At 41.0% G+C, this 102,772-nt stretch overlaps 12 protein-coding genes and 2 non-coding genes across 16 annotated transcripts; 6 read left to right on the top strand and 8 right to left on the bottom strand.

Annotated features, from left to right (window-relative positions):
* Positions 1-5,159: 5,159 nt before the first annotated feature.
* Positions 5,160-13,434, top strand: LOC127784560 (ADP-ribosylation factor GTPase-activating protein AGD3-like). The gene is made up of 19 exons (XM_052311889.1): positions 5,160-5,582; positions 6,466-6,542; positions 6,739-6,839; positions 7,140-7,210; positions 7,518-7,580; positions 7,662-7,706; positions 8,002-8,067; positions 8,155-8,202; positions 8,287-8,382; positions 8,467-8,508; positions 8,881-9,096; positions 9,208-9,339; positions 9,451-9,672; positions 9,794-9,880; positions 9,954-10,295; positions 10,707-10,849; positions 10,940-11,036; positions 11,342-11,841; positions 12,277-13,434. The coding sequence occupies exons 1-19, from the start codon at positions 5,538-5,540 to the stop codon at positions 12,392-12,394; spliced, it is 2,511 nt and encodes an 836-aa protein (XP_052167849.1). The 5' UTR covers positions 5,160-5,537; the 3' UTR covers positions 12,395-13,434.
* A 1,834-nt stretch (positions 13,435-15,268) lies between these two features.
* On the bottom strand, positions 15,269-17,777 carry LOC127783821 (uncharacterized). The gene is made up of 3 exons (XM_052310975.1): positions 16,748-17,777; positions 15,519-16,434; positions 15,269-15,428 (listed from the first exon to the last, which is right to left on the bottom strand). The coding sequence occupies exons 1-3, from the start codon at positions 17,775-17,777 to the stop codon at positions 15,269-15,271; spliced, it is 2,106 nt and encodes a 701-aa protein (XP_052166935.1).
* A 3,679-nt stretch (positions 17,778-21,456) lies between these two features.
* LOC127783952 (transcription factor bHLH137-like) lies at positions 21,457-23,903 on the top strand. Of its 2 annotated transcripts, none has more exons than XM_052311108.1 (8): positions 21,457-21,855; positions 22,008-22,145; positions 22,251-22,316; positions 22,440-22,508; positions 22,600-22,683; positions 22,789-22,953; positions 23,068-23,218; positions 23,649-23,903. In XM_052311108.1, exons 1-7 carry the CDS (start codon positions 21,625-21,627, stop codon positions 23,161-23,163), a joined length of 849 nt encoding a protein of 282 aa, XP_052167068.1. In that variant the 5' UTR covers positions 21,457-21,624; the 3' UTR covers positions 23,164-23,218; positions 23,649-23,903. The 2 variants fall into 2 exon arrangements, with proteins under 2 accessions (XP_052167068.1, XP_052167067.1); XM_052311107.1 differs by having other exon boundaries at positions 23,646-23,903.
* Positions 23,904-34,030: 10,127 nt separating this feature from the next.
* Positions 34,031-37,355, bottom strand: LOC127784066 (uncharacterized). Of its 2 annotated transcripts, XM_052311246.1 has the most exons (6): positions 37,194-37,355; positions 36,563-36,656; positions 36,440-36,471; positions 35,586-35,827; positions 34,668-34,904; positions 34,034-34,574 (listed from the first exon to the last, which is right to left on the bottom strand). In XM_052311246.1, the coding sequence occupies exons 2-6, from the start codon at positions 36,613-36,615 to the stop codon at positions 34,566-34,568; spliced, it is 573 nt and encodes a 190-aa protein (XP_052167206.1). In that variant the 5' UTR covers positions 36,616-36,656; positions 37,194-37,355; the 3' UTR covers positions 34,034-34,565. The 2 variants fall into 2 exon arrangements, with proteins under 2 accessions (XP_052167207.1, XP_052167206.1); XM_052311247.1 differs by lacking the exons at positions 36,440-36,471; positions 36,563-36,656; positions 37,194-37,355 and adding an exon at positions 36,265-36,417 and having other exon boundaries at positions 34,031-34,574.
* A 197-nt stretch (positions 37,356-37,552) lies between these two features.
* TRNAV-AAC (transfer RNA valine (anticodon AAC)) lies at positions 37,553-37,626 on the bottom strand. Its single transcript has one exon. It is a non-coding gene; the product is annotated as a tRNA-Val (tRNA).
* Positions 37,627-37,965: 339 nt separating this feature from the next.
* LOC127784068 (cysteine-rich and transmembrane domain-containing protein WIH2-like) lies at positions 37,966-40,534 on the bottom strand. Its single transcript, XM_052311249.1, has 3 exons — positions 40,345-40,534; positions 39,812-40,067; positions 37,966-38,217 (listed from the first exon to the last, which is right to left on the bottom strand). The coding sequence occupies exons 1-3, from the start codon at positions 40,517-40,519 to the stop codon at positions 38,160-38,162; spliced, it is 489 nt and encodes a 162-aa protein (XP_052167209.1). The 5' UTR covers positions 40,520-40,534; the 3' UTR covers positions 37,966-38,159.
* A 1,129-nt stretch (positions 40,535-41,663) lies between these two features.
* Positions 41,664-41,737, top strand: TRNAN-GUU (transfer RNA asparagine (anticodon GUU)). Its single transcript has one exon. It is a non-coding gene; the product is annotated as a tRNA-Asn (tRNA).
* Positions 41,738-51,544: 9,807 nt separating this feature from the next.
* LOC127783820 (zinc finger protein CONSTANS-LIKE 14-like) lies at positions 51,545-55,684 on the top strand. The gene is made up of 5 exons (XM_052310974.1): positions 51,545-51,727; positions 52,417-53,307; positions 53,953-54,180; positions 54,759-55,033; positions 55,150-55,684. Exons 1-5 carry the CDS (start codon positions 51,545-51,547, stop codon positions 55,268-55,270), a joined length of 1,698 nt encoding a protein of 565 aa, XP_052166934.1. The 3' UTR covers positions 55,271-55,684.
* A 2,938-nt stretch (positions 55,685-58,622) lies between these two features.
* Positions 58,623-64,000, top strand: LOC127784311 (phytyl ester synthase 1, chloroplastic-like). Its single transcript, XM_052311529.1, has 14 exons — positions 58,623-59,052; positions 59,972-60,023; positions 60,097-60,152; positions 60,414-60,572; positions 60,675-60,779; positions 61,007-61,113; positions 61,204-61,325; positions 61,490-61,598; positions 61,881-62,011; positions 62,161-62,530; positions 62,704-62,817; positions 63,109-63,194; positions 63,337-63,446; positions 63,627-64,000. The coding sequence occupies exons 1-14, from the start codon at positions 58,767-58,769 to the stop codon at positions 63,815-63,817; spliced, it is 1,998 nt and encodes a 665-aa protein (XP_052167489.1). The 5' UTR covers positions 58,623-58,766; the 3' UTR covers positions 63,818-64,000.
* Positions 64,001-64,010: 10 nt separating this feature from the next.
* On the bottom strand, positions 64,011-69,614 carry LOC127784310 (uncharacterized). Its single transcript, XM_052311528.1, has 7 exons — positions 69,402-69,614; positions 67,188-68,713; positions 66,838-67,089; positions 66,364-66,444; positions 65,296-65,437; positions 64,779-65,215; positions 64,011-64,444 (listed from the first exon to the last, which is right to left on the bottom strand). Exons 2-7 carry the CDS (start codon positions 68,373-68,375, stop codon positions 64,388-64,390), a joined length of 2,157 nt encoding a protein of 718 aa, XP_052167488.1. The 5' UTR covers positions 68,376-68,713; positions 69,402-69,614; the 3' UTR covers positions 64,011-64,387.
* A 3,020-nt stretch (positions 69,615-72,634) lies between these two features.
* LOC127784627 (uncharacterized protein At2g33490-like) lies at positions 72,635-78,546 on the bottom strand. The gene is made up of 10 exons (XM_052311971.1): positions 78,195-78,546; positions 77,108-77,180; positions 76,600-76,674; positions 76,267-76,328; positions 76,116-76,184; positions 75,434-75,462; positions 75,149-75,356; positions 74,808-75,041; positions 73,307-74,315; positions 72,635-72,832 (listed from the first exon to the last, which is right to left on the bottom strand). Exons 1-9 carry the CDS (start codon positions 78,318-78,320, stop codon positions 73,308-73,310), a joined length of 1,884 nt encoding a protein of 627 aa, XP_052167931.1. The 5' UTR covers positions 78,321-78,546; the 3' UTR covers positions 72,635-72,832; position 73,307.
* Positions 78,547-80,028: 1,482 nt separating this feature from the next.
* On the bottom strand, positions 80,029-86,219 carry LOC127784776 (pyruvate dehydrogenase E1 component subunit beta-2, mitochondrial). Its single transcript, XM_052312145.1, has 14 exons — positions 86,047-86,219; positions 85,808-85,894; positions 84,525-84,605; positions 84,427-84,453; positions 84,265-84,327; positions 84,062-84,148; positions 83,501-83,626; positions 82,956-83,089; positions 82,807-82,879; positions 82,544-82,609; positions 82,098-82,136; positions 81,863-81,987; positions 81,669-81,783; positions 80,029-80,389 (listed from the first exon to the last, which is right to left on the bottom strand). Exons 1-14 carry the CDS (start codon positions 86,083-86,085, stop codon positions 80,321-80,323), a joined length of 1,131 nt encoding a protein of 376 aa, XP_052168105.1. The 5' UTR covers positions 86,086-86,219; the 3' UTR covers positions 80,029-80,320.
* Positions 86,220-87,931: 1,712 nt separating this feature from the next.
* Positions 87,932-89,992, bottom strand: LOC127784008 (NAC domain-containing protein 83-like). The gene is made up of 3 exons (XM_052311177.1): positions 89,502-89,992; positions 89,085-89,401; positions 87,932-88,567 (listed from the first exon to the last, which is right to left on the bottom strand). The coding sequence occupies exons 1-3, from the start codon at positions 89,665-89,667 to the stop codon at positions 88,310-88,312; spliced, it is 741 nt and encodes a 246-aa protein (XP_052167137.1). The 5' UTR covers positions 89,668-89,992; the 3' UTR covers positions 87,932-88,309.
* Positions 89,993-98,709: 8,717 nt separating this feature from the next.
* Positions 98,710-101,809, top strand: LOC127785275 (multiple organellar RNA editing factor 8, chloroplastic/mitochondrial-like). The gene is made up of 4 exons (XM_052312710.1): positions 98,710-99,121; positions 99,876-99,973; positions 100,069-100,134; positions 100,919-101,809. The coding sequence occupies exons 1-4, from the start codon at positions 98,751-98,753 to the stop codon at positions 101,572-101,574; spliced, it is 1,191 nt and encodes a 396-aa protein (XP_052168670.1). The 5' UTR covers positions 98,710-98,750; the 3' UTR covers positions 101,575-101,809.
* Positions 101,810-102,772: the final 963 nt, after the last annotated feature.

The following is a 102,772-nucleotide window of genomic DNA, read 5'->3' as shown; positions in this document are numbered from 1 at the left end:
TTTATTAAATTGAAGATCTTTGGGAGTATTAAATTGGGTTATATGCCAATTGATAATATGCATGGGTGTTTCCTAGTTGCTTTGACTCTTTTTTCTGTATGAAGAATAAAATTGTTGTGAAAAGTTGTCCATATGATGTAATTGGCAAATTCAAAGGTTAGCTTTTAGTTATAAGCTAAAACTGGATAGAAATGGCTTAATCATGCGCAAATAACAAGCATATTGACTAATTGTTAACACCCCGTATTGGGAACACTTTTGAGTTTTGAGCTTTAAACAGATGTATAAACGGCGATTTAGCACTGGAGCTTTTGACAAGAAACTAGTAAAAGCTAGGCCAAGACAGAGTGACAGACAATAAACAAGAGTTTAGCAAAGGAACACAATGATCGTGCCAGCAGTCATTGTGGAAAGGGCTACATATACAATTACTCCTTTAATGTAGAGGTATTTTAAAAAGCAATTCTTTAGCCCGAATATATTTTGTAAAAACAAATTATCCGTATGACAGGAGTAAGATCCATTCGCACAGACGACCATATCAAGTTATTAACTTTCGAGGGGATTACTTAATCTGTTTCCTACATATCTTGTGTTAATGAAATTCTTAATCTCCAAACTATTATTACCTCCTTGTTATTTACTCTTAGACATGGTATTTGATCTCCCGCCTTATTTAAAAGTACCTGCATAAAAAATATATAAGCCATGTTTAGATTTTCTTTAATGGTAAAACAAGCCACAATAAAATAAATAATACTTATATAGGTTTTTTAATAAAATGAGTGGTCAAATGACATATCTAAGAGTGAACGGTATTATATATTTAAAATGGACGAAGTACATTCTTCGAAAGGAACTATTAGCGTTAACTGTTTTGTTAAGCATTATTATCTCACTTGCTTTTTTGGAAAATATGTCTTTTGATTGTTTTATATGGTAAACATTGGTCAGTACAAACACTATATATTTTTTTTTGTAGAAACAAGTGCAAACAATCAGGGGGCTACAGAGTAGTTGCACACTTTGTCCCTTGTAGGCTACAAATTGTGCATATCTGATCCAAGCTTTTGGCCGATGTCCATATTGTTGCTAACATTAAGACACTAATAGCTATTTAAAACCAGCCATTTCTAAGATAGGCACAAATGCAAACAACCAAAAAAACCAAAGTGCAAAACATCAGGTATGTAGCAATTTTGAGGTGATTGTGGGCCCGGCAGGAGCGGCATCCAATAAAGCCAAAAACCAGCGTTTGCGGCCCACCCATGACCATATGAGAGAGCGTCTAATTAATTCCATCTCTGTTAAATTAATATTCTTCTTCTTTTCGGCGATTTTATATTCAATTAGTTCAAATATAGGAGTAATGCTTACTAAGAAACATGTATAGAATTAAATAAACTAAAATCTGACTGCTAGCCTGCTAGTACGTACTCGCTGTTATGTTTCTTTAGTACATTGGAACCAAAAGAATTTAAATTAAAAGCTCTTGCAGTGTTCGTGCCATGATTACTGTCGCGCTTGCTCACGATCGATAGATGCTGCTGGTCGTGACACCCCAGGTGAGCTTACCCATCTCGTTTTAAGCTTGTGTGTTTCCCCCTCTCGATGTTAGGACTTCAGAATTTTGTGCTTTAGCTATCAGGCTATTCACAATGCACCTAGGTGACGTACAACTCTAAACTATCATGCAGGATATTCCGCTTCATGTTCAATGAAGTCATGCCCCTGTAAACACATATACATCTCTCGTTGCTTGCATAACCACTTGACACGGGACAGTGTCGCTCTACTGTGCCGTGGAAGTTGTGGGCATGGCTTATGGGCCCGAAGCATGCACAGTCACACACACACACACACACATACAATGTAAAAGGTATGGCTTTAAGACAATAGTTTTTTTAAGTTAACTTAGTTAATTATGTCGAGGTAATACATCTTAAGGGATTATGACATGCGACTCTCGGCGTCTACATATATAGCTAAGATGTATACAACCAAAATTTCTTTGGGTTAGTTAGCCCAACATCAAATAGTACTCTTTTTAGTGATTATGTGGAAGACAACCGCACACCACATTCATACACCACAAGTGTGTTCCTAAACATGCGCTCAAAGACATGAAAACCAACACCACATCCCTAGCTAGCTTCACTCCCATTAAAAGCACATTGGCGTGGAGTAAAAGAAAAGCACATATGGTGCTCTGCGTTCGGTTGAGTTTCAACATTTTGAAAATTTTTATAATTATTAATCCTTTCATTTTATAAAGGCAACAGTTTAAGTAACACAATATATTGAAATATATATAATTCCAACACCTAGAATATGAATACTATGTGCGATAGTAGCATATATATACTACCCTGTCCTAAAAATGTACGTCCCGATACATAATCAGAAATGATATCATTTAGGACGGAGAGAGTAATAATTCCTAGTTACACACTCGTGTGTATTGTAAATTCACAAAGGTAAGAAAATAGAAACGGTATAACTTTGTAATTTGTTCTTTTTACTTAAGAAGGCAAGGATGTACGTTGCCACTTCAGAAGCTACACACATTCCAAGTTTCCAACTAACCACAGTTTCTTGATCCAGCCGCGACAAAATCCCAGAACTGGGTATCGATGCAAACAAATTATAGTTAAGTTAATTGGAGTTTTCCTTCCATTCGATGCATGGTATCAGGCATCGGCAACGCAAAGACGTGTGTAAGATGCTTATATATTGCTGGATCGATTGCTTGAGATCTTCATGTAGCTTTCCCATGTATTTGGAGATCGTATAATATATAGAACTCATATCAACATGTCCAAGTTAAAATATATCATTTTCAACCTTTCACCTACTATACTCCCTCCGATAAAGCATCATTCCTCCTTAAAGAAAAACTTCGAGCTTTATATATATATATATATATATATATATATATATATATATATATATATATATATATATATATATATATATATATATATATATATATATATATATATATAGTAAATTTGTTTGGTGCTCCATGGTGACCGGGCACCATTGTTGAAATTGAGTATATACCCAATTCAAATGAGTATGAAACTTTTTCAATTACTTAGATATTAACATTAACTAATTTACTAACTAGTTCAAAGCAAGTTTGAACTGAATTTGAACTTGTTTTTGTTAGATTTTGATTCTAGGTATATAGCATCCATACATATAATTAGTTAGGTATGTAATCATGGATTGTGAAATAAAGTTAAATTTGAGTTGTTTTGTTGATAGGTATAGGTATGAATCGAATTATTATAATTAAGTATATACTCACAATTTGAAAATTTTGAAAAATTTGAGTGATTTTGTGCATTTGATACCATGGTGCCCGGGCACCATGGTGCCCCATATGAGTGCCCTATATATATATATACTATGTATAAATCCTAGCGAGAAGTTGATTTTTTAAAGGACGGATGTCGCACGAGACTTTTTAAGGCTGTGCAAACATATATTGATATGTTTAAACTTTCATCATTAATTTATTTTTAAATATTTCAATTCAACTTTTGAAAATGTTATAGTAATCTTAAAAAATATTTCAAAATATTATAACTTTGCTATATTTTTTTTATAAGTTTTATACTATTAACTGCTAGTAATAGAACAAATACTTACTTATATTGTGACCAGGGCTAATTTTGAGAGCTAATGTTTAGTCATGAATTGGTAGGCTAAACATTAGCCTAGGGTGGCATGTTTGGATCTATGGGCTAATTCAAGGCTAAAAGGTGGAGAGAGAGTAGAAAGAGAGAGGAGAGAAGGAGAGAGAGAGTGCTGCTTTTTGATGGTCCCCACACAAAATTAGCCCCATTAGCATCCCTTGGAGGGGCTAATGTTTTGAGGGCTAATTTGAGGCTCAAAGGTGAGGGCTAATTTGAGGCTAAAAGGTGAGGGCTAAACATTAGCCCATGGAACCAAACAGGGCCAGAGATAACAGTTCAGATCAAATGTACAGTAATTAACATCAATTGGAGCACATTAATTAGCCAGTAATAGTAGCAACTTTTAACCAATGGGATTTAATTATCTTCCAATACTTGTGGTCGTTAGCGAATGCCTATGTTTGACCATTGTAATTTAGTTCAGGATCAATTACCTATGCATCGTACTACAGCCATTGACCAACATCCTGGTCAGGAGCAAACAGTTAAAGTAACCCAGCAATAATAATGCAATTAATATGACGAAAGATTTGTGTTTAACACAGATGGGAGAGGACGCAGCTGTACAACAAACAGCACGAAGTAGTACATGTTTTATGTACGGATTTATGTCGTGCACAATTGGACATACCAAGCCTGGAATTTTGTTTTATGTACTTATATTTTGAATTCTGTTACTAATAATATCAAACCAACTCCTGTTTTGAATTTTAAGAAGTCGCCGGTTTTTTTACTTAGTTTTCTTCTTTTTGACCATCGAGGCTAGAATTACTCTCTTTTTTTCCTCGATTTAGATAGTATCTTCTAAGCAGCTCCAACTTTCGGTGGCGGAACCACCTCTCGGACTGGTCAGATGGCCACCAAGTTCCCCCACTAGCATTTTCATTCCACTTTACTTTCGTTGAGAACACACGCACAACATTTTTACGATGCTAGCAAACATTCTTTGTCGTCGCCTAGGCTCGACGATTTCGCACGCCACCGTAAACTTCCTTTAGTTTTTTTTGCGGGTATTTAAAAGACGTACCATCAAACATCAAACTTTAGCAGTCACCACACACTGCAAATTTGTCATCAAACACAAAGCTAAACCAAAAGAACAAACGGAAAGCTATAGAAAAAAAAATAAATCCAAAAGGCAAAAAGAGAGAAAATTGTGGTTAGGGCAAGCCACCAATACACTCACCGGCAGGTGAGCAGCCTCCTCCGAGTCCAAACCCCCACCCCACACTTCCATACACCGAGTCCACCAACGCCCCTCTCCGGCTCTCACTGACACCGGGCCCCACCACCCCACAACCCCACCGTGCACCACGCCCACCACGTGTGGCCCCACACGATTAGCGCTTAATCCCCCACTCCCCCACGCTTAATTAGCCCAATAATAGTAAATAAATTAAAACTCGAAGAGGAAAAAAATAATTAATAGAAAAGCGCACCGTTATTTCATTTCCCCCCGTTCTCCTTTCCGCTTTACCTCTCTCCTCTCTCCTCTCGCCTCGCCGAGCCATTCGATTCCTCCGCCGAATCGCCGCCATTACGCCCAATTCCGGCCGCCTCCTAGGGTTTCGCCCGTGCTCCGCCACCGTCGCCCTCCCCCCGGCACTGCGCCGCCTTCCCCACGCCGCCCCGGAGGAGCTGCTCTGACTGCGGGGAGGTGTAGGAGGAGGAGGGCGGAGGAGGTGGTGGTGGTGGTGGTGGTGGTGGTGGAGAGAGAGAGGAGTGCGTCGCCGACGAGGTGGGTGGTGGTGGTGCGAGGAGAGGGCGTTGATGAGGTTGTGGTGGTAGGGAGGCAAAGCAGTGTGGTGGTCGCGGCGGCGGGCGGCGGCGGAGATGTTTTTCACCAGGCTGGATGACTCGCCCATGTTCAGGAAGCAGGTGAGTGAGTGGAGATCTCGGTTCGTGGCGGTTTGGGGGCGCTCGTGCGCCGTGGTTGGGAGGTTGATGTCAGGCGAGTGGAAGCGTAGGGGAAGAAGAAAAAAAGGGATGCAGCTTTTGGTGTAATGCTTGCCGCTGGTGGCTTCTGGGTTGCGCTGAGGGTGGCGGGTTGGATCTATCGAATGTTTTTTGGGCTGTGACGATGGGAATGGCTGGAGAAAGTGTGATCTCCCTCTATCTCGGGGGGGTCTAATTTGTGGATTTGAAATTGAAATGGAGCTGCTCGTATCGTAGGTTTCTTAAAATTTTTTTGTTGCTGTTCTGACGGTTTCATTCCTAGATGGAAGAATTTAGCGTCATTAGTTCTGTATTTTTCGTATGAGCGTGTGAGTAAAGTATCTCCTGTAAGCGTTATTTTTGGCTTGGGTTCCTCACAACTGCAGTAGATTTTGCATTCTGTTAGAATATCTTCTTTTCTCATGTGTGTGTTCGGCACTCTATTATTATCCTGAATTCCTGATGCAAAGGGGACCTTAGGTTATTTCTGTGTGAATTTTGGCGAATAATGTTATATTGGTATGGGTCCTGTTTGAAATTCCAGAATGACAGGGGCATTGTTCAATTCCATCAGGAGATAATCCTGCACCCTAAAACTGAATCATACATTATTTGGGTTCTTTGATTCTTTCGCTGATTGTGAACAAGTGGTTTATAATTATCGTGATTCATAGAGAAAATGGAGGGACTCTTTTATTCAAGGGTTATGGGGAATATATTATAAACGTTTGCAGTTTGGCCAAATGTGGTGTATTGATTTGAATCATGTCTTCTAAAGTTTTTGGTTCATGAACACTGTTTAAATGGTTATCCTTGCAATATGTAGATACAATCCCTTGAAGAAGGTTCTGAATTGCTGAGAGAGAGATGTTTGAGGTTTCATAAAGGTTGCCGCAAATACACGTAAGTGGTAACTTAGTCTGCAGTTTTAGACTTACAAAAACCAAAAGTTTGTTCGCTCATTTATTTGCAAATTCTGTTGGAAAATATGGTCTGGACTCTTAACTCAAGAACCATTGGGCTCTCTATATTCTTCTCTCCTCGTTTTGCTTTTGCTTAGCTATCTAGCATTAAAAACATATATGTTTGCTTATTACAGTGAAGGACTAGGGGAAGCATATGATGGAGATATTGCATTTGCAAGTTCACTGGAAGCATTTGGAGGGGGGCATAATGATCCAATCAGTGTTGCTTTTGGAGGTTAGTAATGCAGTTCTTATTCAGATATATTTATTCAAGTTTTTATAACATGGGATCGAGGAATCCTTTTGTTATTTCCAAACTGGACAATTGGCACGAATCGTTGAGAACTACAAAATAGGTTTCAGTAGATTCCATCTTATTGCCTTTAAAATTAGTGATCCTAGGTTTCAGTAGATTTCATTCTCCAGCTTATTGCCTTCAAAATAGTGATCCTAGGATTCAGTAAATTTCATTCCCCAGCTTGTTGCCTTCAAAATTAGTGATCCTTTAGTAAGTGTGGCATTCACTTTTTTCCAGGACCCGTCATGACCAAATTTACAATTGCCCTGAGAGAAATTGGAACTTACAAGGAAGTATTGCGCTCACAGGTAAACATTCATATATACATTACTATACATGCATTCTCTCTTCTGGAAAATCTGAAATTCTGAATGTTCTTTTCTAAGTTGTCACTCTTTCAGATATTGTCAGCCAGTTGTATGCTTATCTACTTTAATGTGAGATTCTGGATTTACTAGTCATTTGGGAATAGTATGGTTGAAATAATTCATGTTATTGTATCATAGTTCAAGTTCCAGGCTTTCATTACCAAGAATGGAAACAACCCCAGTTTTATTAGAAGCTGTAACCATACTTCCACTTAGTGGTATTACTAATAATATACTCTTTTTTTAGGTTGAGAATATGCTAAATGACAAGTTGCTGCAATTTGTGGACATCGATTTGCATGATGTGAAGGTACTGGCATAATCTTCTATTAACATTGGATAAATATTTGGATCTGCATACAATGTTTTAACTTTGATATTGTTTGTTTAGGATGCCAGGAAGCGTTTTGACAAGGCTAGCCTTCTCTATGACCAGGTGACATAATAATGTTTCTATCATCTCGCTCTCCAATATGATAATCAACTTGCGCTGGAACCTTGAAGGTTCCATTAGCCAATTATACGTAGGTGTAGCTAATTGATAATGAAGGAATTGCACAAAAATACCCAAACTATTTTAGGATAAGGAGAATCACTGCAGTTAAGCACTGGTATTGCCATGTTCACTTGTACTTGGTGCTGCATGTTTAACAAAAAGTTAAAAGTTGATGGCTATCTTTTAGGAAGAGTTTATCTATCACTGACTTCTAGTTGTTTGTCTACTCACTCAGGCTCGTGAGAGGTATTTATCCTTGAAGAAAGGCACACGGACAGATGTAGCAACTGCGGTGGAGGATGTATGTTCCTTCTATCATTTGTCTTCATATTTGTATTTAGAAAGTAGGATCACTGCATCCTTACTAATCTATATGTCACACAACCAGGAGCTCCATAGTGCCAGATCCTCATTTGAGCAAGCTCGTTTCAACCTGGTACATGCACTGTTTCCCTGTATAACTGTTCTGATTTCTGTAGTTGTATGTACCGTGGCTTTGTCTTATCTATTTAATTTTCAGGTGACTGCACTTTCAAATATCGAGGCCAAGAAAAGATTTGAATTTTTAGAGGCTGTCAGTGGGACAATGGATGCACATCTTCACTATTTCAAACAAGTAATCTATTGTCATAATTTGCATTTGACATCCTTAGTAATATATGAATGTGGTTCAAGGTTCTACTGTTGCTGTTTCTTTCAGGGATATGAGCTACTCCATCAGATGGAGCCATATATCAATCAAGTATAAGTCTTTAACCATGACCATTCTTCTCATAATGTTTCTTGTGCTGTATTCCTATACCTGAATGTTTCATGCTAGTTCTTGACTTAATTGAAGCCAATGCACATTTGCTTATTATTGGATACACCAATATTTTATGTCACCGATGGGCCATTAGTCATTCTTGCACTTTATATAAAACATAAATTTCTGCTCATTTCCTTCAAAATGACATGCTCTGCTAAGGCCTAGTAATACCTGTAATTTAAGTGTTGGATGTGTATGCAACATTCGCTTCATTTCTAAAGACCAATTGTTTTCTGTATGTGCATGCATGTTTCTATACCCTCATTTGCGGTTTTTTGTAACACATTATGGATTCTCCTTTTTCAGGTTCTTGCTTATGCACAGCAATCAAGGGAACGGTCTAACTATGAGCAAGCTGCTCTTGTAGAGAGGATGCAAGAGTTTAAAAGGCAAATTGATCGGGAAAGTCGTTGGTCACCAAATGGCATAAACGATTCCCCTAATGGTGATGGAATACAAGCAATTGGTAGAAGTTCACACAAAATGATTGAGGCGGTGATGCAATCAGCTTCAAAGGGCAAGGTAGCACATTCTGGTTGTCCTGGAAGTTAATACTCTTGCTTATGTCTACACTCAGGCTCACATTTCAGCATGGAAATTCATGTCATATTTTAAAGTGAGTACTTATTTCAGGTACAGACCATTCGACAAGGCTATCTCTCAAAGCGATCTTCAAACTTGAGAGGTGACTGGAAAAGAAGGTTCTTTGTTCTTGATAGCCGAGGAATGTTATATTATTATCGCAAGCAGAATAGTAGACCATCTGTAGGTCCTCACTCCCCTGAATAAAATTATTCAAATACTTAATTTGACTTGATATTTTTTACATGCTTGTTTCATTTCAGCTCATAATGTTTTCGTTTTTTTACTTCGTAGAGTGGTTATACTAACCAAAGAAGTAGCGCTCCGTCAGAGCATGGTTCTGGGTTGCTTAGCAGATGGTTCTCTTCTCATTATCATGGTGGAGTACACGATGAGAAATCTGTAGCAAGGCATACCGTGAACTTGCTAACATCAACCATTAAAGCTGATGCTGACCAATCGGATCTGCGGTTCTGCTTCAGAATAATTTCTCCCACAAAAAACTACACTTTGCAGGTACAAATATTTTCCAGAAATCTGTTGCATCTATTTTATTTAGATAGATTTATATTACAGGAATTTTTGAATAGCTGCCAGATTTCTTCCTTCCTAATGACATGCACCTCTATTTGGGCAGGCAGAGAGTGCGATGGATCAGATGGATTGGATTGAAAAAATAACTGGTGTCATCGCTTCTTTGCTGAGCTCCCAATCGCCCGAACGGGTTAGTGAATACTTAGGTGGGGTTAGTTACATAGCCAGATTTTGATTTATCTGACACTAATATTTTGTTTCAGCGTCTTCTGTCGAGCCCAAAGGGTAGCGGCCATAATCGAACTGCCAGCGAAAGTAGTTCCTTTAGTAGCTCGACAGAACTTGACCATTCCATTAGTGAAGACTGCATGCTGGAAAGGAACTCTGGAAGTGGGTATTTTGACCACTCTGGCAGAGCCATCCAGCATCACCGAACCAGCATGAAACCTGACAAGCCAATTGACTTGCTTAGGAAAGTGGTCGGCAATAATATTTGTGCTGATTGTGGTGCAGCAGAGCCTGACTGGGCATCCCTAAACCTTGGAATTCTTCTATGCATCGAATGCTCTGGGGTACACAGAAATCTCGGTGTGCATATATCTAAGGTAAGCAAGCACTATTCTCATCAATTTTCACATGCAAAAAAGTTCATTGCACAATCGAGGCATTGTTGGTTCTATATTCAGATTTTATGTTAGGGTTTAAACTCTGGTCATGTGGTGTGGTTGTGTAGCTGACTATCTGTGAACAACACAATGTTCTTTGTGCAAACAAGTAACTGTAGGTGGTAGTACCTGCATCTTTAATTATAGTAGCATGGTCATTTTTGTGATGCTTTGATGTCTCCCTTTTGCATAGTCATTAACATAGTTTGGTTTCTTGTAGATACATTTATCCTACATCCACGGATAATTTTAACAACTTATAGTAATGCAGATTTGCTGTTTCGTGGATGATATCATGGTTAGGGTGATTAGCACACTTTTTTGCCTAAAAAGGTGAACTTGTATTGACAGGTAAGATCACTGACACTTGATGTCAGGGTCTGGGAGCCATCTGTAATCAATCTCTTCCAGTCATTAGGAAACACATTTGCCAACACTATCTGGGAAGATATGTTACCTTCATCAAGCAGTGTTGATCATGGTGATAATTCAAGGTAACAACCATGTGTATTTTTCCACTAAGTTGTAGAACCACCATCTTTTTACTGTTATGCAGATAACTTATAAGTTGCACCTTTTTGCAGGGCTGATGGACTAGAAAACACATCACATAACTTAATTTTCAGTAAGCCTAAACACTCGGATCATATTGCTGTGAAGGAGAAATTTATTCATGCAAAGGTAATAGGTACTTCATAGTTTCTCTACTGATTCAGTCAATTTTACTTGGGATACAAATTATCAGCCATCAGTAATCAGCAAAAAATATGTCAATTTCAATTTCAAGAATGTATGATTTGATGCTGTAGTCAACGATATTGACTTCAGTCGTCTCAGGAAACTGTGTTGCACACTTGCATTAGCCATAATGTGTAATACCTCATTAACTACCCCTAAAAATAAGTCGGCCTACCAAGTGTGTACTGTCATTTGGAATATTTGAAATGATTTATAGCATTTGACAGTTGTTTTATTTAATATTTCAGTATGCCGAGCGAGATTATGTGCGAAAGCTTAATATGGATGATAGCCTGGTAGCTCAACAGATGTGGGAAAATGTTAGTTCAAACAACAAGAAGGGGGTTTACAGTCTGATTGTGGGGTCAAATGCCGATGTAAATTTAACTTATGGGCAGACATCATTTAATTCGGCCCTAACCCTTGGAAAAGCTCTACTTTTACAAGAGCAGCCAACTTCACCATCAGATGGAAGTTCCAGATGTTTTGATCGTAGTTCACTTGAAAGGATTTCTCCCAGGGACTCTCTTTCTCTTGCCAGCACAAGTGCACGTATAGATGAATTGGATGATTGTGTCGAGGGATTGTCATTGCTTCATCTAGCATGCCGTGTTGCAGATGTGGGTATGGTCGAACTTCTCTTGCAATATGGTGCCAACGTAAATTCTGCAGACCCTAGAGGTCGAACGCCTCTTCATCACAGCATCTTGAAAGGACGACATATGTTTGCAAAGTTGTTGCTATCCAGGTATGCAAAAATCAACAATACTATGTAATTTGGATTTTGTTGTATGCTTAGGTTTTGAAAGTTATCATTCTGGGTTTAATATTGATGTAAAGGGAATGTGTCAATATTATCAAATTAGGAATTGTACCTGGAGAGATGATCAGTGGTAGTTGGTTCCTACAATGTGGTTCTTGGTAAGCATAGGACCTTAGGCCTTTGGGTACAGTACCCATGCTTGCTTCCTGAAGCAGATTTGAACCCATATTTCCATAAACAAGCATTAATGAAACAAGTAACGTGATATCGATGAGGGCACTGCTTAGTGGTCAAAATGAAATGCTTTATTTACATAGATGTTACTGTTATGGATTATAGCTTGCAGCAAAACATGGTGATGTTAAAAAAAACCTAAAAACACTTGGACATCCTAATTTACTTGCTCAACTTTTCATGCAGGGGCGCTGATTCACAAGCCACGGACCGAGATGGTAGAACAGCATTACAGTATGCTATTGACAGTGGAACTATTGACGACGAAGAGATTCTTGTTTTGTTAGAAGACCCAAGTAGATAATCCATTAGCTACCAATACCCCTTCAGTTCAGCAGAGCAAAGCTTTGTGTGCTCAGTTGCCTCCATGACAGAGTCAACCGGCACAGCAAGCTCCAAGTTTGTGTCGCCGATGATCACAATCTGTGACGAGAACAGTATTGGTGTTCTGGAGCTGCATTGTGCCCTCCTCGTTTTCCGGGTCTCGTCTTAGCGTGACGAATGACCAGACCCCAATTTCCTTCTGGTTGCAGTTTGCAAAGCTCTTTTGGTCTTTCTTTTTCCCCTGTTTGCTGATGATGCACTGTGAGTTTTGTACATTGCAATTGGCCCCAACTCCCCAACATGAAGTTGCTGCCCTTCTGATGACAGATGATGATGTACATATAGTGATCCCATGTACCACTATGATTTTTCCTGCAAGCATTACTAGTTTGGTGAAAATGAAAACTATGCACTTCCCTCCTGCCGACACGTGGCGCCCCCAGTTGTCCATGTGACTGCCCAAGCTCTGAACTGCTACAAGGATCTGAATGCCTGCAGCTTCAGAACACAGTGTCATCTGATGGACTTTACTCTCACGTTTCTGTTGCTGAGCAGTGTGAGTTTTGCTCGAGTAAAGTGTGACATCTACTTGGACAGTGACACTCTCCCTTACACTGTGTTACACCCAATATACCCACATGCAGTCACATCCAATCATGCTTTGTATATTTTCAAAGTTTTCCCAAGTTTCAGCTGGGCTTGGAGATGAATATGCTTCAGTTTCAGAGGACAATATATATATCAAGCTACATTCCACTGCCTGCCCGCTGCTCATGACGAGAGAAAATTCAAAATCATTCGGCAACGTCGTTTTCAGCTTCACCAGGCAGGGTGTCACGTTGTCAATGCCAAGATTGAATAATTAGCTATGCTGATTAATTAAGCTCTGCCAAGAACTGCACCGTCACACTGCAAAGGTCAATTAATTGTGCTTAGGTGTTTTCTCAAGTCAAGAGTCTACTTATCTGTTATCTGTTATCATTTTCGTGTACAAGTCGGAAAACGAAAGAATTTCCTCCCCATTAATTCCTACAGAAAATGAACCTCATCCACCAAATCCCTAGAAATTTAATCCCCTGACAAATAAATCCGAATTAGCAAAGTGCCATTTTTTTCTTCGTTCTTGGCTGTAACGAGTTGATGGCGCAGAGTACAATACTGCACGTACATATATACGTGTGCGTGCGTGCGTGCGTGCATGCATGTATAATGATGTGGCATGCAAGAGGCAAACGCACGTAATACATCCGTCCCAAAATATAAGCATTTTTAGCACAATAACAAGTCAAGCATTTTTAACTTTAACTATTAATAGCAAAAAAAATAAAAAAAAAGATCAATGTTACTAGATTTATCATTAAACAAACAATTATAATATGTAACTCTTTTTATTAATAACATCTTACTTTTATAGATATTTGTTGGTCAAATAGCATCTCGGAGACCGTGTCAGAGTCTAAAAATACTTATATTTTAGGACGGATGGGGTACGTATATACGTATCCGTCGGAGAAGAATACGATGCAACTACGGCAGTATCGTACGTATACGAGCAGAGCAGGCATGAATTGCCAAGCCTAGTATAATATAGTATCCTTGACCTTTTAGCTTGTTTGTGCATGCATGAACAGTTGATCCAGTACGAAATTAATTAGCTGCAAGTATACATACATGTCATCTCGAGGTACGTACGTGAGTAGAATTTATGTGGCAGGTCAATGGAAGTGCAAATGTTGAAAAATGTACGCTTTGGATACAGTGAATATATATATAATCATACAGAAAAAAATAAAAAAAAATCAAGAACTTGTACAGAGAATAAACAATTATGAGCAAATTAAAGCTAGGCAGTGATCTGTACAGTGACACATGAAGGCTAGGTCTAAAAGGCTCAAGTACTATTCCATCTACTACAATGGATGCACGGTCAGTGATGAGCTCTCTTCTTACACGCCTCCAAAGTACATGAAGAATTTGTCAGTACGGCACAAGGTGATAATTAATGAATAGTGATCGAACATCAAAAGATATATACGTGTATATAATTATACATGTTTAGAGAAAATCGACCTATTTTACGTCACTGATTTTCACCGGTTCCATGATTTGTCACTGATAATATTCCTTTCTGTAATATAACATTAATGAATCAATGATATTGTTACTTTCTCTGATATATATTACATTGAGTTTATAGTTTCTATAATATGCGATTAATAAGTTGGGCCGGATACTTCTTTTAAAAAATACCAAAGACCCTTATAGATGTTAAAGATTGATAGCTAATTTATCCGAGTGAAGTTTGAAATTATGATATTTTTATAGCATCCTTATACGACATAGAAGTATATGTATAAGTTTCAAGATTTTTGCATTATTATTATTATTATTATTATTATTATTATTATTATTATTATTATATAAAATATGATTTTTTTGTTATATGTTTTTTTTGCGGGGGAAGGGAGATCTATTACTCAGATAAAGCATCCACATCAACAAGATGTGTAATGAAATTACAGCTCTCATCCATCCAAAACTTGGACAAAGTTTCAGCACGGGCCTTATTAGCTAGAAAATGACTAATAGAATTCTAAGAACGCTGAATTTTCTTGAGGACAATCTCTCGGTCTCCAGACATCAGAATCCCGATGTCTTTAACAACGTGAGCAAGCGTCGACATTTCCTTTTGCGCATCTTGAATCATATTAACAGTCGTCAGGCAATCAGTCTCTACAATTATCGGCAGTAAGGTCCATTGAAGCGCCATATTGAGCCCCTCTTTGCAGGCCAGAAGTTCAGACTCCAGGGGGCTGGTACAACGCTCAATAAAACCACAGGCAGAGAAAATAACCTAGCCGCTGGTATTCCTGAGCACCACACCCACACCTCCTGTGCCTGTTACATAGTCGAAGGAACCATCAACATTTAGCTTCATCCATCGCTCCTGCGGTTTCTCCCACCTGGGTAGAGCCTCTGAACAATCCTGATGAATTTTCAGGCCCTGTCTTGGTCTGCATTGAACCACATGTTTCCCTGTAACAACGTTTGCTTGCGGATATTGTTTGATCTCTAAGAGCGAGGTGATATAGCTCTGTAGAAACCTTTGCGATACATCCACTGGAGGTGGCACTTTGTCGTGAACAATCTCATTACGCACAAACCAAATGTGCCATAACAACATAAACAACATAGGTCTTTCCTCTTTTGGTGTTAGCTCAACTTGTTCAAATAGCCAGGAGGATCCTGTAGAATTTCCGACAATGCCGACTGACAAGTTGCCTGAATATAGCAAGGCAGACCATAGTCGCTTTGCATGTGGGCACCTTCCCAGTGCATGGCCAACATCTTCTCTTACAGTACCACAAATGCAACATATTTCTGATTGTTCTAGTTTCCTTCTCTTTTTATTCTCCATAGTGGCTAGGCTGTTTGTAGCAGCTTTCCACATGAAAATTTTAACCTTTTGTGGCACTTCACACTTCCAGATTAAATCCCACATCTTCCTGGACTTGTCATCTGACGAGCTGGAGCTTTCATCCATATTGGCCAGAGACATTGCCAATTTATAAGCACTTCTGACAGAGAAACGTCCCATCTTGTCCGGATGCCAAGCTAAAAAATCCTCATCCTGCCTCATTGAAGTCCGAATCCTCAGTATTTCTTCAGCATCACAGGGAAGGAAAACCCGGTTATCTTTCTGAACGTCCCACACACCGTCAAGTCCCAAGAGCTCGGACACCCATTTCATCCTGCAATTACCTTTCCTTGTTATTGGCCGTCGAGAATGGTCCCTTGGAATCCAGGGATCACGCCATATGCAAACTGACAGACCATTTCCAACTCTCCATATACAACCCTTCTTAATCAATTCCAAACCGTATTCAATTGCTCTCCAGCCAGGTGAAGCATTCCCACTAAAGCAAGTATCAACAAGAGTTCCATTTGGAAAGTACTTTGCTTTCAGCACTCTCGCACACAAACTATCCGGGTTCACAATAAGGTGCCAGGCTTGTCTAGCTAGCAGTGCTTGATTGAACAATTTAAAAATCCTTGAATCCCAAGCCTCCATACTGTTTGGCCTTCGTCAAATACTTCCATGCCCTCCAATGTGTTTTCCTTTTTCCCTGTTCCGCACCCCACCAGAAATTCCGAGCCAACTTGTTTAAATCTTCACAAGTCGAGTCCGGTAACTTGAAGATACTCATAACATACACCGGGATAGCTTGTATGACTACTTTTAGCATGATTTCTTTGCCTCCACTAGAGAGATAGTTTTCTCCCCACATAATTATTCTCTTCCAAATCTTCTCCTGAAGACTTTGGAACTTGCCTTTGTTCATTCTCCCCTCCGGGGTTGGAAAACCCAAATATTTATCTTCAAAACCATTGCTGACGATTTGGAGTGTACTTCTGATTTCAGCTTGGACACTAGCGGGAGTAATATCATCAATCAGCATGGAGCACTTTGCTGGATTAATAAACTGGCTAGTTCCTACAGCATAGTCGTCAAGGACTTCTCGGATCACATTAGCCTGGCCATTATCAGCCTTGAAAAAGAGTAGAGTATCATTCACAAACAGAAGGTGGGAGATTCCAGGCGCCCGCCGACAAACTTGCACCGGGGTGATTGCCCCTTGAAGTACCTTTTCATCCAGCAGGAGTGATAGCCCATCAGCAACAAAAAGAAACAAGAACGGAGAAAGCGGATCACCCTGGCGAAGGCCGCGAGAAGGAGCAAATGTACTCAGTAAGGTTCCATTGAGTTTGACTGAATATCTCACCGAGGTCAAGCACGTCATTATCCAACTGACCCACCGATGAGTGAAACCTAACTTATACATTGCTTGCTCCAAAAACGACCAGTCAACCCGATCATACGCTTTAGAGAGATCAAGCTTGTAGGCACAAGCAGCTTTTCCAGGGCTCTTGTTCCTTTGGATGGAATGAAAGCATTCAAAAGCTAACAGGGCATTGTCTGTAATCATCCTTCCTGGCACGAAAGCACTTTGATTCTGAGAAATCAAATCATCCAGGATAGGCCTAAGCCTATTTACTAAGCATTTGGAGACAATCTTGTAAATCACGTTACATAGGCTTATAGGCCTGAACTCTTTCAACTCCATTGGTTGATTAACCTTCGGAATAAGCACAATTGCAGTCGCATTGATACCATCTGGCATGATCCCAGTGTGGAAGAATTCCTTGACAGCCCTAACCACATCACTCTTGATCAGGCCCCAATTTCGTTGGTAGAAGCGAGCCGGAAAACCATCTGGCCCAGGCGCCTTAAGTGGACCAATCTGAAACAAAGCATTTGCGATTTCTTCATCAGAGAAATTCCTGCAGAGGGAATCATTCATTTCGGCAGTTACTTTCTGCTGGAACAGCCTTGTGACTCTAGAATGATCAACAGTAGGGTCTGCTGTGAACATATCCTTGAAATAATCCGTGGAAAGATTCTCAAGGTCTTTTGTCGCAATGTAAACAGTGCCATCCGGGCCTCTTAACTTGGAGATTTTATTTTTCTTCGCTCTCCATCTTGCTCTGTTATGAAAAAAGCGAGTATTCCGATCACCCTCTTTCAGCCAGCTAATTCACGAGCGTTGTAACCAAAGCATCTCCTCTCTATACAACAATTCATTCATATGGTCTTACGCAATGCGAATTTCTCTACGGTCTGCATCCCTTTCTACTAATTCAGCAAGCTTCTTTCTGGCCTTCTCTAGACATCTACCAACATTTCTGAATTTTGTTCTACTCCAAGTTTGCAAGGCCGACATTACCTTCCTCAAAGCACAATTGATATCACCCAAATGTTGTTTCTCCCCAGCTTCTAGCCATGAATCACCAATCACTTCCGTTGATGCAGGTTCACGTTCCCAACATATTTCATAATGCAGACACTTCTTGCGATTTGCATGAGAAGTATCCCTAGTAAACCTGACAAGAATGGGACAATGATCCGAGCATGGAGAGGTCATATGGACAACCTGTGAATATGTTACATATAACACTTTTATTCAATTAATGTGTTGTTCTTTTTCTAATGTAAATCATTTTTCATATGCTACACAAAATAATTTATACTATTGTCTTAAAGCGTTTCCCCTCTCACGCCATATAAAAAATATCTTGAAACAAAAACATGAAAAAAAAACTTAAAACATATGCAAACTTAATTTAGTGTCATGTAAGGAGGCTAAAAATTGATAATGTTTTTAAAACTTCTACTGAGATAAATCAATTGTGAACCCTTATATGTATATAAAGGTGTTTTTGAAAAGAAAAATCCAGCACAACGACATATTGTACAAACATAGAAGCTAGGGGCGATAAAGCCAGATGTAAATTATTGAACCAACGCAAGCTTAATGGCATATACTATCTTATGCAATTGCTTGCTACTAGGTGACACCAGCTTGCAACAAAAACTACCAAAGCTAGATATATCAAAATGATACAGTCTTATATATATGCAGCATGTATGCATATATACCCGGGCCCCTACGGCCAGCTTATATCCATTCCATTGCTACTTTATTAGTGCATGCATTCATGTATGCATGCTACAGCACTATATATGCATTCATGTATGCATGCTACAGCACTATATATGCATCCATGCCTTTGTCAGCTTCTTCACTGTGTACTTCAGTTAACTCGATCGTGCCCCATGTATACTTATATACACATCGAATTGCATCTGCTTTTGCCCTTATGGGTCCATGTATGCATTGACATCTAGCTCATTGCTTTTTCCCTTTCTTCTTTTTTTAAGAGCACATCTAACACATCTCCTTGCTGGAAATGTATGCAATATGCATCTAGAATTGATGTACTTTGCATCGAGTGGCATATGACTCTTAAAAAAAATATTAAGTTATATGCAGCAAACAGTTCAACCTAAAACTTAGGATGATGAAAAAATATAGGCAATTCACTTGTATTTGCATAAAATAGAAATGTGATGCATTTTTTTAATAATTATGTGTTAATCAAGATTTAAATTCCAGATCTCTGTCTTTAATAGCATATTGAGTTATATATATCAATCAACATAAAACTTAAGCTGGCGAGAGAAGAAGACAGGAAATTCTCTTGCATCCCAACCCTTTGCTGGCCAGGCATGATGTATTACAGTGGTGGAGCCAAATATTTTTAAAGCCCAGGACTCAATTAATGTAATTACTATAGGGTTTATATTTGTTCTTCTCATTTTTTAAAATTTGGAGTGATTTTAATAGGTATTTAGAGTGAGGAGTAAGGTTTTAGCCCTAACTATCCTATTCCTGGTTTCGCCCTATATTGTTTCAGTTCGTATATATATATGTAGGTGAACTACTTATTGGGTGTGTTATTTTCTCTTCTTTCCTAACTTTTACACTCATTCTTTGCAAAAAAAAACTTTACACTTGTTTTTCGTGTGCATATTTTTTTTAATAAAAATAATTTTATATGGAAGTTGCTTTAAAAATTATATCAATCCATTTTTTAATTTTTTATAATACTTAATTAATTATATGCTAATTCGTTATTCCGTTTTATGTGCAAATGGAAAAGATTCCCAACCCTTTCATAGGAACATAGTAGCTAGGTGTGACAATCATAGAGAGTGACGCACAGGAATATCAATCTCCTTACAAAACTACCCGTGTTTTTTTAATCTTAAAAACTACCAGTGTTAATTGCACTGTACTAGTGCACTTGCTGTGTGAGAGCTAGTTAAGTATGGTAGAGTACTAAACTGCTAGTCCAGTTCCAGGCTATCTCTGAACGTACCGCAGCCGTATACAGTTAGCTTAGCGAGCTAGCTCAGCTTAACCTTAGCCCTTAGGTACTCGTAACTAAATTCCTGAAAAATCATATCCACTATGGATTCAAAACTAAATATTTTCAAAACACTGAACTCCTAAAAGCCATCGTCGCATGTTAATTTTAAATATCCCGCAATAACACGCGAGGTAGTGCTTAATTAGATCTCTCCGATCCAAACCCTCTCTTACAATCACCAAATTAAATCAAAGATTAGTCAACATTAGGGAGATGTTCAACTAATTAATCGATTGATGGCATATATGCAGTGTTAAATTAAATTGTGTTGCCGACCAAAAACGGATGAAAACGATAAACGGGGCCACGAACTGGCACTGTATCGTAGGACTGCGTTTTTGCAGTTCACCACCCAGAAGAAAGCAGCCTCCTTTGACTGCTGTCAGGAAATCGGTTACTCCAACACTCCAGCATAGTTAATGTTTACTGCTAGGAGGATTCAATTTGCAGTTAATGATTCACAGGCTTTATGTTTTTGTTAGGTCTGCACATCTGAAAGCTTTCTCCTTCACAGACTGAAGATTTGCAACATGTACAGGAAATGAAGGATCTCTGCATATTATATCCTAGCAGAAAATGTATACAAAATTCTGTTGAAAGCTATGAACTTAAGTAAAGAAGTCTTGTTGGATATCTTGAGCTATTTTTTTCCTGCAAACACCAGGAAATATGATATTTTCAATTAACTCAAGCAATTGCAACTGCTTAAATAGATTATTTACCAGATTATATATCTACTTGATTATAGAGATAAATTAAATATATTTAAAAATAAACTTAACAAATAACTTAGAATAAGTTATCTAAGCAACACAGTAAAATAAAGTTTCTTGAGAAAATGTATTTTTAGAGACGTGGAGCAAATAATAATTCAATGTACCATTTTATAATTTATATATGGTCAACACACGAAATTGAATGTGTGTTCTTATTACATATTAGCTGCTGCCATTTTTTTTTAAAAAGGTCCTTACACACACAATGAGACAACTAATTGACTAGCAAATACTCCTAGTAAAGAGAAGAAAAGAAAGAGGAGCCAACCTACCTATCAGTATATACAAAATAAAATGATGGGCATTTTCTTCAGTTACAATTTCATCCTACAGCAAAGGGACACAGGGGCCCTTTCCTAACACTGCCCATTGCCAACCTATCCATCAATTAATTGATTTATAATGATTTGGTCTTATCAATCCCCCCTCTCCCCAACTTTTATATAAACCAATAGCAGGGTCACCAAGGAGCCAACTTGTTGCAATCTAGAGAGCTTCATCTTTCAGTTCAGACACCAAGAACAAGAAGCAACTCCACCACCATATAGGTATCTCTAGCTCTAGCTAGGTAGTAGCATCTAGGACACCAAGGGCATTGGCAATGGCAGGCTTCTCACACCTCCCACAGCAGATGGAGCATGGCCTCATCACCAACAATGGCTTCCTCTTCTGCCATGGCAGCCATGGAGGAGCAGCAACCACCACAGCTCCAGCCATCCCTGAAGATGCCTCAATGGAGACCTCATCTGTGGTTCTTGACACCTCTCCACAGGACAAGAAGAGGAAGCCCAGGGAAGAAGACACTGCCAGCCTCAACTCTGCTCACTCCAAGGTAGAAAAGCACATGAGCATGACAGTGAAAAAACAGTTTCTGAATCTCTTTTTTTTTTCCTTTCAAGAATACAGCTTCAGATAACTTTCGAAGATGAATTTCTTGGCTCATGTTTCTTTGTTTTATCATATGATGTTGTGTTGAACAATCAGGAGGCAAAGGAGAATGGCAGGAAGAGGGGAGGGAAGAAACACAGCAGGGATCAGATGGAGGAGGAGGCACCTCAGGGGTTCATCCATGTCAGGGCAAGGAGAGGGCAAGCAACAGATAGCCACAGCCTTGCAGAGAGGGTAAATTTCTTCCTCAACTTTGATCTTTTGCTTGTGGTTTGTGCAGCTATTAGCTTTGGTTGTTTGGGACTCATTTTTTGCTATCTGCTCTGGCATTTTCTTCAGGTGAGGAGAGAAAGGATCAGTGAGAGGATGAGGATGCTGCAGGCTCTGGTCCCTGGTTGTGACAAGGTTAGATCACTAGTTAACTACTAACTAAACTAGTGGTATTTTCAGTGACAATTTTTTTTTTGTATATGTTAATATGTTTGATACTATCTTTGAAAGTGAAAAAAAAATCATTTATCTGTGTAGGTCACTGGAAAGGCTCTCATTTTGGATGAGATCATCAACTATGTGCAGTCCTTACAGAACCAAGTTGAGGTAATTAACATGACTAGAATACAAAAAAAAAATTAAAGGTACAAGAGTTTTTGCTTAGCTATAACATATTTTACCTCTGATTGTGACACAGTTCCTTTCCATGAGGATTGCATCTCTGAGCCCTGTGCTGTATGGGTTTGGCATAGACAGTGATGCTTTCAGTGACCACTCTCAGGTCAGAAACAACTCAAACAAATGTTCTGGAGTACTATTAACTACATAATTTTTCATGTTAATGTGCTCACAATTTAATCAGTGTGACTCTTTTCTCTTTCATCAGAAGATGGAAGGAATGTTCCATGAGGCAGTTGCAATACCAGCTTCTGTCCTGAACAGAGGTAGTAGCCCAGCTCAATCTCATGCCATCATGGACACATCAAACACCTCTCCTACACCCTACACACTTCAAGTCCAGGGAGGCAGCAACAACAACTCTCTCTCCCAGGTTGGTTTGTTTCTTTGGTCCTCTGTTCATTTCTTCCCTATGAGATATGATCCATTCAGGTTCTCAATTCCAAATCACTGTTCATAGCTGAGGCTGCATACTTAACCTTTTCAGGACAATGGCAGCTACATCATGCAAACAGTAGGGGAGCCAAGGCAAGAACTGTTCAATCAAGTGGTGCTCAATAATTACATGTGCTCTTTCCAGTAGGGAGGAGAGGGTGAGAGACAAAAGGCTAGGAGAAGGGACCCTACATTGACAATAGGTAATGTAGCAAAACGTTAAGTGGAAGTCCTTTTGCTATCTTCAGTTCAGGATTGTGTAATCTAACATCATTATGAAAAAAAATAGTAGTACCATGTAAGATACACACTTAGATACTCAAATTTCATAAGACTGCAGCTTGAGTTCCAAAATTTCTCAGGTTTGTGTAATCTAACATCATTATGAAAAAATCAATGCCATGTGAAATACAATGTTGGGATACTCAAATTTCACGAGACTGCATATTATTTAGAAAACGGATAACAATCCGGCCTTTGCTTCAAAGAAGATACAACCACCTAGTTACGATGTTTCAGTCCAGACAACTCCAACTGCATATGACAATCTTGAGTTTCAAGTTCAAGATTAGTAGTAGTTCTTTTTTTGTTTTTATCAATTCTAATATGTTCTTGTTTGTGTGTGTCCAGCAGGAGGGAATAATAATATGATTCGATGGTTTGTGGAAGCACCAGATGAGTTTGAGATGTTGGATCGAGTCCATCCCCTTGTCTGGTGGCATGCATGCAGTAATTAAAGAGTTGTACTAGAGCTAGGATCAATTTAATTAGAAGTAGTAGTCTCTTCTTTGTCATTGCCATTGTACTCTACTTAGACAAAAACAAGCGACCATTTGTTCATATGAAAGGGTCAATGAATTTGCTGCTGTCTCAAGGGCGATGCAACAATCTCTGAATCTTTGCAACTTTTTCGTCAGAAAAGTCTCTGGATCTTTACGCAGTAAATTAACCACACATACCACCTACCTTACATGTTACTAAAGATGAAAATTAATCTTAAGGAGGAGGAGTAAATGTTGCTGTGTAGTTAGGTACTGGTCCCTGCATGAACATTTATCAGCTAGCCTTGGATCAGATTCTTCTTCAGATTGGGCGCTGTACCTAGCCCAACTGATTGTCTGACGCTAAATGCAACATCACACACACCGTTTATTCTGACCACCCATTGTTGCCGGCCTCTAATTCAGGATATAAGTCAGGTTCAATATTTCGGAACGAAATTTTGGATCCCAAGCACAGGAAGCTACTTCTCACGATATTTTTTGAATTTAGCAAATTTTATTTAAATTTTAATACTTTTTTCCGGACCAAAGTTTCCAAATTCTTTTTCAGGAATTCGGGACCCAAAAGAAATGTATAAATATAGAACCCTGGATATAATTACTCTCTTCGTAGAGAAGAAGTTAGCCACAACTATATAGGAAAGAAGCCACCTCTCAGACAGGTCGGGCGATTGCCTAGGCTCCACCGTCAACGGTTTCACTGTACTTTCCTCGGCATCAAATGTAAAAAGTTCTCGATCACTAACAAACACTCTTTGTAATTCAAGCTTGACGGTGCCACTGGCTTCGCCTTTGCAACTATCATGACGGACGGTTATTATACTATCTACTCCTAAATTACTGATGACGACGAAAACGAAACGAGTAGTACTTACCACTATTCCATCTGTTCTAAAATATAACAACCTAGTACTCTTAGTATTAGGTTGTGTCGAATAGAATTGTCTAAATTTATAGTAATAGGTTGTCTCTACTTGAGTACTAGATTAGTATGATTTGAGATGGAGAGACTAGTGCATTAGTAGAGTACTGGTTGTTTTGACAGCTTGAGATGATGAAAGAGATTATACGTAGTACAAGCAAAGAATCGAATCTGAAGCTCATCGATAGACAATGCAGGGTTCAGAGTTTCAGAGGCTGGCGCTGGACATGACGTTCATGCAAGCATCCAAGCACGGGTGGCACGGATGGTAGCCTCCTTGGTTTGCTGCCTGCAGAGCCATACATAGACAGCTAAGGAAAGGTCAGAATCAGATCAGCGACGCACCATGCCGGTTTCAGGTTGGATGCTGGAGCCTTGTAGTACGTTGAATACTTGATACATGTCAAGTCTGCTTGGTTGGATTGCTAGCTAGATGCTGCTCGGTTAGCCATTGGCCAAGGGACAATTTTGGGATGCAATATAATGCAAATTAGCAAAGTGATCGTGCTTGATAACAAGAAAAATTGAAGTTAGCGTATATAATACTCCCTCCGTCCCATATAAAACCAATTTAGCATTGGATGGACCGTTTCTATGATAACGAATACTAGAATGATTTTTTTGGGACGGAAGGAGTATATTAGAGGATTGCTTTGGTTCAACGTTGGTCTCCAACGGTGATGCAGACAAAATTCGATATGCATAATAATTGGAAGCTGTTTTCGAAGATATTATTTTTTGGTTGGGAAAGATAAGGATTACATACAATTTTCAAATCTCTAGAGAGACAATGGCTATGTAGTTTCTCGCCAACTATAGGTAGAAGTTTTACCAAAGCTTTTGCCTTCCTTCAAAAAAAATACATTATTATTGAGTTGTATGCACCAACCAATTTAACACAAAAGCTAAGACTGATAAGGAAAATCGGGTAATTCACTTATACTCTAAACATAATTATCTATATGAAGATTTGTAATTCACAGTCGTTAGATTTGTAACCTCTGTACCCCGCAAAAAAAAGATTTGTAACCTCTATAATAATTAGTTATTAACTAAAGATGAGAATAAATTCCACTATCTTTTTATTAAAAAAAATAGAGCCTTTATCACGATCTGGCACACTAACAACGACAACAAAATAACGCTACAACAAAATCGATCATACGAACACTTCTCTATTTATCGATACAAAAAGTGACAATACTTTTGCCCTTCTTAAAAAAAATCATACGAACAAATGTAAAAGAAACAACAAAAAACAGAGATACATTATGCGAGCTACTAATTAATCTCGTACTATATGACTATTTACATCCTAGCTAGGTTTAGAAACCGGGTGCATAATCAATCGGCTGCGATTTAGCGGTTTTCATGGATCCATTGATCAACCCATCTCGAGGTACAGCCTGATTAAAACGCGTAAGCCCCACGGCTATCTAATCAACCTTCTCAATCACAATCAGCTGCAAACCAAACACAAACCCCGCGTCACATCGATCGATCAAAATCATCTCCAAGAATCAAAATTATTTCCCGGCCTGACCTGTCGATCTCCAGCAAGGCACAGAGCCAAATCAACTAATCATCCCATCCAACCAACGTGTATCGATCGATCAAACAAAACCCCATCATAATAACCAAATGATTAATTGTCTTTCATCGTAGATACTTCCCCCGTTTCGTTTTGACGTTTTTCCAAACCAACCTTTATTTATATTTGATCAAGTTTATAAAAATATTTAACAACAACTACAACATCAAATTAGTTTTATTAAATATAGCACTAAATGTATATTGACAATATATTTATTTTGTGTTGAAAACTCTGTTATATTTTTCTATAAACTTAAACAAACTTTGGAAAAAAATAAAATGACTCGTAATATGAAATGGAGGAAATAATTATTCATAACCAAATAAATGAAAAAAATTAAGTGATTTATAATATGAAACGGAAGGAACAATTAAGTATTCATGACCAAATGAATGAATGAATTATCTGTGGCAGCGACGGCGACGCGATGACGACAGCCGTGGCGGCGACATGGGCGCCGGGGCCGGGGGGCGGCGGCCGGCCGGCCGGCCGGCAAGGCTGCATGGGCCGACGGGGGGCGATGTCTGAAAAGAGTTTAATTAGCGGGTGATCAGCGGTGGGCTCGGACTGATCAATGGCCAGGAACATGCACTGCCGCGCGATAATGACGCTGTCTACTGTCATCTCGGTTCATCGCTAGCTGTGTCTTTTGATTACAACATGTCCGCTAGAAATGAGTTTCTAGCGTCCACCAAACTATAGGGTGATAGGCCGCAATTATTTCTTTCACTAACGCGCAAACGATTGCATAATAATACTCCCTCCATCCCTAAATGTTTGACGCCGTTGACTTTTTTAAACATATTTGACCGTTCGTTTTATTTAAAAAATTTAAGCAATTATTAATTTTTTTCCTATCATTTGATTCATTGTTAAATATACTTTTATGTATACATATAATTTTACATATTTCACAAAAATTTTTGAATAAGACGAACGGTCAAACATGTTTAAAAAAGTCAACGGCGTCAAACATTTAAGGAAGGATGGAGTATATTAGAAGAAAGCATATCTAAAATTTTAAGTTACACAATGCAATCCATCAGACGGCCATTTCCTTGAGGCAAGAAAACAAAGGAAAAACAAAGAACTGCTAAAGTAAAAGGAAAAACTACTGTTGAAACGCTGCTCTCCTGTAAAGAGAGAAGGTGGAGGCTGAGCCCCTAATATGCCGCAATTAATCGATCGCGTAGCATTCACATGCTAATAAGCCTATGGAAGTGTTAATCGTGTAGCATTGTCACGGTTCTACTCTCTCCGTTGTAAATTACATGTCATTTTTATCCTTTTTCTAGAGTATTATACTTTTTATCTTTGATCTGTTGGAAATTTAGTAATAATAATTCGACATGTTTTAATCCAAAAATATAGCATAATAAACATGACATGTGAAAAGATGAGTGATTCTAACATAGTGATAAACATAAATATGCTATCAAGAATAATAGCATCAAACATGTTTAACACTGAGATGACAAATACATACTCGGAGAACGCTCTGGATCCAGTGGCGATGTTGTTGGTATTGTCGCCGCCGTTACCGTTCTCTCCTCCATTACCGTTGTTTCCTTCCATTGCCAGTACTGATCGACATGATCCGAGGGATTGTCAATATAGAGGAAGCAGAGCGTGATGTAGAGGGCAGTGCCTAGAGCAGTCGCGTGAAGAATGCGCTCCCCAAAAATTTGATCACCCACCTACCCGTGCAGGTACTCAGGTGGACGGAGTTTCGGAGATCTGCTCGCTCTGAGTATCTGTGCGCCAAGGTACTCAAAACCAGGGAGATCAAACTGAAACTGCGTAGGAACAGAAAGTAGAGAATTGTGCCGAGAGGAAGAACCAGAGGGATTGAACCGAGAAAGAGACAACTCTCTGTCTACCCGAAGGTGGAAAATAGTGTCGCACGCAAGAGGAACGTTACAGAGTTGATGACGCATTATGGTCTCATCCTTTACCGGTGTAACATCACCATTGATGCCGTCGGTTACGCTTTTGCTCATAGAAACACAAACGTTCGGAAAAATGAGCAGCTAGCCCTACCCTGTCTCCGTGGCGCCACGCACACCATGCCACACCTCGCCTTGGCGCGCGCATATTTGACATTCCCACCACGGTGACATATGGCCACCACCTCAATCGCTCAACAGGTGCTCTCAGTTAGCAGCCTATTTGAGTTGAAGTCCTTTCTTGTTGGTTTCCAATGTGATAATAAAATCTTAACATTAATTGTGGGCCTCTATAATTACTAGGATTAATTTGGACCTAGCCTGTGAATTACTATTTCATCCGGTATATTCACGTAGCCAGAAATGTAATTTCTCACGATGAATCTAAAAATCATAAATCCTTTTAAAACTAATAATCAAACATAGAAATAATTAACTTAATTAGTACTCCTACTACAAGACCAGAACGACAAAAACAGGATGTGTCATGGTATGGATTTTCCTTTTTAATTCCTTTTGACAGCTTCTGGGCTTTCACACACATTTCTTGGGTCAAAATACATTTCTGACTCCACTGTCCTGAGATCAGCTCCACCGTCACTGTACCCACTAACTTTTTTGCGTATATCTCGTGTACAGTCAGAGTATCTCATGTCCATATAGACACATGCAATGCATTGCATTTATCTGCACATATATGCAGTGACAAAATAACGTACGCCACCGAGCTGATCAGAATTCAGAAGCAGCGATACGCACTATGCACATATTCAGACGACGACGACGACGAACACCCCATGCCTCGCTGCCTGCCTCTCATCGATCGATCGATCTCGCCGGATCAACGCAGCATTCCACGGCGGCCGGCCGGCCGGCGAAAGCCGCATTACCCGCTGCGGCGAGGCCGGCCGGCCGCCGGCGGCAAAGCAGGTGGCGGTAGGTGGAAGCTAAGCAGCAGACGAAGCTAGCTGCAGCTAGCTTAATTTGCTCGAACGCAGCATGCAGTACAGTGGCGCTAGCTGGCATTTATGCAAAAGGCTGTCGTTAAAGCCCACACACTCGCTCGATCGATCGACTCATCGACATGCATGTGTCTGATAGCTAGCTTCAACCCCCCTCCCCCCCCCCCCCCCCCCCTCTGCCAATTCAATGCGAAATTAGCGCGCCTACACCAATGTAATTAATTAGAAAAGAAAAGAGAGAAATCTAGAGGAAACAAGTAAGAGAGATTTGCTCAGATCCAACAAAAAGTAGCTTAAGGTACCGGTACTTCACGGCACCAAATTATTTTCGATCGTTGAATCTAACCGGACAGGATGGACATTGTTAAATCCAACGATAAAAAATGATTTGGTACCGTGAGATGTCGGTATCTAAAAAAGTACTTTTTGTTGGACCGAAGCTTAGATAACATGATTATTATACTACTAATTAACTAGGGCATGGACAACGGTTTCACATGGTTGATGTTCATATAATCTTTTTCATGTCGACCATATATAAACAAGTCATATATATAGCAGGCCCTCTATAATATAGCTAATGATTTAGTTTAGTATATATATGCAAAATATAAATTATATTAAACTGCCGATTACACACCTTTCTCTCTTTTATCTCACTTGCTATACATCATGAATAATGCTATGTCACACCATTGTACATGCATGTCTTAATAACCATGTCTAAAGTGATCAATAATGGACTATTTGGTGCATCCTAAACATCCATAAAGTTGTTAATTATATCCCTCTGATATATATCTCTATTTCTCTGAAGATCAAGAGATGATGCATGAGTAGCTTTTAGCTAGAGATGTCAGATGCTCCATTCCATTCTGCCGCCGGTCAAACCTGCAACGATCGGTCTCTCGATATATCATCGATCAACGCCAAAGCTGAGCTGCTGATCTAGCTAGAGCTAGCTACCTTCCAACTACACGCACTGCGTCTCCATCTCTATCTGCTTTCAGATCAGTGCAGCGTGAACTGCAGCTAGCTAATGCCCCCACCCAGCAGCAGCATATATATAGGCCTTGTTTAGTTCGCGAAAAAAAAATTAGGTGTCACATAGAACGTTTGACTGGATGTCAGAAAGGGTTTTCAGATACGAATAAAAAAAACTAATTTTATAACTCGCCTGGAAACCACGAGACGAATCTTTTGAGCCTAATTAATCCGTCATTAGCACATGTGAGTTACTATAGCACTTATGGCTAATCATGGACTAATTAGACTCAAAAGATTCGTCTCGTGATTTCCCCTCTAATTATGCAATTAGTTTTTTAATTTATCTATATTAATACTCCATGCATATATTAAAGATTTGATGTGATGTTTTTGGAAAAAGTTTTTGGGAATTAAACATGGTCATACAGCCACAGCCAGCCAGCCAGCTACTCTCACTAGTCGCAAATGCGTTGATCGATCAGATCTCCGATCCGATTCGATCGATGGCGGCAACAGTTGCGTCGTCAAAAGCGATCGAGAGATCGATCGATTGATCAATCAGTCGCACACAGGGATGATTATGAGGATATGATGCGTCATGCTACTAAAAATTCTTGTATACTCTGAACCTGGCGAAAGATACACATTCCGCGTTCCATCGTGGGGTGTGGGTATGCGTACTGTGCATGGGCATACGGTACTAGCAGCCGGCGATGGGTGCGTCACTCGTGTATGTAGAGATTGGACGTGCGCAAGCGCACGTAGTTTATTGGTCGAAGTGATTTGAGGAGCACTCCAAAATCATTTTAAATTTAAATCTTCATACGATCGAATTTTAGATTGAGTTAATCGATAGGTTAAGTTTTCAATTTAAAATAATGCGTATATCCGTTTAGATGTATAGGCTGGATAAAAAGTACGCATTCTCTAGAAAATAAAAAAATAAAATAGAGATTGAACGTGGCAGATCTCTATTCTATTCTAAAGTTGGCAGTAACCGTTGGTCCAGTTTATGGAACCATACATAAATTATCAAAGCCTTAAAGGTTTAAGTAGGACATAAAGAATATTTTTTTAGGAAATGCATGGTGATTTAAGATGTATTAAGCTTGATTATGGAGGAAACCCTAAGGCTTAAGCCCAAGCTATCATAGGTTTGCCTCCGCTCCTACATTGACCTACGTACAATAGTTAAATATAATATAAGTCAGATATAAAATGTCCCGACTTTCTTAAAAAAATAAAACTGGATCAAACACAGAGATGTGACTAACTCACTCCAGTATTTGTTGATTTACTCTAGTCTAATGAATATGAATCCTTTACAGTATTACTCATGCGTGCACGGTGGCAGCCACTGGATCCGCATGCCGGCCACTTCCTCTGATTTTTAATGGACGTGCGTACATTTGATCTTTGTCTTATTAAATAACTGTAGAAAAATATAAGTCATGTTCATGTTTAAAGTACCTTTACTATTATAAGCCAAGTTACAATAAAATAAACAATAATTATGTAATTTGTTAATTAAATAACGTAGTCTATTAAAATACTACTTCATCCATTTCACATTATAAGACTTTCTAGCGTTACTCATATTTATATAAATAGTTAATAAATCTAGATATCTATATATGTCTAACATCTATATAAATATGGGCAATACTAAAATGTTTTATAATATAAAACGGAGAAAGTACTGTAAAATAGAAAAAAATCTCTATGGAACGACGTTTAGCAACCCGATCGGTCAATATTATTACTCCCATTCCTTACACGTATGGCACGTAGGGACGCCGCGGCCGGTGAGTAGTAGTGCCACGCATGGATGCACGCATGGCCGGATATAACCGCCGGTGCATGCGCGTGGTGCCAGATGCACACACCAATTAACCAGCAATGGCCCCATAGATGCCCGGACCCCGGCGGCGGCGAGCTGTTTGCTAAATGGCGATCGATCGCGGTTGGTTGGCAGCGTGAGCTAGCGTACGTACGTGAGATGTGACATTCCGATCGAATTCGATCTCGATCGATCGATTGCATTGCACTGTACGTGGCAATGATCAGGAATGACGCGATAAATGGGCAATTGCTTTTGGAAAAGTTCTGGGGGATTTAATTTGGAGCAGGGATGCACATGTGGGGTTGGGAGCCAAGATTAATTGGTGCCGCGACACGTTGACACGGCTGGGGGTTTTGGTGGAGAGTTCTGTAGATGCCTAGATGGGGTTAGGTCCGGTTTACTTCCTAATTTTTTTTTCTCAAAAACATCACACCGAATCTTTGAGCACATACATGGAAGCATAAAACATAGATTAATTCTAAAACTAATTGCACAGTTAGGGGGGAAATCGCGAGACGAATCTTTTGAGCCTAATTAGTCCATGATTAACCATAAGTGCTACAGTAACCCATATGTGCTGATGATAGATTAATTAGGCTTAAAAGATTTGTCTCGCAGTTTTCAGACGAGTTATGAAATTAGTTTTTTTATTCGTAACCAAAAACCCCCTCCGATATCTGGTCAAATGTTCGATGTGACATTCAAAAATTTTCTTTTCGCGAACTAAACAGGAATATAGATGTTTGTTTTGGTTTTGTATGTCAAGGGGTGCTTATTCTAGCTAGTGAGTACGTGTCGTCACCATAGTAGGCGGAGCAAGTCGGTGATGAAACTTGTGTCCCCAAAGGAATTGCTTTTTTATTGAAAATATTTCAAGTGTAACTATATAAGCATTTATTTAATTTGTTCTGCACGTACAAAATTATTAAATGGTATAATTTTTTTATAAAAAATAATAAGAAATTTTCTTTAAAAAGTTTATTAATCTATATTTTAAAATTTATAAAAATTAATACTCAAGTAATTATATGCTCTCATTTCGTTCCCCATATCTTCTTACTCTCCTTCTTTCCCGTCTCAAACATGTATAGAGCTATACAAATAAATTAGGAGACGTTTTGCATCAGGCGCATTCATGCAGTACCACGTTGTAAATGAACGCGTACCAGTACATGCCACCAGTGAAGTCGCGGAAATTTCTCCTACGATCGCCTGAAAGCTTGTCGGAAGACGGTGCCTGAGAGGAGACCGGCAAGCAAACACGAACACGGGATAGCCACGAACGAAGAAGGATCTCGCACCGCATGGTCCATCTGCATGCGTGTGGGCCGGCCTAGCCGAGATGGCCCACCACACCAATTTATTCTATTCATCCGGACCCACGGCCCACACAACTCGCCCTCTCCCGCCCCACCCGCCTCGCGCGTAACTACCGCCCACAACGCCAAATCATCCAAACCGCCCCACGCCCACACCCGCGCTGCCGCCCCCGTACGCCGCGGCCGCGTGGTCCGCGCAGCGCGGCGCCCTGGCATCCACCACCGCCGCCCGCGCGCCTTGGTCCCCGCCGCCGCCGCGCGCCTCACCTAACGATTACTACCACGACGCCGACGACGCAGAGTGAAAAAAAGAAAAAACTCCACTGTTCCGGCCTTCCATTTCTCCGTCAACCCGGCATCCATAGACGAAACAACGGGAGCAACGCCCATCAGTGTTAGGTCTAGAGCTTCTGACAGCTATAGCTTCTCTTATAATCTCCAATTACGAAGCTTCCTCTCGCAATTCAGAATTTTACTTAGATTGTAGGAAGCTGTAGTAATAGAATCCAAAAAATAAACTAGAATCCAAAAGTTTGGAAACTTCTCTAGATTCTCACCGGTCACTTCTTAGAATTTTAAGTTCCCCAAACATGGCCTTAGTACTAGAACAAAACAAAACTTATTGCCCATGTGAGATGCTGTTGATAGCAGTGAAGAAAAAAAAAGGAAGGGGGGGGGGGGGGGGCAGAATTCGAGGCCATGTCCAAACAATCCTCAGACACCATTGCCAACACCATATGCTGAAGAAGAGAGAGCAGGGATGTGCATGCATGGAGTAAGATTTTATGGCGCCCGCGCCGGCCTGACAATGACATATGCCCATCCAAAACGAGCCCGCACAAGTGGTCACATACTATGGCAAAAGCGCTGCAAATTGAATGGCCAAACACAACGGTAGGTGCTACTGGGTTTGCAAACATGGGAGTTGGACCATCCGGTACAGTTGTAGGGGAGGATGCAACACCGAGTAACAGTGCATTAGATGAGGGTCAGTGGGTACCCCGGCAACTCATTCAGGCTACGACTAACTACTCTCCTACAATTATCAAACAACCAGGAAGATCCCTGAGGTTTCGTGCAGGCTTGCGCGTGAATAGCTTCGCGTTAAACGAGTCATCACGAGGGCGCGCAGTGGTATCTCCTGGGGCTGGCTACTTTCGTGATCAAGAACCCGTCTCCATGATTGCTCCAAGGTCTATGCTTTCTGAAGTTCAAATAAAAGGTTACAACTTAGAACAGATGGATCAGAAACAAGCAAATGTTTCATAACAGAGTAGAGAAGGTATGGTGTTCTCACCTGAATAGGAAGGTAGAGCTTGAACTCAGGTGGCAGCTCCTCCTCTGAGTAGAGGCGGTCGGCAAAGTAAATTCTACGAAGTCTGCAATTCGCGTGAACTTGCACTCGGAGTGTCTCAACATAATTTGTGCCATAGGCTCTTTTTGTCAGATCAGAGAGATTCAACTGAATGTTGTTCCAGCCGTCTTCTAGCTTCAATGGCATTGTGCATATATATGGCTTCACTCTAGTGACAGACTGGAAAATAGTAACGGTTACAAGTCAATATGCATTACATGTAGAAACAAAAAAGTAGAAACCCAACTTTAGACCTTTCAAATTCCAAGAAGCGCAGAAACAAAAGATGCCATAAAACTACCTTTAATAAGAAGGCCATGTCAAACATTACATATGCTATTGCACCTGATGCGGTACAAAAATATAAAAATGGGAACTGAAACATGGCAAATTGCGTACAAGACTACAACCACATCATAAGACTAGTGAAAAACAATGCAAGCATGACACATGTTCATGAGACTCATGTGCTGATTGCTGACTGGGCGAAGCAAGAAACTGATATCTATCTCAGTATGAGCCTGACAAATTCAAATCTAGAAAATGTATTATTTTTCTTATTTCCGAGTGGTTAAATAAACAACTCTTCTAATATGAATTCCACTGTTCAAATGAATAAACAGAGTATAAAACATTAACTTCAAGTCTGAACTAGAATGTTGCAGGTAAAGTATCACTTCTAGTCAACCTACGTCTCACTAAGCTCTTTTAAATACCATGAGAGGACAATTAACAAATTTGAACAAAAGCATTTCATACTTTCAAGTTATGAAGCAGAACAACATGATGAAAGTTTTAGACTTTCAGTGCTTGTAGATACGCAATGCCTACAGAGAAAAATGAATTCCAGATTATACATACTTGAAAATTTGATGCTCTAAATCGGCGGCGGACATTCTTATCGTCCAAAACTTGGATCTCAAATGTGAAGTACTTCTTAAGATTCTTCACGATTAAAGCAAGAAATGGAAGTTTAATTCCGAGAGTAGCAGCAGGATCAGCCGGGCAGGTAATGTAAGTCGATTGCACATTTGTTCCAATAATTTCAAGTACATTAGACTGGATATCCTCATCCTGAGGCCTTTTGATGTGCCCATCTACAACTGCATAATAGACAAGGCGTTAAACAAGTAAACATAGAATAGAATTCTTCACTGAAAGGTAAATAACCAGATCAGCATGTTTGACAAACAAGATTATAGTAAAGCTTTTAATAATCAATTTTGGTGGCATAGACTACAGCTGAAGCACACTTAGTTTATGTTTTCCACCCTTACTTGGATAAATAAACAGTGTATCAATAACTACCCCTACTAAAATTCCCACAGAGACCATGTGAAGTTAAGCTATGCACGTGAATGGTTTTGAGAAAGGGTCAACAGTAGTCCCAAATGTGATAATGGAAACACATTTTCGTTTCTGAACAAGGTTCAATAAAAGAGGAGGGGGGGGGGGGGGGGGCAAGCAACTCAGATTTAGTTAAACAGTTAAGCTGGCTCTGTAGATTATACAACACATATTCAATGCATATGTCACAAACCAAATATAGAGTCAAGGGAATTGCCCATGTGCAGATCTGGCTCTGGCAACAATCAGAAGCAGATATCTTTAGATCGTGACAGATAAGTCCTGAATATCAGACAATGCTCTGTCTACAGTATAGCATGAGTAAAAGACTGAAGTTAAGGAGAATCCAAGTATAAACAATAATGCACCTTCCTTATCCCATATCTGCAAAGGTTTGGTCCTGACCAAATGACAACAGTAAAGCATGAGATATCCAACAGTTCAGAAAATGTATGATATAAAAAATGCGAGTAGATCACCGCACTGCATACCCAAGGCTGTAAAGAATTGATAGAAACCCAGACTGAAATGTATTCTTGAACATTTTCCCAGAGTTTCCAAGTCCAAACAAATGAGAACACCTCTCTGCAATTCAAAGTTTGTCTGTGTCAGCTAGGAACATCCAAATGCATGAACACTATAAATCGCAGCAGTACAGTGGAGCACTTTCGTTCTGCTCATCCCCTAGCATTTTCTATCTTTCATAAATTAACAGGCAGGCAATTCATTGCATCAAACAATCCAAATTTTGAATAAAATAATATAATCGCAGCCCCTCTTCTATTTAGCATCTCTCCTCTAATTCCCCATCAAACAATCAGAAAAGCTCTCAAACATACAACTATCATCGGCTCACATTAAAAACGTCACGAAAATCTAAATTCAGAAAACATGACCTAACCATTGCACCTAACTTAAAATTCTAGGGGCTGTGCATCTCCCTGAACTGTCCCCCCAACCCCAAGCCCTAGTTGCGCTCAAAACCCCACGGAGAATCGCTAACCCAATCAAATCGGGTGAAATTTTCTCCAAAAACGTAAAAGAGTGCCGTATACGCGGATTCATCTCGAGTTTCATCAGCTCGCGAAAGTAGAACAAAAAAAAGAGAGTAGAGGATCGCACCCTCGATCCGGAGGTAGCTCGTCAACTGCGAGGAGGAACTGGCCGACCCGAGGTGGGGGAGGCAAGGGAAGTGGCGGAGGGGAGCCGGAGATCGAAGCGGCGGCGCGGGGGGGCGGGGTTTTCCGGCAGCGGCAGGTCGGCCTTCCAGTCTTCCAATTCTCCAGATGCTTCGGGAGGCAACAGAAGTAAGAGTTTTTTGGGTTGGGCCGGCTTATATCAACCCGTGGGCCGAGTAGGTCACCGGTGAACCACGCAACATACGATACTGGGCTTTCAGTAGGACGGCCGGCCGGCCCATGATTTTTTTAAAAGCTACTGGGCTTAAAATGGACGGTCCATGAGAGTAAAAAATAAAAATATGGCTTCGCCCGGACTCGAACCGGAGACCTTCAGTGTGTTAGACTGACGTGATAACCAACTACACCACGAAACCATTGCTGATTGTGAATTAAAAAACATAAATTTTGTCATATGCTGAGTTTTGTCTAAAAACTTCCTACAAAAATATATTTTTTTCTAAATTTTTTCGTTTTAAAATCAGTGTTTGTCAATTTGTAATGAACATCCTTAATCTGATCATGGGTTTATTTTGATTCTCGAATAGCACAAAAGTTTAGAACTAAAACCATCCCCAAATTCTTTAGACAAACTGTACACTATCTCAGCAATCCACTACTACTGAGAAAACTTCCGATAGCCTTTTTTTTTTCCTTTTGGGATGGGGGATTACGTTCTAGTTCGGGACATGGACAGACAGAATAGCACAATCAGCTTATTGACTCTGAAACAAACTGAACACCTTTCATATTTGAGCGGGGCATATACAGATAACAGAGTCCACTTATTGACAAATAATAACAAGATGCACACTACGTACTGTCCATCAATCACAGAAAATCAAATTCACACTTAAAATTTTCCATTCAAGAATAGTTGATAACAAGGAGCTTCAAAGCATTCAGGCCATCAGCAGCAGCAGCAGCAACATTCCTCCAGCACGCAGCAGCAGCAAAGAATGGCCAACCTAATAAAAAGAAAACAGAGATTAAGCAATTTTAAGCTAGGAACCCTACTCACAGCAGTCTTCTCAATATAAAATGCCTCATCTATTAATTATCATTCTGTTAAAACCCTTTATCAAACATAAAAAAGTATCAACTTAAACAGGTACATTTGGTTAAAAGAAAACTACACATGTATATCAAAAACGAATTCTGGAACCTTACAAATGGCATCTTTTGGTGCGCGGAAGTGATTGATACAAAATGAATACTCCCACCGTCGCAGAATATATGACGGAACATGTATGACCTGTTTGTCTTCTTGGGATGGGTGAGGTGTAGGCCCAGACTATAATAGGGCTAAGGGATAATAGTGGTAGTCCATATAGTTTAGTGGCAAAAGCTACCTTTTACATGTCATATGGCAAAAGCTACCTTTTGGGACGGAGGGAGTATTAGCTAATTGTATGTTTCATGTATACATTATTATTCCTATAATCATACAAAAATATTCACCATACCGGGAGAGCAGGGCAGAGCCTTTTTAGGGCCAAGCTTGGCCATGGCAAGTTGCTAAATAAGTGATTAGTTTTACCATGTAGATTAATCAATGGAATCAATGTAAATACTAATTGGCCTTCTCTTCTCAAGTTATCTAAGCATGTTTATTAGATAGCCCTTTGCAACAACCTGCAAGCTCCACCAATGCAAGAGAGGACATGGAGAAGAGTTATCCTGTTCAGTGGGAAGTCACGGTGATTCTTCTGAGGTGGGTTTTGGAAGGCGGTTTTTATCTAGTTGGAGGGTTAGATGGATGAATATCCCTCTTAAAAAAATAGAGATAGAGACGGAAGATAAAAATAAACCAGCTTCATGAAATTGTCACAGTCCAAGGTCAACTATTGTCTGCATCATGAAGGAGTATGTACAACTTCGAAGGACATACAAGAAGTATTTCAGATCATATGTGATCCAATCAGCTCAGCATTCAGCAATACATTTTTTATGGTGCAGAACCTCAGTACTCAAGAAAGCAATTTATTAATCTTGTGATCCTGCCCATGACACCATATACTGAATATTCTTTTGGCCTATAATTAACACTTCATCAAAGTACAGTACAGCTGAGCTAGCATGATTTTATTTATATTGCACAGTTTTCATCGAAAAGTTATCTTTGAGGAGAAATTTTAATTGATTCCGATGTTTAAAGTATTAACTATCCAAAGATGCACAAGCAATATATAATTCTATAATGGATATACCATGGTAGAGATGTTGTTGTTTGGAGATTTTACATGGTCATCAAGGAGGTACCAGCCGATATCGTAAAATCAGTCATTCATTTAAGTTTTTTTTTAATATAAGTCTATTCATAATCAGATTGCTGAGCTAAGTCTATGTTTTACATTTGTTCCAGATCTTCATTCTTTGAAACATTTTTTTTTTAGAAATTTGATTCTGTGAAACAAATTTACCAAAGACAGCAACACACAATGAACTTGTAGTTCACAGAGCAATAGAGCATCCATGATTAACAACGCATACGAGCACCGAAAGTATAAAGTATTCACACGAAATTGGCAAGAAATGAAAAGGAGTAAAGCTTTGAATTACCATCCTCTGAGGAAGCCAAGGCAGCAGTCATCGTGGTGGCCATGGTGGTGGTGGCCGTGGTGGTGATGGTCCTCGTGGTGGTGGTGGTGACCATGGTGGTGGTGGGGATCATGCGGGGGCGGGTAGTAGTATGGCGGCTGCTGCCCCTCGCTGAAGTAGCCCTGGTACCCCGGAGGAGGCTGGTTCGGCGGCGGGTAGTACTGCGTAGGTGGGTACTGCCCGCCGGACGGTGGCGGCGGGTATGGCTGCGAGTACCCTGCATCCACAGAAACAAACAGCCCAAGAATCGATCAGAGAAATCACGGAAGAACGACCCTAAAAATCGATCAGATAATCGGGCACGAATTCGGCGACACCCGATGCTGCGCCGTCACAGATTCAGATTTCGGACACGCATCCAAATCAACCCAGAACAGAATGGGGATCCTGAACAGGGGGAGGCTGAGATCAAGAAAGCCCCTGCCGCCGCCGCAGTGTGATTATCCCGGTCCGGCGAGGGATGGATCCGGGGGAGGAGGGAAGGGGGGAATTGCCTGGAGGAGGGTAGCCGTCCTGAGGAGGCGGCACTTTCTGGTAGCTCATCGTCTCCTCGTCGCCGTCAACGTCGTCGTCGTCGGCGGCTGCGGTTGCTTGCCTTGCAGGCTCCGATCTCCCCGTGGACTCCGGCGAGCGGATTCGTATCTGTAGTATTATACGACGACGACGCATCGCGATGTCAACGAGTATTCCGGGATGGTTGGGCCGGACCGGCGGTGGTGGAGGCCCAACAAGTGGGCTGCTCCGCTCGGGGCAGCGAGAAAGGAATAAGTTCACCAAAGATCCCTCAATCACTTGAGTGCGAGTTTAAAAACCATCCTTGAACCACAATAGTACAACACTTCTTCCGTTTCACAATATAAGACTTTCTAGCATTATCTATATTCATATAGATATTAATGAATCTAAATATATATATATATATGTCTAATATATATGAATGTGGACAATACTTCCTCCGTTTCACAATGCAAGACTTTCTAGCATTATCCACATTCATATATATTAGACATATATATATTTTAGATTCATTAATATCTATATGTCTATATATATTAGACATATATATATTTAGATTTATTAATATCTATATGAATATGGATAATGCTAGAAAGTCTTGCATTGTGAAACGGAGGGACCGTATATAACCCATCAAAAATCTTGTGTCGGCTACGAGAAGAAACACAATAAGGTGTCGGGTGGCTGCATCGAGGGCAACAGCGACGTGCGACGCGAGGCCAAGTCCTACGTTCACATCCGTAGCCGTTGCTTCACCGAGAACGCCTTCTACTTGAGGAAGCGACACCCCGCCAAGGAAAACCAGGTTAACACCTCCACCTACGTCGGGCTGGAGTGATTGCTTGCGCGGGAGTGGGAGGACGCGTTGCTGCTCGGCAAGTGTGTCGCTGGCCACATCGCACTGCAGGATTATGCCGATGCTCACCACGCACCGCCCTTCTCTCCGTTGGTCGTCGCTCTAGAGATGGGGAGAGAGAGAGAGGAAGAGAGGAGGAAGAAAGAACCGGTCGCTGGCATGTTAGACCCGTGTGGTCCCACACTAATTCAGCTCACCATGTCAGCCAAACTAGATATAATATTACCCTAAGAACTTGGTTAATACGGTTTTGTAAGTTAACGGATACATTATATCTGGCATTATGGTTAAGGAAGTAATTCAAACTCGACGTCAAGATGAGGGATATAAAGCGAACTTATTTCAGCGAGAAAGGAGCCCATGCGTACGCGTGCGCCCATGTCTGGCCCAATATGAAGAAACCAGAGGAGAAATAGGGCCGATGTGGTTTAGAGGACAAAAGCTGGAATAGCTCAGTTGGTTAGAGCGTGTGGCTGTTAACCACAAGGTCGGAGGTTCAAGCCCTCCTTCTAGCGCATATGTTTTTTAATAATTTGTTTTTTGATTTATGGGAGGGCTTAGGTTCAAGCCCTTTTTGATTTATGGGGTTTTTTAATAATTTGTTTTTTGATTTATGGGAGGGCTTAGGTTTAATAATTTGTTTTTTGATTTATGTTTTTTAATAATTTGTTTTTTGATTTATGGGAGGGCTTAGGTTCAAGCCCTTTTTGATTTATGGGGATTTATGGGAGGGCTTAGGTTTAATAATTTGTTTTTTTATTTATGTTTTTTAATAATTTGTTTTTTGATTTATGGGAGGGCTTAGGTTCAAGCCCTTTTTGATTTATGGGAGGGCTAAGCCCTCCTTCTAGCGCATTTGTTTTTTAATAATTTGTTTTTTGATTTATGGGAGGGCTTAGGTTCAAGCCCTCCTTCTAGCGTTTTTTGATTTATGGGAGGGCTAAGCCCTCCTTCTAGCGCATTTGTTTTTTAATGATTTGTTTTTTGATTTATGGGAGGGCTTAGGTTCAAGCCCTCCTTCTAGCGCATTTGTTTTTTAATGATTTATGGGAGGGCTAAGCCCTCCTTCTAGCGCATTTGTTTTTTAAGCATTTGTTTTTTAATGTTCAAGCCCTCCTTCTAGCGCATTTGTTTTTTGATTTATGGGAGGGCTAAGCCCTCCTTCTAGCGCATTTGTTTTTTAATGTTCAAGCCCTCCTTCTAGCGCATTTGTTTTTTAATTTATGCTTGACTTTAAAATATTTTTTTTAAAAAAAATCTGTAGTGCAATGCTTGAATAAAATCAAATTTATGCTTGAATTTAAATCAGAGTTTTTTAATGTTCAAGCCCTCCTTCTAGCGCATTTGTTTTTTAATTTATGCTTGACTTTAAAATATTTTTTTTTAAAAAAATCTGTAGTGCAATGCTTGAATAAAATCAAATTTATGCTTGAATTTAAATTAGAGTTTTTTAATGTTCAAGCCCTCCTTCTAGCGCATTTGTTTTTTAATTTATGCTTGACTTTAAAATATTTTTTTTAAAAAAAATCTGTAGTGCAATGCTTGAATAAAATCAAATTTATGCTTGAATTTAAATCAGATTTTATTTTTTTTAATTTATGCTTGAATTTAAATTATTTTTTTTAAAAAAAATCTGTAGTGCAATGTTTGAATAAAATCAAATTCATGCTTGAATGTAAATTATATTTTTTTTTAAAAAAATTATGCTTTATGCTTGAATTAAAATTAGTTTTTTAAGAAATTTATGCTTTATGCTTGAATTTAAATTAGCTTTTTAAAAAAATCTTAGTGCAATGCTTGAATAAAATCAAAGATTCTTGTATCTGAAGTTTATATCCGCTGCTTGAATTTAAACTCAAAGTTTTTTTAAACTGCAGTGCTTTTAATTTATGCTTTATGCTTGAATTTAAATTAGCTTTTTTTAAAAATCTGTAGTGCAATGCTTGAATAAAATCAAAGATCCTTGTATCTGAAGTTTATATCCGCTGCTTGAATTTAAACTCAAAGTTTTTTTTAACTGCAGTGCTTGTAGTGCAATGCTTGAATAAAATTCAAAGATTCTTGTATCTGTAGTTTATATCCACTGCTTGAATTTAAACTCAAAATTTTTTTTAACTGCAGTGCTTGTAGTGCAATGCTTGAATAAAATTCAAAGATTCTTGTATCTGAAGTTTATATCCACTGCTTGAATTTAAACTCAAAGTTTTTTTTAACTGCAGTGCTTGAATTTAAATTCAAAGATTTATTTCTTTATTTATCTGCAGTGCTTGAATTTAAATTCAAAGGTTTTTTTTATCTGTAGTGATTGCATTTAAATTCAAAGCTTTTTTTTTATCTGCAGTGCAATGCTTGAATAAAATTCAAAGTTTTTTTTAACTGCAGTGCTTGAATTTAAATGCAAAGATTTATTTTTTTATTTATCTGCAGTGCTTGAATTTAAATTCAAAGTTTTTTTTATCTGTAGTGATTGCATTTAAATTCAAAGCTTTTTTTTATCTACAGCGCAATGCTTGAATAAAATTCAAAGATTCTTGTATATGTAGCATGTGTTTTTTATCTGCAGTGCCAGAATTTAAATTCAAAGCTTTTTTTATCTGTAGTGCAATGCTTGAAAAAAATTCAAAGATTCTTGTATCTGCAAGTTTTTACCCGTGTTAATTTAAACTAGTGTAGTTTCTCTACTTTATTTATAGATGGTTCCTCTGTCTTCTCTACTCTATCATGTTTGTGCGATAGTAAAAATGTGTGCCTATATGCACATAAAGCATCAAAATGTAAAGGAAAATACTACATGCTACACTTAAGAGCATTCCTAGAAGATACTTCATCCCATCCTCCATCATGAAAATAGCTTACTTGAGAAGAAAACCAGGCTCCAGCAAATACTCCACCCGATGGTCCAAAAATAGCATGTGCACCATCTTGCAAGCTCCCGCTCCCACCTTCCTTTCCAACGTTTTTTTTTTATGAAGACTACGTTGGAGGTGGGGATAGATTATGTGTTGGCCCTGATTCCGTGCTCGTGCCAACTCCTGCCGTCAGCCACCGCCTGCTCCCACCCTTGCCCAATGCGCCATGTGGCTCCCGTCGTCGGCCGTCTGCACCTGCCAACGCCCAGCCACTCGCCTCTCCTCCTCGGCTATATGCAATATGCCGTTACAACTTAGTCTTTGAAAAAATACCAATCCGTTGGAAATATAGCAATTAAAAAATTACCTATCAAAAATATATCCATTCAAATGGAGTCATTTATTTAAAACAATCCACTACAAATAACACTGTTAAATTTTAGTCATTCAAAATTTAGCTATTACGAAAAAAATAGTACAAATGTATGGGTAGTTGAAAGATGTTAATATAAGAGAGTGTGATATGGAGGATGTAGTATGGATGATCGGTTGGAGTGAAAAGGGATACAGAGTGAGAATCTTTTTTAGATGACCATCCAAATAAGTATATGGAGGATTAGATTTGGATGAACCGCTAAGGATGCTCTAAATTAGATCTTCACCTAGAGTTGATAACACATATTGACGTCGTAATACCCATACCCCCATAATTATTGCCCTACAACCCTAGGGTTTGTGATATCACGGGTGTTTGTGTAACCCTCTCGATTTTATAGGTAACCTTAACCTCTTGGTTTTCACAGCAAGTGCCATACCGCCGGGGTAACCTCTTTCCTAAATGTTGAACAAACCCTCGTTTTGAGTCAATTCTATAACACATAAATCTCTAGAATTGCTTGGTATAGGTTTGCATATCATCAACAGAAGTTCAAAAAACATAAATGCAAGGAAATTTTACGGTCCTTGAGAGGAACATTTTCTTTTTTGCGAAAATATGGTAATATAACCTCGGACCATAAGAAAATCACTACTACTAATAAATATAACTTATGATATGTGACAGTTTCGTCTCCCAAATAATTTAACGACTATAATTAACCATATAAACCATGAGAAAATTTCTAAATTTATATGTGGCATTGCTTCAACACTGCAAAGGTGACTGCTGTTCGCACTTTGCAAGGCTGCAATGCTCCCTAATGCCTATGTTGTACTAGAACGGATAAGAGCCGCCCAGACTAGCCAAGGAGACTGCCTGTAAGATCTCATGCAGAGCAAGCGAAGCGATCAACCGATCAAGCAATGCTCAAACCATGCTGCTAATTAAGCTACACCTCTCTCTCCAAGAGGCCACAGGCAAGTCATCCTTGGCTATCTAGACAGACTCTTATCATATTTCATCTCTCTCCTCTTGTGTGTGTTTGGGCTCTGTTTGTGTGAAAAAAACACTGCAAGTTCATGGCCAATTTATAGCAATCTGAAGCAGGAGAGACAGCCATGAATGGAAGAAGCTAACGGAGCTATCTATCTATCTATCTCGACAGGGAGAGAAGGGTCCATGCAGCATCGAATAATTTGATCCACTCTCCTGATCTCCTTTACAAATTACAAGGATTGGATTCGGTTCAAGCCCTGAAGGCGCCTTTTCAATCTTGCCCAATTTGGAAAGCGGGGAATATATGCACGGTCCGTGCCTATCCTGGCAAGGATCATTCGTTGACATTTTGCAACGAATATAATGTTCAGGATTGGCACTCGAAATGCCCTTCAAGATCTGAATAAGATCAGGTTTTGTTGACATGCTTGTAGAAGTAGTGTGGATGGTTGTTATTGAGAACAGATTCTCTATGTTCTGACTTTTGGTGGTCTAAGTGCAGAGGATGAGCATTCAAGAGGTTCTTTCGAACCGTTTGATTGAAATCCAATGGTTGTGTTCAAGTGATGCCGTACTTTAGCTGCTGTTTCTTGCAGTAAACTGCTGCTTCAGAGCTCAGACAAAAAAAAACAGTAGTCATTTCTGCTGTGATGCAGAATTTTTTTTTAACTAACAATTTTGGTACCTCGACACCTCGTGATATCTCTCAATGACTGTAAAATCTCTCCAACCATGAGAGTGACCCGTATCCGACCTCCTTGAATTGCCCGCTGTCAATGTTCAATCCAATGTTCAGGGACCATTTCTTGGTATGTGAAGGAAACGCAAAGACATCGAGATGAAAGTTTTGAGTTTTGAGTTAAAAGTTGTTTAAATTTGAGATGAAAGTTTTGACAATTGGGCTGAAAGTTTTAAGTTTGAGTTAAAAGTTTTTGACTAAAAAAATAACTAGTTGCACATATTGCGACTAATTTGCGAGACCAATCTTTAGCCTAATTGCTCCATGTTTTGACAATGTGGTGCTACAGTAAATATTTGCTAACGATGGATTAATTAGGTTTAATATATTCATATTGCGGTTTACTGACAGATTCTGTAATTAGTTTTTTCATTAGTGCCCAAACACCCCATACGACACCCTATATAATACCTGATGTGACACGTCAAAACTTTGCACCATGGATCTAAACGCCCCCATAGTTGATTCTCACTACTTCATGGTTAGAGATCTTCTTTTGTGCTTCGAATTAATTGTCGAGGGAGCCCCCATAGTTGATTCTCACTACTTCATGGTTAGAGATCTTCTCTTGTGCGTGGAATTAATTGTCGAGGGAACATACCTTTTACAACGTAAGTGTGTATGTGCCCTATATTTGGATGCATTTGATGAATTATTGAAATTCGTGATGTACTAAAAGGAGGAATATAATATTGTGATTTGTTGAAATCTATGCTACATACACAAATCTCAAAGCAAACATGACAATAGGGGTATAGGTGTACATGCATTTACATTGTAAGGGCCTATTTAGTTTCCAAATTTTTTTTTCCAAAAACATCATATCGAATCTTTGGAGATATGTATGGAGCATTAAATGTAGATGAAAAAAAAACTAATTGTACATTTATGATGGAAATCGCGAGACGAATCTTTTGAGTCTAATTAGTCCATGATTAGCCATAAGTGTTACAGTAACCCATATGTGCTAATAGTGGATTAATTAGGCTCAAAAGATTTGTCTCGCAGTTTCCAGGCGAGTTATGAAATTAGTTTTTTCATTCGTATCCGAAAACCCCTTCCAACATCTGGTCAAATATTCGATGTGACATCATAAAATTTTCATTTCACCAACTGCCCTAAATTGACTTCTCCATGATCGAGGCGTACTAAGGTGTTCTTTATAAATCTTTTGATAGTTTTGCTTTGGCGTAACACAAGTTTCAGTGTCTATGAGATGACACAGTAGGACTAACTGACTAAGGCCCGATTTAGTTTCCAAATTTTTTTCTCAGAAACATCACATTGAATCTTTGGACACATGCATGTATGGAACATTAAATATAGATAAAAACAAAAACTAATTGACAGTTTACATGGAAATCGCGAAATGAATCTTTTGAGCCTAATTAGTCCATGATTAGCCATAAGTGCTACAATAACCTACATGTGCTAATGACGGATTAATTAGGCTCAAAAGATTCGTCTCGCGGTTTCCAGGCGAGTTATGAAATTAGTTTTTTCATTCGTGTTCAAAAACCCCTTCCGACATCTGGTCAAACATCCGATGTGACACTCTCGGGAACTAAACAGGCCCTAAAAGTTTCAAAATTTGATGCAGTACTAGGAACAAACTAAGGCCTAGTTTAGTTCCCAACTTTTTCTTTAAACTTCTAACTTTTCCATCACATCGTTCTAATTTCAATCAAACTTTTAATTTTAGCGTTAACTAAACACACCCTAAACGAAGTTTCCCATTGAACAGAGGAATTAAACAGTGTGGTAACTAACAAATTAAGCAGAGAACAACACATTCTGTCTCTCTGTAAGTGCATCCTCCTACTCTCCTAGGCTCTATCTAGCAGATGCACCAGTGCATAAGCTGCAGCCTGCAGGAGTGGCTGTCGTCAGAGCATCGATCGATCACTAGCTTTGTCTGTTCGTCTTCGTCCACAGGCACTTCAGGAAGCACGCACCGCTGTAGTCTTGATCTTGCCTGCCTGCACACATCAAGTAAGAACCAAAGCAATTCAGCAAAGTATATTAGTATTATACGTAGTTACGTACAGAGAGAGCATCTGAATTTTAATTATGAAATTAACGAGAATGTCCCGATCATGCAAAGTGCAATGCAATTCAGATATTCTCCCTGGATACGTTTGTTGGTTAATCTCGCGCGGTTTGTCAGAAGTTGTCATGCTCTCTGAATTCTGTCAGGCTGGACTGATCAGTGATCACGGCCGCTATGTTTATGTGTGGCACTGAAGTGACAAGCATCAAACATCAACTAATCTCTACAGGATCTGTGACTAATAAGAGATCATTAAGAAGAGATGAGCCAGGCATGAAGGATGAGAGCCACTCAGGCTAGCCAAGGAGACTGCCTATGAGATCACATGTGCAGAAAGCAGCTAGAAATGCATCTTCTTCTACTGCACATGAGCAGAGACACAGGCAAGTCATCCTTGGCTACCAGATGCGAGCTCTCATCGCCATGCGAGGCCTCTCTTCTTCTTCTTCTACCTCTCGATCGATCTCCAGCTAAGCTATAGCTGCTAGCTCGCTGAGAAACTTTCCTGATTTGGGCTGGCAAGATCTCCGTCCGTTGCCCGATTTATACCCTGCAAAAGTTGACACTGAAAGCGATCGCAGTTGCAGAATTAAAGAGAAATTGGATTGGATGAGCTGACCACCGACCGATCTGCTATCCGATCCGATCCTGCAAGCCCATTTCGGTCTCTTTTTTTCCATTATCGGAAAGGGCGCAGGATATGTTCCTCGTTATCTTTCCCGCCATTTCCTGCGGCCCATCATGCTACCATTGCTAAGCTACCCCCACCTTTGATTCGAAATGTTGGAGTTGTTGTAAATCAACGCGTTCATTAGCGGATCACCGGATCCGTTTCCTGTCCCTCGGCTCCTATAGCAGTAGATGTGTGAGATGATATAGAACATCCGTGCCCTTCCCTTTGCCCTCAAAAAACATTGTAGAAGTAGACAATGAACACATATGTAGGGTGGAGCTCTCTTTTCATTATAAATCTTATCTGGAGTACAAATCAACCTTAGATGTATATATAGAGGTCTTAGGAGGAAATAGATCTTATCTATATTCCGGTTTAGATTGTAATACAAGAAAGGATATTATCTCCAGGGAGATAATATTCCATAACAGGAGCAACGTATGTGGATAGTTGTGTTTTCAAATTTCAAATGGCAAGGAAGGGTGATTACATGTCGACATTTTTGAAAAAAGTAGGGTGAATAGCCAAAGTGATCCTCTAAGTTTTATGCGAGGCTCGGTTTAGTCCTTGATGTTCCAATCTGTCCATATTAATCTTTCATGTTTTTATTTTAATTCAAACATATCCTTGAACTCACATAACCAACAACTCTCTTGATAAATGACAATTATACTCCCTCATTCACATATATATAAGAGAAAAAATTATGTGCAATGAATTCTTTTTATAGATAATGGATAGCAATTTATGTAAAACAAAAATAAATTATGTACTTGCAAGTGTATACGATAGCCATTAGGCTAAGTTTCATATGCACATGTTAAAATAAAGGGAAGAAAATGTTGTTTATTCATCTTGGTTTTCACTTTTCAGTGTATAGTTGCATACAAATTACGGGCAAAAGAGACATTTTCTAACAGAATTGTTGACTAGAAATAGCCATATGGCATATTAACTATTAAGTGAGCCCAAGGATGATTTTAAGCTAAAACAAATACTTAGAGGATATATGTGGACAAAATAAAACCTGAAGAACCAAATTGAGACTTCGGTGAAACTTGAGAGGTTAAATTAGCTATTCACCCAAAAAAGTATACTTAATTTTCCTTATATTTTGTAAAAGTAATCAAAATAGAAGCCGAGATCTTGGCTTTCTAAAAGTGAGTGAAATTTGTAGGTATTTTGAGGAGACTGGAAGCTACAGAGTCCCAAACTTTTATAAACGAAATTTCTTCCCATTATTTTGCTTTGGCAAAAACAGGGGAATTTTTTTTCAAAAATGAGATTTGGATGTCACCAGTGACCTCAATTGATCATTCCCTCATCCTTTTAGTCAAGCCCATAATCCCTTGTCGCTGCCACTGCTAGATCTTGTTCAGTCATTGGAATCTAATCTTTTCTTTCTTTTCCCAAAGCATTTCCGTGCGGACCTTTCGCTGGGCCGTTTGTGTTTGTATTTTTCTTTATTTTCTTTATACTTTTTATAATTTCTCTTCTTATTATGAAGACCTGGGCTGTTCGTAATCTTCTTAACTGGGCTCCAGGGCCGTTAATCCGGGGAATAAGTTCATCCGAGGTCCGTCAACGAATCCGATTTTCGTCCTTCAACCGGAAAACCAGATATAACGGGTCCCTCAACTATCAAAACCAGTGCAGATGAGGTCCCTCGACGGTTTTGACGGCGGTTTTGGCTAACGTGGCACCTATGTGGCTAGTTTGACTTGGTCTTCATCTGATGTGGCATTGACGTGACGTTTACATCGGAATTTGACTCCGAAAAAAATAAACCTCATAGGACCCACATGTCAGTTTCACACATAAATTAATAAAAAATGGTGGGTCATTCTCAGCCCCCTCTTCCCTCTCTCCCCATCTCCCTCTCTTCACTCTCTCTCCCCTCTCATCTCCCAATGCCTGGTGCCTCGCTGTCGCCGCCGGCATCGTCGCTGCTTCCGCCGACGCAGCCGGAGCCGCCCATCCGCGCCGACTGCCTCGCGTTCTCTTCTCCCTCGAGGTGCCCGACCCCTTCCGCCGGGAGCCCGACCCGTCGGCCGCGTCACGTTCTCCTTCTCCTCAGTCCAGCCCTCGTCGTCCATTATTCTCCGGCCCTTCTCCCAACGAGTCTCGACGTCGCCGGCCGCACGCGAGACTACCACCGCCGCCGCCATGCTTGCCGTTATCGCCGGCCACACGTGATGACCGTCGCCAGTTGCATCGCCTCCATGCGTGCAGCGTGCCGGCCCACGCGCTCCCGCCGGCCGCGCACGCGACAATCGCCGCCGCCCAGTGCAGCAAAGAACCGGACAGCAAATCAATCAAACAAGGAATTCTTTGTAAGAAGATATAGTCATCACCATGCATATGATTAATTAAGGGGGTAACAATAGAAGAAGAAAAAAAAGAAAGAACTGATCAAAACATCTGACGAACATAATCATCATGATGATAATGCGTGAGCGCCGCCTTGCTCTCCTTCTTTCTCACCGCCGTCTCCAGCAGCAGCAGGAACGGGTAGGTGTCGAGCACGAGCTGCTCGACGGAGAGCACCGGCTCCTTCCCGACGATGACCATCACCGCCGGCGACGATGAGCTGACCGCCTCGCCGTCGTCGTCGAGGGAGCGGTAGCGGAGGCGGGATGGGGAGGTCGACGGCCATCGGAGGACACGCAGCAGCAAGCCATCTCGCCGCCGGCCGTCGAGCTTCCTCCCTCGGCTCTTCTGGCCGCCGCCATGTCCACCGATGCTTTGATTCCGACGTTGCCGACGACACCGCCAATACCGCGGCGACCTTGCTCACCTCCGCCGGCCACGTCGTCAGCGTCTTCTTCCGCCTCGAAGCGCCCCCGGCGACGTCGCGCCTATGCTTCGGTTGCTTCGCAACTGCCTACACGATATGTCGCCGGCCTCCCCGCCTCGTCCCTCCCTGCGTGCCTGCGTGCGCTCGCCGGCGGAGAGACAAGAGACAAGGTAGAGAGAGAGGGGGGGATAGAGAGAAGAGGGAGGCTGACATGCGGGATCACATGGGCCCCACCTTTTTTATTATTTTTATATGTAGCTGACATGTGGGTCCCATGATTTTTATTATTTTTTTATCCAATTACAACATAAGCGCTACGTCAATGCCACATGGGATGAGGACCTAGTCAAAGGGAGCCACGTAGGTGCCACATCATTCAAAACCGGGCACAATACTGTCGAGGGACCTCTTCTGCACGGTTTTGTAAGTTGAAGGATGTGTTGTATCTGTTTTCTAGACCGAGGATGAAAATCAGACTGGACGACAAATTGAGGGACCTAAAGTGAACTTATTCCTTAATCCGGCAGGGCCAAAAACTGATATGGGCCGACATATATCGGCCCAAGAGAACCTACTGGGCCCCGCCTCAGCCAGCTCGGCGGAAGAAAAAAAAAAGCGCGAGATATTTTGCGCCACCGGGGGCGACGTGGCGCCATCCGGAGCGCGCCACGACGCCCTCGAGCTCCACGCGTTCGCTTAAACAAATCGAAGCCGCCATGGCGCCACCTCCACGCACCCACCCACCCACCCACCGCGCCGGCGGCGAGGCCATCACCTCCTCCTCCTGCACGTGCGCTGTGGGCGTGGTCGCCGGAGGGGATGACGACGTGGCGGTGCTGCGACTACTGCGGGGAGGCGGCGGCGGCGCTGCACTGCAGGGCGGACGCGGCGAGGCTGTGCGTGGCGTGCGACCGCCACGTGCACGGCGCGAACGCGCTGTCGCGGCGCCACGTGCGGGCGCCGCTCTGCGCCGGGTGCGAGGCGCGCCCCGCGGCGGCGCGTGTCGCCGCCGTCGCTGGAGCTGGAGGATGCGGCGGCGCGTGCGGGGAGGCCAGGTTCCTCTGCGCCGGGTGCGCCGACGACGACGGTGCGGAGGCGGCGAGGGTGCCCGTGGTGGGTTTCTCCGGATGCCCCGCGGCCGCCGAGCTCGCCGCGTCGTGGGGGCTCGACCTCGGCGGCGGAAGAGACGATGAATTCGAGGAGGATCCGTTCTTCCCCGAGGCCGGTTACCCAATGCTGGCGGCGGATCGCGTGCTGCGGGACATGTACGTGCCCTGCGACCCGCCGCCGGAGGCCGCCGCCGGCGGACGCGGACGGCGGCTCAAAGGGGAGTCGCTCCGCCACCAGCTCGCGGAGCTGGCGCGGCGTGAGGTGGAATCCGCGCCGAAGCAGGCGAACTCGGGATCGATCTCCCCATCAGCTCGCCGGAGCTCTGCCGCTGCAATCCGCCATGAGGCGGCGGCGCAAAGGGCCACATTGCCGTACAAGTCCGCGCCGGCGGCGAACGCGGCGGGCTGCGGCGATGTCGGCAACGGCGAGCAGTTCACCGATGGCAACGAACTCGTGTGGCAGCGCACCGCGCCCTCCGATCCGCCATGCCAGGTAGTGACACACTGCGACTTCTACTCGATGAAATATGTTTGTTTCCATTATTTCCACAGTTTATTTCAAGTGATAGCATGGCCTCATTCTCGTACTCTGATTGTCCAATTCTCAACATGGTTACAACTTCTTCTAATCATTTGATAACCAAGTTCCTCCTTGATTACCCTCAAATTTCTTTTCTCCGATTGTTCTGTGGTGTGGTGTCAAAAAGCTGTGTTTTCTGATTTTTCTCTGCAATAAGTTAGCATTAGTTTTAGTAGTAAACTTGTAACCCACAAAATAAAAATGGGATATGTGATCAGAGGATGAACTGAAAACTTGGCATGGAGGCAAAATAATGTGTTCATGCTGATCCATAGTTTGTGCTCCGACCATTTTCTCAAGCCCAAATGTGCCTGTTGCCTGTTGATATTACTGCATTAGTATTACCTAAGAGCGATTCATTTTTCTTTTTTTTTTTGGTAAGATCACTTCTAGCCTGGAAATTTTATTTCATATGACTATTATGTTATAGTCATGGGTCTAATGACCAGACAGCCAGAGAAAGCAGATTCTTCTTGTGTCAATTACTATGTGCTTATTTTCATGGGAAAAAAGAGGAGTTAGACAACTTGAAATCAGAGTTTGTTATTGGCATGACAGATATGGGATTTTAATCTAGGAAAATCAAGGGACCATGATGAGCACTCTGCACTTGAACTTCATTTCGGCTCAAAAGATGGAGGCTTTATGATCAAAAGTTATAATGACATGATTGAGGAAGTTTCCTCTAGCTCAAGGAAAGATCTTCAATATATTTATGACTCGACATACTCTTTTGCCCCTGAAGATATTGTGTCTGCTAATATCTACCAGTTGACTCCCAAACAGGTAATCCACATTTCGATCTTTCTGCTATTCACAGATGAAATTTCTGTATATTTTCATGCTTGTGTGATATTTACATACTCTAAAATTATACTGAAATATAAGTGAAATGCTGTTCGTTCAGGGATGTATCACTGTCCCATTCATGTGCAGTGCTCTTGTTCATATGTTTAGAGGTTCAGTGCTCTTGGTCTTAGATATATAATAATATATATACACCTTTGCTGTCTGATTATATATAGCTGCTCATTGATGTTGAAGCACAGTCCATAAATGTTTCAGACTTTTTTGTCAATCAACCTTATCGTCTAAAGGATTGATATTGACAGAGTAGACCATGTGCTCCGATCTAATCTAAGATATTATCTGGATGCTGTCACCACTATGGGCCATCATGCACATACTCATCATATCCTTTGCTCTTGGTCCGTTTAGCAATGTAAACCTCATGCTCTTCAATGTGACACTGACAGCCAACTTAATCTTGAAAAGTTTACACCGTTGAGTAACCCATCGATTGATCCTGATGTTGACAGTGGCAATTGAGTTACTCAAGTCACCATTCTTACACCTATTTTCAGCTGAGCACTGCCACATCCGGCAACAAGCGACACAAGAACGAGCCACACGGATTGACAAATGACGGGCCATCATCTTCGAGGATCGTTGACGTCGATAGAACTCTGAACTCTTCTCCTGAAGAAGTTGCAGCAGTTCTTGCCGGGGAGAACTTTATCACTGATCAAACTGTAACTGGAGCTGATCAGAGGAATTCCCTGAAGATCGACAGCAAAACGATCGCCATGAACAGGGACAACGCGATGCAACGGTATAGAGAAAAGAGAAAGACTCGCAGGCATGGTTTTCACTAGCCTTTTTTTCTGACCATGTTTGGACAGAAGCTGCTTAACCTGCCATTGATCATCTCCTTTCTCACTGTTTCGTGGTGAATTTGGTGATTTGTTGATGCAGGTATGACAAGCACATCCGGTACGAGTCGAGGAAGATGAGAGCCGACACGAGGACGCGGGTGAAAGGGCGCTTCGTCAGGGCCACTAACATCTTCAACGTCGGTGGCGGCGACGGCGGCTGAAAATGTGCTTGCGATGTCTGAAATCCAGCGACATCCTCAACAACGTCAGTTCAGTGGGGATTATTGCTGGGGGAATGGAGATGCTGCATCACCAACACTTTTTGTGAATAGCCTGAACTGAAACTTGTTTCCTGGAGTAGTAGAATACATACGATATCACATCCATGATCTTGTATTGTTGTATTTTTTTTTTGAGGGATTGTTTTTTTTAATGAAAAATTTTTTTTGAATGACTTTTTGAGGGATTGTTGTATGGTTATTATTCCACTCAGAAGTTTTTGCAGCCCCTGAAAATGTGGCAAGTTATGTAGGACCTGTTTGTAATTTTGTTGCCACTTTCAACCCCACTAAACTTTAGTAGGGTAGAAAACTAAACATTATCTTATAAATACAATTGTATTAATATTTGGTAGTTACGGAACTTTTCTCTCACAAATTGTTTATGTCAGTTAGAATTGGCGACAAAGCGAAGAAGCCCGTAGTATGGGCCTCCCTAAGTGTGCAAGCGGCTACCCGCGAAAATCCACTTATAGGCAAAACTAACCTACGAACTTGCTTATTTTTATCAAAATCCATTTATAGGCAAAACTAACCTACGAACTTGCTTATTTTTACCTATAAGTAGGTTCGCAGGTAACGCACTTGCACCCCCCTCGTCGTTTTGAGTTCTGACAGGTGGGTCCTAGGCTCCTAACGCCCTTCAGCGATGCTGCTGACCGTTGGATCCAACTGATCGGCCCAGGATTGAGATGCGAGCGTAGCTGGACTATGCTTGTAGGCAAGTACCAGCCCAAATAAGAAATTGCGACGTTCCGACCCAACTAGAACGTACGTGGCAATCTCGTTCCGGCCCAATCGTAATGGGCCTCACGCACGTAATGTTACTGTTCAGGCCCAACAAGATATCCGGCTCAGGTCGTTCGGCCAACTCATCGAACGGATAGAAATTGCAGAGAGGGTGACATCTTCTTCAGAGTTTGGTTCAGACTCCCATCGCAATCACAAAGTGTTTCTGACGTCTCCAGCTTTGTTGATTGTGATCAGTTCATGGGTTATACGCTTTTGCTGTAAAACGACTATGTGTGTTGATCAATAGTAATATTGTTCTGTTTGAAAATAAAAATAAAAAACAATTTTGGGAGAAGAAGATGCCAATTCATCTGTCAGGTTAACTCAACTTCATTACTTCACTCAATCGGCAACTGCTTGATTACCCATCTCTCTACGTTGACTCTGCCACCAAAATCCAAAAAAAGAAAGAGAGAGATCGGTTTATGTGGCTTGCGTGCATCCTGCAAACAGTGATGCACGTACTTGCTCACTTTCACAATTTTTTTGGGAGCAATTATTTGATATTTTTTCCCTTTGATTTTCAATGAATTTCTGTACAGAAAACCTACACCATGGCATCCCGTGGAGACGGGATCCCCTCCTCCTACCTCACTCCTCTCCTCCTACCTCACTCTCCTCTCCCAATTCACACGGCGTTGCAGGCCTCCCCGTCGCCTCCTCTTACCTCACTCTTCTCCCCTAAATTAGACGGCACTGCAACCCTCCCTGTCGCCGTCGCCCACTGCTCACTGGAGCCGGCGGCCGCCGCCGCGAGGGAGGCCGCAACGGCGAGGAGCTCGGCAGCGAGCGCGATGAGCGAGAGGGAGAGCGGGAGCGGGGTGTGGTGGAGCCAGAACGGGGTGTGGTTGCGGCGACATCCTCCATGGCCGGCAGCAAGCGGATCTGCTACAGCGTCGGTGATGAAGACCTCCATGGCCGGCGGCAGGGGTGCGCCGAGCACGTCGTCGTCCACAGCCGGCTGAGGAGGCTGGGGAGGCATAGTACAAGGTAGGCACCAGATCTGTCGCCTCCTCTTCCTCCGCCGCCGCCCCGCCCCGCTGCTCGACCTCCTCGACCCCGCGACTCCTCCTCCTCCTCCTCCTCCTCCTCCTCCTCCTCCTCTCTCTTAGGGTATCACGCTGATACCCAGGTACCAAGGTCTGATACCTAGGTACCAGCTCGATACCCAGGGTACCAGGTATCAGTCAATACCAAGGTATAGGACCTCCCGACCCCGCGACTCCTCCTTCCTCTTGGGGTATCACGCTGATACCTAGGTACCAAGGTCTGATATCTAGGTACCAGCTCGATACCCAGAGTACCAGGTACCAGTCGATACCAAGGTACCAGGGGTACTAGGTACCAGCTGATACCAGTGTACCAGGTACCACCTCGGTACCTTACTCAAGGTACCAGGAGGATTTGGCGGTGAGGTAGCTGCTACTCTGGGTGCTCAGGGGCGACGACGCCGGCGAGGTATCACCCGAGCGTGCGATACCGAGGAGAATTTTTGGCGGTGAGGTAGCTGCTACTTCGGCGATGACGCCGGTGAGGTAAGGTAGCCACTGCTCCGGCGACGATACCGAGCAGGCAGTGGCTAGGTATCGAGACAAATCACGTGTTCTGTGGGGTGCTCCTTTATGCTGACGTTGCTTTTTTAATTATCCCGTGAGTACACTATTTCCACGGTATTCCGTGAGGTAGCAGCCCCATGCAGACATTTCGCACCTAATACAGTCTAGTTCTAGTTGAGATGTTCAAGTCAGTATTTCTATATACTCTTAACTGTTTGATTGATTCATCGTTCTCTCATTTGACTTCATTGCTAGCGTGCGTCCATATTCTATATACTTAGTATATAGTTATTATCCCACTAAATATAGTTTCATATATAATACTATTTATCTCTTCTCTCATTAATTCACATCATCTCAATTATTTATAGTTTTTGATAATAGATTTATGCTTCAAATTGTCTCTTATTTCTTCTTTCTTAATTATTTTTAGATCAAAATTGATAAGTGTTAATTAGACATAAAATATATTCATCTCACACTATATTTGCAACCATATACAAATTATGTAAAACATACGAAGCATCCTTTTGGTTTCAATAAACATATTATGTCAATCTGTATATACCGTGTAACTTAATTTTTTCGTAGCAACGTGACGAGGTATTTACCTAGTTATATATATACGGCATATACTCCCTCCATACTCATAAAGGAAGTCATTTAGAACAATGTTTAAATTAAATCTTGGGAATATAAATTATGAATAACTCTTAAGTTGTTAAGTTTGAAAATATAAAAATTATATGTATAGATTAATCTTGAAAAATACTTTTATAAAAGTATACATATATCACTTTTTAATAAATATTTTTATAGAAATAAAAAATCAAAGTTGTGTTTTGAATACCGTGTCGCTGTCCTGAATGGTTTCGTTTACGAGTATTTACTAGTATGGCGGGAGTACTAGTACAGCACAGTGCTGTCAGTGCACTAGGCCGGTTTACTTTTCTCTAATCTTCTTCCTCTTCTCCAGCCACACGGCGACACGACACGTACGTTGCAAGCGAGTGCGCGCGCGCGCGAGTGATCAAGGAGAAGACCAGAGGCGCCCGCCGTCACCGTACGTCGAGCCAGCCGCGCAACCACCCATGCCGATGCCGGCGACGGTGGCGGCAGCGCCGCGGCCCCTCCTGCCCGGCCTGCCACGCCGCGGGACGGCGCCGCCGCGGGGGCGGTGGAGCGCGTCCGCGGCGTCGGCGGCGTCGCGGGGCGTGGCCGCGAAGGCGGCGAGGAGAGGGGTGAGGGAGTACGTGGAGGCGGCGCGGGAGATGGTGCGGCGGCCGGACGGCGGCCCGGCGAGGTGGTTCTCGCCGCTGGAGTGCGGCGGCGGCGGAGGGCGGCTGCCCGGCGCGCCCACGATGCTCTACTTGCCCGGTATGAGCCTCTCTCTGAAAAAAAAAAGAAAAATAATTTCCTTTTTTTAATCATGTGTGTCTGCATATTCCTCTTTTTTGTCAAATAAATAAGTAAAACATGTGTTTGAATACTGTTTATCTTGTGAAACTCTGACAAAGCATGATATTGAATAGTACCAAGTGGGTGTGTTGAAAATGAAAATTTGTTTGAACAGTACCCCCTTTTTTTTTCCCTGAATTTTTATTTCAATTTTGACACCATTTAATCATGCAAGATTTTCTAGTCTGAAACCAGAGGGTTGTAGGGTAGGCCTGAAAGCAGGACCAACCACCTTTGGCAATTGGCAATATTTAAGCTCATCAAGATCAGTGCAGCAGCACTAATTTAGACAACATGTCGGCGATTCGGTGACTCACCCAGATCATGCCAAACAAAATTTTCTAATTGCTCGCATGAAGATCTGCAATGCTGAAACCATAAACAATAAAAGCAGTTTGACAAGCCACTACGAAAACTCCCAGTAGGCCAATATTAGTAGAATGGGGAAAGGGACTGGCTTTCTTGACCAGCTCAGTTGTTTACTGGTGGTTGATGGCCATTGGAAGTGGCTGGATTAGATGGATGGACAGATAATTAGAGACTCACTGTTAATCTGACTGTTTGATGCAGCAGACATGCTTGCAAAGTCTGAATTCAGGCTTAGGATCATTGGGTTAGAGATTTGGTTTTTAAAGTATTCAAGTATAGTACTGAAAATTTGTGTTTTAAAAAAGGTATAGTACTGAAAGTCTTATCCCAGTGGAAATGCAACCTACTGCATTATGGGTTGGATTGTCAGAATATATGTTCATACCTTTCATTACTTTGGTTCCAACCATTTGAGAAACACAAGAAAAATTAAAAATGGGTAACCGTTTTTCGGTCTTTGGTCTTGCAGGAATTGATGGAGTTGGCTTAGGACTGATCCGGCATCATGAGAGATTAGCAAAGTAATGACAATTTTATGTATAATGTATGGCTGTTTTATCTTCACTACCGCTGGTAATTAATTCTGCTTTGCAGGATGTTTGATATGTGGTGCTTACATATACCTGTTGAAGATCGTACGTCCTTTGAAGGTACACTTTCTTGATGTCTACTTCTCATAAATGAAGTAGTGTTATCCTCATGCCATATGCTCCTAATTATAATTCAAAGAATGGACAGAAATGCTCATGTGCTTGTAGTTTAAGAAGTATAAGTATATAAACCTTAATGATCTTGAACTTATCGTAATTTCCTGTAAGAATATGATGCATAAGAAACCATGTTTTTAGCTCATTTTTTGGACTAAACTTATATAGTTTGTAAAAACTCTGAAACTGTAGTAATGAATACAGGACTAGTTGAGTATGTGGAGAGTGCAGTGAAATCAGAGGGCCAGAGAGCAAGAGACAGACCAGTCTATCTAGTCGGAGAATCCGTTGGAGCATGCATTGCTCTTGCCGTGGCGGCGCGAAATCCAGATATCGATTTGGTATTGATCCTAGTCAACTCAGGTCTTGCTGCCATTAGCCATAGTTTTCTGTTCTTTCTCTGTTTATCTTCTTTCAGTGACAAGTGATTACTGACTTATCTTCTGTTGTATGGTTTTCTTGCAGGAACATCTTTCCATAAGTCTCAGCTGCAGTCTCTCTCAGTCTTCTTGGATTTGGTCCCTGAACCGTTCCATTTAACCACACCGCAGTTGCTGAATTTCCTGACAGGTTCGGTTAACTTCTCTATGAGAATATTTATGACTTGTTTGATGGATAAATGATTTTACTTTACTCAACTGAGGAAGAAGTATAATTGCATGTTTAGCTCACTTTTCTGCACTTTGAGCCTTTATGAAATTAATGAGTAGACTCATTTGAAGCCAAGCTCACCCATCGCTTCGCCTATAGCTGATTATAAGATGTAATGCTTATTAGTGACCAAAAAATGTTTTTAGGCAACTTCATGAAGATACCGTCGACTATTGTTGGGCGTGGTTTTTCATTTCAAGAAGCTGGTCAAGCACTATCAGAGATCACCACTAGTCTATTGCCTTCTCTTATGGTGAGACTCGAATCTAACCATTGCTCCAATTTCTTTGTCAGTTCATGTCTGAATCATCATAATACTAATTTTATGCCCTTGTTTATGCAGTCTTTGCTTGATGTTCTGCCAAAGGAATCTATTGTTTGGAAGTTGAAAATGATGAGAACAGCGTCATCATTTGTCAATTCCCGTTTGCATGCAGTTAAAGCGCAGACTTTGGTGCTTGCTAGGTATGTTTAGCTCCTGATAACTTTTATCATGTCCTTGCAATTAGCAATGTGCACATTGCTCTTGATGCTGTCTTTCCATGGATTATATGATATTAAGTAATACTGAAACTTATGGTCCTCCTTCGGACTGGATCTGAAGATTCTATTCTCCTTTTCTTTTCCAGTTGGAATGATGAACTGCTACCAAGCCGAGAAGAAGCTGAAAGGCTACGTGACGCTCTAGAGAAATGCAGAATCCGTAATTTCAAAGACAACGGTCACAAAATATTGCTGGTATGAAAGCTCATGTTTCTCTGCATTACATATTCCAGGCGTCTTAGAAAATGTATTTATGTTAAGATCTCACTGGTCCAAGGAAGAGAAAAAAGTGTTTTTTATTTGTCAATTCAATTTTCAAGTCTGTTCTTGTCCTACACATCGAGCAAATTCCATCCGTAGTCCAAATTGCTTAGATAACTATGTCCATCCTTGCCATGTCCATGTTAAGCTTAAGCCTACTTTGACACTATTTTCATCTTTGGCATGTCCATGTTAACTCCTTAAAATATTGGATAGGAAGCTGAATTTGATCTGGCAACGGCCATCAAAGGAGCTGGGTACTATCGCCGCTCGTTGGAGACGGACTTTGTTTCGGACTATCTGCCACTGACTCCTGATGAGTTTCAGAAGGCAACTGATCACATCAGGTACCATCTCTCAAAACAACTTAAGCTTGGTCAATTCAGAATCCATGCAATTCCCCTTTACAGGGAGCAAATTTCCTACTGTTGGAGTAATAACTAACAAATTGTCACATGAAACTGAACATTTTCTACTGGATTTCTGAAACTTTCAGGATGTTGCAGTACATAGCAAACCCAGTGATGCTATCAACACTGCCTGATGGAAAGATTGTGAGGGGTTTGTCAGGCCTACCCAAGCAAGGTCCTGCAGTGATTGTTGGGTACCACATGCTGTTGGGGTTTGAGCTCGGACCTCTGGTGACCGGAGTGCTGAGAAGCTCTGGGATCCACATCAGAGGCTTGGCTCATCCCTTCATGTTTGACAAGAAGAAGGAGAAGATCATGCCGGATCCGTCCTACTACGATATGCATCGGATCATGGGCGCCGTGCCTGTCGCCGCAGGCAATTTTTACAAGCTTCTCGCGGAGAAGCACTTCGTGTTGCTGTACCCGGGAGGCGCGCGAGAAGCGCTTCATAGAAAGGTAGCAACAGTTTTGGCAGATGGATCATAGAGCCAGTGTTATCATGAAATCAGTTTGAATTTGGCAGATAGATCATAGAGTCAGTGATACCATGAAATCAATCTGAATTTGGCATATAGAACCTGTGAGATCATGAAATCAATCTACTGACTAGAGGATTGGCTGTTCTTCAGGGAGAGGAGTATAAGTTGTTTTGGCCAGAGCAGTCTGAATTTGTGAGGATGGCATCAAGGTTTGGAGCAACAATAATACCATTTGGAGTAGTTGGAGAAGATGATATATGTGATGTGAGTGCATTCTTACTATTAACTACCAATTATTAATAGATGCAAATCTCCTTTGCTGTCTACATTTTTTTTGCGAGGAACCTTTGCTGTCTACATGTTTGGTCTAAGGATAGATAATTATGCTTTACACTATATATTCTAACTGTAATCACTAGGATTGACAAGATTTGGCAGGAAATTTTCCCTTCCATGGGAATTTAGTTCCTATAGGTGCTCAGAGTAAAAAAGTTGGCACCTTTTTGCCTTGTTTTCTGGTTATTCTATTGTCTAATGACAGATGTACCACCTCAGATGTTGTTAGACTACGACGATCTTATGAAGATTCCATTCTATGACATCCTTGACAGGATGCTAAATGAAGATGGTGTGAAACTAAGGTATATATGCTGCCCATACGCCCATACACAAAAGTCAAAAGAGTTTGGATTTAATTTAATTGTAGTGTTTGTTTTTATGATGTCTCCAGAATTCTTTGGAAGAAAAAATGATCTGATCTCAGTTTACCTCTTGGTTTCATAGGACTGATTCTACCGGAGAATTAAAATATCAAAGAATCCATCCAGTAGTGGCTGCCCCAAAGATACCAGGGAGGTTTTATTTCATCTTTGGGAAGCCAATTGAAACAAGAGGTACATCTCTAAAGAACTACGCAAGTAAATCTCCAATTAATATACCTGTCGCACGCACTGTCTCATGACAAGTTAAACACGCTTACTTTCTTTTGGCAATCTGAAGATAAGCTACTAGGCTAGAACACATGAAGTGATGAAGATGTTTTTCCGAGACCTGATTTTTGCTTGTTTTCATAGGGAGAGAAAAGGAACTAAGAGACAAAGAGAACGCCCAACACCTCTACCTGAATGTTAAGTCCGAAGTTGAGAGCTGCATGAAGTATCTAAAGGAGAAAAGAGAGAAGGACCCTTACAGGAATATACTCGCCAGGCTTCTCTATCAGATGGTTCATGGTCTTGATGCAGAAGTTCCCACATTTGAACCGTGAGAACTAAGATGGTCACTTGCAGAATTAGATAGGAGTACATTCAAGTCAATTGTTTATATTGTTTCATGCATTTTTGTTTCACATAGTTATCAGTTTTTTTTTCTCAGCAATTCTGCTTGTCAATTTGACGGCAATATTCAGACCATAGAGGTTAATAAAATTCAGTTTACAATCTTTGTTCCATTTTGTGAGTTTTTGCTGGGGAAAAAACTATGAGGAATTTTACAATTCTTGAGAAAGTACCTTGAGATACCTAAATTTTATATTAAAATTTTTGGTACCTCGAGGTACTTAATACCTAGAGGTATCAAATTTACCTCTTGGTACCTTCTCAAGGATGGTAAAATTACCAAAAAAAACTATACATTCATGACAGAGATGACAACATCACCATGTATGGTGAAAACATTATTTAGAGACTATGCACAAGATTCTGAACGAAATGAGGTATTTCATTGGAAGATTTTAGTCCTATACAAATGGGTGAATGTTTATGAACACAAGGGATTGATGGACGGGTTAATGAGGGTATGATATATACAGATTTCATGTGAAGTGCGCGAGTAAATATCAGTTGCTTATGTCGAAGTACTTGGGATCAGCAGGGAAGTCGTGCTCGACCCGCAGCTGCAGGGAAAAAAAATGTCCTTTAGAGAAAACAGAGTTGAGGGAAAAAAATATATAAATAAATAAACAAATAAACTAACTCTCCTCTAGAAAGGGCACAAGAAAGTCTTTTTTTTCTTGGGAACATGCGAAAGAGTTATGCATCATAGTATTAGGATAAGGAAAACAGTTCTGAGAAACTTTATCTATATGAAATACTGAAACCTACATGCTATCTATGTTATTGGTCAGAATTACTGAAACCTACATGCTAGCAATGCTATTGGTCAGAATTACTTAAGCCTACTGATGTAGAAAGAAACAAGAACAGGGTAGCTGCTGTAGGGCTGCATACCTCGCCTTCATCTGCATCTGAGTGTCTTTGAGGAAAGACAACTCTAACATCATTGTAGAGATAGAATCGTCTGTGTTCCTCAGGCCCTGAACTATGGTTGTATGGTTCTGATGATACATCAGATTTGCTACGCTGCATAGATCTTGACGGTTTCTTGGCAAATGGGCTCAGAAACCGTAGGTGCAAAGCATAACGAAGAGCACCTCCAGCTGGATCATTGATCTTGGACGATCTACAGCAGTATTTCTTTTCACCTAAGGGAAATGTGTCTGATTGACAACAGCAAACATTGGTACTACTGCCATTTTCTGAAGTTTCTAGAGAGCTAGAGTCATTTGATTCTCTAATGTCACACTCCATAGAGCAACATGTCATGTTCTTGCGGCCGCCCTTTTCCGAGTCATCGTTCAAGTTGCAGTTCTGCCCTGGTCTACAGCCTGCATAGTCAACAACAATTTGTCAGTATCTATAAACTCTAAAATTTGGATTTAGCTATCACAGGTAATGGCTACATTACATTCAGAAAATAGAGTGCCGCATTCTCTAAGTTCACTCCCAAACTGGACTGACTCGACCTTTGTTTCATTGGCCTTGCTTCCTTCTTTCTTTTGATTAGAGGGAGAAACAGGGAACAGAGTGACCTTTTGCCGCATGAAAGTCTGTCCCATTTTACAATAACAGAAATAAGATGACCTCAGGAGAAAAAAAATAAAGAAATAAAACGATAAAATCTGAACCGTAAACGTAGACATCTTATGTTTGTTCCTTCTAAACAGACAATACCGTACGTGCATCTGGCATTACTTTTGAATGGCATCTTTCATGCACGATGAGATAGTTCTCATCCTGCCAAGTGAAGCAGTACTGTTCCAAGCAGGGTTCAAGAAACCATTTAGGACAAATAAGTGTTAGAGTATATGGTAGTTACTAGTTAGAGTCATATTATGATAGGATTGATTTGTGTAGACTCCTTCCATATCTGTAATCCTTCCTTATCTCCTCCCCATGTACTCCTATATATACCGGCCCCTTGAGGCTCAATACTATCGTCCCATGTTACGCAGTATTCCCCTCTCCTATACTATCCAACAATAAGAACCATTCCACTGTCCGTTCTCCTTTTTTTTTTTTGCTGGTAACTGCTTAAGAACACCAGAAATCCCTCCAAACTTTGCAAACCAGTCAAAAAATATATTGCGAATAGCAAAATTGTGCGGCTAGAAAAATCACATGTACCCGGTGGTGTGGCTACAAACAGGATCATTAATTACTAAATGCTTAGTGTTGTTTCAGTACAAACTAATAGATGACTTCTATTTTTCCACTTCTATTATCATCTCCAGGTAAGACCAATGGCATGAAATGGTCAGACCTTTACAACCAGAAATAAGAAGTTCATGGATGGTGTAAAGCACATCTATGTGTCCAGCATGAATTAGATGGCTGGCAGCATTGTCCATATAGGCAATTATAAATATGCCATCATAGGAACTCAAGACAATGCAGAAACATTTGCAGTTACCTCCAGCGTATAAGTCTATGAGGCAAAAAGAAAAGTAATATAACAATTCTCAATTTCTCATACCTTGGTTCCAGCAGGCATGTCACTCAAATCATAGTTGCAGAAGAAGGTATGTAGCGGTGTCTTCTCTGGGTTACTGACAACCTGTCAAAGTCAAGAGTTATGCTTCTGGTGAAATAGACACATCATCGAAGCATATGACAATTCAACAAATCTTTTAAAAGACTAAATAATGGAAGAACCATTTGAGAATAAGCAATTAAGTCCAAAGAAAGCTATCCATGACAGGAGGGCATAAAATGAGACATGATGCAGAGTAGTAAAAGTATCATTACAAATATAGCTTCCCCAGTACCCATAATGGTATGAGAGTAAATATCCCATGATAAATAACTAGACTTGTGGTGCATAATTGGTACATGCATATGCATGTCGCCCACATGCATATGCACTAACATATATACACACCAATGCATCATGAACAATCGAGCAAAATACAGTGAATTAATGCAAATCTCAAAGTCAAGAATATGGTACCAGCTGCACACGCCCTTTAACTGGGATACGTAACCGACTCTTCGCTGATCGTGAATCATGATTACTCAGGCTTCTTTTGAGCTTTGGGCTTTTGCTACTGCTCATAGGCAGCCTCCCCACAAGATCGATCGATGAATAGTAGAGTAAGGAGCTGTTCTCATCAATGCTGGTAGCTGAAAATGGAAGCTTCTGAGTTGAGGGAGAGAAGTTACCACCAGTCACATTCAGGACAGCAAGGAAACCGTCAATATTCTGCACTTTAGGAGAAATATCAACTGGCATCACTCGAAAAATATCAACTTATGGTACACCACTAAAAGCTAAATTAGGAGCGTATAAATTCTACGGACCTGATTCTCTTTTCCACAGGAATAGCGACCAGATAAAAGAGATTCCTCAAAAGAGCCAATTAACGACCTTCGTACAGGAAGGAGACCAATACTCCGAATACATCCAATGCGTGGGGATACAGAGGCAGATTCCAGGCCCCAGTTTTGAGATTTTCTATCTGAACTCTTCTTAGGGATCCTCATATCAAAGTCATCATGTAAGATATTAGTTTTTTCAAACGCATCTCTTATCCTTGACCTACCATGACCTTCTGAATACCCTTCACAGGTTGAACCTTCAGTTTCTCTCAATGATTCTCCATGAGATCCTACAGTATTTGTTCCATGCATCCATGTTGGGCCAAGAGGAGACAGATTAAGCAGAGGAGGATGTGCCAATTTTGCAAGTGGAACAGCAACACTTTCAAGAGCTTCCAGGTGATCTGAACAAGGAAATGACTCCCTGCTCTCAAGCAAAGGACCATCAGTGAATGTACTACCACTAAATTTATCGACACCCTGCTCTGTACTCCAGTTGGAGTATCTCGAAGCTGGCCATGTAGGTGCCTCAAAAGAATCAAGAATTGCAGTATTTGCCTTTTTACGATCTTGAAAGCCAGAAGTATAAAGTCTCCTAGCACAATCAGAATGCTGAATTTTGGCATCACCAGAACCAATATTCAGGGCATCACCTCGGAAATGTCCAGGAAGCGCATTGTTCAAAGGCGACAACACCCTTTTCCTCGCATGAGGCCCATGCTGTTCAATCAATGAATGGCAATTATCAATAACTAAAGGTGAATCCGTATTGTCAGCTACCATCGTATCAGGACCTCCAGTGGAATTAGCAAAACCTGATTCAAAGCCAACAATCCTCATTGCAGGCATCTGAACATTTGATCCCAATTTAGGGCCTGATCTGGAACCTACATCCCCTGTATCAGGTTTTAGACCTTGGAAGCCTGCAGGCCCATAAGCAGCATGGCTGGCTCTAAAATTGCCATCAAATCCATTCAAAGAATCTAAAACATCATTTCTCTTGAAATCACTGATGGATGAGCATGGAGATGCCCTGTTACTTGAGCTTTCTGCAGGAAGCTTACCCAAATGACAGGTGCTATTCCCCGCAAAATGAGGACGAACAATAAGAGATGCACTCATTGTAGGAAGCACTTCCTCCTTGATTGCAGGAACCTGAGGCAAACCCATCTCACTAGAGTTACTCCAGCAAAAGGAAACCAATTTTCCTCTTGCCCACACTTTGTTCCTATTCAGATTTTACCATGATCCATTTCAGCCTCTTATTTTCAGCAACAAAGTCTCTAGTAATTGTTCCAGTAATAATCAGCTAAACTATGATGACACAAGAAGGCTAAAACTAAAATGTGGCTTCTGAATCGAACCCCATCAGCACTAATGATTTCACCATCCCACCACCAATCATGTTCCAATAGTTACTGCAACAATTGGAGATGAAGCACAATTTGGAGCCTGAACAAGCAACAAGGAACCTGGGATGAACCATTCCAATAGATCAGATCAGAGTCCTGCAAGCACAAATCGGAGGATGTCACCGCACACTGTTAAATAAGCTTTTCAATAATTTCTCTAGCACAATGAACATGACAGCATTAACTATCAACCACAAAAGAGCAAACAGGCTATCAGCATATCAACATGATGCAATGCAGAGCAAAAAATAAGACATCCATTTCACATCAACATTGAGTTGGGGCGCAATGAAGATTTGATAAATGAGGCATCAATGCGCTAACCATAAAGTTATCCCAAGCTCCTAAGAAGTGCTACAGAACTACATTGTCTGAAATCTACCGCTGTTCATACAAAATCCCTTGGCAGCTATCACCCGACGCGCCCCAAATCGGACAAATCAACCGCAATCCCAGAGCGATCGCGGCGTCGATGATCAGAACACACGAAGAAACAGAATCGCATCTACACACCCCCCCCCCCCCCCCCCCCCCCCCCGAGATCCCCTACCCCCCAACCATCTCAAAACAAAAACAGAAAAGCGCAAACGAATGGCCATCGCGAACCAAAATCACGAAATCGGGCGCAAAAAAACAACAATCGTGGCTCCCAATAACCGCCAAATCGCGCGGTTTGCCATCTCTACAATCTGAGGGGGGCGAGCTCGATCCGATCATCTCCACACAAAAAAAAAATCACGCGGGGGTCTCATCTCATCTCATCTGCCTAGAGAGGCAAAATTACCAGCAGCAAGCGGAATGGGCCATTTCCTGCCGCGAGAATCTCTCTCTCTCGCTCGCCCTCCTCCCCTGGATTTCGCTTGCGCGTCTTCTCTTCTCCTCCTCGTGATGGTGGATTGGTGGTGGTGTTCTTCTCTCTCCTATCTTCGCTTCTCCCTTCTAATGGTTAAATAGGCGGATTCCATGGATTTTCTCTCCCCTCCGGCAATTTTTCTTTTTTTTTTTTAACTGAAGGTCTCCTTTTGAAGCAGTATTTTTGTTTTTGTTTTTTTTTTTGCGATCCTGACCGTAGATAAAGAGAGATGGAGGGCCCTGATTTTTGATATTTGTGAAGGTTAGGTCTGATTGAAGTTATCATGAATTTATAGATATAGGGGGCACCTAATGGTAATTTTTTGATGTAGAAGTTGAACCAATGAGCGATAGATATCTCACTGTTGGATTGAGTTATTAAGAGGATTTAGATCGGATCGTGTGAAATTGAGATATTAGACCGACGATTTGCGACGTAGCAATGTAGCAACAATACCGGTAATATATACTACCTCCTGAAATATAGCTATCAGTAATCCAAGATTCGTAGTTCTAGATGGTGTCAAATCCACTCCTAGATAGCTAGTATATTTTTTTATAAAGGTATATTAGTATCTACTAAACTTATTTGTTTGTGTAATTACAACTAGACAACCAAGCATCATCATCCTTTAATCACAAAAAATTGAAGCAGAGTTCAAATTGGAGCTAGTTTGCGACGCATGAATTTTATAGTTTTTTCAATAAACATCCCGAGGAAGTGTTCATATTCTCTTTGTTTTTGGACGAACAGAGAACAACCGTGTATTTCAAGTGGATTTGGTATACTATACATAGATGCCGGGTTTTTTAATTCATTATTATATAAAAAAAAAGTACTCCCTCCGTACTCGTAAAGAAAGTCGTTTTGGACAGCGACATGGTCTTCAAAACATAACTTTGACTTCTTATTTCTATAAAAATATTTATTGAAAAGTGATACATGTATACTTTTATAAAAGTATTTTTCAAGACAAATCTATTCATATATTTTTTACATTTTCAAACTCAACAACTTGAGAGTTATTCATGATTTATATTCCCAATGTTTGTCTTCAACCTTGTCCTAAACGACTTCATTTACGAGTACGGAGGGAGTATTCCAAACTGTGGCAGAGCTACATTAGGTTAGGAGGTGCTCATGAATTCGGTCTAATTTTTTTTACAACTTATAGTTTATCTATTTTCATCGTATATGTGCATCCAATTGGGTTCAAATTCAAACACACGTATCAACCTAAACTCAGTTCAAACTAGAGTAAAATACGTGAGTCCCACTTTGCTGTTTCATTCTAGCTCTATCCCGATTTCAAATGGACATGCTAGGCAGCCTAACCTGATGCACAAGTCTCAGTATGCAATGTAGTACCAAACTTATAAGAGAAAATCAAGCAGGATGGAATCCCGTACAGTTCTTTAGAAGCATACATACATAAAAAAAAAAAAAGAAAGAAAGAAGCACGGCTAATCTCCCCAGTCTAAAAAAATCTAACATAGATAAAAATGTGACTTCATTTAAAACAACAAATCTGAATAAAAGATTATCCAATTCGTTATTTTAGGTGGATTAACGAATTATTTTTTAAGACGGAGGGATTACGTCGCTGCTGCCGCTGCCGCATCATTCATACAGTACGTTGTTGGGTGGCTGCTCAATGCTTCTGGTCCTCCCCAACCCAACTTTTGGCATGAAAGAAAAAGGGAGAGCAGCCGTACTGGCTGCACAGGGAAAACCAATGGAAAAGGAACGTCAAAGATGTGCAGGCGCAGCCAATGCAAGGCCACCGACCAGGCACGTGAAAACCAAAGGCTTTTCTTTTGTGTTTGCGTTGCGTGCCTCGGCAGCTACGTCTCTCCGGTCTCTCCCTGCCGCTGACGCCGTCGGTTCAGGGTTGTTGTTCAGATTGGCAAAAGAAGGCAAAGATATGCTTCACTCTTTCTTTTTTACTCGGCATCAAAGACATCATCAATTGATGAGATTGCAGTGACCAGTTGAACATCTTCAATTCAGTTCACATTAATATCACCAACCCTGTTAAGACTGTGTTCTTTGGTTTGGTTAAAGATTGAGAGAAGATTTAACTTATTTTCCACGTGTACAATTCTCGAACTACTAAACAGTTCGTTTTTAAAAAAACTTTATATATAAAAGTCAGTTTAAAAAATCATACAAATCCATTTTCCCAAATTTAAAATAATTAGTACTAAATTAATTATGTACTAATGGTTCGTCTGATTTTACGTATTTTCACAATCTTCTTCTTTCCTCCCCTCTCAATTTAAACCAATATTATAAGAATTTCATATATAATATATTTCTAAATCATACCGTTTAAGTGTTTAACAGATCAGGAAGCGTGATGCCATTCCATTCTCCTAAAACGAACAACCCAAGCTGCCAAGCTTGGTCTTGGACAGCTTCATGTAATTCAGTTTTGCTCTGAATAATAATCTTTTTGATCAATTCAGTCAGTCCACTCCTCCTGCCAGATCCAAGATTGTCAGGTAGTTCCAGCTTCTGATCTAGCATTGTCCTTGGCGTTCATGATTGAGGCATGTGACAAAGCTACACAATTGCTTGCTGGTCCATGTACTGACCGCACCTGTTAGACTTTACAATTAATTGATCGTTTCTTCAAATACGACCCAGTTGAAGAAACTACACCTTTCGTACTTCTGAAGCTATTCATCGGTACAACCTGGTACGTCCCATGTCGTAATGTGATCAATCTAACTGACAGTACAGAATTATGGAGTTAACTTCAGCTTAGAAAAAGTACTGCACATGGTAAATGTTGATTTTGTTCAGGTTCTACGCTATTGATTTTGCAACCAGAAATGTTGGTGCAGAATACACTCAAAATACACTCAAAAGTATTACAAACTGCCTGTATATTTGGACAGAAGTAGATTAACTCTCATGAAACATCTTCATTCTCTTGCCACAGCCAATTATTGCCCAGCAGTTCACACAGATGGTAAAGATTGTCATAAGGTGATAAATGATACATGCAGATTCCATGAATAACAGCACTAGTGTTTTTCTTTTTTGGCAAAATTGAGTCCCTCATGTTAAAAATTAAGATGGAGGATGCTTACATGAGCAGTGGAAAACAGGTGGCATTCAAGTCATCTCAAGGGCACAACAAACAAATCTTACATCAATTAATCGGAGAGAAAAATGGAGATTTTATTCCACAACTCGTTATTTGCACAATTACATCTTAACCATGGGGGATACAAACGAAACACCAACTAATTTGCAATATTGGCCGAGTTCACATACTAATATGTACAATATTCTTCCATGGCGAGATAGCTGAGCCCCTTGATAAATAAACTTTCACCTCAACACCAAATATTCTGCCAAGGGAAGGTAATTGAGAAAAAGGATTAGTCTGATATAGAGCCATTGTATTACATGTCACAACAATAAAATGAAGGTGCTTGACAAACTACCTTCTACTTGGACCTGTTCTAGTTCATCTTAACTCTCAAAAGGAACTAAAATCACTTGAAATAATGCCATAATACATTTGTATCCACATCTATTAATGTATGTGTGCATATACATCCATATTGTGTTATGCGGCCAGTAGTGATGGCAACCAAATAAATGCAAATGAAAAAACTTCTATAGTCCAAACAGCATCACTGATGTTTTCGCCTTCACGTATGATAGTAAGCTCCGAACTAACACAGAAAAAAAAAATCTTCAAGGGGTAACCCAAACTTGATGTTCTTACATGAACTATTAAGGATGGACTAAAAACAATAAATTGCTTATAAGGAAGTTTCTACCAAAATTGGCGTTGTATTACAGAAAACTAGACTCACCCTATGTTTTGCTAACTGACTCGGTAGCTCCTGACAATGGCCGATGATCCTCCAACGATGTTTGTGCTGAAGGAAGACCAGAAAGGCTCATTCTGGCAGGCCCTTTATCCTGAAGATCTTCTGTCTCTTTACCATCTGAAATACCTGATGTTCTCATGCCCCTAGAAGGTATCGAAAAACTGCGGGATATAGGCCCAGGTGGTGTCGGTAAAGGTGATGCAGTTTGGGGAGCACTTGGTGGTGTTTGCCTCGGCCTAAAATGATCCTGGCCTCTGGGTGCCAAAGGAGCAGAATTTGGCACCAACGGTGCAGAGTGGGCGACTAAACTGGGAAATGTTGTATGTTTTGATGCATTAGCAGGTGGCCGAGGAAGCTCATGAAGCTCCTTGATTTTAGGTGAGGACAACAGTGGTGGCGAGGTATTGGGAGAAACTCTGACATGTATTGACGGCTGATGTGAAGAGCTGTGCCTAGGCGGTACAGAAACAACATCAATATTCTCTGTTGACCTTGACCTGGGAACAATAGGACCAGAAAAGGATCCTCTCTTCACCTTTTTGTTGTCAGAAGCCTTCGAGTCATGATAACCAGGTAAAGAGAGATCACCCAAAGGGAGCACAAGCATTGTCCTGGTGTCTGTAGTATTGGTATTGCTCTCTTTCAAAACTGAATGTGCATTAGATAATCTGGTAGGACTTGGTAGCTTATTGTCTCTCAAATCTCCCACATTTGTACTTGGCTGGAGTGGAGATGAATAGAATGCACCTTTGTTTCCAAGAGGAGATCCACTAGTAGGATTTGCTGTAACTGTCTGAGAGGTGTCTCTAACATCATTTGGAGTAGGCAAAACATAAGTATTTAGCTTCCTCGTAGCAGAACGCCGCAACTCTTTTATTCTCTCTGCTGCCTCAAGTTTTTTTTCAGGAAAAAGTGGGGCTGACTGACTTCCAGATCTCTGCCTTTCACCAGGAAAAGAGGAATACTCTGCTTTGCTTCTGTCAAGAAGTTCCTGCAAATCCAGAAAATTAGAAGGCCTCCAAAGACATGAAAAGAAAAACATGATTGTAAAGAAACAGGTATATTTTGGGACAAGAAAAGGAAGCCAACTAAAAAAGGAAAAGAAATGCGTAGTCGTATACAAATTCAACTTAACAAATTGCGTACATGGAAGCACAATGTCTTGTAATTGAACATATGGAATGCCATTTATCTGCTTAGATCTTTCTTTCCTAACAGATGGAATAACGATATACCATTCTTACTGGTTATGTCATCATAATTATTCAGTTTGTACTTTGTAGTAGCTATGGAATTTTGAAAATGTAACATCATTTCTTAAAAAGGTGAGAAATACAAAGTCATGCATTAAACTCATTAAAGCAATGCAACTTTACACCTGCGCGGTGAACTATGATTGCTAATAGTAAGAGACCATGCAAAATTCTAGAGTATCCTTCTGTAGGATAGTTAATTATGCTCAAATTAAAATCCACATTGTTACCTCTGTAGGGCTCCTGGAAGCATGACCAGCTTCTGTGCCTTCCTTATTTTCTCCATAATCAAAGGATAAATCTTCATGACTGTCATTGTAATCATCCTCATTTTCTTCATCCACAGAGTAATCCTCCTCGTCAAGTGCACTGAACTGATGGTCAATGTGTTGCTGCTCAGCAGCAAGCCTAACATGTGGCTCTACAGCCTCAAGAGATTTGAGCCCCTTTCTGAATAAATTTAGCTGGTTGGAGTAAAATATAAACAAATTTACACAAAATTAGCTTTTGTACAGATTGCCACAGAAAAAAAAAAAGGAAGTGGGGTATTTCCAAATGACAGAATGTGCACCTGAGCAGCATGGTGCCGAGCAGCTTGTGTGAAAAGACTTCTGAACTGTCCTTGCTTCAATGACTTTAACCGGAATAGAAAAAGAGTTGCTTCTTCTTGATAATCGTCCTGAGCTTGTTTCAATTGCTCTGACGCGCCAATGTCACTTTTGGCATTCTTAGATCTTCCCTTTTCTTTCTGCGCATTCAGCAGAAATTCGAACAACTCTCTGAAAGAAGCATTTGGAAACTCAAAAATTGTGTCAACAGGGAAAAATATAAGCCATATTCTGTACAGTCAGCATACCTTTTTTCATCACACTGGTGCTTCATTTCCTGTAATAAAAAAACACTATTGCTTAATTGCAGTTCTGAGTGGAATAAATCATAGTTATCTATTGAACAGTTCACTACGATTAGGTAATCAAGCATCAAATACATAATAAATACTCAAAAAATAAGAACAAATGCAACAAGAAGAACATGACAAAACAAAGCTGTGAAGTGTTAATCTGCATAGGAGTAGACAAAACAAAAAAAAAATATGTATACTATATTTTAAGTAAATGAATGCTCCCTTTAAACAGGGATTGTACTGAATGGCAAAAGGAAAAAAACACACACGCACACACACAATTTCAGATTATCATGTATATCCATTGGAGTTGCAATGAGTTTATGTAAAACCACATTTGAATGATCAGCAATACACTTTATAATAAAATGTAACCCAAATTAATGAAGTGGACTACAGAGTTGATTTGAGTTCCTTCATGCCACAGACCAGTGTTTACTAGCCAAACTTTTGTTTTTAGCGAGTTCATGTATTGTACATATGATCAGCAGGGTAAAAAGGGCAGGGGGGGAAATAGTAAAACGACATAGAACAAGGAAGGAATAGGCCCCAGAGAAAAGAGCATGAGCATAAGAGGGAATATGCACAAAAAATTGTACATAATGGCTAAAATTATTAGAATGGGAGAACATACCTCTACAGTTTGAAGTTCATTGAGAAGGGACTGTGATGGAGTGGTGATGGTATTAAGAACATGCACACGCTGGGAAAAATATAGTGACTTGATTAGCAGTAGAAGATTATGGTAAATAAGTGACTCCACCGATAAACAACTTAAAACTTACATAACTATCTACAAGCTTCCGCAGTTCAAACTGGGCCTTTCCAAGCAACAGCAAAACTTTATCTGGGGGATACTGTTCAATGTAAGCATTAAGCAGCAAAGTGTATAATAGGCAAAAGTTACATGGAATGATCAATAACATTAAGATGGCCTCATTATCCTATTTTTATTCATTTTCCTCACAATTTGAGATAGTGACTATCAACTAGCAGATGAGAATGGGCACAAACAACTTCCCTTGGCTCAATTTGTCGTTTTCATGAAGAGCTTAATTTGCAAGATATGTGTTTATGCAAGGGAGTGAGAACCATTAATCACAACAGAACATAATTACCATTAATCCCGTCCTTGTTTGGTGTGACTCTTTTAAGTAAACAAGTCCCCATTTCCTGCAGTGCTTCTGAGAACTCTGCATGCATGAAAGGATAAAATGATCATTGATATGCAAAAAAGAGTCAAGACACCTATATTTCTAGCTGCTATAACCTTATAAACAATTAGCATAAGAACTAATAAAGCTGCTAGCATATGAAAAAAGAGCAAATGAACTGAGGCTATACACGAGAAGAATTGGTGAACAACTCATAAAACACCTAAGTTTCTGCACCCTCTGTAGTCTGTACTTTAGATTAAAACTATGAAATATTCGTCTTAAATGCTTTCTCGATTAACCAAGAAACATTGAGGTTTTTTATCCATTTGAAAATGGGCAGTTGTTAGTTCTATTGCAGGGCATGTGTAAAATGAAATGGCAACAATACACAAAAAAATATTTTTACAGGATTGAACACATACTTAACTTATCTCAAAAGACAAAATGTACTATTGGGGAATAAACATACCATATGCACTATTTGCAATCGCTGCTGCAACAGAAAGCAGATTGTCATAACAGCTCCTCATATCTGCCATATCCTGTTGAAAGTGAATTTGCAGTTTAAAACAAATTTAGTAAGAACCTAACAAGGGAAAGTTTTAATAGAGGAAACTTGGTGGAATCTGGATTAAGCTCTACTGTTGGTTAAAAAAAAAAGCATGCTTCTCATATGTCACCACTGTTTGCACCTATTCCAAAAACCACCCTCCTCCAGCATTTTGATTTTCAACAATTAGAAAAGGACACTAGGTAATGGTGAGCAGCGACTCCCTTGTCATATCCAATTAGATTTTATAAGACCTAAACTGTAGTAAAAAAAAATGTACCACATGCTTTCTCATATGTCATCAATGTTTCCACCTATTCAGACAACCTCCCTCATTCAGCATTTTGGTTTTCAACTAGTATCAAACACTAATGAAGCAATCGCCACTAGGTAATGGGGCACTACCTTGTCAGATCCAACTAGAATTGACAAGGCCATCATTACTACAAGGCATTCGGCTTAGCCGTGAATTATGTCGGCGGCTACGATGGTAGTGCAACTAAACTTCTAAATTGTTTTGATCTTTCTTTTTTTTTTGCTAACTCCATACTCAAGAGTAGAAGATCAAAGGAATGTTTCTCTCAAATTACATGAAACTCTGCTCGTTAAGGCAAATGTGAGCAGATAAGACTGCGAAATTCGAGTGTTCCCAGTGTCTACCCAGGAAACAAACAGTTCAAGCACACCGCGCCAGGGAACTTACTCCATACGTCTGCCTCCTCAACAATCTCCCTACAGAACATGGAGCACAGATCCGAACACATCATCCCATAGTACTCCATCGGCAACGAAAATTCCCAAAAACAATTTGCACAAACAAACAACCAATCGGGATTCGGGAACCGATTTCGTGGACTCCCCAGAGCCAGCCAACCACACGCACAGAGAAGCGGAGAACCGCTCCCTCAGAGAGAGATCTCCACACGCCAAGTCTCACTCACTCACACGCACGCTCACCCACGCGCCCACACGGAGAACGGGAGGTACGGAGCAGGTGCCCCCTCACCTGCGAGGCGGCGAGGAGCTCGTTCGCGGCGGCGGCGGCGGCCGGGGAGTGGCCCCCGCGGCGGTCCACCCGCTGCTCGTGGCGCTGCAGCGCGAAGCCCCGCAGCTTCCGCAGCGACGACTTCATCTCCTCCCTCCCTCCCTCACCTACCCGAGCGTCCGGATCACGCCGCGCGCCGCCGTGCCGAGCTCCAGATCGCCGCCAATTCCGGTGGAGGAAACCGAACCCTGATTCCGAGCGAAACCCTAGCTTAGCTACACCACCACTCCTCACTGAGAGAGATGAGAGAGAGAGAGAGAGAAGGAAATGGGGAATTCTTTTTTTTTTTTGCCTCTTTCTTTCCGGGCTCGAGTGCGAGTGGCGTACTGTTGCGCTTTCTTTAATCCCCTAATGGCGCGCCGTGTTTAAGGTGACTTAATTAAGGAGTAATTGTAGGCAAGACTGCCAAACCATGCTTGGCACAGCTTTAGATTTTAGATTCACGCTGAATTTGAATTTGAAGTTTGTTTGTTTAATTATAGTGATTTAAATATGTATTTTATTTAAAATAGAAATAAAATGATTGATACAAATGTTATCAAGTGATTGCAAATTTTATATTCATGAATTTGTGAAGCGAGGAATATCTAGCTTTGGAAATTCTTAGATGTGAACAGGACATTAATTAGTGCCTCGTTTTTTTTATTTTAGTATTTTCGATTGCTTTGTCTGTTTATTTAAGCTGCCCCGGTCTTTGTTTGGTCAAAGAGAGCAATCGGTGGACAAAAGGAAAGCGGTTGGTTTTGGTTATGCCTTGCTTGCACACATTCCTGCTCGGTTTGGTAGTACAAATAATAATATTTCTAATCCTTTTTATATATAATAATAGGGATGATTTGGCTTTGGTGTTTGCACTTTAATCTTTTTTCTAATTGGACTGTTCTTTTCTTTGCTGCTTTATTAATGTCTTTTCTTTCTTTAGTTGTTGCTTGTTGCAGTCCATGGTCCAGTCAAAGGGAGAGATTTGGAAAAAAAAAAAGGGCAAAAAAGATGAGATAGTACTACTAAGAAAAATACATTTTCTGCACGACCGCAAGTGTGCGTGGATCAACCAAGTACCTTTTTCCAGCTGAATTTTATTGCTGTTTTCTTATTTAATACACCCTCCGTTTTTAAATATTTGACGCCGTTGACTTTTTAAAATATATTTGACCGTTCGTCTTATTAAAAAAATAAGTAATTATTAATTATTTTCTTATCATTTGATTCATTGTTAAATATACTTATATGTATACATATAGTTTTACATATTTCACAAATAAGATGAACAGTTAAAAATGTGCTAAAAAGTCAACATTGCCAAATATTTAAAAACGGAGGGAGTATAATGTAATGGAACGTGATTTTCTGTTAGGTGATGGGAGATGTAACAATAATTGTTATAGCGATTGATGGTTACGTGCACCAGATCCGTGATCAATTAGCACGGACCGTTTGACCAAATCATTTAGGTCTTCCTAGTTAGCTGTACCGTTGTACTAAAAAGAAAAGGTTGTCACTATTATACCAGCAATTCGGTGGGGATCACATCGTTAGTAATTGCGGCGATACAAGATTGGATTGGAGATAACGGCTAATTAAGTCGATTTTGGGAAAAGATTAAAAAAAAACCTTGAAAACGAATTGATCAGAGAGAGGCATCGACATCAACAGCGAGAGGTTTTAGACAGTTCAGAATGTTGACTATCGTGAGAGTTTAGACCCCGGATTTTGGGCGAATAGCAACATGCGACATGCGCAATCGTTGTCTTAAGTTGGGATTATTCATTGACCTCGTTGTCTTTTGCAACAAATGTGTCCATCAAGAGCTCAGATTTTTCTTTCATTTATGTAACTAGCGCCAGTGTGTACTGTGAACCAATCACCATAAGCTGCATAATTCTCGCATACACACCAAAAAAAAAAGGGAAATTTGGGTCACCACCAACGAACGCAGTGATGCAACTGCAGCTAAAAGAATAGGTGGGGGTCATGGAAATATCTTGCAAAATTAGCTCGCTTTGAGTTTGGGCAATTGTTGGACACCATTATGAATCATATGTTGGCCGGACGGGAAAAGAAAGATGATGTAAAAGAGGTCTCTCCTATCAGGCAGTTGCTGCCATGGGCACCGCTCTGTAGCACGCACGCTTCGCTGCACGGACAATATCGTCAACCTGCAGGCACAACAATAACGTCGTTAATATAAATGAAGATAAAGAAATGATCAGCATAGTTAATCCATATAAGGGATAATAAATGATGCAGGTCCATGCATTTCACAATTGCATAGCCTCGTAGATCCAGTTTAAAACTGTAGGTACAGCTAAAAACAAAAAAAAACATGCAAGCGGAGTTTAGACTTCACATTTCATTTACATTAAAGGTATATTTAATAATATTGCTAGTGCAGAAATCAAATGTGATTCTGAACCAGTGTCTAAAGAGTACCGCAAGTACTTCCACCATTCTGCAAACCATAAAGAGTCGAAGAAATGCTGATGACCACCCTGATCACAGTGGTCACCCGGAACACGCAAACCGACAATAGGACAGAATCACCAACTTCTTAATAGTGAGCACCTCCAGGGATAACTGGGTGGCAGACAACATCCACCAGAAAGTCTTAACTAGAAGCCATAGTACAGTTAGGTAATATCCCATGACAAGTGTGCCATATGCTTTCCAGCTTATGATCAAATATCTATTGCTCAAGTTGTTGAGTGGAAAGGGCAATCAAGGAAATACTTCTATTTATGAGTGTGTATGCACGTATAGCAACCTCTACATTATACACTATAAAAACTACAATAGGTCAATAGCCCCACACTTTTTTCCTTACTCTACTGAAACATTGCTCCTGCAAATATTTTTGTAATCCAGACACATAGGATGGCCCACACAAATCGATTTATTTTAACAAATAAGGTTATGACAATGATGGTAACTGTTTATTAAAAAAAGGTTCCATCTTCATAATTCAGAGTCTCCTGGATCGGAATGACCCTCAAGGTCAGCCAGTAATCAACACTATATGCACACTATCCTGTTCAACACCGCCACTACAACTACGAAATAGAACTGATATTTCTTTATTCCCTGCTAATATCAGATTCACTATATTCATTCCCTTCAGAAGCACCAATCAAATGGCTTTAGACATAAATAAAAACAGAGCAACTTGAAGAAAACAAATCATCACTCCCATTAAATTCAGCACAACTTCACGAAATAGGAGCACATGTCCACCCCACAATGTAAAGGTTGAATGGAAGTAACTACTACTCAATTATGTCAACAGAAATAAATATATGCAACCAATAAAACTAGGAATTCCACCCAAACAGTGCTACTCTGTGCAAGTCCTCGGCACAAAATGCATCGGTGGAGAAAAGAATCATAAACAAAACATGTGTACAAGACAACATAAAATTTTGGATAGAAACAGAAAAGGACCTGTGGGACAGCCATCCTCTCGAGATTGGCAGCATAGGGCATGGGTACATCAGCTCCAGCAATTCTCTCAACTGGTGCATCAAGATATTCAAAGCTTTCCTCAACAACAGACATGCTGCAAAGAAAACGAGTGTCAGAACTAAAAGTCCTTATCCACACACAGGTGTGCCAATGCATGTGGAGAGAGAGCGTACCATATCTCAGCACCAATCCCATGCTGTGGGAAGCTTTCCTCAATGGTCACCAATCTATTTGTTTTTCTAACAGATGCATTGATAGTAGCTCTATCAAGTGGTCTAATTGAACGAAGGTTTATCACCTATTGGCAAATAGCAGTAAAAAATAAGGAAACTTTTGCAGTATGTGGTTGAAAAGATTGATGCATTATAGATTATTATACTGAACATAAATTGTTTAACAAGTGATCACCTCAGCACTGATTCCTTCTTTGGACAATATATCTGCGGCCTGAAAAAAATTGAGCATAAGAACATAGAAAAGTAATATTGCAATCATAAATATGTGAAAGATTTTAAGTACCGCTGGTACTACTTAAAACCTCAAATAGCATAAACTGAAAGAAACATACACTTTCTGAGGAACAATATGGCAGATCAATTTAACTATCAGACTTATGGACGTACCAACCATCTGTTTGATAAACGATCCCTCTATCCGCACAAAATGAAAAATAAATTGCTATTCCCAAAAGGCATAGCTCACAAGTGCCGCTACAGACATACAGTAATCAGAATTTACAGAGATATGATATGCCACACCATAGAAAACTGCGCAAATGATGAGCCAAAACATATAAAGTTATCGACGTAACATACTCATCATCCATATTGTTTACCAATTACAAAATGACGCACCTGAAGAGCATATCCAACCATCTTGGAGTATGCAGTAATTGTAACATCTTTACCCTCACGCTCTATCTACAGAGAGAAGACCCACAGGTAAGTACATCAAACTTCACTGACTGTATAACAGAAATATATATCAGCATGTATCTGGTATACACTTATCTAGAAAACAAGGTGTTCATTAAAAGGAACTCCTGTGAAATAATCAAGGTAATTCTATGCAAGTATGTTTCTTTCCCAAACATGTGTACACAGCTAGTACAACATACCTTTGCTTTGCCAATTGGCAGAGCGAAACTAGAATCAAGCACTTCAGCAGAAATAGGGAATGATTCTCCATAGCTGCAGAAAATAGTATATCAGCATCTTGGGGAAATGACGGCTAGTCAGTATAGCATAACAAGATCATGTTCCATACAGCAGTTCATTTTCCAAGAAAACAACAGGGTCCGGATCCCTAATCGCAGCTTTGAGCAAGCCACGAGCATCTTCTGCAGAATATGGAGCCAGAACCTTAAGACCCGGAACATGTGCATACCAAGCCGCATAACACTGCAAACCAATTCAGTTTGTAAATGAATAATTGCAATTATAATGACATATTTAAGTGGCAAAATAATTCTACCATGATTTATCAAAAACAAGTGATGCCTAAAAAGCCATAATATAAAAGCTAGTGGCAAACTGATCTTAAACAGTCAAACTTCCTGCTCAGCTCACTGCAGCTTCACATGCTGTAAAGAACTCTCATAATTAATCTTTGGTTTCTTTTCTACACCTAAAGACCAGCATTTTGGGGAGAGGGGGATATTAAGTATTTCAGCATTAGCAAAGAGGTTGCCAGATCATCCAGGACAGTTTCTGGCTAGAACAACACAACAAAAGGAAACAATGAACTTTTACAAAGTTCAATGGGGTCCTAGGATGATAAACTAATTCATAAGCCATTCCCTGATCACAAACCTGCGAGTGTTGAGCGCCAACTCCAGCAGCAGCTCCATTAGGTCCTCTGAAAACAATAGGGACAGATATCTGACCCGCTGACATGTAGTTTGACTTGGCAGCTGAATTGATGATATGATCAATTGCCTGAATGTGTAATATAAATAATTAAAACGAAATCACAGCATACAAAAACTGAAATATGTCATTGGTACAAATAATGCAGAAGTAAACACTAATGAGGTACACCTGATAAATATATGTCAATTATTAAGCTTCAGAAAAAAAAAAGAGGGTTTCTTATCAAAGAAGGTGGACCTCCGAACACTAGATCCTGAGTGACGAACACTTTATCAAGCATGTGTACAATATGGATTAGAGTATGGTTTAACTAAAATGCAGGAAAGATAATCTATACTAGCAAATTAACAAACTAGTTGTACAACATACTTACCTAAGTGTTACATTGCTTTACATAGACAAAAACTAATATAAAATTCAACAGCAATCCTTTGCTGCAAGCAACAATATAAACTGATTCCACTATCATAGTAGCATATTGATAATTCGTGCATTACCAACCTGCATTGAGAAATTGAATGTCATGAACTCTACAACAGGTCGAAGACCTTGATACGCTGCACCAACAGCAATGCCAGTAAACCCAGCCTGGAAAAGCAGAACTGAAGCAGATAAGTACTAGAACATGAACGCATGATACCTTAGTGTGAAAAAAATGTGAATGGGCAGAAAAGAAAGGTAGGTAAGAAGGTTTTTAGAATCACCTCTGTGATTGGTGTATCCAGAACCCTGTCAGGACCATACTTGTCAAGCAAGCCCTTTGAAATCTGCAACAGAATACACTTCATGAACAACGATAAGAGCTAATACGTTTACAGCGGACCTGAGGAAAGGCACAACTACTAATATTTTTTAACTTCACACACCTTGTATGCACCTTGATACTCTCCCACCTGCCACGAAAGAGAAGGCCTTAGAAAAACACACAAATCAGGGAGAGAAAGTGAGTGAGTTCCAAGTGTACCTCTTCACCCATCAGAAAAACAGAAGGATCAGCAGACATTTCTTCATCGAGTGCAGAGTTCAGCGCTTCACGGACAGTCATCTGAATAAGTAAAATATGTTGCAGATAACTTGCCAATTGCCATATCAAGGTGCCCAACAAAGAAAAACAAATTTTAATATAGAAATGTCATTTTTCCCCTTTGCCCACTCAACAAACTATGAAGATCCTTTCAGTGCAAAGAGCAAGCCAGCAGATGCTTCACTTATTGCATTCATTCACTGTGCTACTAACTTGATAAGTAATTGAGGAAAAAATAAACGCCAATGAGAAGGGCAAGAACAATGCAAAGGAATAAGCATGTAGATATATGATGCGATAGAAATTGCTTCATTTAGCAAGTGCCATGGGCCATGGCCGCCTAGTGCGCCATAACAACCAAGGTGAGCAAGCAATGTAGATCAAACATGTTAGACATGATTACCAGACAACAATACATCTTTATCAAACAAAGAAAAATCATTACCGGCTTACCAACAAAATAATTAGGAATATAAATAGGACCTTCCAGCATATACAAATTAAATCACCACAAACCACCAACACAAGTACAGTACAGTACGCCCCAAAGGAAGTAATCGAACTATGCAGATATAGTAGTCACCAGTTTTGAAGTCAACTGTCTACATCTCCACAACGATACATCTAAAGAAAAACCGCACAATACCATCCGAAGAGACTGTATCTCCACGTCTAGTATAGTGACTGCCAAATGAATCAATACAAACTGTTAACCCTGTAGCCTGACTGTCTGTGGGAAATTTGGACACGCGACCCACATCTATAGGCAGTTTAGATATCAGTTCACTCCGACATCGAGTCTACATGTGGCTACAAATCAGCAGTCATCAAAACATGACAACATTCTATTCTTCAATCGGGATAACCTAATTCCATTGTGCTATACATAAGAACTGACATCAAAACCAATCCTAAGTTGATCTCAACCAAAAAAATAGGTACACATTAAAACATCACATTATCTCCATGAACCGTCAGCCACTTCCAATAACCATCCCCAACCACCTCAACACCAAACTAGAAACAATTCGCTCCGTTAATACTACCGAAACAACAAAATACACGACATCAATGATACAACCAACCACCAAAACCCAATTTCCCGTCAACAAACAGAACAACGCAATTCCGCGGGCCAGACCAGATCATTATTCATTCCACACCAATGCAGCGAGCACGAATGAAAATAATTAAAAAAAACTAGGGTTCACCCAGGCCCTCACCTCCTTCGCCGCCGCGGAGTACGCCCTCGCCGCATCCGCTGCAGCCGCCGTCGCCGGGCGGAGCCTCCGCAGCACCTGCCCCAGCATCTGCAACCCCCACACACGCCATCCATTACCCGTCAGAGACCCCCCAAATCACAGATCGAAACCCAACCGCACCAAACCCCGGGAAATCCGAGGGATAGCGGGCGGGCGAGCGAGCGAGGAAAAAAAAAACCGAGGAGGTCGTCGGCACTCACGGGGCCGGATCCGAGCTGCCTCCTCGCGGCGCCCAGCATCCTCCCTCCTGGTCGCGATCGGCGGTGGTCGTCGGCGCGGCGCGGGGCCCTGGATTCGCCGCCGGATTTGGGGGGGGGGGGGGGGGGGGGGGGGAAGCGAGAGAGACGGGGAGGAGGAGACGCCGCCTCGCGAATGGGGGAGAGAGAGAGGAGATCGATTAGTTGGTGGGAGGGGAGAAGGAAAGCGTGGATACGCCTCTGTGCGAGATTTTTATTTTCCGCGCTCTTTTGCAGGAAAGCCCCCCAGCTTAATGCGCATTTATTATTAGTATAAGGAATAATTACTGTAATTACATATTGGCCCAAAGGCCCAGCCTGGTTTGTGGGAGTAATTGGGCCGGCCCGTCAAAGGGGAGACTGCTGTGATGGGCTTTCGTATTGCTATCACCGTAATGACGGCCTGTTTAGCATAAATGTTTTTCCAATTAACGACCTGAATTTTGCGAGGGGAACTGTATATCCCAAAAAAAAAAGGGGGAAAAAATGTATAACTCCCATCTCTACATCAACGAGGATGAACATAACTATATTTATGGACACAAGGAATTAAACTCTGGTGAGTAGAATCATGCACTCGCGACTCTACATTTAGAAAACCACCATAAGGAATATTTAAAGGAGTAATTCGTGGATTGAGTTTTGTGTAGGGACGAGTAATTTTTGTCTTAAGAACATAAACAAGTTTTTGAGGTTTTTTTTAATGTAAGAACATAAACATGTCTTTGAGATTGTATTTTCACGACAAAGGGAGCGGAATCAGTTTAACTGTACAGACCAAACCTTCTCCCTCACTTCCTTATATGCATTTGCCTCTGGATAAAAAATAATGCCTGCAAACTTCTGGTTTCTCAACTTTTACTGCGTTCTTTTCTATACTAGATGTCACAATTCTTCAGAAAAATATATTCATACTACTATAATACTACTTCTTGTTACTATTCACAGTAATCGGGAGCAAATAAATAATGAGACAACCTCTAGTATCTATATGCAGATCGCCACTTGAAGGAGTTCAGACTTCAGACTTCAGAAGAGTTCAGAGTACCGAGGCCACTCGAGAGCAAAAGAAAGATCGCCATCTTTGCTGAACTGTCACCACTGTTGGCGACGTGATCGGCAGAGCGCCCCGCGATTCAACGCCAGGATCTCGCGGTGGATTCGCAGGTGTCTGTCACTCACTCTCACTTGACTCGCTCGAGCCAGGGGGACCCGTCCTTCTTTCCTCCCTTCCTTCCTTCCGCTGATCAAACTTCTCATTTCGCCTCTTGAAAGCTGCAAAAGTTTTTTCTCTCTCTCTCCAGTTCAGGGAGGCCATTTGTCTCAAGCATCATCGTTTATCTTACAACGAATCAGTCGCAGCCAAAATTTAAAATTTAAAGCTTGATTGTGGAGTTGATTTTAAAGTATTTTGGACTTTGTTTTCTTTTCAGCATTGATCTTTAAGTCGCTAGAGACACACATATAAAAGTTTTACTCATAAATTATTTTGTATCGCTACTAAAGCCATTCTAGCATATAATCCATCATTGGTCAACCGATCGGGCTCATATCGTGGAGGAGGCATTTGACCATTTTTGGTTTGGTTTAGTTCCCAACTTTTTCTTCAAACTTCCAACTTTTCCATCACATCAAAAAATTTCTACACATACTTTTAACTTTTCCGTCACATCGTTCCAATTTCAACTAAACTTTCAATTTTAGCATGAACTAAACACACCCTTTGGTACACAGATATATGATTTCATTTCTGTAGAGAAGTTAATTTTCAGCTGATCTATCAGTGTATACATGCGTTTTTTCTTCAAACAGAGAGTTGACAGGCTTTTGTTGGGAGCTAGAGGAGGCAGAGAAAAATTTTGGACTAAAGTTAATCTGACTGCTGCAGAAATGACAGCTGAATAATGGTAGCTAGTGGTAGCTAGCAACTGGTGATCGATCTGATGTTCCTGCTTAATTGAGGTTCCCTTATCTTAATAAATGATCAAGAGAAACTTACAAGTTACAATTGATACAGATGTCACAGCTGCTGCTCAGTAATCTTTACTTAGGAGCTTTCTTAAGCTGGGGCTTCTCTCTTCAACCTGCTGCTTAAACTTAAACTCCTACTAATCATTATGGTACAAGGAGAAGTACAAGAAAAGCAATGGAGGGACAAAAGAGAACAAGAAGAAGAAGAAAAAAAATCACTAGTACTAGTAATTAATTAAGGAGATTTTCAGCATGTCTAGGCCTCTCTTTGAGAGGCAGATGGAGCACCATTGATGCTGCCACTGCTGACTTCTTCTTCTCCTTCTCCGTCTGAAACCTCAGCCGTGACACAGCTCGACGACGACGGCGACGGCGACGGCTGCCGCCGACGGTGACCGTGGACACCGGTGACCGGCGTTTCGCCGTCGGCGTCGCCGGCTCGCCTTCTTGATGACCTGTTGTTCTTCAGAAAAATCCGGCACACCACCCATTCTCCTGGCTGAGCCATGCAACTCTGCAAAGAAAAACATAATGATACCATTCATCAGATTCCAGATGATCAAATTGAGCTCTCAAGTCTGAACTGAACTGAATTCGTGTTTAAATTTACAGCGACGGGTGCATGCTAGTAGATGAGATGTGAGTGACAAAGAGGTTCAATTAAATTTTTTGATGGAACACAATGCAAGACAAGTGGCCGCACACAGTGAAGTGTCCTAATCCACGTAGCCAAGCAGGTTAAGTTACTTTGAAAGGAGGCAAAGATTCTCTCATGTCTGCATGATTGAGATGCTGCCGTGCGCTGTGGAAAGCCTTTTGCAAAAGCTGCAAACTTCTCTTCAGTTAATTTACCCAAAAATTTCACATACATATGCTAAGTTTGTTCTAATAAAAGTTTGAACTAAAACTGGGGTTAATTAATTTGAACCTTTGAAGCAAAACCTAATGATGATTCAGAATGACATTAGACTTAATCACATGTATCAGTACTATTAGTGTTATTACTGAAGAATTGGAGAATCCAGACTCACATGGTTCCCGCGCTTTGTCTGTCCGGCGGCGGCGACGGCGACGGCGCCGGCGGCGGCGAGGCGGTACTCGTGCATGACCCAGTGGGTGCGCGACGGCGGCTTCGCGCGGAGGAAGAGCAGCGTCGTCTTGACGCCGACGAGGTGCTGGCCGCCGCCGCCGCCGCCGCCGCACCCGAAGCCACGCAGGAACACCGGCTTCTCCGCCCCCGTCGCCTTCCAGTACCCACTCCCCGCCCTCCTCCTCCGCCACCCGCCGCCGCCGCTCGCCGCCGCGAGCTGCCGGAAGCTGAAGAAGTAGGCCTCACCATCGCCGGCGCCTGCACAGAAGGAGAGAGTTCACGATCAGTCTCCCGCTCGGTCGAGCTTGGCAATGGCGCCGCACCTCCTCGAAACCAAAACGGATCAAGAAAACCGCACCGGGGAGGTCCCAGGGGTCGAGCACGGCGGCGTCGTGGACGTCCGGGATGACGGCGGCGGGGAGCGGCCGGGACAGCGCCCTCCGCCGGAGGTACTGCACCACCAGCTCCTCGTCCGTCGGGTGGAACCTGAACCCCGGCGGCAGCTGCTGCCCCGGCGTTGCCATTGCTAAAGCTCTTCAGCTCAGTTAGCTAGCTAACCACGCAGTGAATGCACAGTAGCAGCCAAGCTGAGTGATCAACGATCAGTGAGACACTGTCACAGCTTCAGCTCAAGCTTCACAGATCACAGGTAACTTATGAGTTCTTGGAATGTTCAGAGTTTTCAGAGATCCAGAGATTCAGAGAGAGAGAGAGAGAGAGGGAGAGAGAGTTTGATGATGAGTGGAGTGGAGAAGAAAAGGGCGGGGAATTTATAGGATCCATGTGGCGTGGAGCAGGCTCCAATCCTGCCACCATTGTTGCTTAAATAGTATGATTCCTTCTCCGATTTGACATGATCCAATCTTGTTTCACCCTAAACATGTCTCCTAAATTCTGATTGATACAAAAACTTTTTCTTCTCCTCCCTCTTTTTTCAGAAAGTGGAGAAAAAAAATCCAAGTAGCGCTTGACAGAGATTTAATTAATTGTTTATTTTGGTTTTAAGATAGACTAGAGGGTTTATGGTCAATTGTTAATCATGCCATGTAAGCAATTCACTTGACTCGATGGCTTGGATTTATATGCCCATTGGCCATTGCACAAAAAAAATTGAGTACTTTTGTTTCTATGATTGCTATATGATTCCATGTTTTTAGGGACATTTTTGTCTGGTTATTCATTTTAAAAACATTTTTTTCTGATAAAAATCATGAAGCAAACTTCAGGATTGGCACTTTGCTCGTTTTTGCACATCGGATTCGACCCTGATGTGCCCTATGCAAACTGCAGCTTGCAAGTGACTGACAGGAGGAACACACGCACACAGGTGCAGATGTTCTTGTCAGTGATTGCCTTGTGAGCTAATCAACTGGCTTAATTGGCAGAGCTGATTATCGCCATGTGTTGTGCGTGCTTCCGTGGTACTTCGTGTGGATTAGGAGGAATCATTAGCGCCTTTTCTTGCTTCTAATTGTAATCATGTCACTCTTTTGGCCGTTGCTTAATATGCCGAGTTGCTTCCTGCCCCCTCCTTCCAAGCAACCAAGCATCTCCAATGCCTGAATCTTAGGGCCTCCTGGGCCCACACACCTGGCAGATATTTCAAGAGCACTGTAAAAAAAACATTTTATCTGATTTAAGATTCATCTGCATCAGCATGTGTCTTCCTAGTATAACTACTCCCTCCGTCCCGGTTTGGTTGTCGTTGGGGTGTAGAGTTATTGTCCCAGGAAGAAGGTCGTTTAGGCGTAGGGCAGCTAGCAGGCTAGCCACTATTATGAGTACTTTTATTAATTTTCTTCCCCATGCTGGTTGCAGATATATCAGAATGACAGACGCAGTACTAGTTTTGTGTTAATTTTTAAGCATTGAAATGATTAATGTAGGGGCACGTTGGTCATTTTTCCAACACCATATTTTGTCATCTCTTTCCTAGAACGACTAGTAAATTGGGACAGAGGAAGTAACTTGTCCTGGTTTCTCTTTGAATTTTCTGAAGAAATGGATATTTTTTTCTTTGTGTGATTATGCACAGGAAGAAATAACTGTCTCATGAAGTCTCATCCAATGCCCATTGGTTCAGACACACTCTTTTTTCTCCTCTCAATTCATCAGCATTAGCAGGGCATAATCTACACGAAACGAGTGAGAATATTAATCGCACCTCGTATAGTGTCATAATTTCTTGGCTTTTTATATTTCTTCGCTCTTAGGATTGTATTGTTCTTCCGCTATATTTAATGAAAAAGATACACTCTCATGCTATTTTTCTCTTCAAAAAAAAGTGAGAATATTAACCGCAAAGCCACATTTAAGTACTACATCCGTTTTAGGTTATAAGACATCTTGACTTTAGTCAAAGTCAAACTGTTTTAAGTTTGACTAAGTTTATAGAAAAAATAATAACATTTTCAACCAAGATAAATTTATTATAAGAATATATTTAATTATTGATCTAATGAAACTAATTTGGTATTATAAATATTATTATAGTTGTTTATAAACTTAGTCAAATTTAAAGTAGTTTGATTTTGACCAAAGTTAAACCATCTTATAACCTGAAACGGATGGAGTATTTAACAACAGCCGGTTAAACAGAATGGTGAGTTGGTGACGTCACAGCATCGCACCATGCCGGGGAAGATGACGTCCAAGCATAGCTCACAGAGCAACTCCGTGCAAGCAACAGGGTGAAAAACTCCGGGCTCCCCTGTCGCCATTACCGTGACAAATACAGCAGGCTTGGATTGGAATAACTCCAGCGGGAGGAGAGGCTTGTGGAATGGAATTGCTTGCCTTGCTCCAATCAAATTCGGCGACTTTTTGGTGTGCCAAAAGGGGATCATTTTTACCCCCCAAGAGGTAACTTGCTCAGTGCTATTACCTTTCATTGCATAGATGTCTACCAGTCTATGTGACGATGCAATGTTGCCAACGCTGTCAAACCCGGGTTTCGAACCTATGACGTCAATAACGATAACTATATGTCTTTTATTATCGAATTTCATGCACTAACCAGTTCAACCCAATTACCCAAAAACTTAAACCGTTGAGAAAAATGAGGTTTTTGAACTTAAAAGCTCTGGCTTTTATACCATACTTAGTTACAACCAACCAGTTCAACCTAAAAGCATAAGACGATGAGGAAGCGTGCACAATTTACCTTTTTTAGATAATGGAAGCTTTATTAATCTCAGTAAAATTGTATCAAGTGATATAATTATTCTGAGAGCACCTCCGGCTTCTGCACTCAAAGAGTGCACACAGCCAACAAGAAAGAAACAAAAGATAAACTCATCATCCAAATAGCAGGGACAAAAAGAACTTCAGGAGCCCTCTAACCGTAGCCTAGAACGCCACCCATGTGCCGGGGTAGAAAACTCCTTGGCCACTAGCTCCAATTGTTGACAAGCCACAATGATAGTTCCCCACAAATTGACCTTCTGAAGGATAGCCTATGAGCGGAGCCAATGTGTAATAAAAAAGATAACCTGCAAAGGAGAAGATATGTTTTTTCTTTCAAAAACCACATCATTTTTGCAAAGCCAAATAGACCAAATAGTGGTTGTTGCCCCTAATAAGACCAAAGATCTCAAATTGCGTGGTTGTCTTCTTATCCAATGCCCAAACATATGAGTTGTACTATTAGGTAAACTAATATTCGAAGCAAACTGGATTAAAGACCAAACTGCACGGGCAAAACGACAATCAAAGAACAAATGATTAATAGTTTCATCTTTGTGGCAGAAAGAACAAGACTTGTTTCCTCTCCAATTCCTTTTAATAAGATTATCTTTTGTTAAGACTACTCCACGACGTAAGTACCATAAGAAGATCTTAATCTTTAGGGGGGCTTTGATCTTCCAGATTCTTTTGTTTATATTGGAAACATCGGTCTGCACCAACGCAAGATAAAGAGATTTAACCGAGAATCTGCCATCAGTGGTTAGATTCCATTTAAACTCATCTTGGTTGTGAGATAATATAATCTGGACATGCTAGTGATTATGATCCAGAGAGCAAATAATGCATAACAGCTTGTTGGAGTGGTGCCTCATCTCATTGATGGTGGATTGTCCATCCTCCAATATGCTGATGATACTGTACTCTTTATGGAACATGATCTAGAGAAAGCTTGTAATATGAAAATGTTGTTGAACGTTTTCGAAGAATTATCTGGCTTAAAGATTAATTTCCATAAGAGCGAGCTTTACTGCTTTGGTGAAGCCCAAACAGCTCATGATCAATATACTAACCTTTTTCAATGTGAGGTTGGTTCTTTTCCATTCCGTTACCTTGGCATTCCTATACATCATAGGAGACTTCGTAATTCGGAGTGGAAGGAAGTGATTGAACGGCTTGAAAAACGGTTGGCAAGTTGGAAAGGCAAACTTTTATCACTTGGAGGGCGATTAACACTAATCAATTCAGTGCTTACCAGCCTACCAATGTATATGATGTCCTTTTTGGAAATACCTAAAGGAGTGATCAAGAAGATTGATTATTTCCGATCAAGGTTCTTTTGGCAAGGGGATGGACACAAAAGGAAATATAGACTAGCAAGGTGGGACATCATATGTCGTCCTAAAGACCAAGGGGGGTTGGGAATTCAAGATCTTGAAATTAAGAACAAGGCTCTCCTTAGCAAGTGGTTGCATAAACTACTCACTACAGATGGTGTGTGACAACAAATGCTAAGGATAAAATATTTGGGGTCACAACCTTTGTCTCAAGCTCAGTGGAAAGCAGGAGACTCACACTTTTGGGCTAGTCTAATGAAGGCCAAGCCTGATTTTCTCAGGTTTGGCTCCTTCAACATCAAAGATGGCTCTCAAGTTCGGTTTTGGGAAGATAAATGGTTGGGGAATGCCTGTTTAAGAGAACAATATCCTTGTCTCTATAACATTGTTAGGCATAAACATGCAACTATTTCAGAAATTTTCCAAACCAGTCCTCTAAGCTTTTCTTGGCGCAGGGACCTTACTGGCTCTAAGTTAGTGGTGTGGAATCACCTTCTCTCGTGCACAATTTACCTATGTTCCACCATTCATGAATTATCGACGATGTTTCGGTGCATGTAACTAAGTAGCACATGAAACCAAACCAAGTGCATGAGAGGGAGACTAGTACGAATCTTTATTATTCAGGATTACACTTGAGGAGAAATGGGGACAGAAATTAGGCTCAAGTTGAAGTGCCCAAGCAACAGGTCCCCTTCAACTCCTCCAAGCACTATATCTTTCAATAATGCAAATTGTTGACAGAATGGCCACAAACAACACATGGCTGGGCACCAGGAGAGCAGGTGATGCTGGACCAGAAATAGGAATCCTGATGAGAACACCCCCCACCAATCTCATTTCTCTCCACGACCCTCATTCGTCGACTTGCTGTCGCGAGTCGGCATCGTCCTCGAGCGAATCCCGACCGAATTCCATGAAACATTGAGTGTGTCCTGAGGGTTCTTTCAGGGTTCAGACCTATCTAGCTGGATCAGTGTGGCTCAGGGGAGAGAGAGAGAGAGCAATGCAATTTGCAACTCACACAATTGTCTGTCTCACCTGATGTCATTGCTCCCATTTCCTTAAACAAACAGCAAGTGCAGTTTCAGGTACTGCTAGTTTAGGCTTATCTTTTCAGATTTTTTACCGGAACATTGAAACGGATTATTTGTTCTGCTCCGAAAAATAAATTTTCTTAAAAAACCTTGTGTTGCTGTATTGTTTAGACCAAGTTTATTTATCAAGTAGATAATTCGTAGTAACAATCCACTCAATAATTTGTTTTAAACTGAGGCTTAGAGTTAGATAGCTGCAGAGAGCAAGCCAGAAAAAGCTATCTATCAGCAGTAGGTACAGACCAATCATATGAGTAGTAGCAGTAAGCAGAGACAGATCAATCAGCTAGAGTGTCCTACATTTCCTCTAACACAAGCCATTTCCATTTCTCCCGGTGTTAACTTAGGAACCCGGAAACCGGCATATCGATGAACCGATCGATCGATCGATCCATGTCGCCATGATCATGATCGATCATGTCGTGTGTGTGCAGGTGTGAACAGTGGTGTGTTCATCGCTCGTTTTCTGGAGTTATTTCTGAAAGCTTAAGACTAATTAATACACTACTGCTACTGCTACTGAACGATCTCTAAATCATATTGTGGTTGGGTACTTGGGGGTTGCTTTCTCCTTGTGTGGCAGATTGTCAATGCCTTTGGAGTGCGGGTGCCTCTGACTTGTGCGTGGTGAGACCCTTGCCCATGAACTGAAGCAAACACTGCAATTGCCAACCTTAATTAATACTGATCTTTGAGTTGATTACTAGTACTATTTTGGCCTGAAAAGATGGCTAGGGTCATAGCATCTAGTAGGCAAATATTATTGAAGAAAAGGAAATGATCTTGCTTGGGTTGATGCCTTCTGTCCCCAGATAAGCAGCTAGGACCCCGGAAACTGCATGCCCAATGATTTCATCCGCTTTGGCCGCCTCAAGCTCGGCTTGGTTAATTAGGAGTTAGGACCTAGTCACTTTTAGTGATCAGGACATGTAAACTTCTCAAAGCTAGAGGTAATTATTTTTCAATTAGTAGTAGGTTATTTTCTGAACATGTATTGAGTATAAATTACTCAACTTTGACAGTATGTTTGGCAGGTTAGGCAGGGTTTCTTTTGCCTTGATAAGTTGATTTGTGTGCAAGTGGCCTTAAATTAGCTTTCTTTCTCATCTTAGTTTTGGCCAAAGCCTGAACATTCTCACTCCTTTTACTGGTCAGAAAGCTGCTGACCTATTCAGTGATTCTCCTTTCAATCCAGCAGGTCTCCCACTGGTCTAAAGTTTCAGAAGTTTTCAGAGATTAGCACTGAAACATCCTGCCTGTGATTCCTGTCCTAAATGCAGAGATGTTAGCTTTAATTGTTGCATTGTTTGATCAGGGTAACAAAACATTGTTGCATTGCTTGATAACATTGATGTGATGTGTCTCACTTTTGGAGGGACTTGTTTCCAGGAGAAGATTAAGGTCTTTGCTTGGTCACATGCATGGCACATGTCCATGCAATGCATGCGTGCAAGCTCTTGATGATGATGATTATGATGATGGTAAACCAGGGTTAGCTTTCATTCTAAGTTGCTTGCTCCTTCAGCTGTTTGTTTGGCAGCAGCTGAGGGCCATGAGCATGAAGTACAGTACTACTGAACTCCATGTGCTGAAGGCTGCTGCTGCTGCTGGTGGCTGCACATTGTATTGCAGCACGCAAATGCAGATCTGGAGCACAGTAATCCCTTGGGTCTTAAGAGAGAGTAGGAAGTATAAAACAGAATGATTAGCTTCACTCCCGACCATTGCTAACTTGGATCACAAGTTCCTCATCTGCACTAGCCATAAGTAATAGTAGTAATATTTCTTCTGCAAGACAAGACAATACTCTAGATCATCTGCTAAATGCAAGATATTTTAAGAAAATTCTTGTGAATTACTATATTCATACGATGCAAATTCAGAATAAGCTAGTACTCATAATTTTAAACTGAGGATCATAGATGAACACCATCTCATTATCATGCCCTTGAGAGAGACGACGAACTTACTCTTTTCTTCCTCACTAGTCATAAATCCCTTTGATCTTGCAACACAGCATCAGCAACATGATGGCTACTGTTACAGAAGCGGGTGAGACTTTATTTTGTTTTCTTTTTCTAATTGTTAAATTTTGATTCATGTGTCACGTCAAATGAAGACTGAGTTTAGTCATGTAGGTGCCACGTCATCTGAAACCGCCGTCCAAACCGCTTTGAGACTTATTTTGCACCGATTTTAACAGTAGAAGGACTCATTGGATTTGGTTTTTCGGTTGAAGGATGAAAATCGGATCCGTTAACAAGTTAAGGGGCTCAGATGAACTTATTCCTACTGAAACGAGCTGCGGTATTTTCTTCATTTGGGCCAGAGACTAGTGGACCGTTTTCTTGACTTGTCTGGGCCAAAGCCCATGCCTGACTTGACTTAATGGTGTAAGGGGCCGATTTTTGTGTGATGCTTATTCTGAACAGAATAATTTGTCTCTTGGAGTTAAATATAAACCAAAGCATCAAATATGGATTATTATCAGCAAAATATTCATTTGAAAATTTTGCAATTTTCTCAAGATTAGTAAGGTGACCAACATCTGTGGGTACTCTATCCCTAAAATTAGGAGCACTTATTTTCGCTAAAAGGACTATTATTTGGTAGAGATATTTCCATAAAAAAAGATTACTCTCTTAATAATACTCGTTATTTCAGACAAGAACATGTTTTTAAAAAGCAACTTTAACCATTATATAATTTTCTATATAGAATTATCAAAAATATATATTTTTATTATATTACTTTTTAAGATTAATCTATGCCTATATCCTATGGTTCATATTTCTAAAGTCTTGTTCAGTTAACAATCAAACTAGAGGGATTGAAGAAGATTGAGGAGCATAATTCCACACTATAATAGGTGTGGAATAAATCATTTTGAAATATCTCTTAATTCTTTTGTGAGAGAGATTAACTGAACAAGGTGTAATAAAGCAAATATTTTGAAAATTATTCATAGTCCAAAACTAAAAATATAATACACCAGTCCAGCACTCTCTCGTCTCCGCTTCATTCCCCACCACGCCGTCATCCATGGCCGCCGATTGTGGTAGACCCCGGTGAGCGGCGAGATTGGCGACCACCGCATCTCCCTCCTCCTACGCACCCTCGTCCTCCAAGCTCACTGTTGTACTATGAATCGGATTCGGAGATCGATTGAGTTGCATCGAGTGTTGGATCGGAGGCGGGTTCCCTGGAGTTGCTATATAAACCCTTGTTTTGTTCCGGCGGGGCGGGAGGCGATGATGGCGGAGGAAGAGGGGGGATGAACGTACAAGGCAAGCGCAAGGCTGGTGCGTGTTGCCTCGGTGGCGGCGGGAAGCGGCGGCCGTCGTGGAGGTGGAGGAGCGGGACTTGACGTCGCTCCACGACGAGGTCGCTAACCACATCGCGGAGCGGCTGCTCGCCGCCGGCGTGAGGGAGTACAGAGCGTTCCGCGCCGTGTGCTCCCGCTGGAGCGCATCCACCGCCGACCCGCGGGACCCCACGCTAGCCAACCCCCGCTTCCGGCCGCACGGCTAGATCTCGATCTGGGAGAACATCGGGCTCCGCCCCGCCGACGCCAATTGGATCACCTACCTCCACGCCGCCACCGACAAGGTCCGGCGGGGCATGCTGCCGGAGGCGGTCTGGAGGCAAAGCATGTTATATTATCTATGATTCTATAATTTATTAGATTGTAAATTTAAGAGATTTAAATACAAACATGTTAAATCATCATCATACATAATTCACTTAATAAATCCTTTTCGAACATCTTTAATAAATCCTTTTCGAACATCTCTCATTCTCTAAATAGTAGAGTGATTAATTAACCGAAAAGTGTGTAAAGCAAATGTTTTGGAAATTATCCCTAATCCAAAACTAAAAATATTATCAACCCGAGGAATATATAATATGCGGCTATAAAAATGGGACCCGATTGCCCGGATTAGGCTTAAACCCTCAGCCCCCCTCATTCCCAATCTAGGGTTTTCCCCCATGGCGTCGGCGTCGCGCTTCCTCCTCCTCTCCAGGCTCCCCGCCGCCGCCGCCTCCTCCACCTCCCGCCTCCTCCGCCCGCTCGCCGCCGCGGGGAGCCTCCTCCCGGCGGCGCTCGCCCCCTCCGCCCCGCGCGCCGCGGCGGCGGCGGCGAGGTGCTTCGCCACGCAGGCCGCGACCTCCTCGCTGCGGGACTCGTCGCCGAACTGGAGCAACCGGCCCCCCAAGGAGACGATCCTCCTCGACGGGTGCGACTTCGAGCACTGGCTGGTCGTCGTGGAGCCGCCCCCCGGCGATCCCTCCAACCCGGAGCCCACCCGCGACGAGATTATCGACGGCTACATCAAAACCCTCGCACAGGTGGTTGGGAGGTATATATGGCCGTCTTGAACGATCCTCCCCCCCTTCTCCCTCTCACGCGCATCTCGCATCCGTGGGATTTCGTGGAAACACTCGATTTAATCTGTTAGTTCGTGATTGGGTCGTGATTGGGGGTGAGGAAATGGGACGGAGGAAGTGGATTTGGGGATATTTATAGTTAGGTGATATGTGAAGTTTTTCCATGGTATTATTTGTTCACTTCATCTGTGGTGGATTGGCTGATAAATACCTGTTTCAGTGATAGTGTATTCTGTACTGTTGATGCATATTTTATTTTATTTTCACAAATGTGACTGGGATTTTATTTAGAGATTCCACATGTATTTGTCATTTTCTTTTGATTCGCTACGGTTTCCATATTAATCTGGTCTCATGGTGTTGCATGTAGTTAGTTATTATGGGGGAATAAATTGGTATTTCTATGGGGATGATTTGTAAATTAGAAGGGAGGTCATGCCCTCATGTTATCAACACGATGTTTTTTAATCATGCTTCATGCCCTGTTTTGAAAATTGATTGTGTTCTATTAATTCTGTCAACCACTGACATATTTAGGCGTCCATCTTCATGGTAGCATGTGCTAGTTTTTCTGGTTTCTCTTTAATTATCGCATCATGTAAGTCCTACTGTATAACAATTTATTTGCTTAGTTTATTCATTTATTTTCTTGATATATGCCCTGGGTATTGGCCATTATATAAATTGCTCATAATTCTTTTTAACCAAATGTGTCCTTTCTTCCAGTGAGGAAGAAGCAAGGCATAAGATCTACTCAGTGTCAACTCGGCATTACTTTGCTTTTGGAGCTCTTGTATCTGAGGAACTCTCCTACAAACTCAAAGGTATTTATGGTTGTATGAAATTCTTTGTAGGGGATGTTTTATGGAGGTCACTTGTGTTCTTGCTTTAACGCTGTGCTATTAAATTATTTTGCCAGAGTTGCCCAAGGTCCGCTGGGTTCTTCCAGACTCATACCTGGATGTCAGAAATAAGGACTACGGAGGTAAATGTTCATTCTCTTCCTATTGAATTACATATCATCACTTTCTTTTCTGAACTGTTTTTATATCATTTCCGTGTTAGTTATATAGATCCTCTGTGATAATTGCTCTCTATGTGTATGATGCCATATTATGATCAAACTGATTAATTCTAATGTCCCTGTGCAATGCTTTGAACTGATAATTTCTGGCTCTTGTTTTATAGAGGTTATGTTTTTTCTGCGTCAAGTATATGTTTTACCATGGAACTCTTCTGCTGATTGCTCTGGTGTCACCTTGTATTCTAGCATACCACTGAACTTTTTATTTGGAGTCTGTATCCTGTGAAATCTCCTAGTACTAGGATATCTTGAAATTTAGTTTGCTATTTCTTCCCTAGACCATCTGATAAGTTGGATTGCTTGATTATCAGTACTCATCGCAGTGAAATCAACTAGTTCAAGCAAACTTTATAAACTTGAGTCAGTAATATCTATTTAGTTATCTAGTTTTGAGGGAGTAAATGGTAACTTGGACCTTCTGTTTGTAGTTGTATATATGTCATGGTAGTGGTAGTGATTGCGGACTGTCCGTGGCAGTCACCATCTTCTGTGGTTGAGAATTTGAATACATATGTTATTTTTTAGTGTGCTGTTTGTTGCTTAGTTCATAATTATATCTAGCAGAGTTTTATGAGTTCATAGTTATTTTTATCTGTTTTGTAATGTCTTTATCCATGTGATGGAATCATAGAGATGTGATCTATGAGCATTTGGTGTGTATTTGACACCTTGTCTTTTATTGCAGGAGAACCTTTTATAAATGGGGAAGCCGTTCCTTATGACCCTAAGTACCACGAGGAGTGGGTGAGAAACAATGCGCGTGCCAATGAAAGAAGCCGGCGCAATGATAGGCCTAGAAACTTTGACAGGTCAAGGAATTTTGAGAGGAGAAGGGAGAACATGCAGAACTTCCAGAACAGAGATGTGCCTCCTGGCCAGGGATTCAACAGCCCTCCCCCACCAGGTCAGGGCCCAGTCCCGCCTCGTGATGCTCCTCCGATGCACCATGCTCAGGGTAATGTTCCTCCACCTCCACCACCAAATGCAGGTCCTCCAAACTACCAGCCCCATGCACCAAATCCGCAAGGCTATACAAACTATCAGCAGGGCGGTGCGCCTGGCTACCAAGGTGGACCCCCTGGCTATCAAGGTAGCAACCAGGGCTACCAAGGTCCACCCCCACCCCCACCATCTGCTTACCAAGGCAACAACCCTGGATACCAGGGAGGAGGGCCAGGTTACCAGGGCGGCAACCCGCCTCCTTACCAAGGTGGCAACCCTGGCTATGCACCAGGCTACCATGGCCAAGGAGGCAACCCTAGCTACCAGCAAGGCGGCGATAACTACAATGCCGGTGCGCCGGCTTATGAGAGGGACGGACAAGGGAGGAATTACCAGTAGAACACTGCTAGAATAAACGATATGTAGAATCTAGTACGAGCGTAACTTCATTTGTTTCCTGTTGTTATCGCATGTATACTCTTATGCTGCTTTGTGAACTCGGTTTCGTATGTGTCGAGCAATCACTTCAATGTGTCTGGAACTAGCGGTTGTTTGAGGCACTTAAAACATTATAAATGCTTGGTCAACTAGTGCATTTTGTCCAAATAAATACACTGCTAACTGTGTTCTTGTACGGAGCTCGGAAGCTGCTCTGTTAATTCCATTTCTATTGTTCTGCCATCTGTGCGCAATGGTTCAATTGTATATGCGGCAACGTCCTCGTCTCCTGTCTGATGTTGCTTGATTACGTCTGAGTGGAAGTGGAACCAAACAATTGCATATGCAGCCACGCCGTTGTGCAGTACTGTTCGTTGAGATTGGTTTGGCTATGTTCATGGCTGGTTTGGCTATATTCATGGCTGGAGGAGTGAATGATACATATACCCCAAAATATAATAGGTTTTTTTGGAGGGATTAAGGTTCAGATACAATTTAAATAATAGGTTTTTTTTTTGGAGGGATTAAGGTTCAGATACAATTTAAATAAAGGATAGTTTGATTGGCTAATAAAGGATAGTTTGATTGGCTAAGGTGAGGAATATTGACAATATTTCAATGTTAAATACAAGGATAGTTTGATAGGCTAATAAAGGATAGTTTGATTGGCTAAGGTGAGGAATATTGACAATATTTCAATGTTAAATACACGGATAGTTTGATTGGCTAATAAAGGATAGTTTGATTGGCTTAGGTGAGGAATATTCACAATATTTCAATGTTAAATACATCTATATCTAGATATAGGGAGTAGTTCTTTTTATACGATTGAGTTTATGTTTAGTCTAATTTCTCTATTACTTATCTATGCTACTATATTTATAAAATATACGAATTACCCAACTCAACTATAATCCGCTCACGAGCAATATCATCGGATTTTATGGAATACATTGATAAACCACAAAAACCGATAAGATCCTGATAAATTTTGTCCAAATTTTTAAATTCAGTTTGTTTTTTTTAGCTTGACCCAATAACCGTGTGGTTTGTGTTTTTGCCCCGGTTCAGAAAGATTTTGCAAATCGAGTTAGACCATAATTGTGAACCCTGCTGCCTGCCCTGTGCTCAGTTGCTCACCATTCACCTATGTCGCCTC

The sequence above is a fragment of the Oryza glaberrima genome, chromosome 9, assembly GCF_000147395.1.
Source record: "Oryza glaberrima chromosome 9, OglaRS2, whole genome shotgun sequence".
NCBI lineage: Eukaryota > Viridiplantae > Streptophyta > Magnoliopsida > Poales > Poaceae > Oryza > Oryza glaberrima.
The sequence above is the reverse complement of the archived record's forward strand: the minus strand, read 5'-3'. Positions and strand labels throughout refer to the sequence as shown.

What these genes read in the sequence shown, in the direction of transcription:
- LOC127784560 (XM_052311889.1), top strand. Translation starts at nt 5,538, where the DNA reads ATGTTTTTCACCAGGCTGGATGACTCGCCCATGTTCAGGAAGCAG. An exon ending in ATCTTCACTATTTCAAACAA is followed by an intron (nt 8,383 to 8,466) that starts GTAATCTATTGT and finishes TGTTTCTTTCAG; the next exon opens with GGATATGAGCTACTCCATCA. An exon ending in AGAAATTTATTCATGCAAAG is followed by an intron (nt 11,037 to 11,341) that starts GTAATAGGTACT and finishes TTAATATTTCAG; the next exon opens with TATGCCGAGCGAGATTATGT.
- LOC127783821 (XM_052310975.1), bottom strand. Translation starts at nt 17,777, where the DNA reads ATGAATGATTCCCTCTGCAGGAATTTCTCTGATGAAGAAATCGCAAAT. An exon ending in GGAGGGGAGAATGAACAAAG is followed by an intron (nt 16,435 to 16,747) that starts GCAAGTTCCAAA and finishes AAGCACTGCTAG; the next exon opens with CTAGACAAGCCTGGCACCTT. An exon ending in CCAGTGGATGTATCGCAAAG is followed by an intron (nt 15,429 to 15,518) that starts GTTTCTACAGAG and finishes GGTTCAATGCAG; the next exon opens with ACCAAGACAGGGCCTGAAAA.
- LOC127783952 (XM_052311108.1), top strand. Translation starts at nt 21,625, where the DNA reads ATGGCAGGCTTCTCACACCTCCCACAGCAGATGGAGCATGGCCTCATC. An exon ending in TGGTCCCTGGTTGTGACAAG is followed by an intron (nt 22,317 to 22,439) that starts GTTAGATCACTA and finishes TTATCTGTGTAG; the next exon opens with GTCACTGGAAAGGCTCTCAT. An exon ending in CCTTACAGAACCAAGTTGAG is followed by an intron (nt 22,509 to 22,599) that starts GTAATTAACATG and finishes ATTGTGACACAG; the next exon opens with TTCCTTTCCATGAGGATTGC.
- LOC127784066 (XM_052311246.1), bottom strand. Translation starts at nt 36,615, where the DNA reads ATGTTCAAGAATACATTTCAGTCTGGGTTTCTATCAATTCTTTACAGC. An exon ending in TCAATTCTTTACAGCCTTGG is followed by an intron (nt 36,472 to 36,562) that starts GTATGCAGTGCG and finishes TCATTTGGTCAG; the next exon opens with GACCAAACCTTTGCAGATAT. An exon ending in TTAGAGCATCAAATTTTCAA is followed by an intron (nt 34,905 to 35,585) that starts GTATGTATAATC and finishes ACTATTTTCCAG; the next exon opens with TCTGTCACTAGAGTGAAGCC.
- LOC127784068 (XM_052311249.1), bottom strand. Translation starts at nt 40,519, where the DNA reads ATGCGTCGTCGTCGTATAATACTACAGATACGAATCCGCTCGCCGGAG. An exon ending in GGACGGCTACCCTCCTCCAG is followed by an intron (nt 40,068 to 40,344) that starts GCAATTCCCCCC and finishes CTGTGGATGCAG; the next exon opens with GGTACTCGCAGCCATACCCG. An exon ending in CTTGGCTTCCTCAGAGGATG is followed by an intron (nt 38,218 to 39,811) that starts GTAATTCAAAGC and finishes TCTTTTTATTAG; the next exon opens with GTTGGCCATTCTTTGCTGCT.
- LOC127783820 (XM_052310974.1), top strand. Translation starts at nt 51,545, where the DNA reads ATGGGGAGGTCGACGGCCATCGGAGGACACGCAGCAGCAAGCCATCTC. An exon ending in CCGCCGGCCACGTCGTCAGC is followed by an intron (nt 51,728 to 52,416) that starts GTCTTCTTCCGC and finishes AACAAATCGAAG; the next exon opens with CCGCCATGGCGCCACCTCCA. An exon ending in CCTCCGATCCGCCATGCCAG is followed by an intron (nt 53,308 to 53,952) that starts GTAGTGACACAC and finishes TTGGCATGACAG; the next exon opens with ATATGGGATTTTAATCTAGG.
- LOC127784311 (XM_052311529.1), top strand. Translation starts at nt 58,767, where the DNA reads ATGCCGATGCCGGCGACGGTGGCGGCAGCGCCGCGGCCCCTCCTGCCC. An exon ending in CACGATGCTCTACTTGCCCG is followed by an intron (nt 59,053 to 59,971) that starts GTATGAGCCTCT and finishes TTGGTCTTGCAG; the next exon opens with GAATTGATGGAGTTGGCTTA. An exon ending in GTTGCTGAATTTCCTGACAG is followed by an intron (nt 60,780 to 61,006) that starts GTTCGGTTAACT and finishes AAATGTTTTTAG; the next exon opens with GCAACTTCATGAAGATACCG.
- LOC127784310 (XM_052311528.1), bottom strand. Translation starts at nt 68,375, where the DNA reads ATGGGTTTGCCTCAGGTTCCTGCAATCAAGGAGGAAGTGCTTCCTACA. An exon ending in CGGCACTCTATTTTCTGAAT is followed by an intron (nt 65,216 to 65,295) that starts GTAATGTAGCCA and finishes TTGACTATGCAG; the next exon opens with GCTGTAGACCAGGGCAGAAC. An exon ending in CAGATGCAGATGAAGGCGAG is followed by an intron (nt 64,445 to 64,778) that starts GTATGCAGCCCT and finishes TTTTCCCTGCAG; the next exon opens with CTGCGGGTCGAGCACGACTT.
- LOC127784627 (XM_052311971.1), bottom strand. Translation starts at nt 78,320, where the DNA reads ATGAAGTCGTCGCTGCGGAAGCTGCGGGGCTTCGCGCTGCAGCGCCAC. An exon ending in AGCTCCTCGCCGCCTCGCAG is followed by an intron (nt 77,181 to 78,194) that starts GTGAGGGGGCAC and finishes CACTTTCAACAG; the next exon opens with GATATGGCAGATATGAGGAG. An exon ending in CTTCCAGGAGCCCTACAGAG is followed by an intron (nt 74,316 to 74,807) that starts GTAACAATGTGG and finishes CTGGATTTGCAG; the next exon opens with GAACTTCTTGACAGAAGCAA.
- LOC127784776 (XM_052312145.1), bottom strand. Translation starts at nt 86,085, where the DNA reads ATGCTGGGCGCCGCGAGGAGGCAGCTCGGATCCGGCCCC. An exon ending in TTCTTGGAAAATGAACTGCT is followed by an intron (nt 82,880 to 82,955) that starts GTATGGAACATG and finishes TATTTTCTGCAG; the next exon opens with CTATGGAGAATCATTCCCTA. An exon ending in TGCCAATTGGCAAAGCAAAG is followed by an intron (nt 82,610 to 82,806) that starts GTATGTTGTACT and finishes TTCTCTCTGTAG; the next exon opens with ATAGAGCGTGAGGGTAAAGA.
- LOC127784008 (XM_052311177.1), bottom strand. Translation starts at nt 89,667, where the DNA reads ATGGCAACGCCGGGGCAGCAGCTGCCGCCGGGGTTCAGGTTCCACCCG. An exon ending in CGACCCCTGGGACCTCCCCG is followed by an intron (nt 89,402 to 89,501) that starts GTGCGGTTTTCT and finishes CCTTCTGTGCAG; the next exon opens with GCGCCGGCGATGGTGAGGCC. An exon ending in AGACAAAGCGCGGGAACCAT is followed by an intron (nt 88,568 to 89,084) that starts GTGAGTCTGGAT and finishes TTTTCTTTGCAG; the next exon opens with AGTTGCATGGCTCAGCCAGG.
- LOC127785275 (XM_052312710.1), top strand. Translation starts at nt 98,751, where the DNA reads ATGGCGTCGGCGTCGCGCTTCCTCCTCCTCTCCAGGCTCCCCGCCGCC. An exon ending in ACTCTCCTACAAACTCAAAG is followed by an intron (nt 99,974 to 100,068) that starts GTATTTATGGTT and finishes TTATTTTGCCAG; the next exon opens with AGTTGCCCAAGGTCCGCTGG. An exon ending in CAGAAATAAGGACTACGGAG is followed by an intron (nt 100,135 to 100,918) that starts GTAAATGTTCAT and finishes CTTTTATTGCAG; the next exon opens with GAGAACCTTTTATAAATGGG.